This window comes from Phascolarctos cinereus, unplaced genomic scaffold (assembly GCF_003287225.1).
Source record: "Phascolarctos cinereus isolate Bilbo 61053 unplaced genomic scaffold, phaCin_HiC Scaffold_9;HRSCAF=440, whole genome shotgun sequence".
In the NCBI taxonomy this organism is placed as follows: domain Eukaryota; kingdom Metazoa; phylum Chordata; class Mammalia; order Diprotodontia; family Phascolarctidae; genus Phascolarctos; species Phascolarctos cinereus.
Window position 1 is genome coordinate 11145003 of NW_027556402.1, and position 144179 is coordinate 11289181.

General features: G+C 39.6%; 1 protein-coding gene across 1 annotated transcript; it reads right to left on the minus strand.

Moving 5' to 3' along the window:
* Positions 1-23639: 23639 nt before the first annotated feature.
* ANKRD50 (ankyrin repeat domain 50) lies at positions 23640-86758 on the minus strand. Its single transcript, XM_021008303.2, has 4 exons — positions 85144-86758; positions 55838-56064; positions 35170-38720; positions 23640-26865 (listed from the first exon to the last, which is right to left on the minus strand). Exons 1-3 carry the CDS (start codon positions 85650-85652, stop codon positions 35173-35175), a joined length of 4284 nt encoding a protein of 1427 aa, XP_020863962.1. The 5' UTR covers positions 85653-86758; the 3' UTR covers positions 23640-26865; positions 35170-35172.
* Between the last annotated feature and the right edge of the window lie 57421 nt (positions 86759-144179).

Here is a 144179-nt window from a genome sequence, read left to right on the forward strand (position 1 = left end):
CCTAATAAGCAGAGCTGTACAGACTAGAACACACTCCCTCGGGCTTTCCTCTCACTTGCAGTCTTTGAGCGCTAGGCCGCATGAGCATTCGTTGGGCCGCTCCTGGTGGAAGGCATTCTCCTTCAAGAGCAGTGACCTGGGCGGCTTCTGATCCTGTGGCTGTGAGTAATCTGGGTAGCGCTGCCATTTTTACAGCAGCACTATCACCTAGCTATGGACATCTAGTGAGTCACCAACGACTTCCGTCTTCTTTTATTGCCACAAAAATCTATTTTAGTTGCTCATTAATTCCACCATGGCCTTATCTCTAATCCTTCAAAAGATCCAAGATTCTGTTGCTGTGAATGACCCTGCAGTTGGATCTTGCAGCCATGACATTCATTCCTCAGCAGAGAGAAGTGGATGAGTTTCTCAGAGTTGCTCACCTGATGTCTGGTGGTGAGTTTCCCTGCTTTTAACTAAGCTGGTCCTTGGATAACTGAGAGATAGTCTGTCAGTGGGCCTATACTTGACATTTTTCATCCCAGAAGTAGCTGCCAATCCTAGTCCCAGTGAAGGCCACATACAGTGTGCTTCATGGGAGGCTTCATGGGATAGGAGAGACCACTAGAATTGGAGTCATAGGACCTTGGTTCAAGTCATCTGATTTCTTTGGCCTCAGTTCCTCACATGTAGAAGGAGAAGATCAGAGTAAACAGTCTCTAAGGTCCCTTCTCAAGTCATGATCCTATGATCTATAGAAAATACTATACATGTAGAAGTTTAATATGGCTTTATACCAAGTTTTTCATGAAATCTCTATCATATATGAGAATGTAACAAGTAATACTTTTTAGTTGTTTAGCTTTCTCTGTGGACTTTAGAAAATGACAAATGAAGAGCATGGCACTACAAGGTGGGGAAAATAAACAGGCAGGATGGTGGCAGAGGCGATGGACCAATGGCCTCGGCATCAGTGAGAACCAAGTTCAAATCCTGTGACAGTCACTTACCAGCTATGCTACCCTGGACAAGTCTTGTAACTTCACTTAGCCTTAATTTCTTTACTCATAACATAAGCATAATACTGCCTAAGTAACCAATGTTTCCGCACGTGGATGGTGTACTCCCACAGAGGTCAGAAGAAGTGATACAAGGACACTCTCAAGTTCTCCCTGAAGAACTTTGAAATAGATTGTGAGACATGGGAGACCCTGGCACAGAAGCACTCAGCACGGCATACCACATCAAAGAAGGCACTGTGCTCTATGAGCAAAGCTGAATTGCAGTAGCTCAAAAGGAACATGAGATGTGCGAGTTTAGAGACATCTCTACTCCAAAAGTTCACCTGGACTATTTGTGCCTGACCTGTGGCAGAGCCTTCTGAGCTTCTGCGTGCGCATTTAGAGCTCGTCTGGTCAGCCACGATCAGACACTCTGTACCTTGACCCCGATATTTTGGTCCTTTTCAAACACAAATGACAACAAGCAGCCTCACAAGGTTGTCCTGAGGGTCAAATGAGATAATATATGTAAAGTGCTTGGCAAACCTTAAAGTGTTATAAAGATGCTAGCTATTAGGATCACTATCATTATCACTGTCATCATTGTTAGTTTCAATGCTTTAGGAATCCATGGTTTTCCCAATGCGTGCACTCAACACACGGGATGTAATCAGGGGTGCACTGGAGCTAGCCCCTGACAGCTTTTGAGAACAGATTGTTAAATTTTCAGTGGGAACATACACACCTCAGAAACCAGCAAATACCATACATCAGGGCTTGATTTACTGTTTTGCTGATTGTCTAGACTTAAGAAAGTGACAGCAAAAATGTTAACAATGCATAATAAATTTAAGCATCCCAAGGTTACATTTTTTCCAAGGGAGTTGGTTGCTAAATGTTTACCAGCAGACCCATGGGTATAACCTCTGAAGGACTCAAATAGTCTCTGAGAATTGTTGTGGCCTAAATATTCGTCAGCCCTCCTTTGGCCAGCCTGGTGGTGAGCCTCTCTCTTCACTGAGTTTAGCCGGTCATTGGATAACAGATATAAAGTCCATGAACCCATCCTAAACCTTTGCCATCAGAGATTGCCCTCCACTGACACAGCCTTTGAGAACCAAACGCTACTTCCATCTTGTAATAAGCCACTCGAGGAGGACTCTGGTGGGATGCTGTCTCCACTCGAGTGCCCGCCCTCAGCAGCTCACACTTGGATATCTGGAGTTGCTGGGGAGAGTGGGAGAGGAGGTTGCCTGCCTCAAGCTTCTCCCCACTTCAATCCATTTTCTGTTCAGCCACTAAAATGATTTTCCTAAAACGAAGGTTTGATCTTGTCACCCTCCTACCTTCAGTGGCTCCTTATCACCTCCAGGAGCAAATACAAAAATCTCTCTCCGGCATTCAAAGCCCTTCCTAACCCAGCCCCCTCTACCTTTCCCATCTGCTTGCACCTTACTCCCTGATACATACTCTTTGATTCAGTGACGCTGGCCTCTGGGATGTTCCCTGACAAGACCCACCATCTCCCAGCTCCAGGCCTGCAATGTTCTCCCTCCTACATTCTGACTACTGATGTCCCTGGCTTCCTTTCAGTCTCACCTAAAATCCTTCTTCCTACAGAGAAGCCTTCCCCAACCCCTCTTAATTCCAAGTGCCTTCCCTCTGTTAATTATTCCCTATTTATCCTGTAGATAGCTTGCTCTGTATATTATATATATATATGTGTTTGCATGTTGTCCCTCCCCCATTAGATTGTAAGATCCTTGGGACAGGACTGTCTTTTGCCTCTTTTTGCATCCCCAGAGCTTAATACAATGCCTGGGACATAGTAGGCACTTCATAAATGTTTACTGAATTGAGTCTATAATAATTAAATATTATTATGTCAATTATATGCTCAAAAACTCAAATGGATTTCGGATCTCATCAATTTGGTTATTTCCTCCGACAAGCAGATCACAACCCTTCTCTGTGTTCTGCTCCTGGGTTTCTTTTGTCTTCCATGATCTTTTCTCCTGCCACAAATTCCCCACAGGTTGCCCAGCCAGTATGCTGGAGAATACCAATGGAACACTGGCTGTCCTCCTGTTCTTCACTCTTGACCATCTTCTCTTCTCATCATAGGTTTCCCTGATGACATCCTTTTAGTCCTGCACTTTCTCACAGTTCCTCATTGGTTATATGTTGCTGTCTATTCACACCTGCCAGAGGCTTCTCCATTACTTCTGTATGATGCTCATTTTTGACTCTTCAAAGGAAGTGGCATGCCAGGCCTCACTGTCAGCCACACTAATAGAGTGTTGGCATAAAAGGGTGGACCTCTGGGACAGCTAGGTGGCCCAGTGGATAGAACACTGGCCCTGGAGTCAGGGGGACCTAAATTCAAATCCAGTCTCAGACAAGAAATTTAACACTTACTAGCTGTGTGACCCAGGGCAAGTCACTTAACCCCGACTGCCTTGCAAAAAAAAAAAAAAGGCTGGACCTCTGTTTCCAGGAGAAGCTTGGGCCCATTAAAGGAACTTTGCTATGTCCTGAAGCAATCCAAAACCAAACTAAGATGACCCCAAATTTAATAGGCAGTTAGGGAGATCCCTAACTTCTCATCCTTTTCCTCTACCTTACACTCTACCCCTGTTATTCCCTAGATGGTTGCCACTTTGAGAAGTCCTAATCCCAGATCTTCTTCCAGTGTATCTCCTGGAATCCAGGTATCAGTTAGTATATGTTCACTCCTAAATTTTAGAACATCTACATTCTTCGAGCTTCATAATTAATAGCATAATTCTAAAGTGTTTTGTAAATCATCAAAAATTCAGGTTTAGCATTGTAAATATTTACAAAGACAGCTGGATGGCATCAAGAGTACTGGACTTGGAGTAAGGAAGACCTGCATTCTGATCTCATCTCAGACACTCAGGTCACTGTGTGCCCCTTGGGTAAATCACTTAAATTCTCTCTGCCTCGGTTTCCTCACTTGTAAAATGGAGAATACAGCTTCTACCTCCCAGGGTTGTTCTGAGGATCAAACGATACTATAGGCCAAGTGTTTTGCAAATCATAAAGAGCTATATAAATGCTAGCTATCATTATATTCTTGTGTATTCCAATTCTTTGAAAAAATAGTTATCTATGCATAGCCTAATTAACATTTATTAATATTCATAAGTCATGAGTTTGTCAGGTGTTGCCTCCTCACACATAGCTTGCAATCTGTCTAAGGCTCAGTAGATGGTCTTTCATGAGTTGTGATGGCCAAAAATAATCCCATCACCCAACAGTCTTTCCGAATGTAGCACCTTAGCACTGCCCTTGATTAGCTCTCAGCGTTAAAAGCTCATGATGACTTTACAATTTCCTATTCTGCTGTTGTTTATCCTTCATTCTTGAAAAGGACCAATGCCATTACACAAGTGATGTCTTGACTTCCGTGTGAAGTCAGAGCCACACAAAGCCACAAGCCTCACTCTCCTCCAGAGTCACAATGGCATGGCCCAGTATGCAGTGGATGACCGTGGCCTTTCTAAATTTAGGTCTTTCCCAGGTCTCAGTTTGTCTGAGGCAACACCCATTTATAGCTTGGACTAGAGTCCAGCCTCATTGGTAATTGGTCTCTGGCCCTGACACAATTTGGAATGGAGGATTAGCACAGCGACTCTGCCCACGTGCCTATTGGACTGCTGTCCAAGGTGAGATAATACCCGGTGGGTGGGGGAGGGTGCTGAATGTTCAAAGTTTTATATGGCTTCTAGTACCATGAGTCAGCAAAAGTCAGTAGTACTGAAGCAATCAACTTTTAGCACTACCAAGTAACTCAATCCTAAGTAAAAAGGAGTGCATTCTAGTCATAGACAAGCATTATAGAATTCTCCGAGAGGGTAGGGTCTCAAATGGGAGTGTGTGCTTTAGAGACATGTTAAAAGCAGGCCAGGACATAACACACATCATCTGCCTTGAGGTGGGGGTGGGAAGGGAAGGAGGTCTTATCTGGATCCAATATTGCAAAAGAAAGAAGTCATTCCAGGGACTGAGGGGCAAACAGTCTTTAGTGGCTAAATGATAAATCAGGAGGAAAAAAAAAGCCATTCTATAGGCCACAAAGACCTTCGATGATCAAGTCCTCTGGATTGCTACAAACTGAAAACAAAATAGCTTAAAATCATTTAGATATTTGTAATGCATGAAATACCTTTCCAATGTGGAGTTAATTATAGTTTTTGGTTTTTGTCTCTCTTTCCATTTGCTCCGCCTACCCACCCCCTATCCTGTTTCTCCCCCGGCTTCCAAATCATTAATGGCATTCTTCACACATCCAGGACCATAAAACTGCATTTGCTTTCTCTTTAAAGCCATCTCTGTCTTTATAACCAACATGACTTCCAACAGACATTAAAGGTTTAAACTTGGATACAAAATGAGTAGATGCATTGTTCTGGTTTCTGTTAAGCTCTGTAATCACGGGGGAGAAATTCTGCCAAGATGAGGATAAGTAGCTCTGAGAGAAGAGAGAGCAAGAAAAAGACAGAGACAGAGACAGAGAGAGACAGAGACAGAGAGACAGAGAGAGAAGAGAGACAGAGAGAGACAGAGAAAGAGAGAGAGAGAGAAAGAGAGAGACAAAGAGAGAGAAGCAGAGACTGGCACCATGCTAAAGACAGTATAGACTTCTTGCTAAAAATCTGTCTGCCTGACAGGCAAGGAAGCATGGAAATGGCTTACCCAAAATGAGCCTTAAAAGCCTACAGAAGAGAATGAAATAACCAAAACTGCTGTTGTTGACTTGGCAACTGTACAGCGACAACCTATTTCATGTCCCATGTTGGAACAAAGCACATACTGATTATAGAGGGGTAGTACTCTATTTCTAGGATTTCCCAAATCTGGACCAATGTTCTGATTCCTTTTTAGAGAGAAGATTGAGCTCTTCAAAGTGCCCTGGATCTATTTGGTAAATAAAACCCCTTTATATGGTTTATTTTGGGTTTTTTTGTCTCATAAAATTAGGACCAATATTCATATTTCTTTATATTGGAGATGTGGATTTTATATTGAACACATGCATTTTGGGGAATTATTGGCCATCTGTCTTTATGAGCATCTGTGCACACGTACTCAATTTTCTGACTCCATCTAGAGGGGAGATTCTTAATCTTTTGTGTGTCCTGGACCTCTCTGGCAGTCTATGAAGTCTATGGACCCCTTCTCAGAATCACATTTTTAAATATATAAAATAAAGTGTTTATATTTATGAAAGAAGTCAACTGTATTGAAATACAGTGATCAAAATGTTTTTAAAAAAACAAGTTCATAGACCTCAGGTTAAGAACTACTAATCTTGAAGTATTAATTTCCACAAAGTCCTGCTCTGATGTTTCATTGTGTCATGGAGGTAACTCTGGGCTATGTCATTGGAACCCAGTCTTTGGGAGGTTATACCATCCCAGGAAGGCTTCTGTCCAATCCTGGCTACAGATGAATCTGTTTTTCCAAGGACCAGCCTAGAGAAGCATGGAGAGACTCATTACCAGCCTTGTCACTTGATGATGATTTCTTCGGCCATGGCAACTCACAAAATAAAGAAAAAAGGCAAAAGCCCAGCAATGCTATGGGGCTCACTCCTTCTTCTATAGTACTAGTAGCACAATTATGGGGGAGAAGGGGTAATGGGTGCTAAGAATCCCATAGTTTTTAGACTATCAATTTCATTTTTCTCTTGGCACTCTAAATGTGAGATCCTTGTCTGCTGATCGGTGAGTAGACATAGTACTGGAGGAAATAACTTTTATCAATCTTGACATTCTTGCCATAAATGGAAACAGAAGAAAGAACAAAGCTGAAATATAATGAAAGGATGTCTCAGCTTCTCCTTGGATAGGAAATAAAGAAATTGCATGAGTTGCTTTTATTATATACCCAAAGGCAGCAAGACACATCATTTCATGAGAAGTTTGGTGATCTCATGTTGCACTGCTCATGATAATTATTTGCCAAAAAAAAAATTATGAAAATAATTGCAAATCATGAACCAGGACCTGCTGCAGAGGATGAAGATGTGGAGAAATTATACCAAAAAAATGATAAAATTCTCCAGATTAAATCAACACATACTAATGAGAAAGATAGTGAGAAATTATGAGCCCTGTCACCTCAAAAAACAGAGAGAGAGAGGAATGGAGGATTAGACTATTTTAAAGAAAGCCTTGAGAGAGAACCAAATAAGTAAGCAAATTCACCCTGAGGGCATGCAAGGATGAAATGAAAATAAAACAAAGGCCAATAAGCAGAAGAGAGAAGAAGACGTACAAAAATTTTAACAGCCAACTTTTTTTTTCTTCACCAAGGACAGTGGAACCACTCCACTTGGATCCTGACATTGCTAGAGGAGATAGGACTAGCATTACAGAGAATAAAAATTAGACAAGTAACTGGATTAGACCACATGTGTGTAGAGATTTGTGAAGGAGGCAATTATGAGAGCAATGAGGAATCAATTCCCAGGGTATCTGAAGGAAGGAAAGAGAGCAAAATTTCAGAGTGTATTAATGCTCACAAAGCCAATTAAGATAACATCAATTACTAAACCATATGCCTACTTTCCCATCAATATAAAATTTGATAAGAATCATCTACACATACATCAAAGGTATTTATTTGTAGGGAATAGGCATGCAGTCACAAGCAATATTCTACCACAAACCATATCTTTAACAACCCACAGTTGGCTGAAATATGTAAAGAATACAAGATCCCATTATGTCATTGATTAAAACACACACACACACACACACACACACACACACACACACACACAAATTTGATCCTGTAGAGCAAAATGGTACCTTACAGGCTCTTTTCCAATATGGTATCTCCTCTCCACATGTCAATATTATTCAAGTTTCCTTGAAAGACATAACAGAGATAAATAACATTGTCCAATGACATTCTGGCAAATATCAGGCAAGATAAAACAACAACATGGGGAAATGTACTTGCCAAAGGTATTGCCGCTGTCATGGAAGAAATCCAACCAGAATCCAAGTTATTCCAGGTGAATGGTGAGATCCTCCTTCTTGTAGATGATATTATGCAGATGGCATCAAGGCCTGTAACACTGCAGAGCCTTTGAAGGGGATCTGTAACCGCTCAACAGAATTTGGCCTGACCATCCACACAGGAAAAAGAAGGGGGTAAATAATATCAGTTGACTAGATGTCATCATGACATCCATTTAGATGTACAAACTATAGAGTGTACATGTAATATGTATGGGTATGTATATACATACTTATATGTATATACATACTTATATGTATATATATATGTGTGTATGGTATATACACACACACACACATATATATAGCATACACACACACACACACACACACACACACACACACACACACACACACACACACACACATATATATGTATATCATACATGAACTCTCTCATATGGGGAAGTTAGTACAAATGGAGAAGCTGGGCCCAGAATTTAACAGAAGGAAAGCAGGATGAATGGCTTTCAGAAACTTAAAAACTCCTTAGACATCTTCCATAAACAAAGCTCTATTTCTTAAATATCAATATTCTACTGCTTTATTACCTGGCTGTGAGTCTTGGAAAACTACAGCCTCTAAAGAATTTAAAAGGAGTTCCATGTAGAAGACAATCAACAGGTATGTCTCAGATGAAAGTTGGCTGTAGCATGTAACAAATGCCTGGCACACAGCAAGCACTTAATAAATGCTTGTTGACTGGACTTCCTTGGTGATGAGGAATTCTGAGGACATAACAAAGTAAAGGATGCGATCCAACAACAGTATAATTGAAAAAAGAATATGAACTGGTTGTGTGGCCAGAGTGAGGTGCACAGGCTGGGCACTCTACTGATATGCTCTTCTTTTTGAATTGATACAAAGCATTTCTCTAAAACCATAAGCAAGCATTATCTGGTATCCTCTTGATGACAGGAGAAAGTACTGTTGGCTGGGGCCCCTGGGGCCCATTATGGGGAAACACGGACTGAGGGGTGTGGATGAATTGCATAACCTGTGCCATTGCAGGGAACACCAGCTGATAAAACTGCGGATCCATTTGGTTATGGACAGGTCGGGGTGAAACCAGATCGAAATGTTCACGATCATTTCTACCCAGAGACGTAGACAAGAGGGAGACAAACGAGCATGAAGAGACAGTTAGAGTCTGATGGAGATATAGGTATAGATAACATAGACAGATACAAATCAATGGATATAGAACAATGATTGGTTTATAGAAAATGATAAATTACCCACAGACATAGAGAGATGATAGCGACACATGAGAGAAACATAGAGACAGACTAATAGAAATAGATGATGGAGTTACAGACTGATGGATGGATGGATGGATGGAGAGAAAGAGAGAGATGAAGAAGGAAGGAAAGGATGAAGATAAGGAAATAAGCCTTTGTTAAGCACCTACTATGTGCTAAGTGCTTTAGATTGACCAAGGTAAGCACTAGGGGTATAGATACAAGTAAACAAGGCAACACATAAAGAGGAGCCGGAAAGGGGTAGGGGAAGGGTATGGCATGGCATGGAGCTGGTAGGAAATGAGGTGTTGACCTGGTTCTGGGCAAGATAAGACGAAAGCTCCATGATCAGAGATGTGAAACCTGGGGACGGAATCCATATTGGAAGGGAGGAGGAGGGGTCCAGGCAGAATGGTGAGGAGATGGCAGCAAAGGGACAGTAAAGGCACATCTAGAGGCTAGCAAACTACATGTCAAGGCGTCCCTTTCGGATGAGAATTTCCAGTGTAATCAACTGTGGTAATATGAATCTGAATCTCCAAGTGCTTTCCAGGCATGACATATATTTATGTCCCAATGGAACTCTGAGTACCTATCCAGACAACATTTTATTAAAGGGCAAGCTTCACATAGATCTTTTTGCTTCGCCAGGTTTGTTACCTAAGTGGCCCAGGGGATTGAGTTCTGGGCTTGGAGTCAGGAAGCCCAGTTCAAATCAAATCTCAGATATTTCCTACCTGCATGACACTGGGCAGGTCATTTCAACTCTGTTTGCCTCAGTTTCTTCAACTGTAAAAATAAGATCATAATAGTATCTACTTTGGGGGTTGTTTTGAGGATCAAATGAGGAAAATATTTTGAAGGTGCTGGCCTGGCACATAGTAGGCACTTCATAAATGCTCATGTCTTTCCTTGTTTCCTTCCTTCTTTGTTGACGTAAATATTCCTCTCATCAGCACATATCTCACGGCACCAAGGAATGCGATGAAGCCTGCTCGGACCAGTTCTCAAGAAGCGATTACTAAGTTTTCAAATACCCCGTGACTCTCCATTTCGCCATCAGAAATAGCCCTGTAGTAGTATCATCCCCACCTGCCCCTTCATTCAAGTCTAGTCATTCCCAGGAGAGTCCATTGTATGATTGAGAAACGCCCTCAACATGATAGATTAGGGAAAATCCACAATTCCTCAAGCAGGCATCCAGACGTACCCAGATTCTAGGACTGCATATACAACTATCAGAGACTAGGGCAATAAGATAACAGTAAAAAATAACAAACAGGCAGGCATATAAACAGCAAGAAGCCGAGGGGAGCAAGCACCTGGTCATAGGGACAGACCAGAATGGAAAGAACCGAGGGAACGAAGCTGAATGGGGAAGTGAACCCATAGAAGGCACCAGTATTCAAGTCTTCAAACACCAAGTCAATTCCTCTGCCAGCCTTAAGCTTCTTATACATTACTCATTGGAGAGAAGAATTATCCCGAGGATTTGATTTTCCTAATGTCTGTAGGTGGAAGCAGAGAAATTAGTGTACCAGGCTAGAATGTAGAAAAGTTGGAGCAGATTCTGACAAATACCCTCTAATTGGCTACCATTCATCAGGAAATATCCATATAGAGCAGGCCAGAGACACTGAAGGTATTCCTGCTCATTGCACAGTTATCCCTTCAGCATCATGGGGGTTACAGTGTGGCACCTCAGTGATCTGGAAAATCCCATGTCAAATTTTTTTGAGCCTCCCTTTGTACCAGGAAAGTCTGAATTTTTCCTTTTTCTTTTATAGGGTGTTTACAGTACCTTACTGTAAAATTTTCGTTAAGTATTTGGTCATAGGCTCCATGTCATCTGCTAGGTTTCATGGCTTCTGCAAAACTACCCCAAAATTTCTATTTATTTATTTTCTTATGTTGACCTGCAATATATCAAAACTGCAAAACCACAGTGGGGAAAGTTGTGCTGTGCATAACTGTAGTGCGTAATTTTTTTCCCAAACTCACCTCTCTTTAGCTCCCAAAGCCCAGTTGATTTGCATTCTCACCAGGATGATTTCACATTCAGAGTGCATATCGCAGTTTATAAATGTCATAAATTATCTAGGGCACCATTTTACAGATGAGGAAACTGAGGTGCACAAAGGTCAAATGTCTTGCCCTGTTAATTAGGATTGTCATGAATTGGGACATGGATCAGGACTCCCTGACAACATATCTATGACACAGGGTAGTTTAGTCCTGGATCTGTGGGATCTTATGGTTCAAAGACTAGGATAGGATTCATGGTCATGGACACAATTCCTTCTACTTGTGTAGAGGGCTTATTTCCTTTGGAAAAATAGAGAATATGTCTGCTTTTTCCTACCACCAACAGCATGGTATCCTTCTTAAAGAAGTGAGCCTGTAGTGAACTGCTGATTTTAACATTTCAAAACAATGAGGCTAGATTCTCAATTCTAATAACTATGGGAACTGAGTAGAATTATGAAGTGTGCTTTTTTTTCATCATTCAATTTCACAGACGAAAAATCAAAGGGCAGTAGTGACTACATGCTAATTTTGAATGAAAACTGCCCAAGAAGTCCAAAGCCAAGGCTAGAATAGTCATGAATAGAAGAATGTTGACCTTGTTCCCAGTCTCTGTAGAGCTGTTTCATCACCATTTCAAATCAAATCTGAACTCATCTTCATCTTTAAAATCTCCTCACATTTAGCTGCCTAAACACTGAAGGAGGCATTACCATTGCCCCAAGCACAGAAACTTGGAATTGTTTCTGATTACTCATTCTTCCCTCCCCACAGCTCCTCCCCTGCCCTCCCCCCTTCTCCACCCCATCCCTAGCATCTAAAAGATCTTTCTGTAATTTAATCGAGAATCCAGACCTAAGCAACTACTATAACCTCTCAGATGCCCCCGTCACACTTCTTTAAATCTATTACTGGCTATTTTTTTTAACTCCTCCTCTGACCAGCCCTATGTAAGACTGTCTGGTTCACTCCCTGAAATATTCACACACCATGCTGTATAGTATGATTTAAAAAGAAAAAAAAAAGCACCGGATCTGAAGTTAGGACAGGCTCCCATACTGGCCCTGATCTATAACAGCTTTGTGATCTTCAAATCACTTATCAATTTCTATGTTTATGAAATCAGCTGATGTGACTGCCCTCCTCACCTCACAGAGTTGGTGGAAAAACACTTGTGAATCTTAATGTGCTACAGAAAATCAGGCTATTGTTGTTATCATATACCTTTGGATTCTGCTGTTATTTTGATCACTGGCTGATCTTGACCCTTTTTCCTCAGGCTATTCTCCAGGCCTAGAATTATTTTCTTTGATAGGTCAATAGAATAAATTCTTTTTGTTTCTGAAGACTAAAGTTGGAACTGATTCTCAAGACTTTTTGCCTACCTTGGGACCAGAGTATCCCTTACAAATCCATCCCATTGAGGGTGTCTTTAATAGAAATGGCCTCTACTCCAAGTCTTTAAATTGTTCAACGTGATGCAGAAACAGAAAGGCTTGCATTACATTCACTTTTTCTATTGTGGAAAATCCAAGACAAGAACTAAAAGTGTCAGTAGTGCTGAGGGTGACAATCTCCATTTCAGCTAGCCACACAGGTGCTAATGGCAATCAGATTCACAAAAATGTACTTGACAAATGCATTTACTGTGCAGGATCAGTGTCCAAACTGACAGACCTAACAATCTCCAGAATGGTGCCAACCTTCTTGCTATTGCAATTATGTAAAGAAAACACATCAACTTTATGACCCCCAGACGTATATTCCACTGAGGCTATCGGCCTCCAGAACTTGGCAGTTAGCTCAGGTTTTCTAGTTTTACATTGGTGCTGTGTCAATAGGAATAGAAGCTTACTATATTCAGAAGTCAGCAAATTGGCTTCATTTCTATGTTCTGCCATTTGAATATATTCACTTACTGGCAAAACAGCACCCAACTCCTTAAGAAAACGTGGGTGTTAAATGAGGAAGTTCACATGGATGCATGCTAAAGGTCTGGGTGCACTTCAATGAAAGAAACTCTTGACATAGGAGTCATTTTTTTTTTCAATGCATATGCTATTGGTAGCAATTGGATTTCTTCCAACTGGTGAAAAGGAGTTAAACCATTGCCAAATTCCCACTGATATCTATTCTCAGGCCTAATAGCTGTTAAGTTCTGTATCAACTTATTTAGTCAAGCAGCATTAATTTTAAAATTCTGCCACGTAATATCAGTTTATGTTAATTATAAAATCAACCTTAAATATTTTATATACATATGATAAATATGTTCATTATACATTTATAATATTCTTACTATACTATATTGCATTATATTATCATATTTATATTATGTATGAATATGTTAAATATGTATATTATATATGTAACTGTGTGTATATATGTATACATATGCATATATATCACACTAAGAGATAGCATGGTACAGTAGAAAAGACACTGGATTTGGAGACAGAAGGCTTTGTATCAAACCCCAATCCTGTCACTTTCCAAATGACAAGGTGAAGGGCTGGCATTAGCACACGGAACCAAACCTATCTGGACCTCAGTTTCCTCATCTGTAAAGTGAGGGGGATGAAATTTAAAAGTGTTAGTAATCAAATTAAAAACAGTTTTGTGCTATCATTTTACACCTACTAGATTGGCTAAAATGATTGAAGGGGGAAGTCAAAAACGTTGGAGGGGAGGTAGAAAAATTGGAACGCTGATTCAGTGAAATTGTGAAGTGATCCACCCACTTTGGAGAACCATCTGGAACTATGCCCAAAGAGTTATTAAACTACCAATACCCTTTAGGGAAAAAGGAAAAGAACTTAAATCTCTACTAAGAGAAATGAAGGGGGCAGCTAGGTGGCACAGTGGATAGAGCATATGGGCCCTGGAGTTAGGAGGACGTGAGTTCAAATATGGCCTCAGCCACTTGACACTTAACTAGCTATGTGTGACCCTCGGCAAGTTACTTAACCTCATTTACTAACCAAAAAGCAAGAGAGAGAGAGAGAGAGAGAGAGAGAGAGAGAGAGAGAGAGAGAGAGAGAGAGAGAGAGAGAGAGAGAGAGAGAAAGAGAGAAATGGAAACAACTGTGAGGCTTACTTCACTTTGCACCTGGAAAATTAAGAAAGATGATGACAAAACATGAGAATTGTCAGTGTTGAGGGGTTGTTGAAGCAGAGGTACACTAATGCACTATGGTGGAGCTGTAAAATGACTTTTTTCTGGAAAGAAATTTGGAATTGTGAGGAGAAAAAAGTGACTAAAATGTCTATAACAGGCTGCCTCCTCCTCACTCCCTGTCCTCCTATCCCTGCCCTGCCTCTAACATAGGAGGTCAATGAAAAGAAAGAAAGAAAGAAAGAAAGAAAGAAAGAAAGAAAGAAAGAAAGAAAGAAAGAAAGAAAGAAAGAAAGAAAGAAAGAAAGAAAGAAAGAAAGAAAGAAAGAAAGAAAGAAAGAAAGAAAGAAAGAAAGAAGAAAGAAAGAAAGAAAGAAAAGTACCATTTACTCCAAAATATTTTGGTGGTACTTTAAGAGTAGCTAAATAAGCTATGAGAATATTACTATTTTGTAAGAAACAACGAATATGACAAATTCAGAGAAATATGGAGAGATACAGTATATGAAGTGATATGAAAAAGAACCAGGAAAACAATATACACAATGAATATAAGCACAAAAATGGAAAGAACAACAAAGCAATCAAAACTGTATTCTGGTAAATTAAAATGACCAAGCTAGGTCTCAAAAAAATGTTTTTAAAATATATTTTATTTTATTTATTTTGTTAAATATTTCTCAATTACATGCAAAATTTAAAAACATCAATCTTTTTAAAATTTTGAGTTACTAATTCAGTCCTTTCCTCCCACCCCTCCCCACACAGAAAAGGCAAGCAATGTATAGATTATACATGTGAGTCACACAAAACATATGTCCATATTGCAAAAGAAAACATGCAAAAGAAGAAAAACATATTTTTTCTACACTGAGAGTTAATCATTTTTCTCTCCCTAGAAGTGAACAGCATTTTTGATCATGGGTCCTTTAGAATTGTCTTGGATTATTAGCATGATCACAGTAGTAAAGTTTTTTACAGTTGATCATCCTTACATTATTATCCTAACATTACTGCCGTCCCTTTTCTCCTAGTTCTGCTCACTTTGCATCAGTTCATATAAGTCTTTCCAGGTTTTTCTGAAACCATCCTGCTCATTATTTCTTAAAGCACAATTGTATTCCATAACAATCATGTACCACAACTTGTTCAAACATTCTTGTTGATGGGCATCCTCTCAATTTCCAATTCTTTGCCACCCCCCCCCAAAAAAAAGCTACTATAAGTATTTTTGTACAAATAAGTCCTTTTTCCTTTTATTTGATCTCTTTGGAACACAGACCTAGTAGTTGTATTGTTGGGTCAATGGGTAGGCACAGTTTTATAGCCCTTTGACATAGTTTCAAATTGTACTCCAGAAACTTTGACCAGTTCACAACTCCACCAACATTCATTAGTGTCCCAATTTTAACACATTCCATCCAACATTTGTCATTTTCCTTTTCTGTCATGTTAGCCAATCTGATAGGTGTGAAGTTATATCTCAAAGTTATTTTACTTTGTTTTCCTTTAATCAATAGTGATTTAAACATTTTTTTTCCATGTGACTATAGATAGCTTTGATTTCTTCTTCTGAAAACTCTCTGTTCATATCCTTTGACCATTTATCAACTGGGGAATGGCTCATATTCTTATAAATTTGACTCAGTTCCCTATTTATTTAAGAAATGAAACCCTTATCAGAAAAACTTGCTGTAAATTTGCTGCCTCAGTTTCATCTTCCTTCTAATGTTAGCTGCATTAATTTGTGCAAACCCTTTTTAATTTCATGTAATCAGTTAACCATTTTACTTGCTGTGATCCTCTCTGTTTCATTTAGTCATAAACCCTTTTTCCCACATCCATATATCTGACAAGTACATTTTCCTATATTCCTTTAATTGACTTAAGAAATCATCCTGTGTGTCTAATTCACTTATCCATTTTGACCTCATCTTGCTATACCTTGTTATGTTGCTCTATGTCTCATTTCTTCTGAAATGCTTTCCACTTTTCCCAGAAGCTGTTGTCAAATGTTGAGTTCTTAGCTCCAAAGTTTGATCTTTGGGTTTATCAAACACTGGGTTACTATGATCATTTACTATTGTGTATTGTGTATTCAATCTATTCCACTGCTCCACCACTCAATTTCTTAGCCAGTAACAGATTGTTTTCAGTTTTGTAATCTAGTTTGAAATCTATTACTGCTACGCTCTCTTCCTTCACAGATTTTTTTTTTCACCGATTCCCTTAATATTCTTGACCTTTTGTTCTTCCAGATGAATTTTGTTATTTTTTTTCTAGTTCTAGAAAATAATCCTTTGGTGATTTGATTGGTATTGTACAGAATAAGTAAATTAATTTAGACAAAATTGTTGTTTTTATTATATTTGCCTCAGTTTCCTCATCTGTAAAATGAGCTGGAGAAGGAAATGGCAAACCACTCCAGGGTCTTACCAAGAAAACCTCAAATGGGATCAGAGAAATGGAATTTTTCTTTCTATATTTTCCTGCTGGATCTTGTTCAAAGTATATAAAAATGTGGGTTAGTTATTATTTCTAATAAAATATTAAATAATAATGGTGATAATAAATATCTGTGCTTCACCCCTGATCTTTTTAGGAAGGCTTCAAGTTTATCCCAGTTACAAATGCTTGCTTTTGGTTTTAAATATATACTACTTATCATTTTAAGAAAGGCTCCATTGATTCCTATGTTTTCAAATGTTTTTAATAGAAATGGATGTTGCATATTGTCAAAAGCATTTTCTGTATCTGATATAACCATATGATTTCTGTTGTTTTTTGTTACTGATATGGTCAATGATGTTGACAGTTTTCCTAATATTGAATCAGCCCTGCATTCCTGGTATAATTCCCATTTTGTCAAAGTATATGATCTTTGTGATATATTGCTGTAATTTCCTTACCAGTATTTTATTTAAATTTTTTGCTGTGATATTAAAGAAATTAGCATATAATTTTCTTTGTCTATTTGTGCTGTCCTGGGCTTAAGTATCAAAATGATATTTATATCATAAAAGGAATTTGGTTGGACTCCTTTATGAATTTTTTCAAATAGTTATATAATGTTGAGATTAATTGTTCCTTAAACATTTGGTAGAATTATCTTGTAAATCCATCTGGTCCTCAGGATTGTTTCTTAGGGAGCTCATTTATGGCTTCTTCAATTTCTTTTAATAAGAAAGGGTTATTTAAGTATTCTATTTCATCTTCTGTTAATCTGAGCAGTTTCTATTTTTGTAAATATTCACCCATTTCATTTAAATTGTCAGTTTTGCTGGTATATAATTGGGCAAAAGAACTCCTAATAATTGTTTTAATTTCATCTTCATTGGTGGTGCATTCAACTTTCTTTTTTTTTTTTTTTTGATCCTGGCAATTTAGCTTTTGTTTTTCTAAAATTAATCAATGGTTGATCTATTTTATTGGTTTTTCCATAAAACAAATGCCTGCTGTTCTTTATTAGCTGTACTTTTTGTTTTGTTTAGCTTTACTTTCAATTTTAGTAATCTCTCTTTTGATGTTCAGGATTTCTGTTTTGGTCTTTAATTGGGGATTTTTAATTTGGTCACTTTTCTAGTTTTTTAAAGTTCCATACCCAGTTCATTGATTTGTTGTTTCTTTCTTTTATTGATGTATGCATTTAGAGATATAAATTTTCCCCTAAGTATTGCTTTGGTTGCATCCTATGTATTTTGGTGTTTTGTCTGACTGTTGTCCTTCTCTTTAATAAAAGTATTCATTGTTTCTATTTCTTCTTTGAGTCACTCATTCTTTAGGTATATTTGGTTTCCAATAAATAGTAAGTCTATTCTCCACTGCCATTTATTAAATGCAATTTTATTGCATTATGGTCTGGAAAAGGTACATTTAACATTTCTGCTTTTCTACATTTGGTTTTTATGCCCTGATACATGGTCAATTTTTGTGAAGGTGCCATGTACAGCTGAGAAAAAGGTATATTCTATTCCTACTCAATTTTCTCTAGAGTTCTATCACATTTAACATTTCTAAGATTCTATTCATTTCCTTAACTTCCTTTTCTTTAGTTAGATTTATCTAGCCCTGAGAGGGAAAAGTTGAGATCCCTCACTAGTAGGGTTTTACTTTCCTCCTGTAATTAACTTTTCCTTTAAGAATTTGGGTGCTATGCCATTTGGTGCATAAATGTTTAGTATTCATATTACTTCATTGCTATGGTTCGTTTTAGCAAGATATAATTTCCCTGCTTCTCCCTTTTAATTAGGTCTATTTTTATTTTTGCTTTGTCTCAGATGATTACTACCCTTTCCTTTTTTACTTCAGCTGAAGCATAATAGATTCTGTTCCAGACCCTTATTTTAACTCTGTGTGTCTGTTATAAGTATGCTTCTTAATAACAACATATTGTTGGATTGTTTTCTAATCCATTCTATTGACGTCCATTTTATGGGTGAGTTTATGCCATTCACATTCATAGTTGTCATTACTAATTACATTTTCCGCCATTCTATTTTCTTCTGTTTATCCTTTTCTCTCTCTTTTCCTACTGTGCCTACTTTAAAGTCTGTTTTGCTTCCGATCACTGCCTTCTGCTCTCTTCCCCTATTTCCCTATGGGGTAAGACAGATATCTATAACCAACAGAGTGTGTGGGTATATTTATCCTCCTTTGTGGACCAATTTAGATGTTAGGTTCAAGCACTGCCTGTCTGCTCCCACCATTTTCTCCTCCCCTGTAAAGCTCTTCTTCCTTGTATGCCTTCTTTTACATGAAACTATTTTCTTCCTCTCCCTTCCCCCTTTTCCCAAGGCATCCTTCTTTCTCACCTATCCATATTTTTTCATATCATCCTAACATAACTGACTCATCTCACACCCTCTATGTAGAATTCTTTTAATAGCCCTAATGATGGCAAAGTTCTAAGAAGAAATACATATACATTCCCCTACAGAAAATACATTATATATATAGAAATACATTCAAAATATAGAAATACATTCCCCTATAGAAAGCTAAACAGGTGAACCTTATTGACTCCCTTATGATTTCTCTTTCTTTTTTTTTTTTTTATGCTTCTCTTCAGTCTTGTATTTGAAAGTTATATTTTCTATTTAGCTCTGATCTTCTCATCAGGAATACTTGAAAGTCCTCTATTTCATTACATATCCATTTTTTTCCCCTTGAAGAATTATACTCGGTTTTGCTGGGTAGTTCATTTTTGGTTGTAATCCCACCTCTTTTGCCATCTGGATCATCATATTCCAAGCCCTCTGTTCCTTGTAACATGGCAAAATCTTGTGTGACGTTGACTGTGGCTCCACGGTATATGAATAGTTTCTTTCTGGCTGCTTGGAGTATTTTCTCTTTGACTTAGGAACTCTGGAATTTGGCTATAAAATGCCTGGGAGCTTTCATTTTGGGATCTCCTTCAGGTGGTGATCAGTGGATTCTTTCAATTTCCATCTTAGACCCTTTACATCTAAGATATCAGGGTGGTTTTCCTTTATAATTTCTTTTTTTTGTTTGTTTTTGTTTTAATATGAATTTATTTACTTTTAGTTTTCAATATTCACTTCCACAAGTTTTTGAGTTCCAAATTTCTCACCCCTCCCCCCACCCCAAGATGGCATGCATTCTGAATACCCCTTCCCCTGGTCTGCCTTCTCTTCTATCTCTCCCCCCTCCCTTCTCTTATCCCCTTCCCCTTCTATTTTCCTGTAGATCAGGATAGACTTCTGTACCCCATTTCCTGTATTTCTTATTTCCCAGTTGCATGTGAAAACATTTTTTTTTAAAAACATGTGTTTTCAAAACTTTGACTTCCAAATTTTCTCCCTTCCTCCCTCCCCACCCACCCTCCTTGAAAAGGCAAGCAACTCAATGTAGGTTGTACATGTGCAGTTTTGCAAAACACTTCCTTAGTAGACATATAGTGAAAAACTAACTCTATTTCCCTTAATCCTATCCTGCCCTCCCATTTATTCTATTCTTTCTTTTGACCCTGTCCCTCCTCAGAAGTATTTGCTTCTGATTACCCTCTTTCCCAATCTGCCCTCCTCTCTATCACCCCCCTGCTCTCTTGTCCCCTTCTCCCCCTATACCCAATTGAATGTGTATGTTATTCTCTCCTTAAGCCAAATCCTATGAGAATAAGATTCCCTCATTCCCTCTCACCTTCCCCTGTTTCGCCTCCACTGTGAGACTTTTCTTTTGTTTTTTTTTTTGTGAGATAATTTACCCCATCCTACCTCTCCCTTTCTTCTCCAAGTATCATCCTCTCTCATCCCTTAATTTTATTCTCCAGATATGACCCCTTAATCTTCAACTCACCCTGTGCCCTCTATCTATCTATATATACATACATACAATTTTTTTCCTTCAACTACCCTAATACTGACAAAGGTCTCATGAGTTACAAATATCATCTTTCTATGCAGGAATGTAAACAGTTCAATCTTCATAAGTCTCTTATGATTTCTCTTTCCTGTTTACCTCTTCATGTTCCACTGGAGTCCTGTATTTGAAAGTCAGATTTTCTGTTTAGCTCTGGTCTTTTCATCAAGAATGCTTGAAAGTCCTCTATTTCACTGAATGACCATTTTTTCCCCTGAAGGATTATACTCAGTTTTACTGGGTAGGTGATTCTTGGTTGCAATCCTATCTCCTTTGCCCTCCAGAATATTATATTCCACGCCCTGCGGTCCTTTCTGACCAATCCTCCAGGTTGTCTTGGACTAGAAATTTGCCTCACTCTGTATTTTTGTGGGTTCTGCTGCTTCAGAATTTGTTTAGAGCCATTTTTTATGAGTATTTGGAGGGGTTTGGGGGAGAGCTCAAGCAAGTCACTGCTTTCACTCTGCCATCTTGGCTCCGCCCCCCTATAATTTCTTAAAATATGGTGTATAAATTCTCCTGTTGATCACTGCTTTCTGGCAGTTCAATAAATCTTAAATTATCTCTCATCTTTTTTCCAGATCAGTTCTCTGATGAGATACTTAATATATATTTTTTTTATTATTTTGGCTTTTGTTTTGTGATGTCTCGTAGAATCATTAGCTTCCAGATGTCCAATTCTAATTTTTAAGGTATTGTTTTCTTCAGTGCACTTTGATACCTCCTTTACCATTTGGCCATTTCACCTTTTTAAGGACCTATTTTCATCAATGAAGTTTTGTACCTTTTTTTCCATTTTCCCCCATTTTTTAAGGTGTTTTCTTCAGGGTTTTTTTTTCTCTGTGTGTGTGTGTGCCTCTTTCACAAACTGTTGTCTTTTCATAATTGTATTCCTTCACTAGTACTCTTAATACTTACCTAATTTTTCCTCTACCACTAATTTTGAATGTGATTTTTTTTTTATCTCTTCCAGGAATTTTTGTTGGATTTGTGTTCTATTCACATTTCTTTTTCCTTTAAGGCATTGCTTCTGACTGTTTTGACTTTGCTATCTTCTTCTGAGTTTGTTTCTTAATCTTCCCTATTGCCATAGTAATTTTTTTAATGGCCAGGTTCTTTTTTGTTTGTTTGTTTGCTCATTTTTCCACCCTAATTCTTGACTTTGAACTTTGTTAATGTTGGACTCTGTTCTTGGCATGGGAAGGGAAGGGGCAGACTCAGGCTTTTTTTGCACTACTGTTTTCAAAGCCAGTCCTGGGAGTTTAAAAGCTTTCATTGCTCCCAAGGTGGTGTGAACTACAGAGAGGTATATATTGCTCCCCATCCCTGTTCTGATCCTTACTTAGGAAGGGCCCCTTATTCCTTGAGACTGCAAGTGATACTGCTCTTCAAAGCTCTTGCTACCTTGAGACTGGAAGTGATATTGGTGCTCAGAGTCCCTGATCCCCTGTTACCCAAAGTTACGCTGTTCCTCAGGGGCCCCTGCTCCTTGAACTTTGAGCTGTGACCCACAAGTGGGTATAGGCAATGGAGCTGCCAAAGTGTCCAGTCCCATGCTCTGTCTTAGCACAGGGGTCCCCTTGGAATCTCTTTCTGACCAGTTGCTAAGTCCCTTTACTAGCCCTGGCTTGAGAGCTCCCCAAACTGCTTCTGTTTCTGTTACTTCCACTTTGTCCCACTTCTGGTGTTTCATCCACATGGGCTCAAGGCCAGTTGTCACCGCACATATCACAGATCTCTCTTTCCAAACCTCCTAAAAGTTTTCTTGGCTGGAAGAACGTCTCACCGTGTCCTTTTTGTTGGCTCTGTCACTCCAGAATTTCATTTGAGCCACTGTTTTAAAGTTGTCTGAAAGGGAATGTTGGGAGCTCAGTTCAGTGCTTCCTCTGCTCTGCCATCTTGGTTCCCTACCCTCCTCAAAAAAGAAATTATCAAAAGGGAATTCCCCTACATTTTTTGAAAAGGTAGTTGACTACTACAGGTATTGAATGCTGCATATTTCAGCCTTTTTTGATGTATTGATTAATTTTGCTAAACTTTTAAAAATTCTTTTTTTTTAATAAGAGATGTTCTTCTAGGAGGAAGAAGGGCATACATTTGAAAATGCAGGTGATGTAAAAATTAAATATACCAATAAAATTGAAAATTAAAATGAATAGTTTGAACTATATGATCTATAAAATCCATTCTAGTTCTAATGTTACAGGTCTTATGAGGCCATGGGTCTTTAGGAAGATGAAATTTAAAAAAATATGGAGCAATTTCTTAGCAATTTACATTGAGAAAATCCATAATTATAAAACTCAAAGGAAACACTTTACTAGCCTCATACTGCAGAGTGACTTTTTAAAAATACAGTTATCTATTAGTTGATGTGTTATAAGGAGGCAAGGGGGAGGGAGTAAAAAACATGATAAAAAGGGTTTAACAATTATTCAATGAGGAAAAAAAAAGCAACACTAGGCAGAAGAGAAATTATCATGGCTTGGCAGCAATCATACAAATCTTGGATTTAAAGTGACCATACCTTTTTGTCCATCAGAAGACCACATATACTTTACTTGAATTACGTGGATCCCTACAATTGTGAAATAGTGATATAGATGAACAGATAAAGCCTAGAATGAATAGAGCTCTTTAAGAAATTATTAGAAAGGCAGGAATCCTGCTTCAATTGTCTTTTTCAATAGCTATTTCTCTGTCTCTATTTTCCCATCAGTAAAATGTTTCAAAAATCAGAATTATTTTGGAATTTAAAATGCAAAATAATTTAAGCATACGTTGCAGAGAACCTCATACTTTATTCTTAAGTTGGCCTAAAAAGTGAAATGAAAACAATAAGATGTTCACTGCAAAGCAAATATATTTATTATGTACTTTCATATACATAAGGATTTTGCTTAATATAATACAAGGAATAAAATAAAAATTTTACAATGTGAAATTCAATGTACATTATAGGCTATTTACAACCCAAAGCCAGGGATAAAAGAAATTAAAAACAATAGTTTGCAAACTGAATTCGCTGAAAAGTGTGAGTGGAGGACCTTAAACATAAACAAACAACATTTGCATAGCAGAAACAATAATGAGAAAGTAATAGCTTGATCTTTTGGGTTAACAATAATACTTTCCGGAAGAACTTGGAAGAGAAAAGACTAGAGGCATTATTACTGTCCTTTGCTACTATTTTTGTTTTGATATGTTTTCCTCCAAAACCTTTCTCCGTGTGCATACAGATGTTAAATGTTTTCAATAGAGCCCTTTACAGCTTCCCCCATTATCACCTTTTAAGGAGAATGGAATGATATACAAACAAGTGGGATGACAGAGAAGCAACTACAGAGATAAGGCTTGAAATATTCAAATTTCAACAACATCAGAAAACCCTGGAACAATTATTTTAGTTTGTTTTGTAAGGTGGAATAGAGGCCCCAGTGGCCATGCCATTCAGTCACACAAATATACACGCAAAGCAGGAAATCTTCTGATACCCTTAACAGAGCAGTTCATGTCTTACTGCAAAAAGAGAATTTACACAAAACATCTGTAGGAAAACTTACTTTAGAAAATCATACCTTTCAACAGGTTTTTTTGGGTTGTTTTTAGGTTACTGACTTTATGAAGTTCCTACCAAGTTTCAAGTGTAAATAGTATGGGTATGAAAACATTCAACTCTGAAAAACAAGCCTTCGTGAAATTAATCATATTCTTTGCCCTTTGGCCACAAGGTGCATTTTTTGTAACAAATACAATAAAATTAAATAAATAGAATCCAAACAACTCAAGGTTAATAGAAAACTGGCAGCTTTTAGGGTTCTCTTTCTAAAGAAAAATACACCTAATAAGCAGTGCTCCACCTTCTAAAACATTATAAATGTACTAAGCTTGAGGAGTGAGTCAAGTCTGTGCTAATACTAGTATGTGTTCATATTTACTTAAGGAACCATTAACACTCTTAAGGCTATTTTGCAAGAGTTTTGTTTATTTTATAAATGTCCCATAGGGACAAGAAATTCAGTACTTGAAACATTCACATTAGAGTTATCAATACTGCCATGTCACCTTAACAAATTTTAAAACTTATCTTGCATTTCTGATTTTTAAAGATTTATAACTGATGTCATAAGTTAAACAAAATGAGCTGCACTGATTTAAAAATGAATTTTAAAATAAGATTCAAATGGAAATAGTAACCAATTAAACCCTTCCATGGTCTTGAATATTCAACATGTCACATGTCACATGTCCATGTATGAAGATGACCCTGCTGATCTCTGGTGACAGATTTGTGCTAGCTCATCCATACTCTTGCCTGTCCGTTCAGTGGCCAAGAAACAGTGCACATCTTGACAAATGGAAAGCCAAAGGTTGAAACCTGTGGTCACAAAAGCGTTTCTTTGTGCAAGGCTAACTAGCCCATACCAGGATCTAAGTCACGCACCTGGCTTTAACCACGACAGTGTTCTAACTAGTTAAGCTAAACGTCACCAAGAAAAATATACATACACGCATCAGTTAGCTCGATTGGTTTAAGGTACTGATACTCAATAAGTCAACGTTATAGGTTTTAAATTCACAAGGCCCGATTACCTTTCTTTTATTTCGTAATCATACAGTGATCTTGGCAGCTGTCTCAGCAATGGATAGAGAAATGGGAAGAGTTTATGGAAATGTATCATCACTACTAGCCAAAGAACTGACACACAGCCCTGATGCTGGTCAGTCTGCAATATTCTCCACGAAGGATGGCATACGTGACATTCATCTCAACAAGGCCTAGTAAAGGGAGCCTGGAATTGGAGTCAGGAATATCTAGCTTCTAATTCTGCCTCAGACACCTAACTAACAGCGTGACCTACAGCAAGTCACTTAACCTCTGTGGGCCCCCGGTTCCTCCTCTGGAGATGACAGATTGAACTTAATGAACTGTAAGGTTGCTTCCCCTCTAATTCTATGATACTATGATTTCAAAAATACTCACTCAACCATTTAAAAGTCAATACAAAAAAAAATGTTTTTATGAAGCTATTTGGTTGTATGCTGAATTATAGGATAGAAACAGCTGAGATGCATGACTTCAGAATAAAATTGTGGAGAAATATTATTTAATTTGGAAAGAATAAATAAGATAGTGGTCAATGAACTGTCTGTTTGAGCAAGAAGTGTCGTTTCCATTTTCTAGATAGACGCCTTTCGCATTACATACAGACACCTGAAGCATGGATGTGGCCCTGAGAATTTTCGTGCCTTAAGAAGAATGGTATACATCATTGGGAGTGGAATGACCAGAGGAAGACTAAAGGGCGGCCTAATGAATGAAGTAGCACCCTCATCTGCTTGCTTTTTTGTTTTCTGATGCCCTTAAACATAGATGAGAGGAACTATCAGGGCAAATTCATACTTAATTATTTAAAACAGTTCCTTTGATTGCTTAAGAATAATTAAATAACTCCTTATCAATGATTTTTTTTCTTTTTTCCTTTTTCTTTACCTACCCTGTGGCATTGAAGTGTAATCTTGCTTTTATCCAACGAGCATTAAAGTACAGAGAACATGAGGTGGCTTATCAAATAATGAAAAATTTGCTTTTCTTGAAAAAAAAAGTTAATGACACAAGAAATAAACCACACACTACAACAATGCAAATGTTATTTGATCTGTTTGTCTAGTTTCTTTTGCCACAAAAAGGAAAATAAATACAAGGAACACTTGACTGTGGCACATGCACATATGTCAAATCTTCTTGAACTATTAACTCAAAATTGCTTACTCAAATTTTTTTTTAGCTTGTGTCAGGGAAATGCAGTCAATATGTATCTGCATTTAAGAAAAAAAGTGCTTATTCTGTGTAGTGAATACAAAGTACACAAAATAAAATTCTGAAGCACAGAGGATTACACTGAGAAGGCAGCCTTAAAATGTAGGCACGTTACAGTAATGAAGGTAACTGTACTGCAGAGATCACAGTCTTCATTTCTCCTGCCGTTCAACAGGCATTATATGCGTTTGTCCCAGGCAGCCGATGAACCATGCTAGTGACAAATGTCTCTGTTTCACAGAAATGGGAACTAGTGCAAACATTAAAAAAAAAAGTACAGATAATTAATTTTGGTATTTAAAAAAGTACATTAATATTTTAATATCACACAAGCATAATATTTGTTATTATCACGAAAGCAAAAACAGGGCTAGACAGGCATCATTGTTGAATTGGCTCCATATTAGCCCACTGACCTTTAGCAGAAACTTACATTAGGTACTCAGCTCAGTCCACAAATGTTCTGCATCTGGAAACACTGACTGCATTTGCAAAGGATTATCTGAATAGTGGTAAGAATTTATCACTGAATTTCAGCTCTGTTAAAAGCCTTGTTATAAACATTCCTTAACACTTCACCAAAGTATGAGAGAGGCCTATCTAATGCTGGAAGTCGTGAACACCCAGTCATAACAACCTTCCACTAACTCCACTAGGCAGCCCAAATTCCAATGACAGTATGAGAGGGCTTCAGCATTACAGACTGAGTAAAAGCAAGATGCAATCAGAAAGAGAAAAAAGTATAAATGTGATGGGAATAAAATATTCTTTGTAAAAGTAAATTTTTAAAGAACTATATACTAGACTCTTAATACGTGGAACGCTTGTTCTTAATGCAAACCTATGTTACAAAATCTTGCCCTCCTCCCATTACAATTAGTAAATATTCATGTGGGAGGAAAAAAAGGTTTTTATTTGGCATACTAGCTGACTTTAACCATATTTTTTTAATACACCTGAATTTCTCCCCTTTGCCAATCTATATTATCTTCCTATGCCCTCAGCCATTACATATTTTGCTCCTCTGGCTGAGCATTAGTTTTTCCTTCTACTCATAGAAATTTTTAATGGCATTTAATTTTGTCATCTTTAAGAGAAACTAGATAGCGGGAAACTAAAGACAATTTCCTTCCTAAGTTTTTTTTTTATGTTCTCTCTTTCCCTTTCTTTCTTCTCTTCCCTTGATGCTCACAGATATCCAACAAAGAAAGCTTATGCATTTTTTAATACATGGCTTGTTTTCCTACTATGAATAGAATTGTAGACCCTTTTTTTTTAATCCGTAAGAGGGTTAGATTACATGATCTCTAGAATTCCTTCCAGTTCTAATATGCCATATATCCTAAAACTATAAATTGTAGGAATAAAATTCAATTGAAGGAATACCTATGAAGTATTAACTTCATAATAGGCTTGGTCTCTCTGAAGAACATGCTTGTTTTCTGGTGAATTTCAATTTAATTCAACAAACATTTCTCAGACGACGGAGGCCTGCCTGGCACTATGTTAAGCACTGGGGATCTATAAGGCCCAAAGCAAACAGTCTATGCCTTCAAGTAATTTACGTTCTACTGCTGGGGAGGGAATGGTAGAAGGGAGACCCGGTGGTCTCTTCCTCTGAGAACCTCCATTTCAAGGAGGAGCCAGGGCCCCGTCTCAGCTCTACTCACTCTTCCACCAAGAGAACCAAACAAAGTTTGACCTTCAGATCTAACTCTTATTTGCCATTTAGTCTTACACAAGTCACTGAAAAACTCTCTGTATCTCAGTTTCCTCAACTCAATGGAGGGAATCCAGGAATGTGGCTGCTGCAAAAGTCCAAGAGAGATGTGACGAGAGGCTGAAATAAGATGGCTGTAACGTGAAAGGAGGAAATGGAAAGATGTGAGAAATGTTGTAGTGATAGAGCTGATAGTGTTTAGTAATATGCTGGATATGGGGGGTGGAGGAGGGTAAGCAGAAGAATTGAGGATGACTTTTATGCTGCAAACCTGGATGACTGAAAAACGGTGATGTCCTAGACAGAAACTGGGTGATCTAGGGGCAAAGATAATGAGTTCTGTCCTGGACATGTTGAATTAGAGATTCCTATTAGATATCTATGTGTAGATCTCCAACAGGCAGCTGGAGATAAGGGGGCCAGAGATCTGAAGTAAGGGATGGATGTGGTCTGGGACTCAGCTGCAGAGAAACAACAGTTGAGCACACAGGAGTTACTGAGGTCAAAAGAGAAAGCTCAATGAGAAACAGAGGCCCAGGACAGAGCACTGTGGTGCACCGGCACATGGGAGGTGGAATACAGAAAATCATTCTGCAAAGAAGACGCTTTCACTAGCTTTTCTTTCATGAAATATGTTGTAAAATGATCCTTCAACAATTTCAAGGAGGCAAAATCACCAACATTATCACCAATTCCACCAAAAATTCAGAACAAATTGCCAGGAGAACCCAGAAGATGCTTTAGCCAGTAAACAATTGATTTACTTGCCAAATAAATAGCAATGGCAGCCAAAGGCAACACCATACCGAATAGAAGCAAAGTGGTAAAACATCATGGAGGACAGTGGAAGACTGTGAGTTCTATTATCTCATAAGATTGCAAGAAAAGTAATGGAAGCCAAAAAAACAGAACTAGCATAAAAAAGGCTTGCCAGGAGACTCAACTAAGTTACATCATCCTAAGGGCATTCAAATCCAGAACTGGAGGAGGCCAACCAAGAGAGAGAAAATGAAATGGCTGTGTTCTCTAACAATCTCCTTTCATCATCAATGACAGTAAACCTTCACATTTGGATCTTGATACTCTAAGATCTCAATGTACCTCTCATAGGACCGTAGGAATGTCAGAGGCTAACCTGCTCACTATATAACTGAGAAAACTTGGGCTCAGGGAACTCAAGTGACTTGTCAAGGTCATACAGGTAGTACCAAACTATTTGCTGTCCTACTAAGGAAAATGAAATAGCATTTAGAAGGGGAAATGGCTAGACCAGAATGAACACCCACGGGGGAGGAAAGAATAACAAAAGGACAACCCCACAATTAACGATTATTTAGTAAATACTTGCTCTGTGCCAGATACTGTGCTAGACCCTAGGGGCACAAAGAATGAAACCATCCTTACTATATTCTAAAAGGGGAATAATATTTGTTTACAATAAGTGAATCTGTAAGTATACATAGATATAAAAAGATCAATACAAATAAATACAAACCGATGAAATACAAGGCCGTTTGAAAGGTAGGGCACTAGCAGTTACAGGCACCAGGAAAAGCTCCACATACAAGGCAGTACTTGAGCTGCATTGTCTTTTAGGCAGAAGGGAGAAAAGAACACATTCCAGGCACAGGGGAGGGCCAGTACAGAGGCAGGAAGATGAGACACGGAGTGTACTCTGAAAAACAGAAAAGGCCAACTCTCTGGGCTTCTTACAGAGTATGGGCCAGGTGGTAAAGGGCTACAAAAGCTCAACAGAAGAGTTTTTAGTTGATCCCAGAAGCAATAGGGAAGAAGTGATCAACCGGGTAGGGAAGCAACATGGTCAAACTTGAACTTAACGAAAATCACTATGGTAAAGTGTGGAAAGTGGACTGGAGGCAGAGAGACCAATCAGGAGGCCGTGGCAATAATCTAGAGGAGAAGTGATGACCATCCGAATGAATGTAGCAGCTGTGTAAGCAGAGAAGAGGGGGTGGATGCGAAACCTATTGTAGAGATAGAGATGTTACGATTTGGCAGCTGACGGGAGTCAAGACTAATGCCAATGTTACAATTCTGGAAGAATGGCAGTGCCTTGAGCAGAAACGGGGAAGTCTGGTAGAGAAAGAGTTTAGAGTTAGATATGCTGAGTGTACTGGATCTCTGAGACATCCAGTTTGAAATGTCCAATAGGCAACTGGTGACGTGACAATGAAGCTTGGGGGAGACACGGGGGCTCAATTCACAGATCTCGGAAAAAACTGCACAGCACTGACACTAAACCCATGGAAGCTGATGGGGTCAATAAGAAAGAAAGAAGGTCCAGGACAGAGCCCTGTGGTACATGGACACAGAGCAGGTAGATCACAGAAGAGGAGCCTGCAAAGGAGCCTGACAGGGAGGGTTCAGAGAGGTGGAAGAACCACGAGACAGCAATATCATGAAAACCTATAGAGAAGAGTGTATCCAGGAGGCAAAGGAAGTCAACTGTGTCAAATACTGGCAAGAGGGTCAAGGTTTAAGAAAAAAAATCAGAATGGGGAAAGTGTCACAAATGATATTAATACCCTCAAAAAGCATTCAAGAGAACACGAATAACAACTAACCCATCTAGCTATACACACATCGAGGTTATCCTGTATAAACACATGGCTTTTACAATCCACGTTGATACATAGCAAGCGCTTAATGAATTGCTGTTGTCAAGTCCTGGCCGACTCTCGGTGACTCCATTTGGGCTTTTCTTGGCAGAGATCCTACCGTGGGTCGCCACATCCTTCTCCACCTCATTTTTTACAGATGAGGAAACTGAGGCAAGCATGGTGAAGTGTCTTGCTCACGGTCACACAGCTATTAAGTGTCTGAGGCCAGATTTGAAATTGGGAAGATGAGTCTTCCTGACTCTAGGCCCAGAACTTTATCCACTCTCATTAAAAGCCACGGAGAACAAAAGAGCCTTAAAAGTTCTCCAAAAAAGAGATATTTTCTTAACCATACATGAGAATACACAGGATTCTTTGACAAATTAAGCCACAGAGAAAATTGTTCAAATGCCCTCTGGTTTTTCACCTTAAGTGAGGCAAAAAACCAGGGAGATTTATTTTGTCAAAATTTTGCCACTGACAAGGAGGATGTCTTACGTAAGGGGGAAAAAAAAAGCAATTATCTCTTAGGCAGGACACTGAGAAAAAAGATTCCTTTTAGATGGTGAGGTCCTCCAGATGCTCTTATTCTTACATTCATTTGTTCATTCATTTGAAAAACCTTTAGTAAGCACCTATGTGCCAGGCACTGTGCTAAGTAGGGAGATACAAAAAGAGGCAAAATATAGTCCCTTCCCTCAAAGAATTCACAATCTAATGGGAGAGAACACGCAACAACTATATGTGAAGCAAGCTATATACAGGATAAATAGGAAATAAAAGAGGGAAAGTACTGGACTTAAGGAGAGCTGGGAAAGGCTTCCTCTAGAAGGCAGGATTTTAGTTGGGACTTAAAGGAAGACAGGGAGGTCAGTAGTTAAAGAGTAGAGAAGGAAGAGCACTTCAGGGATGGGAAACAGCCAGAGAGCCAGTGAAAATCACCAAAGCTGAGAGATGAAGTATTCAGTTCACAGAAGAGCCAGATAAGAAGATTTCATTAAGCCTCAAAACATTACAGAGCCTTCATAATAAATACCATGATTCAGAAGGAATGGGCTAAATGATCTAGACAGGAAACACTACCTAGATGAAAAGTATATATTGTCCACAGAGTGGTAGGCTTGTATGTCTACTGTACATACATCTGGGACAGGAACTGCAGATGGACAATGATGCCCAGGAATGCATAGGTGGAAGAAAATGAATAATACTGATTCAGTGCTTCTAATGATCCAAAACTATACTGCAACATATACAGACACAGACACATATTTTTAACATATTCTCCAAGTAATGCTAGCTAGCTATTAATGACATAGTTACAACTGTCTCCAACGAATCACTGTTGTACCTGACCTAAAGAACAATGGAAAGATACATGGTGAGCACATGTAGACTGCAATATATTTTAAACAAAGACTCATATGCTATAAAGCAGTACCAGAAATACAATGAAGCAAATGTATGGCAAGAAAAGGAAGTAGCCTCGTCATGAAGTGAGAGACTAAGGAATAAAAGATGAACGGTCTAACTGCTGCAGTAGCATTTATTTCATCAAACAAAACTAGACAAAGTCCTCCAGTAAGCTGGGTAGGTCCTCTACGGGGAATCCACAGAAGAACATGGAGAAGAATCACACAGCTGAGAAGGCATCCCTAGGGATGATCAGATCTAGTTATGTGGTGACCTGCCTAGGTCACACTATTAGTAAACGTCTGAGGCAGTATTTGAACCCTGGTCTTCCAGACTCCAAGTTCAACACTCTATCCACTATACCATACTGCCTTCTAACATCTCTTGAATAAATTTTCTTCTTTCTATTCCCGATGCTTTCACCATAGTACAAGGACTTGGACATTACCAACTCCCTGCAACAGTCTAAGTGGCTTGTTTCTGGTTTCTTTCCTATCCAATTCACCCTTCAGTTGTTGCAGTGGTCTTCCATATGTACAGATCTGATCACGTCCACTCTCTACACAACATTCTTCTGACTATTCCTTCCTGCCAACCACCTATCACCTTACCCTGGAATTCAAGGTCCTGGTGCCTCCTAACCTTTCCAGCCTTACAGTACATATGACTTAGCATCTCTTATCTATCTCCTGCTTCCCCACTTCTGTGCTTTCATGGAAATCACCTTTTGTCTACATATATTATATATTTATGTATGTGTCATAACCTAGCACACCAAAATGAAAATAAATATGAATATGCCATTTTTATTTAATCTTTGGACTCACATGCTAGGAAAAATACATTAGGAAAATGTCTTTGTTCATCCAAGATGTAGGAGATAAAGTGGTACCCTAATTATATCACAGTGATACTGAATGTTTCTTTGCACTGTGGTTAAGGCATATTTACTTTCACAGGATCAGATTTGGAGATCAAGGAAGACATCAGAAACCATTGTCAAAGCCTCTAATTTTATAAATGGTGAAACAGATACCAAGAGACGAAGGGAATTGTCCAAGCAGTGAATCCAGAAGACCTCGGACTCAAACATGGGTGTGTGAATTCTAGATCCAATGCTTTTTCTATGATTCTATTTGGCCTCTACAAGATTAAAGATGATTCTTTCAAGATACCATTAACACCCTTTATTTTCAGGAGATGGAAAAAATTAAAAACATGAGGAAAAAAAAAAACCTTTGCAATTAATGTTTATGTATAAAAAAAACCCAGTACCTCAGAAACTAGAACAAATACTCTGGGCTCTGAAAAATTCTACTTTTTCACGTTAATAATTATAGCTCTACAAAGCTACACCAAAGATATGTAGATGAATCAAGCCTTAACAATAAAATTAATTTTCACTAATATAAAACAGCAATTAGGTTAGAAAACTGGCTTTAAAATATTTTATGTTAATGTATTTCATAAAGATGCTTGCATTTAAGACTCCCTAGAATATTCTTTTAAGAATACTGTCATATAAATTATTTTACTTCTTAAGTTCTTTATTTTTCATAAGCTGCCAAAAAGCCTGCTAAGATTGGAGAATTATATTGAATCTAAAAAGCCAAAGCATTTTTCTTTGAAATGTAAGGTTTCCTTAAAGTACTGTTGTACATAAGGCAACTAATAAATTGTTTAGACAATACACACTATCTTAACATACAGTTTTTTAATGCCTTACTGGAATATGTTATCTTTTTTAAAAAATGAAATGTTTATCATATATATATATATATATATATATATATATATATATATATATATATATATATATATATATATATATATATATATATATATATATATATATATGTATATAAACATTTCCTTGAGGAATTTGATAAATACGCACCTCTACAATGACAGAGTAAAGCAATGAAAACTGTCATAGTATTTTTGTAGACATCTTATACTCCTTTCATTAAGGCAGGCTTAAAGATCTTTGTGACTCAGTAGATGGATTTCATTTGTCACTTTGGCCAAAAAATTTATGACCCTACAACTGCCATGCTGATGAGCCCTTCTGAACTTAGCTTAGCTGGTCCTCTGGACAACAGATACAGTTCAGCACCAGGCCTGTATTCAAAAATTTTCTAGCTTTGTATAATTTTCCTGAGTTTATGCTAATGTTTGGTGCAACCTATGAGAATCCAGAGTCACCTCTATGTCATAATGAGGCACCATGGTAGGACTTCACTAGTAGATGTATTACTTATATTCAAAACTGAAGCTAACAGAACAGAGACTTATTATGATTAAATAGTATTAAAAAAAAAAGATTTAAAAGTCTCTAGGCAAATCACTTAACTTCTCAATACTCCAAGAACGTCCCAAAGACTCCATAAGATGAAGAACAGATTTGGATTGATGTGCCTTGGGTAGATGGACTATCTCACTGGGCACTTCCTATGCTGATAAAACCATAGATTCAAATCCACAGAGCCTTCCCAAATGCTTAGGCTTATAATATCTGAATACGCAGTAATGAATGCATCTGAAAGCCAAAGCATATGTTTCTTCAGTCTTTAAAGATAACTTTAGCTGTTTCACAGCCTACTTGTAGATGACCTCATTAAGCCAACTTATTCTAAGAACTATTTAACTATATGTTACAACTCGAACTAAAAATGTCAAAGTACAAACCCTGTTATGATACATTAGCTATCCTCTCAGCATCAACATCAGAACATGTCCCAGTGAATGTTTTCAAAGACCTTTTTCATTTAGAACCACATCGGCATTGATGAAAATTTACCTTTTACAAGGGCGTTTCCTTTTTGTAGTTGAAACTTGGATCAGAACCATCAATGTGAAGCTTCAGGGCTTGTTTAAGGCTTAACTCTGTCTCTGCAGAAGGATAGCCTTCTAGAACTTCCTGATGCCCTCTGTCCTGCACTGTTCGTGGGACTGAAACCCTGCCAAGGAAAACCTGATTGCTTTGTAGATGGTAATTTGGATTTGTCATTATTCCATTCCTCTTCTTCTGTTCGCCACTCTGCTGATGAATTAGGAACTGCTGCTGAGATCGCCCAACTTCTTGCTGAGCTGGGGGAACCATAATTTTACACTGTGATTCTGTTGGCATCTGCTTACGTGGGGTACTAGTCCCAGATTTGGCAACAGGTACCCTTTTATCAAACTGAGTCATTTCATATTCTAAAACTTTTGGCTGCGAAGAATTGCTAGGTTTAGGCTTTCTCCCAGCAGAACTAGATTTGCTAGAATTTTCTGATTTCCCCCCCTTATTTGCTTTAGTTGATTTCAAACTGGGCTTTACTTGGCTCCACTCAAACTCACTACTTGGTGAATTATGACTCTGGCCTAAGGATTGTGTTGTAGAAGATGGGGAAACAATTGACTGTCTACTTCGGCTTCGTGGCAATGAATGCTGCTGTATCTGCTCCGTAAAAGACATACTGTGGAAGCTATCAATGGGGACTGTCTGAGCAGTTGCTGTAGAGGAAGTAGTTCTTAAAGAAGAATTTTTGGAACTTTTAAGGGAATTATTTGAGAGTGATGATTTCTGGCGATCAACTGTGGAATCTGGAGATTCTGAAGGAGAGCTGAAAGCATGAGCTGGCCCATTAGATAAGCTACGCAAAGTAGGCTGCATATCTCCTCCACCGGTACTCCCAGAACTATTTGATTTTATTGTTAAAGACTGCATTTTTGAGGATACTGACTGCAGGGGCTTTTGCTCCATTGTGTGAACAGGAGACGGTGAGCAACCATTTAGACTAGATGCACCGTATTTTTCTAATAATTTAATTATCTGAGAATGTCCATTTTTGGCGGCAACCCGCATAGCAGTACGTCCAAACTGATCTGCATGGTTTGGGTCAGCACCATGTTCCAGTAATATCTGCACAGCATCAATGTGTCCTTCTTGAGCAGCAATGCAGAGAGCAGTGGCACCTTGGTTACATGTGTGGTCAACTACAGCCCCGTGTTCAATCAAAACCTGAACCACCTTGACATGGCCCTGCCAGGCCGCAGACTGCAAAGCAGAACGCTTTTCATTGTCTGCAGCATTAATATCGGCATGGTATGTCATCAGAAGCTGCACCATTTCCAAATGGCCCTGCCAGCAGGAAACATGGAGTGCTGTCCTCCCTTCTGCATCGCTTGCTTCCACATTTGCACCATTTTCTAAAAAGTACTCAGCCATCGCAAGCTGGTTTTCCAGAGCCAAGATGTAAAGTGTGGGTCGGCCATCGGCGTCTTTGTAGTCAACATCAGCTCCGTGGCTGAAAAGCAGTTCAACAATGTCCCTGTGACCTTCTAAAGCAGCGACCCGCAAGGAATTCCTTCCATCATATCCTCTTTGATCAACGTTCGATTTATTTTCCAGTAATATCTGTACGCAATCATAATGGCCCTCTTGGGAAGCTAAAATGAAAGGTATACGGCCATCGTTATCTATTTCATTTGTTCTGGCTCCTTGCTCAATAAGCGCTTCACATATTAGCCTGTGGCCTTCAAAAGCGGCCATGTGCAATGGTGTCCACCCTGCGTCGTCTCGGTGATTTTCATCTAACCCTCTGTCCAGCAGAGTTCGTACCACCTCAACGTTTCCTTGTGCTGAAGCTATGCTGAGAACTGTCCTGCCTTCACTATCGATGCTGTCAATAGCAGCACCCCAGAATAGAAGTGTGTTTACTACTGAAGCATGACCCATAGAAGCTGCTGCTAAAAGGGGTGTTCGACCATTGTGATCTGTATGGTCCACATCTGCTCCCCCTTCTAGAAGCAAGTCAACAACATCTACGTGTCCTTCATAGGCAGCTACCAACAAGGGAGTCATGCCGTCTTTATCACAGTGATCCACTTCGGCACCTCGATCAATTAAAAGACTAACTACTGACGCATGCCCTTTACTGGCAGGAACACAAAGTGCAGCCACAGACAGGGCGGTCCTCCCATCCACATCCTCATGATTCCCTTCTGCCCCATGGTCCAGCAAGTGCTCCACGATCTCTCTGTGCCCCATGTAAGCCGCAGCTATCAAAGCTGTTCTGCCTTCATTATCGGCTTTGTTAACTTCGGCACCATGCTGAAGCAAGTTCAGCACGATATCTTCATGGCCGCCCCAGGCCGCCGCTCTCAAGGCTGTTCGACTATCAGCGTCGGCACAATCAACTTTGACTCCAGCATAAAGAAGAGCAGAAACGACCTCAGTGTGACCTCCCCAAGCAGCGGATCGTAATGCTGTCCAGCCATCGTGGTCATTGTGATTGATGTTAGCTCCGCAGCCAATCAAACAGTTAACCACCTTGGTATGTCCTTGTCGAGCAGCTAGAGTCAGTGCCGTCTGTCCGTGAGCATCTTCAATCTCCAAATCCGCTCCCCTGGAAATGAGTAAGTTAACGACATCGAGATTGCCACTATATGCAGCATTAGCCAACAAAGTTCTCCCATTTGAATCGCACTGGTTTACAGAAGCCCCGTTATCTAACAAGGTTCGAATAGAATCTTCCCTTTCCAAGGCTTGCCGGACGATACAAGACGTGCGATCATCTTCACTGTGGACGTGGGCACCCGCTTTAACCAACAGCTGCAGAACTTCCTGCTCTTTGGGGATTAAAGTAGACAAAGAATCTCTGACAGGTGTGCCATTCCATATCATCCAGAGAGCTAGTTCACAAGTCTCTAACTGCAAGTTTGAATTAATCAAGTGTAATGCAAATTCTTGAGCTTCTAAAGGAGTTAAATCTTTTGCTTGACAGGTATAACTCATTGCCAGCATTCTGTGTCCCTCTGCTGCATTACATAAATATTTCTGTGTACAATGTTTGACATCCAGTAGCCACTCTGCAAAACTATAATGAAACAATATTTTAGTGTTCCCTAGTCCATCAACAAGAAGTTTGGAGAGTACGTCTAGTTTGCGTTGGAAGTCTTCTACGGTCAGTGACATATTTTTGGTCCATACTGCATGATACAATTCTGTTATGGTTAGTGGTCGACATGCTGCAAGAATTACATTCAGAATAGGCTGAACTTTTGCAAACTGTTTCCTCACAAAAAGTCTTTGACAGAGCCAGAGGTACAGCCCATTGAGGGTTCCGGGGATATCACGGATTTCTCTTAACATAATAAAATTTTCTACAACTCCATCTAGAACTCGTTCTAGATAAAGAAAACACCCGCTGCTTTTGATGTGAAGCTGATTCAACATTTCTGCAGTTTCCTTTGTGAGGTGCTGTCTCAAGGCTTCTTCTTGATCTAGACGATGGAGAATGTACTGTTGGACATCCTTGACAATGTAAGCCTTCCGAAGATCATCAAGACTTATTTTTCGAAAGCCTAGAAAAAAGAGAGAGAGACATGTCAAAGAGTACTTTCTCAAGCCTAAAAAAACATCACGTTATCAGAGAAGCATTGGTAAAAAGATATAAATCCTATACAAAAGCAAACTAACTACTTTAATGAAGAACAAGTTAGAAAGTTCTCAACTTTACTGAAGACAAAAGCTGAAAATGAAGAGTATCAATGTATTCTTATAAATATGGAAACTGGTCCTACAGTTACTTGCTTTTAGTGAGTAATTACCGATTCCAGTTGAAATATTTTCATTTATTTTACAACATATTATCTAAGCAACTCTGTCTTACCAGTATGGAATAGGCTCCTGATCTTGGCACAGTATCTATTCTCTGTATTAAATAGTATACAAAATGAGAGGCACACATCAGAATTAAAACAGGCAATAATATATGGATTGTCAGGAACACATTTTTAAAAAAGTAGTCTAAACTTTCTCAACTTCTAAGTTTTTGGGTGAAATTCTGGAGAAGCCAATAGAAACTTCATCTCCACACACCATGAATTTCTATGCTAATAAATTATATTATGTTTTTAGGGTCAATTTTGGATATTCAGTAATTCAAAAATATTTCTAAGATTTCTCATCCACCCAGTGCATCAATTTTAATTGCCTTTAAGTTAACCACATTTAATTGGACAATCAAATCAAAATCCCTGACTTTCAAGAGAGCAAAATTAACCACGTATGATCTAACTTACTCTAATTACATTAACATAATTTCCATATTTATTACTAAATCTAAACTGATAGAATATGCCCACTAATGAAAGCACAGCTCCATGAGAATTCTAAAATAAGTATATCTTATTAAATTATGAATCAACAAACTTAAAATACATCATTTCCAATTCCTCTTTTTCTAAACAGTTTACAAAAAAAGACAATATTTTTTCCCCGTACGGTCAAAACAATGGTAAATAATAGGCATGGCTTAATAAAACTATCAGATGATATGTGCTATAAAGAAAAAAATCTGGCCCTCTATGCTTAAAATCAGTAATGTTTTCCAGTATTCACTGTATAAAAGTGTTTTCATATTGTTATAAACCAATTTTTCTTTTTAAGATTTGTCATGTTTTATTTTTAGACCACAGTCAATTCCCCCTTAACTACTGCCCAATAAGACTTCCTTATGACAAAGAAATTTCAGTAAAAAATACTTAAGCAAAAATCCAAAAATATTTAATCAAAACCCAATATATCACAATACACACAGTCTCCCACTTCTCAACTGAGAGGAAGGAGGTATGTCTATTTCATCATCAATTCAGTAGGAGTAAGAATGGTAATTAGAATTAATCACCATTTAACTTCCTTGTAGTGTCCTTTTCCTTCACAACATTATAGTCATTATGTATATGATTCTCCTGGTTCTTCTTCTTTCATTCTTGTGTATCTGTCCGCACAAGTCTTCCCTTATTTCTCTGAATTAGTTTCTTAAAGCATAATAATAGTATTTTCCTCCATCCATATATCACAATTTGTATAGCTATTCCCCAACTTTGTTTCAAGTTTACAATTATCCTCAGCTAATTTTGCATGACTTCACATGAATAATTGATATCACATTGCTTGATTTCTCAATGGGTAGAGGAGGGGTGGGTGGGGAGATGAGAGAGAGAGAAAAGAAATTTAGAATTCAAATTTTTTTTAAAAAAATGAATGTTAAAGATAAACAGCTAAATAATTAAACAAATAAATAAAATGTTTACAGTTATAACAAAGTGCTATTAAAAATGTTTCGATACAGACTGGACCCTAAACGCAGTCTGGCCACTGCTCCTTCAGGGGCTACAGCCACAGCTACTGAAGATCCAGAAAAGAAAGTTCTTAGCACCGAAGTCCCAGGCCCTGTCAAATGGTACAACATCAGAAAGTGCCAGGATTTCAGTAGTGGAGACGACATGAAAGAAAAAGGCTTTTTACCAGCTGCTTTGCTACAGCAGCACCTTAAGTACCAGAAGACCTTTCTATCTAACTTGCCACAGAGACCTACAGGTGGTGTCTCTGTCAGCAGAAAGTCAGTCAATAAACATCTGTTAAGAGCCACCTGTGTGCCAGGCACCATGCTAAGTGCTGGAGGACAGAACAAAAGGTAAAAGATGGTCCTTACTACTGATCTCACAATCTAATGGGGGAGATAGGAAGCAGACAACTGTGTACAAACACTTATACACCAGATAAACTGCTCTACTCAACAGAGACGAGGCCCTGGAATGGAAGCTCCTCGTTAGAAGGGCTTCAAGGTGTGCGCTCTCTCTCTGTTTAAGCCAGCTCTTGGTCCCCAAAATTAGCTTTGCGTACGCTAATCTGAATCAAGAATTCACCCACAGTAATTGGCACAAAATAAAACACTTAATAAATGCATCATTCATTAATTCACCTCAATAAGCTAACAGAACTATTAGAGTAATAGAATTATCTCACCATCTATGGTGCCTTTAAGCTGTATTATTGTCAGGGTTAACTGTACATACAACTCTATTTTTTTCCTTCTCTGAAATTGTGGTTAAAACACTTACTCCTTTGGAATCACCTGACAGGAATTGTTACGGCTCCTCATTCATCTGATATGTTATTACTGTTATTACTGTCAGGTTTGTTCTCTCTGTTTAAGTCAGCCCTGGGTCCCCAAAATTAGCTTTGCAGATGCTAATCTGAATTCAGCATTCACTCACAGCATCATTCCCCACCTCCACTCCTACTTCTAGTCTCATCACCACTTACTAGAGCTTGAATCAGATGCTCCTTCTCCTCTTCTTGTTTTTTGATGCCTGGATGAGAATATAATACAGCATCTTCCATGCCACCAAATCCCCTCTACCCTCCAAGTCCTTTTCATTCCATCACCTCTAATGAAATAATATACTTCAACTCCCTTCTTACTTCTTTCTCTTCCTACTAATTTCTGCAATTTCATCACTGTTCTTGGGACTATTCACTTGTTTTTTCCCCTTTATTCCTTCTACGCTGCTCATGTGAAATAAGGCTTTCTGGGGATGGGGGGGAGGGAAAAGCTCAATTCAGTTCTCTTCTGTCTCATTATTAGCACAATCAGAAATGACAACCATTTCTCCCTTTCTTATCATTTTCTCAATGGTTTTTATTTGATAAGCATCATTCTCTCAAATCATATTCATAAAGGACTCAGTGGGTATACTGATAGACAGTGTCATTCAGAATTATTAAGGCCCTGATTTCATTCCAGGCCCCTACATTCACTGTTTATCTAACCTAGGAACAATATAAGTTAACTCTGGACTTAGAACTCATTAACCACCCCGGACGCTGGCTGCCCCCTGGGATGGGATAGAGGTTTCCTAAGATACCTACCTAAGCGAAACCTTGGTAGCCTCACCAATTAAGCCTCTATTTAGCATTAAGTGCCAGGTTCTGGAGATAAAAAGGGAAAAAATATGGAACAGTCTTTGCCTTCTGGAGGTTTATATTCTATTGGGAAATATACTGCACACGGTCAACACAAATATGACATGACTCAGGGCACTCCAAGGTGGACTAGGCTCCAGGGAAGGGGGGGGGTGTCACCTTTCCTTGGCTTGTTCCTATCTGGAGATACTCTAGGAATATGTAATACGCTTACGATAGAGGCTGTGTTTATACCAAATATGGGTAGTGGAGGCTCCTACAGAAAAGTACTAAATGCAAAGGATTCACAGCAACCAATAAACAGAAATTATAAAACATACACAAATGGACTAACAGTCCTCTACTTATAACAGCCCTGGAAAAAGGGACTTGGAGACCATCAGACAAACCTTTTGAAATTCCTATGAGCTCCTCTTTTTGAGAGGCTCACTCTAACACTAGTAACATCCACTCTGAAGTTTGCCTCCCCGCCAAACCCCACAAAGTCAGCATATTTTGGGGATTGCTGGACAAGCTACGTCCTCTTTCCTATCAGATCTATACTGTTCAAGTAACTAAAGGCTTTGTTCTCCAGGTAGGATGAAATGAAGTAACTGTATGTGGTCTATCCCCTTCTTTCTCCATGGAGGTTGGCTGATTAGGAAAGCCTTTTCTCTCTCCATAAGTTTGAATCCCCAATGGCTCCATCTTGGGAAATCGTGAGATGGGTTGTTCCCCATAAGGAGATGATGCTCAGGAAATCTCCATTCTCTGATTAGAAGGCTAGATTCCAGGCTGACACTGCATAAGGAACTCAAAATTCAAAGTCCCCCGTCTCCCTCCTCTCCACAGCAGGTTAAGGGTTTGGAATGACTCTCTCAGGCTACATGTAAGCACATGTCTATCACTACCATGTGTTTCTGCCACAAGCTGACATTCCTGGGGTAGGAGGGGGATGGAGGAGATGCCCTTCTAGGATTCCCTTACTGAATTCCAGAAGACGGTATACAGGGACATGAAAAGTGTTGAGAGCTTGTTTTTCTAGATCACTAAGCAGGGCAGCTTGAAGCCAATTTACCCGAGTTCAAATCTGTCTTTTTTAGAAGCATCTCCGATCAAAAAAAAATCTGTGTTCTCTAAGGTGGAGGGGGCTTCCAAATGGAGGTGCTGCTCAGATGTTTCCAAAGGTCCTAAACTCATTAGGATGACTGGGGAGCTCATGAAATTGATCAGTTAAATATTAGCAATTATTCATTAGGCACAGTTTTTAAGACACTCCAAATTACTAGTTTTTCATAAGAGCACAAACATTCCATAGCAGGTGGGCCTGAAGATTACATTCACCTCCAAACACATAATTAAACAAATTCGACAAGTAAAGTTTTACCAAGTTCCTATGGCTCACATCTGCTCTGGTACTTGTAAGGGCCTGCCCCAACACAAAATAGTTATGAAAGTACTTTCATGTCCTATCCCCACACCCCCAACCTAAGATGAGACATTCTTCCAACTACTTTATGCCGTATACCTTCTCTCCAATCTTTCTACACCATTCCATATTCCCCCACAGATGAAAGATCACTTCTCCCTCTCCTCTCAAAGTCAGGCTGAGTAGAACTGGATCTATGACTTCTTCCTATCAGCTGTTTTTTCTTCTTCTCACCCAATCCTTTACTAAACACACACACACACACACACACACACACACACACACACACACACACACAGGTCAAATTTTTATCCAGAAAATATTAATTCAGTTTTTTTAAATTTTTTTCCTTCTTCTGACTCTTTTCCACCACTCATCTTTAGTTCCTTATTATCACACTCTCCCCCACCCCCTCCCCAGATATCTGTTTGCTATTAACCAATGTAAGAATTTTTTTTTTCTCTTTAAGGAATAAAAGTCTTGCCCTTTCCCAGATGACTGAAGGAAGCAAGTCCTTCGTTCAGTTTTTTGGGTTTTTTAACTGTACTTACATGGAACTTTCTTGTATTTCTCCCATGTGAAATATTTGCATATTTGTTACAAGGGTTTTATTTTTGTACTTTAATGGGAAGGGAGGGGAGGTATAGGGATAAAGTAAGGAAGGAAGGAGGAAAGAAAGGAAGGAAGGAAAGAAGGTTTATTACAGCATTAAAAACAAATACATAAAATACACTGAAAAGAAACCTAGAAACAATCGCAAACAGGTCAGATTTGAAAGTAACATACTGAATGTTTGAAATTTAAAAGAAAAGCAACTTTACACAATAGGGATTTGCAGGTTCACAAATAAATCTTTGTCTATTCTACTATGTACCTGGAAATGTTCATTTTATTTGGTATTTGCTAAATTTGGAATTTTTTTAAAAATTAGATGTTTCCAAAAAAAAAAAAAAGAAATGCATCTCTGATAGCAGCTCACCTGTTTTTCTTTTTTTAAATATCCATATCATCAGGTACTAGAATTTTACGGGTTTCATAATTGCTGCTTCTGATCTCATGAAGACAATTCCAGGGAAACACAAGCTCTTGTAGGCAAGCTTGACCTGGTCTGAGCCCTCATGCCTGTGCTGCTCGGGCTTCTGGCCTTAAGTCCTTCCCCACTCCAGTCTGTCCTCCATTCAGTTATTAAAGGTTTCCTAAAGTTCGAGATCTGACCATGTCACCCCACCCTACTCAATAAACTCCAGTGGCTCCCTATCACTTTCAGAGTTAAAGAGAAAATCTTCCCTGTGGCATTCAAAGCCCTTTACAACCTAGCTCCCTCCTACCTTTCCAGATTTTTTTATATCTTACTCTTCCCTACATACTCTGATTCAGTGACACTGATCTCCTAATTGTTCCACAAACAAGACCCTCCGTCTTTCAGCTCAGGACATTTTCCCAGGTTGTCCCTCATGCCTGGAATGCTCTCATCTTGACCTTCTGCTTTCAGTGACTTTGCTCAATCCCAGCTAAAATCTCACCTTCTATAGAAAGCCTTTCCCAATCTCCCTTAATTCTAGTGCCTTCTTTCTGTTGATTATTTTCACTTTCACTGGCTGTACCTTCCCTAACTGCCGTTGGCTGACTAGGCAAGGGGGGGGAGTTGGAAGACTACTAGTTCTCCAGGGCTACTTCCAGAAGAGAAGGCTCAGGACAGAGACCTGAGGGATACCCGCCTTCTTCGAGAACAACCTACATAAAGATCCATCAATAACCTTATATTCTATAGGGAGAGAAAACCCGTGTAACATGCATACTATTGTGTATCTACAAAGAAATATACTGAGAGACAATTTCATGGAAGGCAGTTGAGAATGGGGGGAAGGGAGGAGGGAATCAGAAAAGGCCTCACGTAGGAGGTAATATCTGAACTGAGCTTTGAAGGAAACTTTGGATTCTAAGAGAGAAAGGTTAGAAGAGAATGCATTCCAGGCAAGAGGGACAGCTCATCAATTCTCAGATTGTGGTAATTAATGAACACTAAATAAAAGCTTAACTAAAACCAATAAAAGAAGTCAGTGACCCAAAGCATAGTATATCATCTCCAATGAATCTTACATTCTAGTGTTTTTTTTCTTTTACCTTATCATGAAATTAAACATTATTTCTATGCCTATGGTTTATTCATCTACATACTACTCCTCATCTTTTCTGAGCTCAGTTCTACACACCCCACTACCTGCCTGCTGGACAATGCCACAAAGATACTCCACAGTCATCTCAAACGTAACATCTGTCCAAATCAGAACTCATTATCACAACCTCCTCTCCCTTCCCCCATAGCCACCATTCTTCCTATCTTCCTCATTTCTGTCAGGGGTACCAGCGCCCTTCAAAACACTCACTTTTACAACGTCCAACTCAATTCTGACTCTTCATTCCCCTTCACGTCTAATTATTACCAAGTTTTATGAGCTCCACCACCACAAGTCTTGCCTGCATCTCCTCTCCGTTTATTCCACAACCATTCTTGGTCAGATTCTCATCATCTCTTGCATAGACTACTGCAACAATTCAACAAAATGGCTATGCATTTATTCTCTCTCTTCTCCATAGTTGCCAAATATTTTCCTAAAGCACATGTATGACCATGTCACTTTCCTATTCAGGCAACATCCATGACTCTCTATTGCCTCTAGGATAGAAGCACAGGATAAAATGCATGATCCTATGACATTTAAAGCCCTTAATACTCTGTCCCCAGATTGATTACTCCACATGCCTAAAACACACACACACACACACACACACACACACACACACACACACACTCTTTTAGTCCAATTGGATTACCTGCTATTTTCTATAAAGGACACTCCTTTCTCCAAATCCATGCCTGTCCAGACTGTCCCCCATGCCTGTCCAGACTGTCCCTCATGCCTGAAATGCTTTCCTTTCCTCACCTCCCCAGCTTGAAAGCTCAAGCCCACGTGCCACTTCCTCCATAAGGGCCTTTCTGGATTCCCCTAATTGTTAGTGTTCTCTGTCCTTCCCCTTTTCTTCACCCTCACTACTACTTTTTCTTTACTTAATATTTATTTTGCATTTACTTGTCTAAGTTCATTTTTATTTCTCACCCCCTGTACAACACAAACTCCTTCAGTGGAGGAACAATCTCATTTCTGTCTTTGTATTCCCAAGTGACTGGCACACATCCTGGCACATGGCAGGAACTTAATAAATCCTTATTGAAGATAAACTTCTAAAGCAAGCTGAAGTTAGTAACAACATAAACACCAATAATAAACCTTGTAATAATCTCAACTTTTCAAAATATTTTCATGCCATTTTGCCTTACTTTGTGGTAAGAGATAACTGGCACAAATATAAGTATCATTAACATATCCATCACAGATGCAGAAAAAAATGAGACAAGATAATGGGGTCACATATCCAGAACTGGGAGGGACCTTACAGCCCATCTAATCCAACCAGCCACCCTCATTGCAAAGATGAGAAAACAGAGAGAAGGGAAAAGACTTGCCCAAGGTCACTCAGTGGAAGAACTGGCAGTGGAACACTGGTCCCTTAACTTCAAATCCACTGCTCTTTCCATTGTATGACATTATTTCCCTTCCAGCTCTCAATCCATGATCTCAAGTCAACTGGATTTTCTTCAATACAAAACTAGTAGCAGGTCAGGGCCTAGAACTAAGTAACCTGACCCTCAAACCAGTATTCTGTCTATACATCATGCTGCCATGCAAATCTAGTACAGCACTAATAGTACATAGATCTCAATAGAGAGAAGAAAGATTTCAGAAACATGTAAATCAACCTTACAGGGGAGATATCTGCCTTTGTTGATTAAATTTATGGTGGGAAACCTGTTATTTATCAAAGTCCATAATATGCAATATACAGGAAAGCTAGGTTTATTACTTGCCATATAGATAAGGAGAAACCTAACCAGGGTCTCAATAGGAGGGAGCACTTAGGCAGGTGAGTTTGGGTAGAAACTCACTGGGAACAGCAGGAAGGTAAATTGCACTTCCCTCGAGTTTGATGGGAGAATGCAGATTGGTGCCACTAACACACAGGGCTTTTGCTTTCTTACTTTCATCACTAACCTAGAATCCTTTGGGTGTGTGTAAAGACCATGGATTTAGGGCTAGAAGAGACCTTAGAGGAAATATAGTCTTACTACATTTACGGTATTACTACTCCATTTTCCTTTCCTTCAAAGGCCTAACAAGGATCTCGAATCTTCCAATTTCACCCAGGCTTGAAGTGCAAGTGGGCAGAGCACCGGGTTTGGAATCAGGGAGACTACTTCCTAAATTCAAATCTGGCTTCAGACACTTACCAGCTGTGTGACCCTGGGCAAGTCACTTAACCCTGTGTGCCTCAGTTTCTTCATCTGTAAAATGAGCTGGAGAAGGAAATGGCAACAAACTACTCTAGTATCTTTGCCAAGAAAACCCCAAATTGGGGTCACGAAGAATCAGACATGACTGAACCAACCGAACAACAACAGAAGTTCCATGGCCATTCCCAGACCCAATACTATACTGATCAGCATGGAAGGTTTATGAAATCGCCCTGTTTCACTGACCAAGGCAAGTTCATCATTCCCTAGGCAGTGCAGTGGTCCTCTGCTACCACAGGCTCACCATATCTGTGCTAGACTTAGGGCAGACACCTGATAGGCTTTTAGACTTACTGCAGTTCAGAACTCCTGATCTCAAGAGACTCCTGGCTTACAAAGCCCCCTGCAGCAGGGATTCCAGGTATGAACCACCAATCCCAATCCCAGCTGCACTGTTACCATTTTCTATATTTTCTCCTGCAGTATCTCTCCTTCTCTTCTTTGTTGATACCACATAATTTTTTTTTTCTGTAATCAAGTGAAGTGACCTAATAAGGATTTCACACCGTCCAATACATTTCCAAGGTAAAGTGTGAAGATAACCATCGGTCAGGTGAGTTGCCTGAGAGACAACAGTGGAATCAGTAAGGAAAACTGATCCATTGAGTGGCGTATGGGGAGAGGGTCTAGAATATTCCCCCAAGTGGATGAGGCCAGTTTCTGCTACCTAACACTTTACTATGTCATAGCAGAAAGGAAGAAGCCAAAAGGAAAGATAGTAACAGATGAAAGATGCAAAACATCCATTACATGGATGGACACAAAGGAGCAATCAATCTCTTGAGTTCTTGAAGTGCTTTATAAACAGGATAAGCAGGGAGCTTGTAGGCAGTAGAGTTCACACTAAGAGGGCTTATCAGGAGAATCATCAGACTTTAGCCAAAGGGGTTCCATCTGCCTGGACACCCAAGGAAACCAAAGTAGAACATGATTTTCAATTAATATAAATACATGGAATGAATGACTAATTGAATGAAAAAGCACTTATTAAGCTCTTACTAGATGCCAAGCACCATATTAAACTTTTGGGAAGTAAAGTCAAAAAGCAAGACAATTCCTATTCCTAAGCAGCTCACACTCCAAAGCTTGGCGACTGACTGCACCGCTGATATTCCCACGTCAGCTCCGTGAAACAAGAGGGGCAAATAAACCACTTTTATTAATCTACCCCTCTCCTCCAGCTCTGCATTGTGCTCTTTTTATTTTTTTTTTAAATTATTTGACACAGATATTTTTCTACCCAACAGAAATTTTCTAGGAGCTCAGTAAACAAATCCATCCCAGATGCAGTTTTCTCTATCCCAAAAAATTCTGGGATCATTTGAAAAACAACTCTAGTTATCTGCCATTAACTTATACCTATACAGTGCTTTACATTTTAGAAAGCACTTTTCTTCGTCTCAAACTATCAGGTTTGTAGCATATATATTACACAATGAAACATTTAAAAGCAAACAGTTACTAACCTTAATAGGTGTTTATTTTTAAATTTACAGTAAATTTAACAAAAGTGAAAAGGAAAAAAAAGATTTGCAGGGATGAGAATGCAATCTTAAAAGTCAGAAATTACTGATTTCTTGGATTGTCTTTTTGGGAAAGGATACCATCTGGTTTTTTGTTTTTGTTTTTGTTTTTTCCCTATCATTCAGTATCTTCTCTCTCAGATATTTTGAAAAGATGAATTCTTCAATGCCTTCAAAACGGTCACTTCTCTCATGAAGTTTTCCTGTATTTGTTTGGCCTTGCTGTTTCTCCCATGCTCATATTCTTCAGTGCCACAGCCACCTCCAGAATCTGATGGACTAAATCCTTTGCCATTCTCTTCTCACTAGATTTTCATATGCTGCTTCTCCTCCTCCCATCAGTCTACTGCTCAGTCTCCTTTGATGTATCTTCCTCCAAAGCCTTGCCTACTAAAAGTGGGTGTTCTTCTCTCCTCTTCTCCCTCTGTGTTATTTCACTTGAGGAGCTGACCAGGTTTCATGAACTCGATCATCGTCTCTGGGCTGATGATTCTCAATTCTACATAAGCAGCACTAACCTCTCTGCTGGCCTCCAGTCTTGCATCTCCAACTGCTTATCAGACACTTTAAACCCAACATGTCCAAAACAGAAATCATTATCTTTTCCCCAAAACCTTCCCGTCTTCCTAACTTCCCTACTATTGTTGAGAATTCCACCATTCTCCCAGCCCCACAGCCTCACAGGGCAGGTGTCAACCTCAAATCTCACTCTCCCAGTCCACATATCCAAACATCAGAGAAGTCCTGCAGGTTTGACTTTCATCAGATCTCTCACATATTCCCCCTTCTCTCCTCTGGACACTGCCAACACCCTAGTCCAGACCCTCAACACCCTCAAGAGCTTACACGTTGGTCTTTCTAGCTCAAGTTTCTTCCTACTTGAGTCCAATCTGTCTGCCCACTTCTTTTCAAGTCTCTTTTGCTGCACTACCACCACCATCAGCATTGATGCTGTCATCACCCTCCACAGCCCATACTCTAATTGTGGCTGCAACCTAAGGCTCTCCCCTGAGCCTTTTCTCCACTCTCTTTACAGCCTCTTTCAGGGAACTCATCAGTTCCCATGGATTCAATTATCTCCAGGAGATGCCTCTTAGCCCTGTGTATCCAGCTGATCTTTACTGACTTCCAATCCCTATCATCAACTGCCTGTTGGACATTTAAAAATGGAGATCCTATAGGTAGAGATTTGCAAGCTCAGAGTCACAGCCAAGTCCTTGACTTCCCTCATCATGTTTACTATCAGTCATCAAGTCTTGTTTGACCCACAACATCTCTAATATTTTCTCCCTTTGCACAACTGGGCCCATGTTCCTGAAATACAGATATGACTATGTCACTTCCTCCCTGCTCAATAAATTCCAGTGGCCTCCTACTTGTTACCTCTAGGGTCAAATACAATTGTCTCCATTTGGCATTCAAAGACCTTCAAAATCTGGCTCCACCTTACCTTTCTGGCTTGTTATAAACTATTCCCCTTCACATGGTCAACACCTCAGCCAAACTTGTCTTCTCGCTGTTTGTTCTTCACACACAACATTCCATCTCATTTCTATTCCTCTGCAGACTGCACCAAAGCCAAAATGCACCTCCTACTCATCTCCCACCCCAACGAACTCCTAGTTCTCTTTAAAGCTCACCTAAAACACCATCCCAGACATGAAGCCTTTCCTGACTCCCTGCAGCTAGCTGCTAGTGCCTCTCCCCCCAATTATCCTGTATTCATAACTTATATGTGTATATGCTGTTTCCCTTGAGGACAAGGATGACTTTATTTTGTTCTTGGCACACTCACAAGGCTTGCACTGTGCCTGGTATACAGAAAGCAGGCACTTAAAGATCCTTGTTGATTGATCAAAGACCTAATTCCTTCCTTTAACGATGAGTAAAACCAAGTCCAGAGAGGTTAAATGTCTTGTCTAAATTCATATAAACAGTGAGTAACATAAGTGGGATTTGAATTCAGGCTTTTGGTTCGGATTATAAAATAGGACTTTTTCCACTACACCAATTACAAGGCAAAGTCCCAGGAAAAGAGAGGAGAGGAGAGGAGAGGAGAGGACAGACACAGACAGAGACAGGGACAGAGGGACAGAGACAATGACATAGTTCTGGAAAGGTATAACAAATTATTCTCCATATCTAATCAGAGAATAGCTGGGCCAGAGAACACTACTATTCATTTTGTTATCCAGTTATAAATTGTATGATGATCATACTGTGGTTTCAGTGATTAAGAGAAGAATACAAAGTCTATTCAAGCCTCACTCTTGGCAAGATAAATAAAAGCACATACTAATGGTAAGAATGACTAAAGCTTGTAAGAAGCAAATGGATACAGGATAATAAGCCATTACTTTCTGTTTACTATATTGCTCCAAACATCTCTGTACATACAGTACCACTCAACTTGAACAGGTAAAATGTACATGAAGAGGGAACGATCACTGGCACCAGACTCCAGCACCAGGAATCCTTGGTTTAGAGTAAATTTTATGCCCCATGGCATGGGAGCTCTCCTAGACAACTCTTAGTAAGTGCTTGGCCCCGGGGGAGCAAGGAGCGGGGTTTAAGTTTGGATAGGTGCCACTCATATAATGATTTTCTTTCTTTTTTTTTTCCCCCCAATTCAATTTTATTTTCAGTTTCAAATTCCTTCCCATCTCCATCAACAAGAAAGAAAGAAATAAAACCGTCTGCAAATGTAAAAAATGCCACTTTGGCCATGCCAAAAAACAGACAAAACAAACAACGTTCAAACTGCACTCCTGAGTCTACTAGCTCTCTAGCTGGAGGTAGACAGCACGTTTCATCATAAGGCCTCTGGAACCGCGGCTGGTCATTATGTTGATCAGAGTTCCGAAGTCTTTCAAAGTTGTCTTTACAATATTGTTGTCATTGGATAAATTACTCTCCTGATTCTGTCCATTTCACTTTGAATTAAAGTTCATTTCACTCTGTTCATACAAGTCTTGTCAGGCTTTTGTGAATCCTCCCTTTCATCACTTCTTACCTCCTAACAGTATTCTACCACATTTATAAACCATAACTTGTTCAGCCATTCCTCAACTGATGGGCACGCCTTCAGTTTCCAATTCTTTGCCACCACAGAGATCTTTTTCCTCTTCCTCTGAACTCTTTGTGGTACACAACCAGTAGCAGTAACGCGGGGTCTAAGAACATGCACAGTTTAATTAGTTTAGGGGCATAATTACAAACTCCTTTCCAGAACGGCTGGGCCAGTCCACAGTGCCACCAGCAATGCATCCATGCACCCACAGTAACCCGGAGCTAGCTGATGGCACCTGCTCCCCCTCAACCTCCTTGTGGGAGCATAGCCCCACCAGCATTTGTCATTTTCCCTGTTATCATCCCTGACAACCTGAGGAGAGTGAGGTGCAACCTCAGAGTTGTCTTAACTTGCATTTCATTAATTATTAGCGATCTGAAGCATTTTTTCATATGGCTGTTGATAGTTTAAATTTTTTTTTAAACTGCTATTCATATCCCTTGACCATTTATTAATTGTGGAATACCTCTTATTCTTATAAATTTGAGTCAATTCCAAGTAAAATCTTAGAAATGACACATTTATTAGAGAAACTTGGTGCAAAGAATCCCTAAATTTCCTGCTTCTAATTTTAACTAAAATGGTGTTGTTTGTCCACATAATTTTATGTGATCAAAAATATTCACTTTACTTCCTCTGAACCTTTCCATCTTGTTTGGGCACAAACACTTCCCCTATCCATAGACCTGAAAAGGTAATTTTGTCTGTTTTATGATGCCACCCTTTACATCTAATTAACGTACACATTTGGAATATCTTGGTACATGATGTGAGATGTTGGTTTATACTTTGTTTCTTCCAGATTGCTTTTCAGTTTTCCCAATATTTTTTGGTGAAAAAAGTGTCTAACTCCAAAAGGTGAGATATTACACAAAGCTATAATGCTCATTTGCATCTGTATGTTGTGTAACTAATCTGATCAACTTCTCTATTTCCTATCCAGTACCAAATTATTTTGATGATTATAGCTCTGCACTATAGTTTGAGATCTGGTATTGTGAGACCCTCTTCTATTCCACTTTTTTTCCCCATTAAATCTCTTGACATTCTTAACCTTTTGTTCCTCCAGGTGAATTCTCTTATTATTTTTTCTAGCTTTACAAAATAATCCTTTAGTAGTCTGAGTGGCAAAATATATTATTGTTATTATATTGGTTTGGCCTGGCCAAAAGCAATTAGTATTTCTCCAATTATTTACATGCTATTAATGTAGAGTGTTTTGTAATTGTCTTCATACAATTCCTGGGTGAGTCTTGGCAGGAGGTCTCCCATTATATGATCTGCTGTTATTTTAAGTGGAATTTTTCTTTCTATCTCTTCCCCCTGGATTCAGTTGTTAATATATGGAAATGCTTATGATGTGTGGACTTATTTTACTGTCTGCAACTTTGCTCAAGATGTTAATTATTTCAATTAGTTTTTTTAGTTTACCTTCTAGGATTCTCTAAGTAAACTTTCATATCATTTGCACAGAGTTGATCAATTTATTTCCTCTTTTTCTATCCTTATTCTCTAAATTTCCTTCTCTTCTATTTTGGTATAATTAGAATTCCTAGCACTATACGGAACAATAATAATGAAAATGAACATCCTTGATTTTATTCCTGACCTATTCAGTAAGGCCTCACATTTATCCCCATTGCAGATAATGATGGCATTTGTTTTTAAACAACTTTTCATAACAATGAAAGCTCCATTTATTCCTATGCTTTCCAGTGCTGTTTTTGTTTTGTTTTGTTTTTTTAAACAGGAACGAGTGCTGTAGAAAGATGGTGATTTTATCAAAGAGCCTTTCTTAGATGAAAACATCACTGAACTTGGGATCAGAAGACCTGTGTTAAAATATAGATTCCTCATGCTAATATGACGTTGGCCAGGTCATTCCCACTTCAAAGACCAAGATTCATTTCCAAATGAGGAGGTTGCGCTAGATGATTTCTAAGGTCCCATTCAACTTACATGATCTCACAAGTCAAAGCACAGTTAGCGCTTTCCCTGGGAACAGCAGCCAATGAACATTATTAAATTTGCTTCGTACAGCACTTAGCACAGTGCCTGCTACACAGAAGGCACTTCATAAATGTTTACTGACTGACTGATTGACTGACTACTTTGGAAAATATTATAAACCAATTAAACAACACGATTTGCTGCCCTCATCAGCCAGTCAGCAAGCACTTACTAAAAGTCTACTAGACGCCAGGTGCTATAACTACGTGTTGCAGACACCAAAAAAGAGGCAGAAAGAAAAACAAAACCAAACAAAAACTAGCCCCTGATCTCAGGGGGCTCCCAGTCCGATGACCAGCCTAACTACTCAAGGCCCACACTAACTACTCAAGGAATGCACAACGAATCTCTAAGATTTTCCTGAAATCTTCAGCTGTTAGATTCTTCAGAGTCTACCCCTTCCAGACCCAACCAGACTGAGGGACTTTTGCCTTAGATTCTGCATCCCTGACAGCACAGTAAGTGCCCTGTACATAGCAGCCAGCCAACAAACACCTGCCGACTTCTTCTTGTTTCTCTGCTACAGCTAAAAGCTGTACAAGACAGAAATGATGGCTCATTGTGGCTTGCACAGCAGACCATTTCTGAACACAGACTTGCTTCTATGAAAGAGGCATTCACCACGGGTTATCATCAACACTCATTGATACGTAGCAGTAAGTACACAGATGCTCATTTCATATAGAAATTGTTATTACTTTTAAGGGACTACAACTTTGTAAGTTTATAATCTCTCAATCAATGCAAAGGACAAACTCCTCTATCATCATCTTCAAAAGCTGAGGACAAACATTCATCCTTCATTACTTGAGAATATATATTTATCGTTGAAAAGGACCTGACAGACAACCTTGTCCAACCTCCTCATGTGACAAATGAGGAGAGAGAGGCCCCGAATGGGGCCGTGACTTGCTGAAGGTCACAGGGCTGGTGAAATTCAGCTAGAGGATTAAACCCGGTCTCGCCTTCAGTCCCAGTGCTCTATTCCCGACAATACACTGTCCTGTGGCCGGAATTTAGTCAGGTTAGCACTTGGTCAAAAGACACCCAGTATGTCCTGAGATGGGCACCTGAAACTCCTCCACCCTGGCAAGATCTAGCAAAGCTTCTGCTCTCCTCATAGTCCTCAGGAGTCCAAGGTCACTTTTACATGCCAGGAGAGGCACCAGAGGATAATTTTGGTATCAATAAAATATATAATAAATCAGCGTTAATACTCTGAATTCCAATTGTTAAGAAGTTACATAACACATATGACAACTATACATCAAAATATATTGACTCACCTGTAAACATTTTGGTAACAGCCTTGCTCTGTTTGCGAGCAGAGCAGAGAAGCAGCAGCCAAGGCGGAAAGAATTCATGGTGCCCAGCTAACAGCTCCGCCACAGTCCCAGATAAGCCCGAAGTCTGTTCACCTTCAGCAATATTACAACCTTCATCCACAGAATCAACAAGCAGATACAGACTCTGTTGGGGTGGCTTCATTCCCAAAAGAGGAAGGAGAACACACCTATAAAAGACATGACATATGCCTATCAGCTTTTTTTAATATTTATCATTCAATTAATGCAAAGTTAATACTATAATTATTAGCACAAAATAAATCATAAAATGAAGAAAATAAAAGTTTTAAGAATGAACGCTTTATACAAAGATTCATTTTCTAACTAAAATAAATACTTCATATTTCCAGAAACAACCATTTCAACAACAAAATTCAACTAATTCAACATAATACCGAGGACAGTCAGTGTAGAACCAGATGTAAGAACAGAGAAAATGACCACTAGAACCCCTTCCAATACCAAGGCAATATTCTAGGATGTACCACATCAATATATCCCTACCCAATCCAATATTCTAAGATCCTGTATTTGAAGCTTGACTTTAGAAAATAATTTTCAAAAGAAATGCAGTTTTAATACTTTTACATACATATTGCAATTTACACTAAGTTCAAGAAATGGCAAGTACAGAACTAACTGAACTAGAATATTCTGCCTTACACACTTGTCAGCTGCTATCGTTCTTGGAAAATTCACCTCATCTGCCAGAGCCTCATTTTCTCCATCTGTAAAATGGGGACAATGGCACTTGCAATTTGGGAAACTTTAAAGTGCTATTACAAATGTGAATTGTTATTACTAAAAGTAGTGCTTAGCAGAGACTCTTTGAGGACCTGCTTCATGAAATGGTATGTTATTTCATAATTATATCAATTACATATGCATAATATACATACACACATACACATTCCACAAAAAAAAAAAGCAAAACCAGAGCTAAATGATAAATAAGGCAGCTGTTAAAATCAAGGTGTTCTATGACAGGGTTGACTCAAACCAGTCTGGCGGCACGAGCTCAGACTCAGAAACCATAAAATCTTTGATGTAAAAAAGTTTGTTCAAGAATGGCGCAGAAAAGACGCTCAGTAAAGAGACAGCACTGGTTCAGTTGGGCACAGCGCCCCACCACACACCACAGCGGCGCACCTGCTCAGAAGGGCGCGCTGAATTCTACAGCCTGTGAGGCGGCGTAAGGCCCCGGAGCCCTGGCTGCTCAAGCGCTTGGCTTTTATGACTTAGGAAGTTACTTCAACAGCTAGAGTCTGAGTTCCTTGGACCACTTACGTCCTTTTTAAAAAATCTATTTCTATTTTGTTAAATATCTCCCAATTACATGTAAAGAATTAACATTAATTTTTTGAATTTTTGAGTTTCAAATTATGTCCCTCCTTCCTGCCTCATTCCTTCCTTGAAAAGGCAAGCAATTTGATATTAATTATACACGTGAAGTCATGCAAAGTCTATTTCCATATTGGCTGTGTTGTAAAAGAAAACACAGATAAAAAAAAACTAAAAAAAAAAAAAGTTAAAAACATGTGCTTCAATCTGCACTGAGAGTCCATCACTACTCTGTGAGTGTATAGCATTTCTCATCCTGGGTCCTTTGAAACTGTCTTGGGTCACTGTCTTGATCAAAGTAGCTAAGTCTTTCACAGCTGATCATCCTGACAATATTTCTTTTACTGTACACAATGTGCTCCTGGTTCTGCTCACTTCACTCAGCATTAGTTCATAGATGTCTTTCCAGGCTTTTCTGAAGTCTCCCTGCTTATCATTTCTTATAGCACAATAGTACTCCATCACAATCATCACAACTTGTTCAGCCACATTCTCTAATTAATGATCATTCCTTCAATTTCCAATTATTTACTACCATAAAAAGAGCTGCTACAAATAGTTCTATACAAATAGGTCCTTTTGTTGACGTGATGGGGGAGGACCGTGGCTAAAGCCTAATGATACAAGGTGAGGTTTCCACCCAGAGGGCTAGTCATAGGGTATGGCTATTCCATTTAGGGTCGGAGAGAGGAGAATGCAGTATAGAGCCAACCCACCAGACCTATCTCTTCAGCCAATTTTGCTGGAATTTCACCCTGGTCAAGTACACTAACTGTGGGTATCTGGCTCAAGGCTCCATCCCAGGCTCTCTTTTCTTCTTTCTCTATACAAGCTCTCTTGGTGATTTCATCAGCTCCTATGGGTTTAATTATGTATACGATTCATAAGTCTGACCTCTCTCCTGAACTACAGTCTCCTATCACCAAATTACCTTTTGCACATCTCAAATTAGCTGACTCATAGTCATGTCTAAAGCAGAACTCATTATTCTACAGCCCAAACCTCCCCTTCTTCCAAATTTCCCTACTACTGTCGAGAGCACCACCAGCCTCCCAGTAATGCAGGCTCCTGACTTCAGTGTCCTGCTTGATTCCTCTCACTCTCCCATACATACAACTTCTTGTCACCTCTTGCTTCTACACTCACAGTGTCTCTCCTCTACGTCCCCTCACACAGCCACCACACTGGTACAGGCTCTCTCATCTCATACTTGGACTATTACAACAGCTTCTTAATTGGCCTCCCAGTCTCAAGTTTCTCCCTGCTCCAATGCATCCACTGTATCACCTGCCTCCTCATTAACTCCAGCTGCTCCTTGTTACCTCTGGATTCAAATATACGATGTTGTCAGGTCTGGAAAGGCATGGTTCCCTTCACAGCCTAGAACCTTCCTACCTATCCAGTCTTCTTACACCCCACTCCTCTCCACATACTACATGATCCAGTGACCCTGGCTTTTTTCCTGTTCCTCACACACAAGAAGACATCTCATCTTCCCCATTGTTCCTTTTTAGTAGCTGATTTCTAAGCCCAGAACTCTTCCTCCTCACTTTTTGCCTTCTGGCTCCTTTCAAATTAAGCTCAAACAAAGCCAACATTCTTCAGGAAGCCACCACAAGTAAAAAAGTAAGCCCAAAGCCTTCTTACTACCCAGATGAATTCGAAGTTTTCACCCTCACACTTGCTTGTATTCTCTTCCCTAATAGTGCTAATATCAACAGATTTCACCCCCCTTTCCAGTGAGACTTCTAGGCTGAAGGTTATAACACACCCCAAGGGCTGATCATGCCCCCTTTTACTTTGTAATTATTAAATTCATAAACTGTTCCAGTGCCTCCTCAACCTCCTTAACCACCTAGAAAGCTAATCCCACAGATCTGTGGAAGGGCCCTCCCAGTCCCAGTGACAGGGTACATTCCGTACTGCCAGAAGCTCCAGTGGCCAAAGGGCTCCAGGTTCTCATTACCAAGTTACCGAATCCGTAGTAGCTCCCCTCCCCCAGTACTGACTTTTCCCATTTCAACTCGGTCAGGCATGAGATTATTCCAAACTAATCTTGCTGTCAAGGCCAAATGTCCTGGGCCAGACCCCAGGGCAATCTAGTAGTTAAGGCTCAAGATTAGAACAGGAGACCATATAATCTTTAACAAATGAAAGCTTCTTCAATCAAGGTACAACTGAGAATAAGCTGGGCACAGCAGCACTGGAAGCATGGGCCTTCACATTTACCATGATGGCACACCTGGTCAAGAAAGATGGGGTGATTTCTACAACAAGGAATTCTATCAAACCTAAGGAACCCAGACTGCTCACATACTTAGCTTTTATACAATTTGGTCAACTAGGAAATTACATTAGCAGTTGAGGGTGGCTTCATTGCTTTGGAGAAAGAAGTTAGCCTATGTGGGGAAGACCCTTTCAGTCTTCTTAGGTCATACCAGCTGAAATTCCAGCTGCCAACAGAGTCTACTGCAATGGGTTCTAACCCAATTAGTATTAGATGCTTCACATCTGTGTGAATTAGAGGTTTCATGTCTCTGTGGACTCGTTTAACTCCTCTCCATTACCAAATTCACCTTAGTACTTTCCTCCTGTTTTTGGAGAAGGATGTCACTCTCCTAGCCAAGGTTAATCCTTTCATCTGTGTGTGACTCTCCGGCCTTTCTATTTATATCCCCCTCTTGCTAACACCGTTGTAGGCACTTAGCTTAATGTATGCTTCTTCATTCATTCATTCCATTACCAGCTTCCTCTTCTGAGATCTGTCCTCATCAACCCTTCTTTGTAGCACCTTCCATCTTTACCTCTTCACTGGCTCCTTCTCTAGATCTAATTTAAGAAAAAAAAAAAGTCTTCTCCTAATCCGGAGGAGCCACTTCTCACTTTCCTTCCCTATCCAGCCTTGAAAGGGAGGTTTATACTTGGAATTCCAATCACTCAGCTTTCCAGCCCCCAGGAAGCTGGCTTTTGTAACACGAGTATAGCTCACCCTTTGTATTATTTAAAGATGATCATAAAGTTGCCCTTCAGCATCCTCTCCCTTGTGATGATCAAGCTGGTTTTTTTTGAAGTTTATCTTAAATACTTTCCAGCCCATCAATCACATAAATAGCTCTTCTCTGAAGCTTATCCAGATTTTCTTCTCTCTCATTTTAATTGTGGCTTCAGGATTTTATATCAGCACTCAATTGAAACAGGAAAATTGGCAATGTATATTTTTCTACCTAGCTAATCATTCTCTATTTTGTATTTCTGTAATTCTTTACTTTCTAAATAAAATTTACCACTCTGTCTTCATTGAGTCTGATTCCATTTGTTTGGGGTCTTTTTCAATTAACAATTTGATTTTAATAATATATCCAAGGGGCAGCTAGGTGGTGTAGTGGATAGAGCACCAGCCCTGAAGTCAGGAGGACCTGAGTTCAAATCCAGCCTCAGACCAAATACTTGACACTTACTAGCTGTGTGACCGTGGGCAAGTCACTTAACCCCAGTTGCCTAAAAACAAACAAATAATATATCCAACATGTTCTGGCATCTATTGAAGCTTAATGTTGTCTCCAAACTTTGTTATCATTTTGGTTGGAGGGAGCGGTCTCGGAAGTCTAACACGTTTGAGTAAAGGCTCTCCCTAACGTTAAGTGCAGAAAACCCAAGAGGTGTCAAACCCTTTCTAAAAAGAACCCTCAGATCATAAAACACCAGGCACAGATGAAGGCAAAGGAAGAGGCATGAGAAAGAGGGAACTTAGCTTTCAGGTGATGGGGACAATCAGCATGGATAGCTGGGGGCAGGGAGGAGAGGTTAAAGGCCAAAGGCTTCCAGTGGGATATGCCTGAGGCAATTCAGAAATGGCAGAAATTTTCCGGAAAAGACAGCAACGGGGAGATAATCTGTCAGGAGCCTAAGGCAAAAGACCCAAAATGCCAATTCCAGAGAGGAGATGCAGTGGAAAGAGCTCACACAGTGCCGGAGACTCCCCCTAAAGCTGGTAAACTTTATGTATGGGGTTTTAAACTGAACCATTGTGGAGAAAAAGAAGGTAGGCAAACAATTCTCACCAGAGAACGGACATTAAGACCTGGGCACAAATGGACAGCCAGAACGCCAAGCTCAGGGAACTGAAAGCCAATTTAGATGGCACTTAGTAGAGTGTGTGAAGGGGAAGAATGTGAGATAAGCCTGAAGCTGAACTGCAAAGAGCTTTAAAGGCCAAGCTGAGGCCATCGGGAGCGTCTGGTGATTCCGAGCCAGGGCCGGCCACACTTGTGCAAGCTGAAGGAAGACTGCTTTGGCAGCGTGAAGGCCCGACTGGAATGGAGAGGTCAATCAGGAAGCTAGTGACTTTCAGAGCCCGCTCCTTTTCGACTAAAAGGAAAACAAGGTTTGGAGACAACATTAAGCTTCGATAGATGCCAGAACACGTTGGATGTAATATTAAAATCCAAATGTGAATTGAAAAAGACCTCAAACAAATGGAATCAAACTCAATGGATGCAGAGTAATGAATTTTAGAAAGCAGAGACTTGAACAAATACAAGACAGAGAACGACTGGATGGACAGAAATATATACGTTGCTACTTTTCCTGTTTCCATTGAGTACTTTCTTCTCCCCTCCTCCTCTCTTCCATATCCTTACCAATATCCCCTTTCCCTCTTGCCCCTGCTGCCTGGACACAGATACTTCCCTTCTCCCAATCCCTAGCCCTGCTTGGGAAAGGGAAGGATCTTCATTCCACTCAGACCCTCTGGCCCCTCTTCCCAGGGGTGGCAGACCGGAAGCCTGCAGAGCGAATAGAGATTCTCACACTAATCACCCAATACAATCCTTCCAGTGAAGTAAATGGAGGATCCCATGGCAGCTAGGTGGCACAACGGAGAGGTCAGGCTTGAGGTCCAGAAAACTTCAATTCCTGCCTCAGATCTTTAAATGTCTCTGTGACTCTGGGAAAGTCACTGAACTTCATTTTCCTCACCTGTAAAAACAATAGCACCTACCTCACAGAGCTGTGAGAACCAAATGAAACAACAACCTTAAAGCGCTATATGGACGCTGGCTGGCCGTCATGGCCATCATGGCCATCATCACCATCACTACCAGACCGTACTGTCTGCACCAAATTCTCCTCCTCCCCAGGGAACTGCCATACGAACTGCCAAAGCACTCCGAGGATCCTTGGGCCCTGTCTTATTCTCTGACCTCTAAGTCCTTCCATCCTTTCTAAAGCTGAACCTTCCTATACATGCTCTCTCTGCCATTAGAGTGTTCTCTCCTTGAGAGCAGAGGCTGATTTTTTAATTTGTACCTTTAGTTCTTAGCACAGAACTTGTCATATGATAAAGTAGATATAAATGACTTTTCCTTCATTCAAATACCTTTAGAACATCTCCATCAATCTGGAAACTTCAATTTCCAAAATCAAGTTTATTTTTTTTCTCCAGAATCTGCTCTACCTTTTGTCCTCATATTTTCAGTCTATGCTATACCAATCAATAATCACTCCGATTGGAAACTCCAGTTTTGTCATTTTCTTCTTTTACTAACCTTATCTTTCCTACCAGGCCAGCATTTGACTTCTCCATTCCATCCCATCCCCACCCTGCAGAAATTCTGTCCAGCTCACATTCCACCCAATGTCTCCTTGAAGCCCTCCTTGATCTCACTATTCACTAATGGTCGGAACTCTTCAGAAGTCATGCTTATAACTTTGTTTTGTACTTCATTGGCTCCATGGTCTGACTGATGCAGGTATTCCTTCCTTCCAATGGTGTAAATCACAACACAACCACCCATTCTCATGCAGTGTAACTGCTGTTTAATATCGTCCTTGAGACTCCCCAAAGGTGATCGACTTAAAACACCAGAGGCTTTCCTTGGTTTCCTTTAACATTTTATAGGTACTAGCACAACCTGGATACAATGATAAAATAATTAGGCTATCAACTCTCTCCTTGACTTCGTCTGTGCTTTCGATCATACAAAGAATTAGAAAGAAAGGAGATCTGGAGGTCACTGAGGCCAACACTCTCATTTTACAGATAAGCAAGCTGAGGCTAGGGGAAGATAAGTGACTTGCCCAAGGCCACATAACTAGGAAATGTCAGAGACAAGATCTGAACTCAGTTCTTTTCGACTAGAAGTCGAAGTGTACTTTTAACAGTATACCACAGTGTCTACCAATGCGGCAGAGTAAAAAGATATGCACAATTTCCTTCCCATCATAGCATGATACAACTGACAACTGGTACTAAAAGCCCCAATTCTGTGCTTAGAACATCAAGGCATTATTTTTAGCAATTTCAATAACTAATTTCTCATTGCCTGTATTCTACATTCCTCTGCCTCCCATTCAAAGTTTTCTATAGTCTGATAAGTTCATTTATACAACTTAACCTATTCTACCTTCCTACATAGACCAGTCTAGGTACTGTCCTGAACATTCCCTCTAACAATGCCCTCCTACTTTGAGAATCAAAGTGGTAGTGATAAGGGTCTGGTATGGTGCCAACAAGAACAGAACAGAAAGCTACCAGAAAGGAAGAATCTTTGTAATTTGGTGCATGGATATAAAATGTGGGGAAGAAAAGAAGAATGAATTTAACGGGCTATAAATAAGGTAATTTCCAAGTATTTTATGTTAAGGTACTAAATATGTGAATCACATATAATAGTTAAAGGCAGAATAAAATTGTAAATTAGAAAGTAAAAGCCTACACCAGAGAATACTCATGATAAAGATGACAGGTTTTTGTTGATTTCCCTACAAATTAGCAGCACTCTCCAAACAAAGACAACCGAGGGCAATAAATAAATCCCTAAATTCATAAATTACCTTTACAGAGTGTAATATAATTCTTCAAACTAAACACCCACCAGTCAGGAGACATTGGACAACTCTGGGTTTCCTCTACGCTTCTAAATTCCTCCAAAGGGATTTTGTTCCCGAACGTAGGATTGTACTCAAGACTTTATTAATCAACAAGCATTTTTTATAATATGTCAAGCACTGCACATCCCCACGGAGTGTACAAAGACAAAAATGAAACAATTCAATGCATTTACAAAAGTAGGCACAAAATATATATAAAATAATTACAAGGTAACTGGAAAGGGGACACTCCCACTAACAGATGGGGAAACTGAAATTCATCCTGTAGAAGGTGGGCTGCTCAAGCTGCCTTAAAGAAACAAAGGATTCTACAGGATGGAAGTGAGGAGTAAGTGCGGGGAACAATCTCTGCAAAGACAAAGAGATGAGAGTGGAATGTTGTGTGGGAGGAGCAATAGGAAGGCCAGTTTGAATAAGGTGCAGTGTGTAAAGGGGGACGATCTAGATTAAGCCTGGAAATGGAGGCTGAGGCTAGGTTGTAAAGGTCCTTAAAAGTCAAGGAGATGTTTATATTTATGCCAATAGCACCAGGAAGCCAGTGGAATTTATTGAGCTGGAGGGAGACATAGTTGGCAACTGTGTGGAAAATGGATTGGGAGTGGGAAGAGACTTGAGGCAGGGAGACCAAACAGGAGGCTATGGCGAGAGTCAGAGAGGTGATGAGGCCCAGAACTGGGGTGGCTCTGTGAGAGGTGAGAGATCTGAGAGAGGCTGGGGAGATAACAGTGCTAAGATGTGCAATTAATTACATATGTGGAGTAAGGGAAAAAAAGGAGCAGAAAATATGTACGATGAGATACACATAGAGAGAGGTATTTTACATACATAAAAGTATTACTCTATTGACATCTAATATGGATGAGATATAAGTACTGCCACACACACACACACACACACACACACTCACTCACTGCAAATGCCTACTGTTTAATAATCCCGTATTAAATGCTTGTTGACTAGCTGATTGATGTTATCAGGGTCAGAGAAGCACACCACTTGCTATAATTGGGAAAATACTGTCTAGTTCTCAAAATCCTAACTTTCATCAGCACTTCTAGGTTTGAAACTCCTGTCCTCAAATAATCGGATACATTCTCTTTTTTGTACTTCAAGAATCACTTGTAAAAATAAAAGAATGAAATATCATAAAAGGTGATATTTGAGAACTTTGATATGCTTAGTATATACACATCCTAAAATATTTAGTTTCTAGATATACTTATGCAAGTGTTAAAAATATATCACTAGTAAAGATTAGACAAAAGTTATCACCATGAACAAAATCAGAATAGCACGCAGCAGTATCTTATTTCATAAGTCTGTATGCAAAAAAGATCTTACTTTCATTTTCTCTGTCAATTTCTTTTTTTAAAGCAACTGGATATTTCATCCTAATGTTTCTTATTATATTCGTTAAAAGCATGAGCCTGAATCCCATAGAAATACACCTCCCTCTTTCCCCTTTGTTCAAAATCCTCTTAAATATAAGCATACTGACAATATTCTTCCAGTGCAGCTGGCCCTTTAGTTAGCAGGCAGAAAGGCAGCTGCAAAAGCCTATTAGAGTAATTTTAAAATGAAAGCCATTCAGTTGTTTTTTTTTTTTAACATAATAAGTTTACTTAATACCTCTTGCTTAGGAAGTGAATTTTCCTTTTAAAGTGCCATAAAACTTACAATAGTATGCAAATTTTTGTTCTGTTAGAAACTATTAAGATGGCTCTGAAAATCTCCCCAGATTAACTTGTTAGTCAAAAATTCCCCACCCTCTAGTAATTTTAGACAGTAGCTGCCAAACTCTATTCCACTTTTCAATCTAAATCATGGCATGTTACTCATACAATAAAAGCAACTCAACATCAGTAATCATAATTTTGCATTTTAATTTCATGTTTTAACTTCTCATAGTATTTTCATATATTTTAGCTTCACATTTAATTTATATATCTACATATTTAAAGAGATTAATAAAATTGAATTAAAGGTTCATGTATCAAGAATCAGAAGGAATAATTTTAAATTCTAATTCACAAAAAAATGAGTTTCTTGCAAACGAGTGTAATTACAAACTAACTAAAGTAAGCTTGTTCAGGTTAGTTGTCAGCATGTACTGCTGGCTTGGCTAACAAAAAACCCTTTCATTCAGAATTTTAACCATGAACCAGACACTGAACATATCCCTGGGGTTACCTAGTTTGCCACTTTTCCCACACAATACAGAAACTGAAGCAGCATGCAGAGGTTGCCAGGTGTGGTCCCCGAAGCACTGTACTGTTTATTAACTGAATGCCAAATCACTTAACCTCAGGCTCCTCATTTGGAAAATGAGAAGGCTGCACTAGGTGATCCCTGAAGTCACTTTTAGCTCTAAATTTACGATCTTACAAACTTTTGAAAATCTAATTAGACAGTGTTCAAAGCCAGTTGTGACAGTTCACAACTCTTTTAAACTGCTCTAATCTTTCATCCTTCCCAGTCTCTATTCAGAATGAGCTAGCCACAGCACTTCACCACACAGCAACTGTGATCAAAGCAATCCTGCTCAAACCATTGGCTCTTAAGTCAAAGACTGACTACACGAATTCTAAATAATGCAATTAGAAATAGGCAGCCATGCTCTTCACACATTCTTTCCCCACCAAAGGAAACATTTGGGAGGGCGACTGGGGCAGGAAATTGGGTCATTAAAAAAAGAAAGCAGAAAAAATGAAACAAGTCAAAATTATAGATGCCCATATATTTGAAACCAGATCTGACAAATTCTCCACCTTCCAAAGCTGTCAAATTAATATTTTCAACTCCTCCTAACTCAAAATCATGCTTAAAATTTCTCTGTACTCATCTAAGACAAAACCTACACTGATAGTGAAATATGCCTGGAAAATGTTATTAACAGGTGGATCACGACACACTGAAATAGTTTGTTTTTTCAAAGTAAGTTTCCTTAAGGGCAGCTTGGGAGCACAACTAACTTTTGTTTTTGAAAGTCAACGTGTATTTCAAACGTGCTATTCAGCTCTGTCTAAGGATTATAGATTCAGAGGGGTAAAGAATCTTAAAATGATTCTGATCGTACTCCTTCATTTTGCAAATGAAACTTGGAAAGTGAAATAACTTGTCCAGGGATGAGCAAAGACAAACTGGAAGCCAAGGCCGCTATCTCCAAATCCAGTGGTCCTTCCAGTGCAAAAGGTCAGGAGGCAAGTCTATCCTTTTTAACACACTTAATGTGTTAATATTAAAATGAAAAAAAAAATGCACAGAAGACTTGGTGTTCATTTTTAAACAATGTTATTAGATCAATTTGATTAAATTAGATGAGTGAAGAGCAAAAATAAATGGCAAGACTAGTTAGAATAATTCTTCATACAAGTGGCAAAATTTGACAAAATTTTTATTGTTTTTCTAAACACAAATAACTGAAACTTTTATTTGCTAGGACTACTAGAAAAGCAAATTGTTTTCAGATCTGCCTCAGTCCAGGATTTGGAAAATCAGCCACCTGTATTTTCTGAAACTTTACCATATAGCTATTTTGGCCACTTTAAAGAGTTTGTCATTTTAGCGCCTGGGTCCAGTTCACTAATAATCACCAAGGTGGGCCACAAGGGATCTGCTGATGATTTTCTAAGACATGGTAGTTACACTCTACTGGATAGGTGAAGACTGCTCCCATGTGTTTCACTACAGCATTTTGGTTAACCATTGCTCCTTTGAGCCATCAGGAGCTCACAAGTCTTGTTGGCAAGAACTATCTGTTCACTCAACAGTGTTTAATTAAGTTCTGTGTTTTGATATTTGGGCAACTGATTTATTTATATTCTATTTTACACTGCAATTTTCCAAGTCTAGATGATTTAGCTTGGCTTTAGGAACCTACATTTTCTCCAGTATCTGTCAATTTTAATAACAAAATTAATGATTTTTTAAACTTTGTTAAAAAGTTAATTCTAAAGAGTTGGCACTTTCCAATATCAAGTTGGACTTGATATTGAAGAATTGATAACTGAATGAATTTTACCTGTCAATCTTTTAATCATAACTAAAATGGCCAAACAAGCACGACTTAAGAAAAATAAAAAGGTAGTTCATATTTTTTAATTTGTTAAGGGTTTTGAGGTGTGAAAAGTAGAGAAGCAAAGAGTACACAAAAACTTCTGAAGAGAAATGACCTCTTCACTAAAAATATAAAATACAGGAAATAGCCAGAAATGTCAGTCTTCAACCAAATACATAACCTACTTAACCCAACTGGGAAAAATTCAATGATTCTAACTGGCCTTGACAGGAGTGGCAGTATGTGCCATGGGAAGTACTGGATTTGGAGTTAGAATTCTGGGTTCAAATCCTGGCTACTTCTTACTGATGACTTTGGGCATTATATTTAACCACAGTGGGTCTCTAAATGAGGGAGCTATACCAGATGATCCCTTCCAGCTCCAGATCTAGAATTCATGTCCTCCATTTCAGGGAGCCCTAGTTCTTCTTCTTCACCCTATTCCCACATCTACTACCCTGTAAAAAAAGCACTATTATTAGGTAATCAAACTTCAGTGTAAATGAGTTGTAAATATTGATCCTTCCAGGACCCCAGAGAAAGAAGCAAGCTGAATCTAAAGGTATCACTCCATATATACAGAATTTCAAGGTTCAGTGGGAAAAGGGGATTAATGGAAGAGAAGGGCCTTCCTCTGTCCCTCCTCTAATTCTCAAATAACACTGCCCCAGTGACTGTCTAAGGCTGACCTGTTAAAAAGTGGTCCCTCCAGGGACTGACACTTGAAGCTCTGCTTGCCAGTTAAAGTCTAAACAAAGCTTCCTCTTAATTAGATATAAATGAGCTTAAAGATTTTTTTAAACATATAAGGGGGTTGGTCTAGATGAATTCTAAGGTCTCTCTTCTCACTGTAAATCAATGAATAATACTAATCTTCTCCAGACAAACCATTTTCAATTCCTTCCACCAACAAGGTACAATTTGGGGTCCTTATCACTATTTGGTTGCCCTCTCTGGGTACTCCTTTGTCTGAAAATTTCCTTCTTAAAATGCAGCTCTTAAAACCAAACCAAATATTCCAGATGTGGTCTGATAGGGCAGAGTCCAGGGAGCCTTGCCCTTCCCCCATTCAGTATGTACACTATGCCTCTCAATACATCCCAGGATCACATGGACTTTGAATTGAATATGGTTTACTCACACTGCACTTTGTAGTTCACTAAAATTCCCAAATTTTTTTTCAGAAAAACTGCCACCTACCCGCACCTCCCCTTCTTCTATTTGTGACCTTGATTTCTTTTGACCCAAGCATATTTACCTCTATTAAATTTCAACTTATCAGAACCAACCCATAATCCTAGCCTGACAGGATCTTTTTTGGATTAGAAGTCTGTCAACTAATTTTCAAATACTGACAAATGTATAGATCAAAAAAAAAGGTTCTGAAATGTCAAAAGCAACATCTGTCACATTACGTACATTTTAAAAAAATGCAAAATCAAAAACAAAACAAAATGAAGAATGAAGTATTAGTATTTTGCATTTAAATGGTACTGTAAGGTTGGCAAAACATATTACATATACATTATGTCATTTGGACCTCATAAAAACCTGTGGAACAGATTCTACAAATACCATTTACAAATGAGAAAATGGGGTATGAGGTGATGTGACTTGCCCATAGCCACAAAGCTGGTAATCACAGAGGGAAGGATTTGATCCCAGCCTTTCCTGACTAGTTCTGATGTTCTTTTCTCTACACCACGTCTCCATATGGCTTTCAGGTCCAGGTCCAGAAATATTTCAACATTCAACTCAATTCAACACAATTCAACAAGCACTTATTAAACACCAATTACCTGCCAGGCAATGTGCTGGAGATAGAAAGGCAACAACACTTTGCCCTCAAGGATTCTGAAATCTAGTAAGGGAAAATAACATACACACAAAGAAGCAGATTTTTCTTTTCTAAACCAGACCTGTGATTTCATCAGTGTACTCACCTCTTGGTAAGCAACTTGCTCTACTAATGCTGATGCCAATCTGTACCTTCTGCCCTTTACATATTATTAGAAAGCATTCTGGGCCCTGAGAGGTTAGTTGTCATTCCCAGGACCATACAGCCAGTTTGTGTCAGGATGGAACTTGAACCCAGGTTTTTCTGGCTCCTAAGGGCAAGCTCTTTATCCCTTCTTATCCTGGTTTTAATGATTTTGTTTGTGCAATGGCTTTGCAATTCCACATAACCAAAAGTAATCCATTCTCTTCCTTTACATATATTTACATGTGCATATGCATATGTGTGTACATGTATGTGTGTATGTACACACACACACACACACACAGAGTAATACTGAGGAAAAAGAAGAACTGCTAGGGGAATCACGGAAGTGGTCTGCATACAGACATGTGTGAATATGCGTACATATGTAAGAGATATAAAAAAACTTGCTGATTAAAGCAAATATGCAAGGTCATAATAAGCACAGCTGTTAAATATCCTACTAATAAAAAATTAATAAATAAAATTCTAAGAACTAATGGTATAAATTAAGAATTTCCACATAATAAAAGCTGACTTTTGATTTCATGAAAGTACATGAAATAGGGGAAAATTTAATCAGTTGCATTTATAGACTTAAACACACCGTTCAGTTTTAAAAAAAAGGGAAATTCATATACATAACACCTATCATCTCCAAACAATATTTAATATTAAATTTTAAAAGCATTTAAACATTCACACACACACACGTACATAGGTTAAGTATCTTCCTTGAAAGAAATGACTAATAAATTTTCCTTGTATGTAAGATGATATTCCATGAAATATATATTTAAAAGTCTGATAACTTACTTTACAAGAGACTATAGAGCAGCATTTGGTTCTCATATGGTTTTTCATAATCAACAAACAATAAGGGAAAGGAGATTTTATATTCTCTACAACTTTTAGTTAAATTACGGGATGGTAAAGATGTGATCCATTGTTAAAATACTGCTCATAAAAGCTTCCTTGGTCCCTACAAATACCTTCACTGACAACGCCCTGGACTTGTGTACAGGTAACTTTCATGATTTTGTATAGGTGGGAGAGCAGACATAGGTTGGTAGTTACTGATGTTCTTTAGGTGCCCCCACCTCCTTTCTTTTCTATTACTAGAGTCTGATTTCTTTCCCTTGTCAGTAGCCTGGTCCCTCCATGACCTCTCAACTTTATCACCTCCCACATGGTTTACTGGCAGCTGTTTCTATCTGGTTCTCCTTTGTCACATTTCTACCTTCTCTAGAAGCACCTGAGGGTTTAAGGTCCAAGGCTGACGGGTGATCCCTATCTCTGATAATGAAAAGAGTTTGCTGAAATGCTTTATATAAATCTTTTCCATTTTCTTCTGTTTGTGTTGATTCATTTCTATCTTTGAATGTTCTTGACATGACTCTGGCTCAATTTGAAGTTTTACAAAGTTTACTTTAAATTCGTTTTATCCTCCACCCCTTCTCTCTGGGTGATGTTCACAACTCTTCATCATTTTTCTTTGTAAGATTTTATGAATGAGTTTTATAAAACTATTTTAATTGGACACCATATCATTTCCCCTCTCTAAAAACAAAGTACTGTCTCCTATCCACACATCAAGATAACTTCTGGATTCTTTGAAAAATGTAATAACAGAACTAACCTGGCAAATGAGTCTCTGCTAATAAACATCAGAGGAGGTGTAAAACCAGGAACTATACACTCTTCTCCAGGGGTATTTGCCACTGTGATGACAGAGGAGAGCCAGTTCAGTCTGAGTTAAGGAGGAATCACCTGTAGATCGTGAGGGACTCTAGATATTCCTATTTAGGGAGGATATGGTGTTCACTCAAGATGCTGTATAGCTTTCAGGAAAAGATCTATAATCAACATATAACCAAAGGAGTTTGGTCCATGAATCTGCAGAGGAAAGACCAAGATGGAGGAAGAATGCCTACTGCCCAGATTTCAATGGTAAATTTAACAGGACATTCTACACAGCCTTCCTATAGGCATGTATATTTGGGACATAGTACAGATGGACAAGCTAGACCTGCAGGTGAAAATAAGCAGGGTGGAATGGTGTGCTCTCAGGAAATTACAAAGCTCTACTACTGACCCCAAGCTTCCCCTGAAAGCAGAGACCCAACTTTCCAATAATAACATTTTACGGTTATCATTATCTAGCTAGGTGACCCTGAGCAGGTCACAAATCTCTATCTGCTTCAGTTTCCTCAACTGCAAAATGGAGAGAATAATAACAGCTATCTCCCAGGGTTGTTGTGTGGATCAAGTGAAATCAAATAAGAAAATATTTGTGAAGTGCCTAGAACAGTCCCTGGCACATTGTAAGGGCCTAATAAACGACGGTTTCTTTCTCTCCTTATTGGTGTTGCTCTATTGCAACAAAACGTGGAACAGAATTGCCTTTTAAGAGCTAAAGATGAGCATCACATCAAGTGCTATGAAGAGGCGTTTGACGGGTATGATCTGGCTGCAATACATGACCACACAAGGAAGACTCAAGGACAGGAGTAAAGATGCTATTAAGGAATTTTGTAACAGGAAAAGAAAATGGCCTGGTCACAAGGTAAGAGGGAAAGATGACAGATGGACAGCTAGAGTGACCTGGTACCCTTAAGATGTCAAGAGAAAGCGAGGAATGCTTCTAACATATTGGGTAGACCCCCTGTGTCATATTTTTTGGGAGAATATGACAAGAGTCCCAAAAGATAGGTAGTGATTTGCACTACGGAAGGAAATTCCCAAGCCAATAAGATCACATTCACTGGAGTACTTACTTAGTACTTACCACTATATTACTGCCCTGGGAATCTCAGAGCAATGGCAAAACATACTACTTCATTTATTGTACTATCACAGGAAGCATTATTAAATACTTTAAAAACACAGGAAACATTACGAAAATATTTTTAAAAGAGCAATGGGACACAACCACAAAAACCAAATTATTTATTTCAAAATAAGCTCAAGTTTGTTTGGATAAACTTCAGATCCTAATAGAGCTGAATGGTCTCATAAATAGAACGTGGAATCAGAACTGATAACCATGTAGTTATTCATGCAAGTTAAGCCCTATCAAACAACTAACAAGGACTGAGAGTCAATCAGTCCAGAGGTATTTATTAAGTGCTTACCATACACCCTAACTATGCTACATGATAAAGATATAAAGAAAAAGACAAAAGTCCCTGCTTTCAAAGAGTTTATAATAACAACAGTATCATTTCTTCTGGAAAAGGTGCATCAAATTATTTTGCTATTGACTCATTTGCTATCCTTATGACTCCCTACAAGAAAACTCCCTGTCCTGGCCACAATACAGTACAATAATGGGTGTTGTGTTCCCTCACTAAAATGCAATCTCTATAAGGGCAGTGGCTGTCTCAGTTTTCATTTTTATATTCCCAGTGCTTAGAGTACAATGTCTGGAACATAGGATGTGCTTCATGTTTTTTTTTTTAATCTATCCATCCATCCATCCCCATATCCATTCATTCATTCATTCAAGAACCAAGTTGACCTAGACTATGCTACCACCTCTAGGCATTCAGCAACTTCTCTGCTTCCTCAAAATTCTACAGCGATTTAAAAAAATATTACCTATATGCCACTTACTTTTACACTGTCTTGTATTAGAGTTAATTATTAAGTACTATATGTCCAGTCTTTCTCACTAAAACATATGTTCCTTGAGGGCTAGCATGGTAGGACAGTTCTCCGTAGTCTTAACAGAGCCAATTTCCTGACAAGCACTAGATGAAACTGAACTAGCAATCACAGCATGTTCAGAGAAGTAAAGAAAAAAAGACTTTAGCAGAAATAATCTCTCCCTCGCCCAGCACTCACAGTACTCTTACATTCTCCTTTGTGTTGCTCAGCTATGTCTCACTTTCCTACAAAAGGCAGCACAAGGGTAAACGTATTACATCATAGGTGGTGCCACAATGCAGAGTGCTGGGTCCAGAGTTAACTTGGGCAAATCACTTAACCTCTGTTTGTTTCAGTTCCCTCAACTGTAAAATGGGGATAATAATAGTACCTACCTCCCAGGGTGATTGTGAGGATCGAATGAGATATTTATAATGTGCTTGGCACACAGCAGGTGCTATGTAAATGCTAGTTACCATTAGTGTTACTATTAGTTATTACTGAATTTCCCATGGTGCATAAAGTTGGAGGTAGGAAGAGTAGCTAGCAAAGTAAAGAGAAGAACATATCAAAAAACTGTAAAACAAGGAGCTGGCCTACATAATTTGTAAAGTCCTTACAACTCTAAGACTTTATAACTATGAGAAAAACTAAATTAGTTCAAGGTCAGGAGCATAATGGACTCCAGGGTCCTGACTGGAGCAGCAATGGAGATAACCATGAGACATAGTAGGGTGGAAAGGAAATCTTTTGTAGCCAGAAATAAGCTAACTGGCTTTAAAAGAAGTGGGAACAGTTAAGTGACTGAAGATTCTAATCAGCAGCAACAAAAAGTAATTCTGATTATAAAAATTTTCAAGTAAAAGACAATTGTAGAAAGAAATCATAAGTATAGTCTGTGTGTAATATAGCTAATGCAAGGAGGAAAGTTGCCCTTAAATGAAATCACAAGTAAGGGCAAGATAGTAGTACATTTTCCAGATTCATTCTGTTTTTAGCTTCTGTGATGTTTTGTTTGTTTTGGCGGGGAAGGAAAGTTCCAGAGGATACAGATCTATGGCACTACAAATGATCTGGATTAAACCATATTCATTCATGCTTAAAAAGTTAATAAGAAGGCTAACAAATTAATAACTATCACCATATTAAGTCTGGTCTGAATGTAAAAGTGGGACTTACTGGCCTAATGTCTCCCTTCTTAAACATTAAGATCAAGACATTCTCCCATTATTACGTAAAATTACTTTAAGTAGGTGTTAAGATCTATATTTAAATCTGTTCCTTTCCAAAGAAACAGTGAATAGTGAAACCTTGTCTCCGTCTATGTCCAAACAGCCACACTACAAGAATCAATATTAGAGAATAAAGTAGAAAATAGATTCCTTAACACTTGGATATTCCCCAGTAATCCTTCTCTAAACAGGGCTCCTTTCACCATTAATATCAGGTCACTTCATTGAAACTGTTCTCTCTAAAATGATCAATTATCTTAATTGACAGACCTCATAGCCTTTTCTCACTCCTGATCTGTTGTGATCTCTCAAAAGCATATTTCACTGTTGACTCCTCTACTCTGGGTTTTTTTGATACTGAGAATCTTGGCAGTTCCCGTCTGACCACTCCTCAGGCTCCTTTCTGAACTATTGGGACCCTTGTCCCAAATCCTAACCGTGGGTGTGTGTGTACGTCAAAGCTCTGTGCTGGACCCCCTTTTTTCTTCTCTCTACACTGCCTCACTCAGAGACTTATAAGCTCTCATGATTTCAAGTCATCTACACAGATGACTCATATACACATAATGCCTTGTCTCTCTCCAAAGCTCTCATCCCACATCACCAATGTTGATTAGACATTTCAAACCAGATTCCCGGGAGGCATCTCAAGTGCAAGACAGCCAACACAAATACTCATTCCCCTCAATACACCCACCTAAAAAATCCATCCCGACCTGCGCCATATTTCCAGTCTTATTAAATGCTATTCTTCTTCATGATCTAGTCACACTGACAGAAGACGAAAGGAAGATGGAATATTAAATGTGAAGAAAGGATCAGGAGTAAAAATAAAATCCAGGCACTGGGTCACCTTAAAAAAAAGATTTAAGTTATGAAAGGAACATAATACTGTGTTTACAGAAGGAAAAGGATATTGAAACTGAAAAGTTCTGCATAGACAACATTAATACATCTAGGATAAGAAGATAAATGGTCGAATGTGAAAAAAGCTTTATATCAAATTTCTCTGATAAGAGTTTGCATCCAAGATATAAAAACTATATATGTATATATGTATGTATATGTATATATACATATATATGTATATATATATGCACACACATATATCTATACTACATATATATCTACATATACATACATACATATATACACACACATATAAAAGACTACTAGCAATTCATGGTCAAAGGCTATGAACAAATAGTTCTCAAAAGAACTTCAAAGTATTCACAACCACATTAAAAAAAAAGTTCTTCAAATCACTAATAAGAAGAAAAATGCAAATCAAAAGAACCCAGAGATTTCACCTCACTCTCTGCAAATTGGTGAAAATGACAAACAAGGGAAAGAGTCAATGGAATAATGATTAGAGGATGAACAGTGAAAAGACAGGCGCATTAATACACTGTCAGTGAAGCGGCAAAATGGTACAACTATTTTGGAAGGCAATTTGGAATTATGCAAATAAAGTGACTAAAATGTCCATACCCTTTGAACTTGAGACTCCATTCATTACTGAGCTTATACCCCAAGGAAGCCATTGATATGAAAAATGTCCCCAAATAAACCAAAATATTTACAGAAGTACTTTTTGTGAAATCTAAAAATTGGAAACAAAGTAGATACTCATCAATTGGGAAATGGCTAAACAAACTGTGGTACATGAATGTAATGGACTATTCTACACTGTAAAAAATTATGTGTGCAATGAATACATAGAAACCTGGAAAGATCTATATGAACTGAGGCAGACTGAATTCTGCAGAGACAAGAAAACAATATGCACAGTGACTACAACCATGTAAATGGAAAGAATGACATCTAAAAAAAAATCAAAGGTAAACGTAACAAAATTACAAAGGTCAAATGGGATTCAAATAAAGAGATATAAGAAGACACCCCCAACCTACCCCTTCATGGAGATAAATGGTCCACAAGGATTATATACTACATATTACACATCAGACTTTCTCAATAAACTGACAGGTGTGCTTTTTTTTTCTTCTTTTTTCCTCTCCAAAATACACATGTCATATGAGATGGTTCTCTAGGAGGGGGAATGGGAATGAGTGTGATACATAGGATACTGTGGAGATGTAAGAAACAAATATCAGTAAAAAAAATTATCTTAAAATAACACCCTCCCCCCCAAAAAAAAAGAATTAGAAAGGAAACTGACAGCTTGTCACAAAAGGTGCAAAACCTTGCCCAAGCAACAAATTCCCTGATAATCAGAATGAACCAAATGGAAGCCAATGATTCTCTAAGAACAGGAAATATGAAAATAAAGTCAAAAGGCTGGAAAAAATGAAGACCATGTAAAATATCTCATAGCAATAAATAAATGAATGAATAAATGAATGAATAAACTGACCTGGAAAGCTGATCAAGGAGAAAAAAAGTGTAAGAATCACTGGACTATTTGGACTATAACCAAAAAAAAAAAAAGACACCATATTTCAAGACATCTTAAAGCAAATGCCCAGATCTCTTAGAACCAAGATCAATGTGGAAAAAGAAAGAATCTACCAATCACCTCCTGAAACAAACCCAAAATGAAAATGCCAAAGAACATCACAGCCAAAACTCCAGGGCTTTCAGGTAAAAGAAAAAATACTGCAAATAGACAGAAAGAAAGACTTCCAAGCAGTTAGGAGCTACAGTCATGATCAAAAACATGATTTAGCAGCCACCACCATATAGGAGCAAAGAACTTGGAATATGATATTTCAGAAGGCAAAGGACATATTCTTTGCCTACAGCCAAGAATACCTAAGCCAGCAAAACTGAGGATAACCCTGCAAGGGAAAAAAAATGAACCTTTAATGACACAGATGACCTTCAAACATTCTGATAAAAAGACCAGAGCCACAGAGAAACATTGAGGTTCAAACACAAGAGTAAAGGGAAACATAAAAAGATAAACGATAATAAAAGATCAAACGAGGATAAACTGCTTGTGTACAAATACGATACCTGTGTCCCCCCGAACCCTATCATATCAGGGTTCACAGACAGCATCCAATTAGACGAGGCCTGGGAGTGTTTCTGTTATGTCTTGATCTTAAAAACAGAAAGGGGGGGGGGAAGAGACCAGAAATACACTGAGCAGGGGAAGAAGAAGGTTAAGGGGAAATGCTCTCAAAATCAGGGTGCACAAATTGATATCTATACAATCAAAGAGGAAGGGGTTGGGGAAGAGGCTGACTTTTGAACCTCCCTCTCATCTAAACTGTTCAAAAGAAAGAACATACATACACATGCATACACATACACAGCTGGGGACAGACATACACTTCACTCAACAGGGAAAAAGAAAGGTGTGTATCAGGAGGGCAGATTAAGGTAAGGGTTAGTCCTAAGAAAAATAAACTTTAAGGATGTAGATCTTCCTGAGATGGCAAAGATTGGGAATCTGAGAGAGTGCCCCAAATTAAGGACTAGATGAACAAGTTGTGGTATATAAACATGATGGAATACTATCATTATCATCATTAAGACCAACCAGTATTCCAGAGGACTAATGATGACACACGCTTCCCACTTCTTGATAGAGGTAAAAAGCTGAAAATAAAAAGTTATACCACAAAACAAACTTTTTCCTGCAATCCCCTCCACCATGACCACCAAAAAAAGTTAACCTGATAATCAGGTGTCTTTTTATCTTGCTGATAACACTTTAAAAGTATATGCTTAATAGCGGAATTCCTAGGGGCTGCTAGGTGGCATAGTGGATAGAGCACTGGCCCTGGATTCAGGAGGACCTGAGTTCAAATTCAGCCTCAGACACATAACACTCACTAGCTGTGTGACCCTGGGCAAGTCACTTAACCCAATTGCCTAGCCAAACAAAAAAACAAAACAGTGGAATTACTGGGCCAAAGACTATGATTACTTTGCATCTTGTGTGAGAAAGAGTAAAGAGGTATAGCTGGACTATAGAGTGTGAAAAAGGGTGTAATGTACAATAAGGCTGAGAAGGTAGACAGGTGTGTAAAAAGCTTTGAACGGCAAAGAGAAAAGTTTCTATTTGATCCTGGATGCAACAGGGAGACAAAGGCTGGATGCACAGATCGGAGTTTCAATGTCACTTTTAATTTGCATTGTTAGGCTGCTTTCAGGAGTGGTACAGTGGAAAGATCACTGGATCTGGCATCTGCAGCAGCAGGATCGGATGCTAGCTGTGACACTTCGATCTGTGTGACCTTGAGTAAGTCTTGCCACTTCTGGGGTCCTTAGTTTCCTCATATATACAATCTTGGGGTCTGGACTGGATGATCTTCAAGGTCCCACACACTTCTAGCTCTACAATCTGAACATAGTTTATATACTTGGAGGAGAGAAAACTATTAACATTTTGCAAGAAAAATGGTAGAAGGAATACCAACACAGATGAAACCACAAACCAAAGCCTAAAACGGGAAAACAGATGCAAGGTGACATCAAATTATATACACATAACCAGTTACACTCTTTGTAGCACACACTTAAGAGGAAATAGAATCCATTTAACTCATGTCCTATTTTAATTTCCATTTGCTCAAATGCGAAACAAAAGTAGGGTTTTGGGCTGATCCTGTGATTTCATTAATAGTAGGGTACTAGTCAGGTAGAATACCAAAGTTGTCTTCTCAGACTGGAAAAGTGAAGAGACTATGAAGTGATTAGCTTCCTCTGTCAACCAGGAAGCAGAAATGATAGTTTCACACCCAATAAATAAGGCTCACCTTATCTTCTGAGAATGGCTAACAACTACAAATCATATGTGGAAAAAAAACACAAAAATAGAACCTCTGAATGACAGCATCAAAAAATTATTTTTGAAGACATAATGAACCATCATTAATGATCAAAATATCCGTACAATGATGTTACAGATGCTTTAAAACCTAAGAAACCAACACTAGGAAAACAATAAGCCAAAGGAACTGAATATTGGTATAATTACTGTAAGTTCCCTATATTTTTCCAGATTGTCTATAGATTCAATCAGTCAGTAACATTTAAGTGCTTACTATATGCCAGGCCAGACTCCAATTTAGTTACTTCAACAGACTAGTAGCTTCGGAGAAAGTTCAAAGACAAAGGAAAAGCCAAAATTAGTTCACAAAAAATAAGTCACTTGAAAAATTAAACTTTAATTTTAGAGAATACTGAACAGGGAACAGTTGGCCATGTCAATATCTTATTCAAACTGCATTTTTAAAATCAAAATTGAACTTTTAATTTCTGGCTTAATCTTTACAGATTTTCTTCACTACTTTTAGAACCAGATTACAACTTTAACCCCAAGTGTGGCTCTCAGCCAAGTAACACCAGCAATTCGGCCCTGATTTTTATTGTACTGTACTACTTTACAGATGAAAAGCCTAAAACTAACAGGTTTTAAATCTTGCAAATTTAGGTCCATAGTACCATATTAAATTGATTTGTATAATAGCTCATATTTATAAAGTTGTCTTAAGGTTTGCGGAGTACTTTACATTTGTTATCTAATGTGAACTTCATAACAGCCCCGTGAGATAAGTTTTACCAATGACTGGGAGGTTAAAGGACTCACAGCTAGGATATGTCTAAGATCAGCAGATCTTCCTGACTCCAATCCCAGCCCAGCACTCTATCCACTACACTACCAGCAGGCTGCCTCTATGATGTACGGACATATACTTGGACTTAGAGAGGCTGCTGGAAGTGTCTGTCTTTCTCTCCTCTTCCTCTGTGTCCCTCAGTGTCTCTCTCTGTGTCACACACACACACACACACACACACACACACACACACACACACACACCTTTATCCTATACCAATGAATGATCCACAACACAACTTCAGCTAAACCCTAGTAAACTCTAGTCATCTCAGGATACCATCCTCTAAACTCTTCATTCCAGAACACTAGTTCTCTACCACTTCCAAGACAACTCCATCATAAACTGGCCTAGCCCCTTCTCCAAACCCCTCCAAGAATGCCTGTCCCATTCCTTTCTTATCCAGGAGTACTTCTGACCCATGAGCTATCAGAACACTGCTCCCTATACTTTTCCTATTATATGTTCTTCTCTCTTATAATATGTATAACATAGCTTCAAAGTTTACACACACACACACACACACACATATGCATATGCATATATATGTAGTTATTTCCTCCTATGGCCTATGTACTTTTTTTTTCTTTTGGCTAGGCAATGGGGTTAAGTGACTTGCCCAGGGTCACACAGCTAATAAGTGTAATGTGTCTGAGGCTGCATTTGAACTCAGGTACTGAATCCAGGGTCGGTACTCTATCCACTGTGCCACCTAGCTGCCCCTATGGCCTATGTACTTGTGACAAAAATGCAGAGCAATAATAAGAAAAAGTTCACGCAGGCTTTTTCAAAACCTTAATCATCTTGGTGTAGTAGGAAGAATGCTGGATTTGGAGTACAGAGAGCTGGCTTTGAAATCCTGCAGCCTATGTTTATAATTGTGTGTTCATAAGCCTGGTTTCTTAATCTAAATAAAAATTAAGGTGTGGAATAAAACAGAACTCGCCCCACAGGACGTCTGTCAGGATCAAGTGCAGTACTTGTAAAGCACTCTGCAGACCTCAGAACATCATCGTTACAAATTCCTGTTGTTGTTTTCATTACCATTACTACTACTCTTAGACAAAGACTTCTAGGACAACACAGGAGGAACCCTTGAGAACCACTCTGCCCAGCAGCACATGTCACCAAAGAGCCGACAGTTTATTTACAACCGTCCCTTGGCTCTCTAATTTTCCATCTTAGCTCACCTATGGCTCTTCTCCCTACCAGTGACAAATACGTGCAGACAGGCCCTTATCCTTAAAAAACCTTCACTTGATTCTATCATCCCTTCAAGATATCATCCTATAGGGCTCTCCCCTCTCTTCAGCTAAATTAGAAAAAATTGGCTCCACTCCCTGCCGCTTCTTCCCTCATTCGCTTGTGATATGGCTTCTGACCTCGCTGCTCTCCAAAATGACCAATGAGCTTAGTTGCCAAATCAAAGGGCCTTTTCCTCCTGCTGCCTGACCCTTCTTCAGCACCTCACACTGCTGAGCTCCCACCAGGCGCACATTCTTCCCTCCCTTGGAGGACTTTTCCTCCTCCTGCCTTGTTGGGCCTTTTGCTGAATCATTGTTCACCACCAGCCTGTGGGGGCAGATACACTCAGGATTGTCCTAGGGCCTTTTCTCTGCTCTCTCTACACACTCCCTTGGGAGCTGACAGCTTTCGTGGTTTCAACTTCTGTCAGCTCCCAGATCTCCACATCCCAGCCTCTCTTCTGAACTCCAGTATCCCATAGCCAACCATCCTTTGGCTTCTGCCACTGGATGTCCTGGAGGCAATCCAAATGCAACAAATGTACAAAGAGATCTCAACTCTGACCCCAAACCTCATATTCTTCTGATCTCTTTCTGCCGAAGGTGCCACCTTCTTTCCAGACAGCCAGACTCCCAAAGCTCAGCCACATTCAGTATTCAAGTCGTATCAATTCTAGTTAACAAGCAAGTACATATGTACTATATACATTAAACATGCCCAGTACATCTTGCTCTATCACCTTTTCTCCATTCACAAGACAAGACACCTAGCTCAGAGCCTCATCAGCTCCCCTGGCCTACTGCCCTCAAGTCCCTTCTCTCTTTAATCCATTCGCCACACAGCTGCCAAACTATATTCCTAAAGGTCACTCTCCTGCTCAAGAAGCTCCAGTGGCTACCAACTGTCCAGGTGCTTCCTACAGATAAAATATAAAATCGCATTCGACATTTAAAGTCTTTTACGATCCAGCCTAAGCCAATCTTTCTAAGCTCCTTATTACCTAAGCTTCTTCCTGATCCCCTATCTTCTGCTGCCTGTGCACTGTATTCAGAGTCTCATTATCACAACTTTGCAAAGGCAACCCCCCACCCTCCACGCCTGAAATGTTTCTCCCCTTTCGCACCACCACCAAGGCTGCCATCAACTCTGATGGAGGCAGCCCCAGGCCCTGAACACGAAAGCCCTGAATAAACAGCTATGCCTCCCCACACCAGGAGTCCTGCTGCCAGCCCAGCCATTGAGGGCAGAAATGGCTCACCTGCTTCACCACCACCAGCAATGACTGCTGAACAACTTCTACCAATAAGAGCCTTGGGAGGGGCAGAACCCAGGTCCCCAGTCCTGCTTCCAGGCTAGCTTTCATAGCCATCTGAGTAAATAACTCCCGTGAAGAATGGGTCGGGCCATCTTCACCAACTGCCACACACAGGGCAAGGCCAGCTGAGCTGAAGCAGCACAGCCCCCAGGGGAGACAGGAGGCAGCATGTGCCAGGCGAGTCAGACCCTCACCACCACCATGAGTCCTCAGACCCTGATGGGGACAAGCAGTGATTCCAGCCCAGAGCCCTCAGCCATCCTCCTGGGTAGCAGCCCCTGAGAGGCTGCAGCCACAGCTACCGGAGATCCAGAAAAAAAAAGATCTGGCCACCAAAGTCCCTGACCATCAAATGGCTCAACATCAGAAACTGACAGGATTTTATCAGTGGAAATGATGTCAGAGAAGCACTTCAAAATGCTATTCATTCATTCATTCACTCCTACCTCATGGAATCCTTGTCTTTCTTCAAGAAAAGGAAGACTTCACAAAATCAAGCGCCAGCTCTTTTACAGGAAGGTTATGTTGGCACCATGCTGCCACCCTGCCACTCCACTCATCTATTCTGCTTACAATTTGTATTGAGGTTTCTGTAAGGCAGTGTGGTATAGTGGACAGAGAGCTCGGGCCTCTGGGCAGGTCAACCTGGTGACCTGTGTGATCCTGGACAAACTGCCTAACTGCTCAGTCCTCCAAGTCAAAGGCGTCAAACTCGCCCCCCTCAAGACTCCCCAGTGTGATCCCAACCAGATTAATATGTTCTTGAGAAATGTTTAACAAAATAAATAAAAATACAGTCAAGCAGAAATAAAAGTACATTTTTAAATTAAGTCACCAGGCGCACTGTAAGAATCCTTACGTACAGTTTGGTGCACTTCCAGTGTCTGCCACCACTGCTCTAAGCAACTCCAAGACTCTAAGTTGGAGAGAAGACGCCGACATAGATTAGGAGCAGGACTTTCCTTTGTCAACGAAAACTCAGTTCCTGTCCTAACTACGTACATGCATAGAAAGTAAGCTCCTTGAAGGCAAAGACTGGGTTTGGGATGTTTTCTCTTTGTATCTCCAGTACTTATCAAAGTGGCTACCACATAATAGGTGGGTACGTAATAGATGCTTGCTGAATTACTTAACAATGGATGCCAATAAAACCAGTCTTGAGTCAAACCAACCACAAGAGGAACTCTCTACTCTTAGTTAAGTAAAAAGGGGCAGAGAAGACTTTTACAGAACTTTAAGGTGGTTTTTTTTCTTTTGCTGTAAATATTCAATATCTGAAGTTGCTTTCAAACACCTGAAAGGAAACGTACTTGTTTGACCAACTTGACTTGGCAAAGTACGATTTAAACTTTCATTATTTGGGGCCAAACCACAAAAATTACCTTGGCGGACTATAAGGCCATCTCAAGTTCTTCTTCACTTAGACCAACTTGACGATGAAGTAAAATAAGCAAACACTGAAAATATCTTACTTTACCATTTAGGCAATGAGAAAGAACCCCAAACACACAGATACCATATAACCTTCTTGAGATTCTCAGGAGTCAACATTCTCATTAAAGAGAAATCAATTCCTTAAAAGGATAACAGTTGAAACAAACAATAAATGCACTCTCCCAGAAAAATCCGTTTCGGTCCAGCTACTTTCTTCTCCATGGCAGAACACTCCCCTTTCTAACCAAAGGTTCTCATGAAAAATTATAAATTCACACAATCTTCTTCCAAGCTAAGACTAACACGTAACCCAACATGTGCACTTTGTTATCAACATATTGTTTTGGCAAATCAAGCTGAATGGTTCAGTTTCATTCATTATTTTGATTACTTTTCAAAATAACAGGTTATCAACTAAAACATAGCTAATAATCATAGTACCTTCGTTTATTATCTAAGGCACATTTGTGTTTTCTGAGTGAAAACCCGAAAACACGTCCAACATCATTACCTCTTAAAGGCTTCGGCGGGGTTCCTCTCACATTCCCCAGGCTGTAAGAGGTTTTGCACAGCTGGGTCCCTTAGCTTGTCCTCATATCCCTGGATCAGTCCACTGTGGCAGATCTGGGCAACCAGACCTCGAACAAATCCTCCAACGCACAGTGTGTCCGAGTCTTGGGCTTTGCAAAAATGAAAGGCCAGGGCTTGTCGATGTAAACCCCTCTGCAAACTCGAAGGTGAACTTGGCCACAACAGCTCGGTACAGAGAGCTGTCTTCCCACTGCCCGGCCCTCCTACCAACAACACACCCCAGGCTGCTCCTTTCCCAGAGACAACACTAGCATTATTCCCCGGATTCACAAGGGATGGGTTGTTGACAGCACTGTTACAACAGTTAGTCTTCTCCTGGAGGCAATGCTGGAGCTTGTGGAAAACCCACTCCCTACAGTAAAACTGCTTGCCCTGCAGCAGGCTGGTCTGAGCCATTTTGCAGGCTCTCTCTTCCCAAGGACTGGTCATAGCGGACTGGCCTCGTTCACATTTGCTTAAACTGGAGGGTGCAGACAGACAGACCTTTAGCCCCTCTAGGTTACACGCCCTGCAAAGGAAGCTCAAAGCCGAGTCCCTGCTCCACGGGTCTCACAGAGCTAATGAGCCAGAGAGCTCCTCCGGCAGAGGTTTCATTTTATTTCCGTCCTTTGTCTTGCCCAGCAGATAACAGGGTAGTTTAACTGTTGATCTGATGAAAAGCTGTCTGGTCCCAGCACTCCATAAGACTTTTCATATGGCTCAGTAGGTCACAGAGCTGCATGGCTACATCTGGAATTTATAGACATGGTGGATGGTTCAAGTGTAGAGATGAGACAGACAATGCATCCGGAGCCGCTCGCGCGGACGGACGCCCGGTCTTCGGGCGCACCCCAAGTGCCTTCCGGACCGCGGGGAGGGGGGCGGCGGGCGCTAGCGGAGCACGCAGGGAGCCGGGGCCGAGCGCTTCGGGGGGACACTAATGACAATCTCACGGGGCGGCTCGGGGCGTCCCCAGGGCCCGCCGCGGGAGCCCCATGGCAGCCGAGATGTCGGGCAGGGGCGCAGCGGACGCACGGTGGGGGGTGTCGGGCCGGGTCTGGAGGCTCACATGCTCCGGCCCAGGCTGGAACACAACAAAGACCCAGGCGGGGGGCTCGGGAGCGCTCGGGGCTCCCCCGCGGAGTCGGGACGGCCCCCGGCGCGGGCGCCACAAAGAGCCGGCCCCGGGGGGGGGCCTTGCCTGGCTCCTGCCCCGCCGCCGCCTCGGGCTTTGTGCAGCCGGCAGGCTCCGGCCGAGGGCGGCGGACTACGGGGCCCCGGCCCGGCTCCGGCCGGAGAGTAGGGGGAGGCGCGGGCCCGCGGGGGGAGCGGGAGGGAGGCCTCCTCCGCCCCGGTTACCTCGGCCGCCGCCGCCGCGCCGCCGCCTCAGTCGGCGCACGCCCCGACACCGCGGCCTCCTCGCCGCCGACCCTCTTCCGAGCTCCTGGCCGCCGCTAAAGCAACCATGCCTCTGCCCGCGTCCCCGACCCGGCCCGGCCCCCGAGCGCACAGCGCGCCCGACCCGACCCGGCTCGGCTCGGCTCGGCTCACCGTAGTCCCGCCGACGCCGCCCGGCCTCCGACTGCCAGCCTCCGGCCACCCCGGAGCGCGAGCCCGGCCCGGCCCCCGCGCGCGCCGCCGCGCCGGGCCCGGCCCCCCAGTGCCTCTCCTCGGCACGGCCCGGCCCCCAAGCGCCTTTCCTCAGCCGGGCCCCGCCCCCCGGAGGTTCTCCTGAACCGGGCCCCCACTCCCTGCTTTTCTTCTCAGCTGGGCCCGCCCCCGGCGCCTCTGCTCGGCCTGCCCGCCCCGTGTCTCTCCTCGGCCAGGCCCGCCCCCCGGCGCCTCTCCTCAACCGGGCCCCAGCCCCTGGCGTTTCTCCTCAGCTGGGCCCCGCCCCTCCGAGGGAGGCGAGCCCTGCCCACCCAGTCTCCTCACCTCCCCTCGCGCCCCTCCCCTTCCCTCTTCTCCATCGAAGTGGAGTCCTTCTCCTCTTTCTTCTACCCCCCCTCACCTCTCCGGAACCACACCCTCCCGGTCCGCAGCCTGGCCCCGCCTCTTCTACCCTCTCCGCGACCCCTGCCCTATCCCACGTTGTCGTCACCGCCTCCTTCTTCTGGGCTCCTCCCGTGCCCGCGAGCCACGCCCCACACGCCCACCCTCGCCTTCCTTCCCCTCCAGCTCCAAAACCCCGCCCCTCCCTCACGTTCCTGGGCCACGCCCCCATCCAGCCCTTCCCGCTCCGAGAATCCTTTCTTCCAGCCAGACCCTTCTCCAGCCCCTCCCCTTCTGGGCTCTCTGGGCTTTCCACCTTCCCAAATCTAATCCCCCTCGCCCAGTTGGGGCTGCCCCCCCAACCTCTCTGCTAAAGCCGGGGGATTCTCACCCGGCCGTGGCCCGAAGGCCCCTCTTTGTTCCTTTGGTCCAGGCAGGGAAGGGGAAGGGAGAGCCCTGCCTAACGCCTCCCAGCCCCTCCAGACCCTTCCCACGTGACTCCCCTCTGCGCTCCTCCAGACCCCCCAACCGTGCCCCCCTAGTGTTCCTCCAGAGCCCCCCCCCGCCGTGGCTCCCCTGTAGTGCTTCTCCAGGCCCCCCAACCTCCCCCAATCTTCCCTCCAGCCCCTCTCAGGACTTTCCCAGTGCCTCTCCAGACATGCCTCCCCCTGACTCCCCAAAATGTTCTAAAGACTGGAGTCAGAGAACTTGGGTCAGAATCCCTTCTCTCCTCACCTTTTGTGACCTTAGGTAAGTCTTTCAAGCTCCTGAGCCTTTTAGCACGATGTGACAAGATGTATGTGTAATATTGTAATACGTAATATTATAACATATGTCATGTTATGATATATAACATTCATATATTCCAATATACACATATATGCACCTATATTCTTCTACAGATACGTAAGCTAACATTCTAGTGAGGAAATGTATATATATACACACATATACATTCATGATATATGTACATATAGGATAGAAACCCAAAAATACAAGAATCCATGTAGTTTGTGAGGAAGCTCACCAGCCTCTGTGGGGAGAGGGGGCAGGGGCAGGAAAAGTCTCCAGTAGAAGGTGGGGATGGAGTTGGGTTTTGAAGTAAATCAGAGATTCCAAGAAGCCTCAGTGAGAAGGAAATGCATTCCAAAATGGAAGACGGGAAAAGAATTTGAACATCCTATGTCTAGAATAAGAGGGCCACTAAGGCTGGACTTCAGAGTAATAGGAAGGGAAAACTGTACGAGAAGAATGGAAAGCTGGGAAGAGCCCAGGTTGTGAAGGGCTTTAAAAATCGGTTCTGTTTAATCCTAAAGGTCAGGAGACAGACACTGAGGTTTATAGAATGAGGAAAGGGAGATTAGCCCACTTTGGCAAAAGCACTTTGCTGGCAGCATGAAGGATGAATTGGCGAGAGAGAGACAAGGTAAAGAATAAAATGAAGGTGTCAGATAAGCTGGCCTCTGATGTCTATTCCAAATCTAAGTCTTTTTCATTTTCTTTTTAATGTTTATATCCTACAGTGCCTGGCACAATAGTAAATGAGCCCTCAATAAAAGTTTGCTGCTGGATTAACTCATTGAATTTGGAGGGGCATAAGTCTGTTGTGGAAGGTGTGGATAAGAAGTTAGGGAACCTGGGTAGAAAGGTAGCAGTATAAAATAAAGAAATCTAGAAGAGGGGGAGTGGTAGTTAGGAGGGGTCAAGGGATGGAAATAATGAGCCTGTTTTGGACATGTACTCAAAATGTTCATGGGATATCCAGTTGAATAACTTTGAAAGGTAGTTGTTGATGTGAACTTGAACTCATCTGAGATGAGGACTAGATAGATGGATTCTAGGCCAAACTCATAAGAGCCAAAGAGGTAACTGAAGAAAGTGTAAAGAGAGGGAAAAAGAGAGGGGGCCTGGGGGTAGCTCCAGGACACAGTCATCCATTTATGAAGGACGGAACAGGAATGATCAACCAGCCAAGGAATCTGAAAAGGAGCAATGCAGATATACAGAAGGAGAACCGGGAAAGGATAAGATTAGGAAAACCCTGGGAGGAGAAAGTACCTAGTAGAACACAGTGGTAAACCTTGTCAAAGCTGCCCGTCATCTTGACTTTTGTCCTGCCACTGGACTTTGATGACTCTGGAAGAGAGAGTGAGGCTGACCACTTTGCGCAACTCTGCCTCGCTTAAATCCAGTTCTCAAACAAGTCAAGACATCACCCATGATGTCATCAGACCTCTCAGAGAAGGAAGGACAAACAAGAATTCAAGGTTGAGAAGTGAGACAAGGCCATCAGATTTAGTGGTGGCATCAGTCAGTAGCCAGCTTGCAAAGGGGTTGAGAAGAGAGAGGATAAACGAGGGGAGGCAGCAGGAGCAGATGACTTCAGACATACAATTGATACAGACCCGCGGTGGTGATAAGATGATAAACTCAAGTGAAATAGGTACTCAACTGAATGTCTGTGATGCAGAATCTCAGATCCCACTTGTCAAGGACCTGACTGACCCGGGATTACCTAGGCTGATTCATAGGGGTGAGAACTGGAAGGAAACTTAGATAAAGTCTAACCTCATTTTACAAAGGACGAAGCTGAAGCTTGAGAGGACTGGCAGGTGTCAGGGCCACAACTTGAACCCAGCTCCTCTGATGCTGAATTTAGAGCTCTTTCCATTAAGCCACAGCAACGTGAAACAGTATTGGTGACTGAAGGGCTTGGACTCTGAGAAAAGAAGCAGTTTTCTCCTCTGTAAATTGAGGAAATTAAACTAGATACCTCAGCAAGGTCCCTCCAGATTTAAAACTTATTATACTCAGGGGCGGCTAGGTGGCACAGTGCATATAGCACTGGCCTTGTAGTTAGGGGGACCTGAATTCAAATCCAGCCTCAGACACTTACTAGCTGTGTGACTCTGGGCAAGTCACTTAACCCCAATTGCAGAAAGAAAACAAACAAACAGAAACAACTTCTATTCAGAATCACAAAATATCAAACTGGAAGGAACCTTATAGGTAATTGAATTCAGTCTCTTTGGGGTATGAGACAATAGTCCCAGAAATGGGAAGTGAATTGCCCAAGGTCATACAGCCCAAAAATCAAAGCTGAAAGGGGTTTCCAGAAGGCCATCTAGCCCAAGCCCCTCATTTTATAGCTGAAGAAGAGACTTAGGGAGTTGCCCAAGGTCTCCCATACCTGAGACACTACCCAAGACCCTTCATGTAGTAGGAATAGTGGGAATTGTCCTGGAATGCAGAGCTTATGAAAGCAAATGCAGTAAGCCCACCTTTAAGGGCTTTGAATATATTATCCTAGGGGCAAGAGGGTGATTTCTAGCAGTCATGCCTTTTACTGTTGGCCCAGATCTCGTTAGCTTTCTTGACTTCAGCTAATTCATACTGAACTTCTAACAGTCCGCTGAAATCACATGGTCATTTTAAAACAAGTTTTTCCAGCTTATCTTTGTGGAACACATGTTTACTTTTTCAAATCCTCACTGCTCAGAAAGCAGTTGAGAGGAATTAGAAACAAAAAAAGTGTTGTCACCTATAAGAGATCTCTTAATTATTCAAAAACAAAATATGATATTCTGTGGAGTCTACAAGAAAAACCTAATTCTGTGTGTTACCCCTTTCTCACCTCAGAGAGATGAAAGGGCAGGCAAGCCCTCTTCCCTGGGTCCTAATCACTGAAAGGTACAAAGATCACAGCGTCTGGAAGGATCAATAATCCCAGAGATTGCAGCTATTCTTCCATATTGTTTAGCACTGACCTGTCAATAGCGTTTGATGTTGTTGACTTTAAAATAAAAAGTGTTGCAATGAAGAACTTTCCCCAGAAAGCTCTGAGCCCTTAGGTCATCGCTAGGTGATAAGAATAAAAAAGTAATGTTAAACCCAGTTTAGATCCTTCAGTTTTCAAATGGTATCTGGGACTTAAAGGGAAAGGGGGAAGAGAGGCATAAAGCCAAGGGGGGGAAAAACCATATCTGATTGTGATTCCTATGATTTAGAGATTTGGGGCAATTGAGATCATCTAATCCAACCCTTTCATCTTACGAATAAGGAAACCAAGATACATAAAAGTTAGGTGACTCATTCAAGATTGTACAGGTAGCAAGTAGCAGAGCCAGAAAGTGACACAGTATCCTCTGACTTCAGATTCAACAGTGCCACTATATCATGCTGCCACCAATTAAAAAAAATATTTGTTTTCATCTTGCGTCTTTACAGTCATAACCTTAAAGTGCCACATAAATGTTAGTTTATTGTTTTTACTGGGTGATTTCAATCTCATTCCACTCTTCACAAACCCATTTGGGGTTTTCTTGATAAAGATGCTGGAGTGGTTTGCCATTTCCTTCTCCAGCTCATTTGACACATGAGGAAACTGAGGCAAAAAGGGTGAAGTGACTTGCCCAGGAGGTAGGATTTGAACTCAGGAAGATGAGTCTTCCTGACTCCAGGCCAGCATTCTTCCACTATGCCATATAGCCACCTGCTTTATTGTTATTACTTCTATTGTTCATATTCCATTAAAATGATATAACAGATTCCTTACTAATTTAACATTTTTAATTTTATTTTACTATTTGCCATGAAGTCTCCTCCCTGGGCCTATCCCCTCTCACTCTTCTGGGGGTCAGCTACCTCCAGGACTTATAATTCTCTACTCTTCTGAGATGGGATGAATGGTATCTCTAAGTGCAAATCCCTGCATTTTACATCCGTCATAAAGTCCTCATCTCCCAATATAAAAGACCTCCGCCCCACCTCCCCCGCACACGGGGAGCATTCTTTAATAGGATCCCCCTCCTGCTAGTGAAACAAGATTTCCCCTTTTCTTTCCCGTTTCAATCCGTCCCTTTGCCTCCACACATATTTCTCTTGTTGGCCTTCTTCCTGAGAGACTACAGGAGTTATTTCCCCCTCATTGTTAACCTTCAACTTGATGGACCCTCAGTGAAAGAGAGGCATTGAGAAATTCCTGGAAAAAAATGAGGTAAGCAGAATATTCAATTTGAAAATATCCTCCTAGATATAGAAATGGCTGGGGGGAATTGCACATTAGATCAGCTCCTCTAAGAAAGAGTTATCCCTTCCAGAAGAAAAGAAATATGTCACCAAGGGGAGCCAATGCCCAAAGTAGTAGGGGGAAAATGGAAATAGAAGTAGGTTATCTGGCCCTCGAATCCTGAGGAGTAGAGAGTGATTATTATAAAAGCCAGAAGTAGGGACTCACCTTGTGACTCAGGATGTCATTCTAAGTGAGAAGAAAGCAGTTGTGGGGATAAGCAGGCATGAATTGTTTGTAATATGAATCAATGGGGGGAACTTTTAAGTAAAGAAAAACTCAAATCCATTTCAGCATTTGAAAATTCACTTTTCTTGGTCCAACATTCTCAAACTTAGCAAGAACCCCAAATTAATGAAGCAAGGCACAGGAATAATAAGATATGTGTTTGAAAAAAATATATGAGAAGAGATATGTAATACACTGAAAAATATTTATAGAGCTTCAGGCTCAAGTACTGGAAAAATACAAATATTTCACTGGGAAGTGTCTATGTGCCAACGCTTTCTCATAAGCAACACTATAATCCCATAATAAATACATCAAACACCCCAAGAAAATAACATGCATGTAATTAGAGATGTGTATTGCCAGCCTCCACATACCATCCAGGTTTCCTGCCAAGATAACAATGGCAAAGTCTAGACACATTCCTTTGAACTCCTACAATTCAGAATAAAATGGAAAAGGACATTTTCAAAATGTGTCAAAGTAGCTATTACATATCTTTTAGCAATACTTAAAATTGATGTTATATTTATAACTATTCTAGCACGTGCTCTGTACTTTTAAAGGTATCATGTAGTGCTAAGAAATATGTGTGTTCTTTAATATAAATTCATTGAGTAAAGGTTAGCTGAATTGGAACAAAATGTATAGCAACACAAAAATTGTAGGAGACCCTAATGTTCTTCTCTCACTGTTAGATAAGTATAACAGAAAATTAAAAGGAAAATATAGAGCTAAACAAAATGTTAAAGTTGAACAAACTATGATATCATCTGAATGGGAACATTAAAGTATGTTTCTTGGTATCATAAAGTACTTTTACAAAAAAAGACCATGCTTAAAAAATTATAAAATAAAAAGACCCACTAGACATTCTTTTCAGATAACATAATGAAAATTGTCAAGAATATGGGGTATACAAGCAAAACAGACCTAAATGAAGATAATTAATCATGATATCCTGAATAATAAGGTAAAAGAACAAATTATAGAAAAAAGTAATAATTATGTTAAGATAATAATAATGATGAGACAGTATTTCCAAATTTCTGAGAAGCAGATAAAATAGTCCTCAAAGGTGGGGGGAGGGGAGGCATATCACTGCATACATTAACAAAATAGAAAATGAGAGAATTGTAATACTAAGTATTCAATGAACAAAATTAGATAATTAGCAAATCAACCAAAATAAATATAAGAGAAATATTTCATATTAGAAGAGAAATAGATTTTAAAAATTTAAAAGACGGTAGTATTTAAAAAAAGACTTAAAAGCTAGTTCTCTGAAAGTACTAACAAAATTTATGAACCTTTAACTAAAATGATCAAAAAGGAGAGAGAGATAAAATTACCAAAATAAAAAAAGATGGGTGAAAGAATAAGAAAATAAAAAGAATGGCCAAAACCTGACAGCAACAATTATATACTTATATGATGAATTTTTAAATTAAGTATTAGCTATGAAATATAAAATACTCAAATTAATAGAAATTGAAATAGAGATCTTTGACAACTCTGTTTCAGAAACCGAAATTGAACAGGCCATAAAGGAATTGCCATTGGGAAGTAAAGAGGCTATGAAACAGACAGATTTGCAGGTGAATTCTAACAGGCATTTAGAAGATAATTAATACATGTCATACACAAATTATTCTGAAATATTGAGAATGACAATACTTTACCAATGTTCTTTTATGAAACTGTTATGGTCCTAAACAAGGGAGGTAAAGCAAAGAAAGAGAAATATAGGTCAATATCACTAATGAATATAAATCTAAAAATTTGAAATGGAAAATATAGCAGAAACCCAACAGTTATAAGTCTCCAAAATTGTTGACTCTGACCATGTTGGATTTATCCTGGAGATACAGCAGCACTCTTCAGATATACCTAAATCTCATCTTCAGCAACATGTGGAATTCCGATCCTAACCCTGACTGATCTTTGTCAAGGAAGGCCATATGGTGCAGTGGAGTAAATGTTGGATTAGAAGCCAGATCTTGATGTTAACTTTGCTCCTTGTGTGACCTTAGGCAAGCCACTTCAGCTCTATGGATCTCAGTTCACTTCTCTGTAAAATGAAGGGATTGTGCTAGGACACCTTTAATCTTGGGAAACTTTAAGACCTTCTTGCTTTTAAGAGTATTTCCAGACTTAAGACTAAAAATATTTAGACTCCTGCTGACTTCTGTGCATTCTTCAGAGGAGGGATGTGCTTGAAGGAACCAGCCATCACTAGTCATTTCCCCAACCTTGCTCCTCACCCTGGCATTCGACCCCTCCTCATGATAAATCAGTTCCTTGAAACTGAGTCTGAAATATCTGAAGAAAGTTCAGACTGCCATGAAGATATGGCAGCTCTGTCTCTAGCCCCGGACAGTCATGGGTGATAATAGCAATAATTATATGTAATTATAGTAAATGTGATAATAATTTGCAACTAATGTTAAATGTCATCTGTCAGGGTGAACATCCCTAACTAAATTCTGCCTACATTGCATTCTTTGTGTAAACCTCATAGTCAGTAAAACAACAAAGAAATTAAGCCTCTGATTCAATGTATAGAAATCATTAAATTGATTATGTCCCAAGAATGAGAGAAAGGTGTTTTCAGTTAGTTGTCTTTGGGCTCTGGGCTCCTACTGGAACCACACCTTCTTTTGTTCACTTGTAATTTTTCCATTACTTGCCAGGCAAGCCTGCCTTTGCAAAGACAGCCCCAAGAAGGCAGATGGATTACTCTGTAAGATCAATATGACACATGGGAAGGCCTAAGGAAAAAAACCAAAACCAAATATTTCTATTCTGTTCTGTTTCATTTACTTCAATTCAACAGATATTTATTAGCCATCTACTGTCTGCCAGGTGTTATATTAGGCACTGGGATACAAAGACAGAAACACTCTGGACAATTAAGAGAGACAACTCATCTCAAAAGAGCAAGTAATGAGTGAAAAGGTGACTTGGTATGTAAAGAAATACTCCAAGTTGTGGTGTAGGAAACAAGGAAGAAACAAGATGTACAAGAAGAAAATCTGTGCTGAGGACAAGAAAATGTATCCCCTGGTACGTACAAAGTGAGGGGAAGTGAGGAAAGCAGAATGATACCCGCAAGCATCTCACCACAAGTGCATGTGTATATACATGCGTGTATGTATATGTGTGTACGTAACAGACTCATTCCATGGAACATGCGTTGTGGCTACCGCAGCTGGAGCACACGTGAGGCCTGTGTGAGCCTGCGACTGAACCTCCGAGTCCTGGCTACCTCCTCTTTCTTTGCTTACCTCAGTCCAGACAGGGACCGACCAGAGTGAAAGATGGATTCTAGCTCTGGTGGGGAACTCATGGGTTCAAGAGGTCAGGAGTTTCTGAGTCCCGGTGCTTGTGGCTTTTTAGGAAGTGATTTCTGCAATAGCTTCTCTAAGAAGACCACCAGCACCAGGAAAATTGTACAATAAAAGCCCAAATCTTGACAACTCTGAAGGAGAAACCAAATGTAATCTTTAAAAACCTAGATATGTACCTAGAAATTTGGCACACTTATTAAGTAGAACGTATGGTCACCTAGTTCACTATGATTTGGTTTGAAGGTGTCCAATCACTAGGATAGCTGCATTTCAACAAACTAAGACAACAATATCATTCTATGAGGAATAATTTAAATCCAATACAGTCATAGAAAGACATTGATCTCATATCCGGTGGAGAATTCCAGTCCATGTTAGATTGGTACAAAAAGCTGGAATTCTGAAAAACGTTTAATAAAATTGTGTGAGGACATAGGTCCTCTACCCAGTGGAATGCTCCAATTCATGTAAGATTGCTATCGATGCCTGGAATCTTGAGAACCATGACTGCAGTATCCAAGAGGGGCCCCCAGTTCATGTTCTATTGATATCCATAGAAGCCATCTTTAAAAATTTTCATCTGTCAAGACCTGACTTTACTTATGAAGGAGAGGGACAGAACCTCAGATACAGAAGCCTGGCTTATTCTGGACAAGGGGATGTTTAGACTCTGGGCATCTCACCCAGGTCATTTTCTTCTTTCCCATGAGGAAGTAGGAATAGATAACCTTGGATATTTTTCACAACCCTATATTTGAGAACATTTAACTGTGTGGCCTTGGACAAGCCACTTAGACCTTAATTTCCTCTTTTGTCTAGTGAAGGATGAGAAAAGTATACAAGATAACCTTAAAATTCCCTGGAAGCTCCAAATGCGTGATCCTTCAAGCTGAGAACTTTCTCTTTGACTATAGTAGTGAAACACTTTCTCTCAGGGATACTGTTCATGTGAGGGAGAAGGAAGGGGAGAGTCAGCTCAGTGACAACAGCAGCAGCACCAGGGGCACTAGTATGCATAATGATGGGCATCTTAGTCTAGTTTACTTGAATTTTTTAGACTGGATATATCTTGTGTCCCTTTCATCTATTCTTTATTGGAGAGTTTTAGATTGATACTTGTCTTAATAATCTTTGAAAATCTTAAAGCATTATATTATCGTGATCTATTATTATTATTATTATTATTAATCTACCAATAGATCGATCATCTTTTTAGTTATAATTCATTTTTTTCACTCAATGTTGATTTAGCTCCTTCCATGGGATCCTTAGGGATACCAAGTGTAATATTACTGATAGTTTTGAAGCCATGGAAAAGACTGTTTTTCCCCCCTCTGGAGATAAGAAGGGAGAAATTTGAAATCTTAGGAAAATTTAAATGTATACAGTATGTTAAAAAAAAGAAAAATTATGCTAAATATGTAATTGCTATGCATACAAGGATTTTGTGTCTTTGGAAGTTGAATGAAAAATGAAAATCACTTAGTAAGATGGATTATTTTCAACTTCTATTTTGCCTACAAATCTATGAGATCAGCAACTATGTTTTCTCCATATTTTGTACATGTAGTATGAAAAGGGAAAAGGTCATTCCCAAGGAGTACCACTGCTACACAGGTTTCAATGGATAACAGCATAGGTATGCAGCCTAAATCTATCTGATTCACAGTCCCCCTGCTCCTTGTGAAATGAAGGTATTCTCTAAGTTGCCTAGTAAGAAATGAGAGATGAGGGTCAGGGAGCTAGGAAAATTAACTCTAACTGTGCCAGAGTATAAAAGCACCTTGAAACATTGGGGAGACACCCAATGTCTGGGTTGGTTAAGCCTTAGAATATGTGAAACCTAGGGGCTGGGACTGAACTAGTTAAGTCAGGTTTTACCAACTCATAACCTACCCTCAAGAATGATGAATGTGGTGTCATGAGCAAGTATGTGAATAAACAAATGTTTGTTGTTAGGGAAAAAAAACAATCCCTGGTCATTTGGCTGCAACGTTGAATGCTTTGTCATAGCTTTATAGGTTCCACCTATTGAATACAACATCCAGGAAAAATGTTTTCTTCCAAAAAAATACGTCAAGAAAAAAGAGCAAAATTAAGCAGACCAGTTTTTATGACCTTCTGCTTAGTGATAATTTGAGCTCAGATCTGATTTTCTGTATGTAGGGAACTCCTAGTGAGGAAACCCTTCTACTAAAACTCTTCTGCCAACTAATATCTTAGGGCAAGGTAGGGAACCTCCAGCCTCCAGGCCACGGTCTTCAAGTGTGGTCCTTTGACTGAATCCCAACTTCACAGAACAAATCCCCTTGGCTCTGAGGCCACAGGTTCTCCACCCCTGTCTAGGGACTTGACTGACTCTCCCATAGTCAATGGGTGTCAGAGACAAAAGTCAAACCCCTCTTTTCCTGACTCAAAGGCCAACCCTTTATCCACTGCCTGCCATTTACCCAATGAAAATGCCTGAAGTAAATTAGAGATCTGGCAGTGTTCTGGGAATGATAAGGCCAAATTTATTGGCCCCTATCTTCTAAGTCAGTAGAAACACCTTGTAGGAAAGCATAATGAAATTTTATAATTTTCTCATGTCTCACATTCCCTCCCCCATCAGATAAAAAAAAATTGGTGAGATGAGATAAAGGTTAAGTATTAAAGGTTAAATGTAAGCTCCTTGGAGGCTGGCCTTGTTTTTGCTTCATCTTTGTATCTCCAATGTTGAGCATAATTCCTTGCCCATAGTGGGCAGGACAAATGGTTGTTGGATTGTTTTAATTTCAATTAAATGGACTGTATTAAACAAAATAAATTGGCGATCAAGACTGGCCAAATGTTTAAACCTTTATCCATACTCCAAATAGATACAATACTACATGAGCCTTTAGCTAAAAAGAGTTTCCAGACTTGGATTTACCATACATCTGTATGATATTTCATCTGTATGAGTTTACTATACATCTGTATGATGTTTCCAATTGTTATGGAAACATCTGGTTGAAGCATTTTGCCTCCTAATAAATGAGAATCCAAACTTAACTCATGGTAGAGGGAAGGAGAAGTCTGTAAATTAGAAGCATATTATCTCAGTAGTATGGGCTTTGAATTATTGATAGCTTCTGTTTGTAACCATTTGATAGCTACAGAACATTTCTTTGTTCCACATTTAATCTTAAAAACAAATGATTGTGTTTAATTTGTTTCTCTTCACCTGGGAAATCCTATAATGGCCCATGTTGTCAAGTAAATGAAAATACTAACAAGATTTAAATTTAGAAACCTTAGGAGGTGAATCAACTTAATTTCTTCATTCAAAGTACGTTCTCAAAAGTAGAACATTAATAAATTTCCATGGAAGTGTAGCCATGTTTGGTAGCCAAGGTTGACAGGAAGCATAATATTATTTTTAGTTTTGCTTGTCCATAATTGAAAGGAGAGACTGAAGAATTGTGAGAGGAAAGATTCATGCATGCACCAGTCTTTCAGACTTTTCTTACAGTTTCTGGAGGGAAAAATGAAACAAAACGAAACAAAAACAACTATACTTCTCTTCAGCCCCTGATACCAATAAGGGCTACAAAAATAAAATGGTTCCCTACAGCACCAAGATTTTGTCCTATGTAATGAATGTAATAATTCCAGTCAAATATCAAGTTTATGAAAAAGAATAATAAAAGTTATGACATCTAAAACTATGAGTTTGGCAGGTTTATTTTAAATTTGGAAACAATTGGACTACATTTTTCCATAAAATAGAAATATTGGGCAGGAAAAAAATCATATGAATGATTAAGGTCCTAGGCACTTGATTGACTCTCCCATGGTCATATAGTCAGTAGGTGTTAGAGGTAAACGTTGGACCCCTCTTTTCCTGACCCCAAGGCCAACCCTTTATCCACTACACCAGGCTGCCATTTAACTGATGAATATGCCTAAAGTAAATTTGAAATTTTGAAATTTGAATTAAATTTAATTTAAATTAGAAAAGTACTTCAAGCTCTGTATATGAGTTAAAAAAAATACATCTCTACCCTTTCTAAATCAGTAGAATATGAACTCCTTGAGGACAGGGATTTTGGACAAATGCCCATAGTCTACAGAGATTGAGATCGGAAAATATATTGGATAATCAAGTTAAAAGGCAGTTTAGAAAATCTTCTTCTAAGAGAAAATTGGTGTGGCATACCTGTGCTTCACAAGGTTCCCCTTAACCCTCATGATGACTTTGGATCCTACCTCCCACCCCCCAGAACTCTAGCAATCCATTCACTCTCTGAAGTCTCCCCTAGGGTTACTTATCCCAAATACTAATTGGGGGCAGAATGGCTCAGTTTTATAGTGTACCAATGTCCATTTGGAAATAAGTCTCCAGTGGAGTACCCAGGAATCTGTTATTGGTTTGGTCTGGTTAGCGTTTTTATAAGTTGTGTAAAAAGATAGATGGCATGATTATCAAGTAGATAATGTGTATGAAAGATTTTGCATGACAGAAGAGGCAACGATAACATTTTCTCAGGTGCTAAAATGCTTTATAGTTGTCACTCAATAAGCATTTATTAAGTGCCTACTATGTGTCAGGTACTGTTAAGCTCTCAGAATATATAATGTGGCTGTCCCTATGTGGCTCCGAGGGAGGCAAGAATAGAATTATTTAGCACGTCCTCCCCTCATTCTTCTCCAAAGGAGACTTTGATTTCTGCAAGAAAGGGAAGCAGGAGGTGGGAGCCAGAGCCTGACTCCTTAGTTCTCCTTACAGAGAGGGGGTATTAGACTAGAATTATAGCTATTATCCCTTAAATACTCTTGGTGTAGGGGTAAGGTTCAGGTCAAGCCTTTTGATCTTGATTCATTCATGGGGAAAGTAGGGCCGCAAGTTTAAATCCAAGGCTTGACCTCCTTCCCACCAAACGTTCCATAATGAACACACACAATAAATAACAAAGAAAGCAACTTATCCAAGTCAATAACAAAACAGAAGTTGGAGCAAGTATACATATGAGAATATATACTGGAAGGTATAGATTGAAGGAGTTCTCCCACTGAGAGCTAGGTAACTCAACTCAACCAAAGGAGGAAGTCCAAGATCTCACCCAAAGGGAAATTTTCCATTAAGTCTCTGGTTGTAGCAAGTTGTAGATAGGGACATGGTGGAGACTGCTAGCTCCTCTCATGTCAGCTTCTTCCTGGAGTCTTTCTCTCACTTCAGCAACCTAAGGAAAGGATGGAATAGCCCACTTTCTCTCTCAAAGCTGGAAGCAAGAAGAGCCCAAAGAGAATGAATAGAATCGATCTCTTTTCTATCCCCTCTCTCACCAACTCTGACCCACCCTTCACATAAGCCTAAGATGTCTGACTTCCACCAATGAGGAGAGAGCCCATACCAATGGCTTTCAGGCTTGGGTTACAGATGAAAAGCAAAAGGCAATCCATGCTCTCTGAGAGCTCACCATCTAATGGGAGAGACAACATGAAAACAACTCTAAGCAAAGACAGTATGTGAAAGATAAATTGGAGATACCAGCAGAAGGAAGAGACTAGAATTAAAGGGAATCAGGAAAGGCTTCCTGTAGAAGATTGGATTTTAGCTGGGATGGGAAGGAAGCCAGGGAAGCCAAGAGAAGAGGAGGGAGAGAATTCCAAGCATGGAGGATCATTTGTGAAAATGTCTGGAGTCTGGAGATGAAGTGTTTTATCCAAGGAACATCAAGGAGGCCAGAGAATCTCATTCATTCTTAAACCCTTTCTATCAAGGAAAGAGGGCAGAATGACATATACCTCCTTCTCTTCCTACATGATTTAATTTTATTCTATGTAGCTTGTGGTTTATGACTATTTGGTACATAAACATGTATTAAAAAACCTCAATTTTTTATGAATCAATGTTTTGTCTGAGTGATCATATGTAACAATTCTGTTGGTAATTATGGTTTGCTCTATGTTACAACTGATATGTTGAATTTTTAACACTATGTTAATGATTATATTTGTCTCATAGAGACTTGTCATCTGTTCGTGTATGAGACAAAAAGCTTCTGATGTTTAATTCCAACTACCAAGTCATATCTTGCTAAGTATTTGATAGGTTCTAGATTTCTTCCAACCTTCAGTGATACGTTGTGTAGTTCCTACTGTTTCCTTTCATAATTTGCATTGATCAGTAAATCCCAGCTCCTTAAGGATAATTTTTCTGTAATTTTCCACTGAATTTGCCAGATTCTGAATCGCCATCATCAACTCCTTTCTTTCCACAAAGAAATCTTTATCATTTGGTCATTTGATACTTCTTTGTCAATGACTTGTTGGCTAAGATTATGTGGATGTTGCCCATGGAAGGCCTTTTGATTCTGCTTTGGGATCTTCGTCATCTTATAGGCTCCATCCAGAAACAAAGCATTTTCTGTTCAATGCAGCTAAGCTAAAGACAGATTGTGTGTTGTCAGCCTTGATCATTGCTTGATGAAGTAGCTAGAATCTTTCAAAGGTATTTGTCAAAGTTTTTAAGGTATTTGACATTTGCTTTGAGAACATGTATCCATTTTCTTCCTTCTTTTGGAGATGGAAGTACTAATCTTCTTTTGCTACCTTATGGAAATGGACTCTGTGTTTCATTAATACTTCTGGGTTTTTGTTAGTCTTCTTCCCAAATTCATTAAGACCAATTTTATAGTTCCAGAAGTACATGTTGATTCTGGTATTGGTTCTTTAAACATTGGGTTTTGATTTCAGTTTGCAAATGCATGTCAACATGTAAAGCCACAAATTTCTCCTTGTAGCTATATGCTCCATTAGTCTGTTAGGAAGAGACCAAGATATTTATTTGTAGGTATTATCCCTGATCCAGTAGTTTGGTTTGATTTTCAATTTCAAACTTGGAGCCTCAATCTATTTCTTTCCTTGGTATATATTAAGAAATTTAAAGTTATTGTATCCAAAATATATTTTGATATCAATGGAAAAATATCTCCCAAATGGAGAAGCTAATTAATGTACTTTTTGGTGGAGCCAGATAAATTGAAGTCTTCCATTCACATCCAGTGATTAATTAGATGTTTTGGTAGGGCTCGCTCATTAACTTGGAAGTCATACTCTCTTCTGTTTAGGAGAGGTAGTACTAGGTTTAAAATTAAGCAGAACCATGGGAACTTTAATGTCTTCTTGAAAGATGCCACTTCTTATTTTAATTATTTTTGATATTATTATCTAGGTGACACGATTTGTATAATGAAGAATTATATGTATATGGGTGTCTAATGTGGACACAAAACATTCATGTTCTCATGATACTTGGATCTATTTTATGTTTTTTTCAGTCTGTGAATAACCCATGAATGAAAAACTGATTCAAAGCCTTGGAATAGCCAGTAAAGGCAATACAAATGTTACAACGTTTTCGTTTAGCAAATGGATTGTAAGTTTCTTTTTACAATGAGATTGCTGGGAATAGTTGAGACTCTTTGCTTTCCCTTTTGTGTTTAAAGGGAATTTAGCCCAAAGTTGTCAGAAAACACTTTTTGGTTCTCTTCTGTTCAATGGGAGAGTGGGTAAAGGAAAGACAAGCCAATTATTGGCCATTCTCTGCTTCTGGTCAAAAGTTAACACCATCTAAACTTTTGTTTTCCTGCTAACCTTTCAATGTCTCTGTTTTGATTGTTGGATAAACCTGGTGGCCATCAACACAATCGATGTGGTTGTTTTCCCTATGCTGTCAGCCTGGGGGAGGGAAGCTTTTTTTCCTCAGAGACAAAAAATCTTTCCTCTGTTAGTGAAAGCTAGGGAAGAAATGAGAGGTGTTGGGGGCAGGGGAGGGGAGAGAGAGAGAGAGAGAGAGAGAGAGAGAGAGAGAGAGAGAGAGAGAGAGAGAGAGAGAGAGAGAGAGAGAGAGAGAGAGAGAGAGAGCGCCATAAGGAAAAGCGAACTGAGGAAAAGCACATTCATGGTGAGGACTAGAACATTGGTGTCACAGCTACTGAGGGCCCCAAAGTTGCTGGGCTTTCTTATTGCTGCACTCAGCCAATTAGTTTGAAGCTGCTGCTAGCCTTACCTGATGTCAGAATTCATCTAGCATCAAATACAGATGCCACCCTCCCCATACAACTGAGGATGTGTTACACTAGACCCATCATATACAGTAGTTCATCCTCTGAATTTCTTTGTAAAGGTCATTTTCTGCCTCCCATGGAGATTTTTTTATTCTACTGAAACATTTCAACAACTCCCCCCTCCTTGTTTGAAATATTAATCTATTTTCTCTATTTTGAACAGAATATTAAACTAGCTTGCTTACTATTGCTTTCTTTTTAAATATTTTTTTCATTAAAAAAACCTATTTATCCACAGAATTTTTAGCCCAATCTGAGGAAAATTCTGCCTTTTAAATTTATTTGGTCTTGTTATGTTTTTTTCTGCCAGTGACAAGCCTTTCTTCTATAATCAATCTGTTGCAGTCATGGAGCAATTGTGAATGCAGAATGCTTTTTTTGTTGATGCTACTAACACATTATGCATCTTTGGATGAGATTATGTGCATGTGCAATTGATTTTGATTTATTGTATGCTGTTGCCTAGATATACACCAATTGTTAGTATATGAATGCAGTGATTTTTAACTGTTGCATTGCTGCTACTTAACATATCTGCTTTATTGTTTGTTTTACCAGAATTCATGGTATGTAACATTGCTTAGCTGTGTTATTTTTGCATAATATTGTTGAGTGTTTCTGCTAACAATACTGGTTTTCATGGAGTAATCTGAAAAATGGGAGCAGACTTGATTGCAACATGTTGTTTTATGTGTGTGGAGACCCAGAAAGGCCTCTTGGTATTAGAAGACATGAAGTCTAAGACCAAGAATAGTATATATGTGTGTGTGTGTGTGTGTGTGTGTGTGTGTGTGTGTGTGTGTGTGTGTATAGTTTATGTATATGCTATACTTAGCATATATAAAGGGTGTCCCAAAAGTTAATACTCTCTCTTTCTCTCCCTCTCCCTCCCTCCCTTCCTCTCTCTCTGTCTGTCTGTCTGTCTGTCTGTCTCTCTCCCTCTCTCCATACACATACATCCTATATTAGATTTGTATACATGTGTATATGTATACACACATATAATATACACTATATATGTGAATATATATCATACATTATATGTGTATGTACATTCATCCATCCATATAACAGCTAGCTGGTGCAATGGATAAGAACACTGGACCTGGAGTCAGGAAGAATTGAGGTCAAATGTGCCCTCCAATACTTCCTAACTGTGTGACCCTAGTCAAGTCACTTAAGCTCTATTTGTCTCAGTTTCCTCATCTGTAAAATGGGGATAATAATACCCCTTACTTTCTAGGGTTGTTGTGAGGCTCAAATGAGATAATTATAAAGTTCTTAGCGTAGTACTTGGCACATAGTAAATGCTATATAAATGTTGTTTATTATCATCATCCTCATCATCAACATATATATATATGTATATATATATGTATGTATATATATATATACATATATATGTATATATGCATATATATGTATATATGTATGTATGTGTATGTATATATATATGTATCACGGCTAGGATGTATAAACACATATGATGTGTATATGTGATATATATATATATATATATATATATATATACTTTTATATATATATATATATATATATGTTTATATCACCCTAACTGACCTATATGAATATGCATGTATATGTATCTATACAGAGCATACATAAATACACACACACACTTACACATATAAATACATATACATGCATGTATATTCTGTCCTTAGGATTCTGTGTGTGCATGTGTGTGTGTGTATACACACACACACACACACACACACACACACACGTTAGTATATACATCCTCTCCTTGGTATGTATATCTATAGGCATACATATGTGTATATGAACATTGAAAAAAGGTGTAAAATTCTGGAGGATTGCAAAGTAATTGCTTGCAAGGTCAAGCAAGGGGAAACCACTCAGGAAAGAGATCCATGAATTACCAGTTCCATTTGATCATTCAAAAAATTCCTGAAAGACTGGTAGTAGAATATAGTACCTGGAAATTAAATCTGTAGGCCACTGTCTGAGGAGGAGGAACAGCTTGAAACAGTTGAAATCTAATAATCAATCAAGGCTTGCCAAATGAGAAAATAAAGTCAGATTTATGTCAAGAAAAGACATTTTCCCTGAGCATGAGGCAAAGGCTCACTCTCCTATGTCAGAAGACTAGAGACTCAAGGACATGTTCAGGCAGAAGTTCCTGGCTGGTTTCTTGCTCATTGTGGTAGGGGCAGGTGTAGAGGTAATAGAGAATTGTACCAAAGAGGATTGATGATGATGATGATGATTGGTGATTAGAGATGACATTTATACACCATTTGCTGTGTACCAGTCACTATGCTAAGAACTTTATAATTATTATCTGATTTGATCCTCATAACAACCCTAAGAGATAAGGTATTATTATCACCATTTTACAGATGGGGAAAGTGGGGCAAATAGAGGTTAAGTGACTTGACCAGGTTTACACAGCTAGTAAGTGTCTAAGGCCAGATTTGAACTCATGAAGTTAGGTCCTTCTGATTCCAGATGCATTGTTCCACCTACCTGTCCCCAAAGCTTTATGATAATCAATTTAACATAGAAGATAAGCACAAAAAGGAATGACACATTGAAATAAATCAGAAATGCCAATACCCCACCTGCTGAAAATGCTTCAGTGAAAATGGTGTGGACTTTTCCCAAAGTCACACACATCCTTTTCCAGCTCTAAACACATTATCCCATGTGTCTGGTCAAACATATGACCCTTTATTCCAATTCATCCTACATGCATCAATTCAGAGAGTGCATAAACTGTGTGATAAGAAGAAATGTCTAAATCAACATCCCTGTGTAAATGCCTGGCCCCAGCTGGAGCTGAGTAGCTTAAAATCTGATCTGATTTAAATTCAGTGAGATTTAAATCAATGTATCATCAGAGGATCCCATGGGACAGTCTTATCCCATAATAGTCTGAGACATTCCAATGCCCCCAAAACAAATACATATATACAGTGTATGCCACTTGATAGACTAAATGAGAAAGTCAGTGGCAGTATTTGGAGTAGGCCATGACCAAATGTCAAATCGTCTTTATTTGCTTTTGGCTTTCCATAGAAAATAGTATTTGGGTATTTTTTGGTTTTTTGTTGTTGTTTTTAAAGTATGTGTTTTATATCTGACTGTAAATGAGCTGCTTTATTCTAAGATCTCTTCATCTATTCTTTCCCATTCCCAGTATTCAATATATGCCTCCAAACAACAAGAGTTTCTTTCTTTCTCCTAGAATAGTCATTCTTTCTGCAAGATGATGCAGAGTAATTCTACCTGAAGGAAACTTTAGAAGAGGCTACACTGTATATTCTACAGAGTTAAAGAAAGGAAGTCCTCAATTCTTGTATACAATGTTGCCTGAATGTGTAAAATAGATAAAATATACTCAAATAAATTTCCTGGTGCGGTAAGGAAAAAAACTGAGCCGCTGAAGTTCAGTAGTTATTGGCCAGCTTGCTGATTATGGACGTCCGGATGCCTCCGGGAGCTTTCTTGCTTTTGTGCTTTGGACACACAATCCACCAAGTTTTTTTCTGTGCCTGGCATTGATATTTCTGAAATGTGATGACTTGACTCCAAGCCTTTTCGGTGAGGAAAAATTGGAGTTGCATTGTGTCCCTAGAGCAGGTGTTCCTCAACGAACAGCAGAAAGAATCTCACCCCCTGCCCAAGACACTGAATTTAAAGTCAGAGTTCTAGTTAAAGGTTCCAGGTGGGCTTCACCAACCTGACCTACCTGCTGTTTTCCATACCTGATATTCTATGTCCTTCCCTCTTGCATCCCATGCCTAGAAGGCTCTCCTTCCTCATCCATGCTTTTCAGGTTCTTCAAGTGGGCAGCTCGGGGGCTGAGTGGATAGAGTGCTGGGCTTGAAATCAAGAAGACCAGAATTCATTCCAGTCTCAGAAACTTCCTAACTGTGTGACCTCGGGCAAGTCACTTAACCTCTGTTTGCCTCAGTTCTTTATTTGTAAAATGAGCTGGAGAAGGAAATGGGGAACTACTCAGTATCTTTGCCAAGAAAGCCCCATGGACAGTTGTCCATGGGATCACAGAAGTCAGACAGAACTGAAACAACTGGACAACAAGCAAGGTCTTTCAAGGTTCAGCTCCAGAGCTATCTCCTACATGAAGCCTTTGCTGCCCACCACTTCCCAATGACTTTAGTTTGTATATATTTTATGGGCTTCGTGGTATAATAGATGGAGAACTGGCTTTGCAGCCAGGAAGACCCTGGCTCCAAATCTTGCACTTCTTTTTGCAGAGTAGAATCATAGGGTCTTATTAGAGGCCTCATGGAGTGGAAAAAAATTGTTCTTGATGACAAGACTAGTTGGATCCATGTTCTGGGCCTGTTATATACTGGCTGTGTGAACAAATCACTTAAACTCTCAGAGCTCTAGGAAGTATCGTGAGGTATAGAGAAGATGCCCAGCTGCATTCTCTTCCCATGAAATTCTAATCTTATCACTATATTTTGTATTAATTTGTATGTCTACATAGAACTCTCCCCACCCTCACCCCCTCTGCCCCCAGAATTGTCTTTATCTTTATACACCAGCGCAGTACCTGGTACTGAATAGGGGGTTAATAAATGGTTGTTCAATTGAATTTGAGAAAGAGGAAGCAAAGAAAGAATAAAGGAAGGATACTTACTATATGAATAGGGAAGAAAGGGAGAGGGAGAGAGGGGGAGACAGAGAGAGAGAGAGAGAGAGAGAGAGAGAGAGAGAGAGAGAGAGAGAGAGCGAGAGAGAGAGAGCAGGAGGCAAAAAGGAGGGAAGAAGGAAGAGAGAGAGGAAAAGAGGAAAGAAAGGAGACCAAGGGAGGGGTAGAATATATAGAGGAAGGGAGGGAGGGAGAAGGAAAAGAGAAAGGAAAAGAAGTAGAAAGGAGGAGAGAGGGAAGGGAAGGGAAGGGAAAGGAAAGGAAGGGAAGGGGAGGAGAGGAGAAGGGGGAGGGGAGGGGAGGAGAAGGGGGAGGGGAGGGGAGGGAAGGAAGAAGACATGTCTGTAAATAACTTTAGACTTCAGGTCATAATCATAATTATTTTTCTAAAATGGAACTCCCCCCTATTTTATGTTCTGAGAGCAATATCTCAACAAGTGTGGCACTGTCCATAGAGAGCTGGCTGTGGTGTCAGGAAGGGTTCTGTAAAAATCCTCCTCTATACCACACTGCCTGTGTAACCTCAGTGAAACCAATTATTCACATCTCTATGGCCTCACACAGCCCTCTTGGATGATAAGCAGGAAAGGTGCTGCTCCACACTGGAAGGAGAAGGTCCTCATTAGGAGCTTCCTATCCTCAAAAAATCACATATCCTGTTACAAAAACGAAAACAAAAGTACTGAAAGCACATACATCAAAATAGGCTTTAGTGATGGGGACTGGGGATAGTTTGAAATCTGAAAGTGGACTTCCTTCCTTTAAGCAGTTTTCATTTTTCAGTCAAATAAATTCCTCTTATTTGTGTGGTAGGAGAAATTTCTCATGAGGCCCTACCTACACTTAGGCTGTGTTAGTTCCCCCCACCCCCAAAGAGCAGGAAACTGTCCATCAGACTTGATTGGTTTAAGGGCTAAGGCTGGAGCAGTTGCCACGGTGTCCTAATAGAACGCCACCAGTCCAAGAGAAGCCAACATCCTTTGGATTTGACAAATGCATTGCCTTGTGAGTAAAGAACACACCCACTGACTGTCCAGGTGGAGAGAAAGGGAACCATGTTTACCTGAACCAGCCCTGTGTCCTTGCTAAATGTCCTTTCCATGCTGCAGCCAAGTAAAGCCCCTTTCATTAACAATCAGTTGGTGCACATGTGAGTGTCTCATTTTGTTTCAATCCTGGACCAGCCTGACTCTGGCCTGGCTCAGAACAATTAAGAACACAGTTTCCATGGCAACTTCTGTTTACAAGAAGAGCACGATCAACTTGACGCTGAAGAATAGACATGTGACACAGGATTAAATTGTCAAAAATTCATCTCAGTGACAGGTTACTGTCACTCTTTTTTCCTTATGTTCTGCCTCATCTTTATAAAATATTTAAGCCATCTGTCAATATAATTGTATAGACACTTAAACTCAGGGCAGAGAGAATTAGAAAGATCACAGTTACCTGATGAAAAGCTGTCAATCAGCATAATAATAACTGACATTTCCCTAACACTTTACATACATTATCTCATGCAATCCTTACCACAACCCTGGGAACTAAATATTGTGGGAATCATTCTATCTACACTGGTTCAATGTTTATGCATGTCTCTAGGTAGCAAGGATCATGGCATTTTAGTTTTTAATTTTCTAGGAGAGTACTGATCTTCATCAAGCTGCCACCAGCATCTTGGAGGCTAAGCCCTTTTGTGTTAAGACTTCATAAAAACACTGCTATTCATACTTATCTTGAATGAGATTCTCACCCCCATTCTCTCCCCTCCCTCCATTCCCCATGATTGGGAACTTAAGATAATCAGGTTTGTTCATTCAGAAGAACAAGAGAATGATAATTGGAAAAGCATGGCGAAGCGGATGGAGGACCTTAGAGAGGGAGGCGTGGGGTGGGGGTAGATTGGGGGAGGGAAAGAGAAACTTTTATTAAGTACTTATTAGGGCCAAGTGCTGTACTAAGAACTTTACAGATATTATTTTATTGGATCTTCTCAACAACCCTTGGTGGTAGGCGGTATTATGGTCCTCATTTTACAGGTGAGGAAACTGAGGCAGACAGAGTGATTTGCACAGGGTTATATAGCTAGCAGATAGCTAGGGTCAGATTTGAACTCAGCTGCTCATGACTCCAGTCCCAGTGCTGTATCCACTGGGTCAAATCCTGCTTCAAAAACCAATTCTGAACCTTGGTTTCCCTATCTGGAAAAAAAGAATGATGATAGCACAGGCTTATCGTGAGGGTCATATGAAATAATATGTCTAAGCCCCTGGTGAACCTTAACATACTTTATCAGTGTTTGATACTATTATGCCTAACATACATCATGTAAACCACCTTGGCCATAGATGAGAACATTATCATAGTCAATGCATTTTCTTTTTCCTCTTTTTTAAATGTTTTATTGTTTTCTTTCTTTTCTTTTCATATCACTGTTATTTCTCAGTGATTCCTCTCTACCTTCTTACCTTATGTGCACAGCCCAGACCCTCACAAGTCAAATATATTAGCTGTGTCTAGAAAGAAATAACACATTTTGCACCCATTATACATTCCTTCTCTAGCAAGAAGTAAGTGGCGTGCTTCATTGGCAGTCCACGGGTTCCTTGTTGGCCAAGGAGGTCCCTTTCAATTTTTGAATCCTGTGCATTTGTGATTTTTGTTGTTGTTGGGGACTGCTAGGAGGCACAATAGATAAGAGTTTCAGCCCTCAAGTCAGGAAGACCTGAGTTCAAATCTGTCCTCAGATATTTGCTAGCTGTGTGTCTCTGGGCAAGTCACTTAATCCTGTTTGTCTGCTTCCTCATCTGTCAAATGAGCTGGAGAAGGAAATGGCGAAACACTCCAGTATCTTTGCCAAGAAAATCCCAGAGGGGTCGTGAAGATTCCTCTATTTCTGTGATTCCTGTTGTTCAGTCACATCTTCATGATCCCACTGGGGCCACTTCTGTGATATGCTAACACAAAGATATTTTGCAAGGGTGCTTTCCAGGGGTGTGCTGATAAATGCTTTACAACTGGCTCTCTTGGGGGAAAAAATGTTCACAGCATACTTTTGAGTTTAAACTATATTATTAATACTTTTCCCATCACTTTCTTCTGTCTAGACAATCAATAAAACAGCAAGTCAAGCCCTGATTCATAGTGTTTGCAGACTAAAACTTCAAAAATCAGCTCTTGCCAGCCAGTTTGAGCTTACTCTAACACCTCCAAATAACTGATGTCTAGACTATCTTGTCAAAGTTTTTTCTTTTCTCTCCCTTTTTGTTTTGCATTTAGGATCATATTGATTAAGTGAATAAATATTGGAATAAATATTGGGAGTATGATATGACCAAATCCCAAAACAAATGAGACAAGATGTTTATTATTTCAATGCTAATGTCTCCTTTTATGCACTGGTAGGAAAAAAAGAAATGAGCAGTAGATATTAATTTTTTTAGTGAATAAATTACAGCATATAATATGCCAAATTACATCATTGAAAGATAAGTATGATATGTGTTTTAAAAGTCTAATTTGAAGAAATACTTTTGGAAATGTAATCATCTTTTATGTGGAGTCCAGGAAGTAGAATACTAGATAAAATATATGTAAGACTTTGTTCAAATTTACTTTTCATTAATGAGTACACTTCCCCATTGCTTGAAATTGGATTTCACAGAATTATTTTAAAGCGTTTATCAATGTCCGTAATTCTCATATTCAGCAACAACGTTGATCAAAGCTACAACCCATGAGTCGTTCAATAAGAGAGACAGCTTGACGCATTGGGAAAAACCCCTCAGGACTAGGTGTCAAGAGATCTAGGCTCTAATACTTGCTCTGTTACTAAGCCCTGGGCATAGGGCGTATTACTTAGACTTTCTGGGTCTGTTTACTGGTATGTAAAATGAGACATTTAGATTTGTGGTCTCAAAGATCCTTTCTAGCTTTAAAAATTGCTGGGATATTAATTGTAACATTTACTATGTGCAGACTCCCTCACCAATGGCCTTCTCTGATGCTTCAGCCAATCAAAAAAATGGACATGTATTTATTAAGTGCCTGGTACCAGGTACTGTAAATATCACTAAATAGAAAAATAAAGCAAAACAAACAAACAAACAAACAAAAACAGAAAAGATAGTGTCTACCCTCAATTGCAGTCTACTGAAGAAAACAGCTGAGTAAATTCAAATGAGAAATAGAGTTGATAGAGTAAGAATTTAGATGGAGGTTAGAGAATTTGCTGTAGATCTCTTCCAGGTTTTTGACCTCTGGTTTATATCTGTCTGGCACATCTAAGAAGATTATGGAATCTTAGAGATGGAATAGAGGCTCAGAGGACATCTGTTGTTGTTCAGCCTTCATTTTCAAAGGGGACTAATGACATCATGGGGTAATGCCTTGACTTCCACATGCATTGGATTTAAGTGAGGCAGAGTTGCACAAAGTCCTCAGCCACACTCTCTCTTGCAGAATCATCGAAGTCCAGTGGCAAGACAGAAGTCGGAATGAGTGGTGATGGCCCGGGATGCAGTGGATGACTTTAGCATCTTCAGTGTCTGACTAAGCTCTAAGTACTCCGTAGCACCTGCTTCAGCTGCCTTCATGGCTATAGGAACAAATTGTTCTCATCCATTCAGGGAGAGTGTTCACATGCTTGAGGTAGACACTCTGATAACTCACCAAAGGGTTGGAGGACTGTCACTTACCCTCAGCTTGGTTTAGCCCATCTGGCCAGATGGTTTTACTGGGATGTGGTCACTGTGCACACTCGTCTGTGCTTCCAGAGAACATCTAGTCCAATCTTAAACCTAGTTCTGGAAACTGTTGTATAGCTTCTCTTAGAAGGAGTTATCCAGTCCCTGCTTGAATGTACCCAATGTTAGGGTACTCACTACCTCTCAAGGAAGCCCATTCTATCATCAGACCAACTTGTCAGGAAATCCTTCCCTAAGCTAAGTAGAAATCTAACATCTAGTCATTGACTCTCTTTCTGCTTCTTGGGACTACACAGTATAAATCTAACCCTTCTTTCACATTGTAGCTCTATAGGTGGTTGAAAACATCCATGTATTAGATTTTAAGTTCCTTGAGGGCAGAGACTTTTTGCCTCTTTTTGCATTCCCAGCACTTAGCACCAGTGCTTAGAATATAGCAGGTGCTTAATAGATGTTTATTAATAGACTGATTGACTGTAAGCTCTATGAAGGCAGGGACTATGTCATTTAACTCCTATGTCCATGACCAATACAGTACTCTGCACACAGCAAGCCCTTAATAATTTTTTTAAAAGTAGGTTTTTAAATGACCTGCTTTCAGTCCAACTGTTCACAGCCATAACTAAGGGGAGAAATCATTGTAAAGAAGGGACTTACTTTCCTCCTCACTACCAGCAACAACTGCTCACCAACTACTACAGGCAGATAGGTACAGGAGCTCTAGAAATGGCAGCACCTTCCCAGACCACAAGTCCTTGCCTCCAGCCCAGCCCTCACAGCTATCACCAGGAGAAGCATCTCCTGTAGACAAGGGGCCAGCTATTCCTACCAATCACTGCACACAGAGCAGACAAGTCACCTAACTGAGGCACCAAGGTATCCTGAGGGAGAAAAGAGAGGCATGATATGCCAGGTGCTATGGTGACAGCTGCTAAAGACCCAGAAAAGAAAATTCTTGTCCCCAAAGTCCTGGGCACTGTCAAATGATTCAGCATCAGAATCTGATATGGTTTTTACTCAATGGGAATGCAATTAAGGAAGGGGCATGACCATCTGCTTTGCTGCTGCAAAAAAAGATCTTTGCAAAGATCAAGAGCCCTTTCCATCTGACTTGCAGCTGGAACCTTCCCTATGTGTGTCTCCCCCAGTAGAATTTGGATTCCTTAAGAGCAGGGCCATTCTTACCTTTCTATTTGTAGAATAGTGCTTTACACACAGTAAGCCCTTAATAAATTCATTCATTCATAGGTGAAAGGGAGGACATGTACAGAGAGAAGGAAATACAAATTATAATAAAAGTAAATGTAACTTATTTTATGTATTTATGTTAACATATTACCGGTGATTTCTGGGTGAGAAGAGGTGGAGTATGTGGAAACTAAGAGGGGATCAGAAAAGTGAATAGAAGCTGGAAAAGAGCTAGTGATTCCAAGAGGCAGAGATGAGGAGGGGGCACATCTGGTATTCCAGGCATGGGGAACAGGTTAGAGACTACGTTAAGTGAAGCCTGTCTTTCAAGGATTTAAAGGTGATGGTCCTCCTGTACTCTCCCGTGGTTGGACAGTACTTGGAATATTAGGTCAGGTCTGGACACCAGGGATTAAGAAGGCTGTTGATAAGTGGAAGACTTTCCAAAGGAGGGCAAAGAGGCTGGTGAAGGACCTCAATTCCGTGTCTAGGAACTGGATGCGTTTAGCTTGGAGAAGAGGAGACTGGGTAAGGGAGGGGCACATAGGAGCATCTTCATGTGGTTACCCGCAGGTGGTTCTTCCTCTTTGTCCCTGGAGGACAGCTTCAAGTGGCAAGAACAGCCAGCAGAAGTTGCAGAGAGAACAATTCAGGATGGATGTCCAGAAAGTCATTCCTGCTCATTGTTGTGTCACTTCGGTTGTATTCGACTGCCTGTGGCCTTATTCGGGGTTTTCTTGGCAAAGATTCTGGAGCGGTTTGCCATTTTCTTCTCTAGCCCATTTGACAAATGAGGAAACTGAGACAGGCAGGGTTAAATGACTTACCCAGGGTCACACAGCTAGGAAGTGTCTGAGGCCAGATTTGAATTCAGGAAGAGGAGTCTTTCTGGTTTCTAAGGCCAGTGCTCTATCCTTTGCACCAACAATGGCCTGCTTTGGAAGGGGATGAGTTCCCTTCATTGAAACTCTTTGCGTGGTGGCTAGATGACCCTTTTTCTCATGTGTTATTGTGGACATTTCTTTTGGATCTGGGTTGGACTAAGGGGCTGTTGAATTCCCTCCAACTCTAAAATTCTGAAATTCTGTGGAGTATTGTTGTTTGTAAGAGTGAGTAAGGGGAGATAGGACCACAAACTAACTCCTAGGGCCAAACTGTGGAGGATGTTAAGTGTCAGGCTAAAGTGATTAGCCTTTGGTCAGTTGGCTGTCAGACCCATGGGAGGCCTACGTGAACGAATTCTTGCAGTGGTAGGTTAGTTCTTAGTTCTTTCATGGGCAGGTTGTGCATTTCACTGGAGCTTTTCCATTCAGAAAATATAAGTTAAGGGCCTTTTTTGCCACTAAAAATCCCATTTTTCATTTCTTAAATGAATATAAACTTCTTCTGGTATCATTAGCAAAAGATTTGGGTATGTAGATACTGAAGAGACCACTTTAACTGGGGATAATTAACATTTTGCTCACTCTTTAAAACTTAATTGTATTAATTTTATTTAAAATTCTGACTTTAGTTTCTAAAGTAGATGATAGGATGAACATAAATTTCATTATAGTAGAAAACTAAAGCCTATAACTTGAGAAAAGATTGATGGGAGTTATTAATTCCCTGAAAAATGCATGAGAGATTTTTTTTTTTTACTTCTAAGAACATGGAGTTCTATACAGAGAACATTGCAATGAAATTTACCTTTTTTTTTCCCCTCCCAAGATAATGTATTTCTATTATGGTGATTTATTTTTTTTTCCCAAAGGATATCAGCTCAGAAAGAGACACAATGGAACTGATTCCTCTGTATATTCATACATTTTTAAGGGTATTGGTAGTAGCTAGGTGGCATAGTGGAGAGACTGCAGATCTTGGAGTCAGAAAGACCTGCCCCGCTTACTCCCTAGCTGCATGACCTTGGGTAAGCCACATAATCTCTACTGGCCTCAGTTTCTTCATCATTAAAATTCGGATAATAATAGTACCATTTCACAAGGTTATTATGAAAAGCAAATGAGATAACAGTTAAATCTCAAAGAGATGATATCTATTATTTTAGGTTTAGTTTAATATTTAATATTAATATTTAGCTATCTAAATAACTAACAAAATACCTAGCAAACCTTACAATATGTAATTAGATAATAAAATGTTAGATTGTATTATTATGTCAAAATTTGTACACAGCTTCCCTTTCTATGAACAAAGATCCACTTGACATATCCCTTCCTTCTTTTCCAAAGGCCACACCTTTATATTTTCATAGAATACTCAGGAAATTCTTATATTCCAGTTCTTTGTTGAAAGGAAGGACACTGCAATTCATTTGGCCTCATGTTGCTAAAAGAAGAAAAACAAAAACGTACCTGTGTTCATTATCTTGGGGTCACATATTACATGCATTAGATCTCCCCTCTATAATTCATGGTCCATACAGCTATCAAATTAACATTCCTCGAGCGTAAGTTTAACCATGTTACACATGCACACACACACATACACCCTTCCCAGGAAACTTCAGTGACTCATTATTGCCTCTAGGATAAAGGCCAGACTCCTCTGGTAATTGAATCTCTTTACCATCTGGCTCCATCTATTTTTCCAAATTTTATTTCATATTGCTTCTGCCAATATTCAAAAAGTATTTTCAATCCAAAGAATTTATCCTTTTTTACTTTCACCATATTAGATTGAGCCCAGTGTTGTAGCTTGTCAAGGGATCTGACTTTGTCATTCAGGATACTGGTCATACTATCTACATCTGTAAGCGTGAATTAATCTACCTGTTTCTAATCAACATATCATATATGTGAGTATGTATATATGAATATGTATATAAGTCTATTTATACCTAGATATACATGCATATATACATACATACATATATATGTATATTTATACATATAGTACATAAAGGTCCTGCTTCTTTCTGATATCTCTTTGGGATACAGAACTAGTAGTTGGTATTACTGGGTCAAACTGTTTTATAACCTGTTAGTCATAGTTCCAAATTATTCTCCAGAATGGTTGGACTAGTTCACTACTCCACCAGCAGTTCATTAGTGTACCCATTTTCCCCTCATGCCCTCCAGCACTTGTCATTTTGATAAGTGTGAGATGCTATCTCAGAGTTGTTTTAATTTGTGTTTTTAATCAATAGTGATTTAGAACACTTTTTTTAATCTGACTATAGGTAGCTTTGACTTCTTCCTCTGAAAACTGCCTGTTTACATCCTTTGACCATTTATCAATTGGGGAATAGCTCTTATTTTTATAAATTTGACTCAGTATGTGTTTGAGAAATGACGCTTTTATCAGAAAAACCTGCTGTAATATTTTTATATTAATTCATAGTCTATAGTACCTTTTGGTATAATGTAGTTTCGCCAGGTGGCACAGTGGCTAGAGCATTGGGCTTGGAGTCAAGAAGACCTGAATTCAAATCTGTCCTCAGATACTTTCTGGCTATGTGACCCTGGGCAAGTCACTTCACCCTGTTTTCCTCAGTTTCCTTATCTGCAAAATGAACTGGAGAAGGAAAATGCAAACCTCTCCAGTATCTTTGCCAAGAAGGCCCCATGGACAACTTCAACAAGCTGTGGTCCACCAGGTGATGACACGTTGGACAGGACTGAATAGCTGAACAACAACAAATGTGTCAGGCACTGTGCTAAGCAGTGGGGATTCAAAAAGAGGCAAAAGACAGCCCCTGCTCTCAAGGAGTTCATAATCTAATGGGGGTGGGATGGGATAACATGCAGATAAGTATATGCAGAGTAAGCTATATGCAGGACAAATTCGAAATAATTAAGAGAGGGAAGGCACAGGAATTAAGAGGGGTTAGGAAAAACTTCCTGTAGAAGGTAGCATTTTAGTTAGGACTTAAAGGAAGCCAGGGAGGTCAGGAGTCTGAGGGAAGGAGGGAGAGCATTCCAGGATGCAGGACAGCCAGAGAAAGTGCCCAGAGCCAAGAGATGGTGGAGCATCCAGGAGGCCAGTGTTGCCGGATGGAAGCGTATATGTCTGGAGTGAGATGTGAGAAGACTGAAAGGCAGGAGGGAGCTAGTTTATGAAGAGCTTTGAATGCCAAACGGAGCACTTTGGATGTGGTCTTGGAGGCAATAGGGAACCATTGCGGTTTATTGAGTAGAGGATGCTGACATGATCAGACTTACACTTTAGGAAAATCACTTTAGAGGCTGAGTGGAGGATGGATTAGAGTGGAGAGAGACGTGAGGTAGGGTATTGTAATAATCCAGGCATGAAGTAATGAGGGCCTATACCAGGGTTGGGGAAGTGTCAGAGGAGAGAAGGGAGTGGGTTTGAGAGATGTGCAAAGGTGAACTCAATAGGCTGTGGCCACAGATTGGATATGGAGGAGTGAGAGATAGTGAAGAACACAGGACAGCCCACAGGTTGTGAGCCCGAGGGACTGAGAGCATGGTGTTGCCCTCTAAAGTCATAGGGAAGGTAGAAAGTGGAGAAGGTTTAGGGGAAAAGAGAATGAGTACTGTCTTGGACAGTGTGAGTTTAAGATGTCTACTGGACATCCAGGTTCCTATGTCTGAAGGGAATTTGGAGACAGATGATTAGTGGTCAACAGAGAGATTAGAGCAGGATAGATAGGAAGTGACATTGATTCAGCAGGGTCATAATTCTCCTGTAAATCTTTCTCATATCTTGGGAGAGCATTAGCAATCATACAGTTGAGCAATCTCCTAAGCCACCCTTTCTCTTCTACTTTTAGGTGACAGGAAATTAAATGAGTCAGGAGAGAACCCGGGGAAGTAAAACCAATGGCTTGGGTAAAAATCATCTCTAAGTCTTCCATTCGTTGTGTACAGTTTTCAACTTATCCCGAGAATTCCACACCGCCGAGTTGGAAATATAATTAAAAATATTTTCACCTTTTTAAGGATTTTACTGGAAATTACGAATGTCAGTCTTTAGTCTTAGAGTCATGGGATTTCAAGCTAGAAGAGGTCTTATTCAAGCACCTTGTTTTATGGATGAGAAAGCTGAGGCCCAGGGAAGTTATACATGATGGTCCAAATTCCCTTCGATTCACAAACCTCAGAAAGGGAGACCTGAGAACACCCTGCAAATTCATCTCTAGAGATCCATAGGCATGCCCTGTAACCAGGCATAAACAAATGTTTCCATGTGTATCACAAAGAAAATAATTGCTTCCAACCTCTTTTTATCAATTTCTCCTTTTATTTCCTCTAGGCTTGAACACTACAGATCTGAGTGAGCACACTTCTCCGCTTTCATCTGGTTTCAGATGCAATTAAAATGGCATTAAAAAACCTTCACCTTGCATTAAATTATTCCCAATGAGCCTTAACTGAAAACAATACAATTGTTACCAAATTAAATCTTGAACCTGCCTGACTTCTGTTAAATTAGATTTCACAGTGTGAATCTTGGCTGAATTCCTATCTGGCTACAAAGGATCCCAGATCTGGAGCTAGCAACGGTTTTCAGAGGCTGTCTAATCTAATTCCTTTATTTTGTAGACCAGGAGGTAAGACCCAGAGAGATTAAGTTACTTTCTCAAAATCACACAGGGTAGTGTCAGAGGTGTGATTTTCACCCAGGTCTTGTGACTGGAGCTAGTGCCTTGTCTTCTTCCATGTTTTCCATAATTTCATTGGTATGGGCACTCCATCCACCAGTGCAGATTGTAGCCCATCCTCACCTTCTTTTATTTGGACCCACATTCAATTTGTGTGTGCTACACATTTTATCCATTCGATTTCCATATGCTTCCTAACAGGAAGTTAAAAAGAGCATGAATTATACCAAGGTGAAATTGTCATAAAAGTATAAAGGAAGACAGCATACTACATTATGCTCTGTATTTGTAGGCAAACATTTATTTATCCTCAGAATTGGGCAGTTTAAAGAGGGAGCAAAGCTTTATTAAAGCCACTTAATCTTTTATGTACTTTTAAGGAAATGTTCCTAGTAACACTCAAGATAGAACATGTCTAATGGCATAGATAGTGCTGATTGGGCAGGTCATGAGAACCATGCTAAAAGAAAGATAATTTAAAGATTAGAGCGATGTAGGATATTTACATTTAAGAGGAAAAGTTTGACTCAATTCTATAAACTGCTGTCTTGGCAAGTGCAGTTGGAAATAATTCTTGGCAAGTTGAGGTATGTCCAAGGCTAAGATCTGCTCAAAATGGGTAAGACTGGATGAAACAAGTCCTGTGCATCACCACCACCAGTGGCTTGTGTCAGGGAAACTTAATATACTTACCTAGATTTAGCTAGAAAAAAAGGGGGAAAAAAAGATTAGAATTCCATCAGATTTTTAGTTAAAAAATTAGGATCCCACCAAAAATTACATTTTTTTCTAAAAAAAAATACACATATATGTATGTATGTGTGTGTGTGTGTGTGTGTATGTATATATATATATACACACACATATATATGTATGTGTATAGATAGAGAAGAGAGTGAGAGAGATGTTTAATAATTGATTAAATGATGCCCTACTTATTCTAAAAGCCAGCTAGGTGGTATAGTGGGTAAAGAACTGGGCCTAGAGTCAGGAAGGCTCATCTTCATGAGTTCAAATCCAGCCTTAGGCATTCACTAGCTCTATGACTCTGAACAAGTCACTTAACCCTGTTTGTCTCTCTTTCCTCATCTATAAAATGTGTTAGAGAAGGAAATGGCAAAATATCCCAATATCTTTTCCAAGAAAACCCCAAATGGGGTCACAAAGAGTCAGACACAGCTGAACAACTGTTCTAAACCACTGATTGGCACTCTGGGAGATCTAAAGATGAATATTGCTTTTAATTTTGCTCTGCATGTACTGAATAAATTCATTGTGTTCTTTAATGTTTATTTTTAGCTTTCACCCCCTGCTATAGTTGTGGTTTTAGGGCCACAGAATAATTTATCTGCTTTATGATCTAAGAATTCGGTCCAGCTTTGTGAACCATTTGCTATGTAACCCACAAAGGGGTGGCTCATAGCCCAAGTCTATCCAATTCAATTAATATGTGGCTCTATTTTACCAACCAATATAAACATCATAGACTGCTAGGCACTTCTCAGAAACATCTGTAGTTTCCCTGCTCCCATCCCTTTTGCCCTTTTGAAGTTAAATAGACTCTTCTTTCCTGAACATACATAATTAGCAATGAACACATAAACCCCATCTTTGGGTATGGAAATTGCCTATATGGCAAGGTCCTACATATGTTTTCCATCTTTCCTATACTGGTTCAATTATAGACAATCATAGATTTTAGAGTTGGAAGCCATCTTGTCTAATCCATAACTGAAAGGAATATTTGTTGTAATAAATCTGAAAATCAATCTCCTATGATGACCTTTAGTGAAGAAGAAACAGTAATGTTCTGCTAAGTGTTTTCCCCCATCCAACTCTCTGGGGGGAGAAAAGAAAGTGTATGGACACACTTTTAAGTTTAATATGCATTACTAACATTTTTCTACTACTTTAAGTCTAGACAATCAATAAGCAATAAATCAAGTCCAGATTTCCCAATTTTCTAAGTGTAAATGCTCACCCGGAAAATGAAAAATAAGTTAGGTAATGATGCTGACCCAGCACACCCCTGTGAGGAACCCACCACTGCTCTGTGCAGCCCATTCCACTTTGGGGCAGTTCTGATGGTTAGAAAGTTTTCCTTGACTTGGATTTTAAATTTCCACTCATTGCTCCTGATTCTGCCCTCCAGAGATGAAACAGACCAAATCTCTTCCCTTATGGCTAGTCTTTCAAAAAAAATACTTGAAGACAACTATCAGGTCCTCCTGAGCCCTCTCTTCTCCAGAATAAATTCCTTCAGTCGTCATCATTTGACCAACTGTCACCATCCCTCCTCTAAATACTCATCAGCCTTTTAGTGATCTTCATAAACTATAGAGCCTCGGGTTGAACACAGTGCTCTTGATATGGTATGACTATGGCAGAGAAAAACAAGGAAACTATCATCTCTTTTTTTCTGAAAACTATGTCTTCCTTAATGTAGCCCCAGATCTCATTAGCTTTTGGGGCTGTCACATCACACAGCTGGTTCATATTGAGTTTGTGGTCTACTAAACCCCTCAGATCTTTTTCAGGCAAACTGCAATTTAACCATGCTTCCTCTGTCCTATTTTTGAAAAGCTGATATTTTTGAACCTAATTGCAAGACTATGATTATCAATGTCTACTGAATTTCTCCATATTAGATGCAGCCCAATGCTGTGGTCCATTGAAATCCTCTGGGATCCTGACTCTGGCATTCAGTGTGTTAGCTCTTCTCTCAGTTTTGGGTCATTTCCACATTTGATGAGCGTACTATCAATATCTTTATCCGATTCATTGATAAAAATGTTAAAAACCACAGAGCCAAGCACGTGTCCCTGGAACATTCCTCTTGCCAAGTTGACAATGAATCATTAATGACTCCTCTTCAAGTCCAGCCATTTTATCGGTTCCTAATCCACCTAATTGTATTATCATTTAGTCCACTTGTCATCTTAGCCATTATCAAATGTTGTATTCTATCTCCAGCACTTCCCTGAATTACCAGTGTAATAACACTGTCAGAAAAAGAAATAAGGTTAATCTGGCATGAAGTTGTCTTGATGAGACTATGCTGTCTTTTGATAATCATCACTTCCCTTCCTAAATGTTTACTAGCCATTTTTCCAGGAGTCAAAGTGAAGTTCCCTGGCCTAAAGTTTGCAAACTCAGTTATCTTCCTTTTCTGAAAGTCAGTATATAATTTTCCCTTTTCCAATCTTGTGGTACTTCTTTAATGTTCCACAAACTTTCAGACATCACTAATAATTTCTTGGCAATTATGACTGCCAGCTCTTTTATAGTACCCTAAGATGTACTTCATTTAGACCAAAAGACTTGAATTCGTCAAAGGAAGCTAGGTTCTCTTAGTTATCTTCTTACTTCTCTTGGGCATCAACTCTCTGTTTGCCACTTTTGTTCTTTCATATCCAATGCTTTGGTGGAAAAGAGAAGGAAAATAGTAATTAAAGAACTTTGGATTCTTTTTTACTATTGAAATGGGGAAACTGTGAATGTGCCCAGTTAATTGGCTCATTCAGCTGATCCAACTTCGCCATGCAGTGGAGCTAGGTGTCTGCTCCAAGAGAGTACACTAGGGAGAGATGGTGAATTCCGCACACGGACACATTCTGTCACTGGTTCTGCTCTCCTAACCAGATGATTAGAAGGAACTGTTTTTCATTGTCTGTGAACTGGAGGTGTCTTCAAAAAGGCTGATTCTCTTTCAGCCTAGTCTCTATACCTCATTCTCTTGAGATGTGCTCTTGAGTGATCTTAGACTACTTCCCTGAGTCTGGTGAGAGACAGTGATGCAGGGGAGAAGCCATGGGGCCTTCTCTTTTTCAGGCCTTGGGGCCCTGTCAAAGAACCTTGGTCTTTGGACTCAGCATTCATCATTTTTGTTTAGGTGAGAGGCCTTGGGACCTGCTCACCTCTCACTTCCTGTGGCCTTGTCAAAAGGCCTTGGTCTTTGACCTCTGCATTTGTTACTTTCCATTTGAGGAGAAAGGATTGGAGTCCTCTGATCTAATGAGATTTGAAAGGTCAGATGGGGCTCTATTGTCCCTGGTTTGCAGCTGGTGAGGCATGAGCGCCCCAGAAGCAGAGTGACTTTGGGGACTTAGTTCCATGGCAGCTGAGACAAGGCCTCAGCTGGGATTCTTGTCTAAGCTGGACGTGAATTCAGTGAGACCGGTGTTATGTTGGAAGTTAGCTAAAACCATGTCCCCGCAGTATTAGAAGACAAACGTTTGTTCTGTCATTTCTGTGTCTTCAAAGTAAATACTCCCTTCTTAAAAGTTAGTGTACATTAGGCGGCTAAATGGAATTAGGGCAAGCCACTAGCTTTAACTGTGAAGGAAACACATCTGATCAATGCTTGGAGCAATGGAGACATCCCAACTCTTGGGCTCCCCCAGCCTCCTGAGGGGGAGATGTAGCCAGCGTTCCTCCGGAGAAGTGAGCCAGAGCACCATTATCATCATCTCAATCACTCTATTATCTTTTCTTTGATCCCTTTTTTCTCTCCCAATAGAGACAATGAAACAAAATAAAGCAGAACAAATTTCTGTCCATTGTCTTTCACTTTCCTCTTTAGCCTTAGCTCATTCTGAACTTTAGTACTATAGACTCTGTTTATATATATATATATATATATATATATGTATCTGCAGGCAGCTAGGTGGCACAGTGGATAGGGGCTAGAGTCAGGAAGACCTGAGTTCAAATCCAACCTCAGACACTTACCAGTTGTGTGGCCCTGGGCAAGTCCTTTAACCCTGGTTCTTTAGTTTCCTTGTCTATAAAAATGAGCTAGAGAAGGAAATGCCAAACCATTCCAGGATCTTTGTCAAAAAAAAAAAACAAATGTGGTCATGACTGAAATGACTAAACAATATGTAGGTCTGTGCCTTGCTATGTGTTATTTGTTCTTTCATGTTCTGAGAATATCTTTATTTTTATTAAAAAAAAATTTATAGTTGTAGTCATATAACTCCTGTGTGTATCTTGATAGTTGTACTACCAGAAAGTATATCCATTCTATGACTTTTGTGAATGGAATTTCATTCCTCTCTCTTCCTGGTGGGATTTCTTAGTAATATATATAGAAAGACTGATGCTTTTTGTGTTTTTATTTTATATCCTATTTTGTTCAAGCTATTACTTGTTTCATACTGAGGTCCTCAACTATTATAGTTTTATTATTTCTCCCTGCAATTAGATTAACTTTTTCCTTTTTGTACTTAGATGTGATGCCATTAAGTGATTGTGTAGTATTGATATAATTTCATGATCATTGCTGCCTTTTAGCATAATGTAGTCTTTTGCTTTATCAACTTTTAATTATGTCTATTTTAATTGTTATCTTGTCTGAGATCATGGTTGCTGCTCCTGATTTTTTTAACTTGCTTGAAGTATAATAAATTCTGCTTCAGCTCCTCATTTTAATTCTGTTCAAATCTTTCTGTTTCAAGTGGATTTCTTTTGAACAACTTATTATTATTGTTGAGTTCTGTTTTTAATCCATTCTGTTTCCTTCTTCTGTTTTATGGGTGAGTACATTTCATTCACAATCACTTTTATGATTGTATGTTTCCCCCCACAATAACTTCTTATTCTTTTTTTTTCTTCTTTCCTCTTGACTTCCTCCCTCTTTGCAAATGGGTCAAGAAAGAGATGGAAGCCACTGTTAATCTGTAATGTGTTCTGTTCTTGGAGATTTCTGGTTTTTATACCTTCTTTTATCTTGTTTGTCCTTGTTCTGTTGTTTCTGTTGTGTCTGACTCTCCTTGAGCCTATTTGGAATTTTCTTGGCAAAGATACTGCAGTGGTTTGCCATTTCCTTCTCAAGACCTTCTCTCTTGTCAGCCTCCTAAAAAACGCTTTGTTTTGCTTATGAATATTTCCTCCCCAACTCTGCTTTGCCTCTTATACAAACCTCTCCTCTTTGCCTAAAATCCTGTTTAGTTTAATGCATTTCTACACCAAAAACTTTATGCATGTGTGTGTTTGAATTTTATTCTGTTAATATAAGTGAAGTCATTAAATGCTTTCTAAATTCCTTCCTCCTTGTTTGAATACTTTTTCAGTGAATTCCTTTCATGTGAATTAGTAAGTACCTTTTCCTCTTCCCATTCCTGCCTTCCTGTGATTTTTCCCCCCTGCCATCTTTTCTTTATTCTCTTAGAACTAACTTTTTCAGTGAATTCCTTTCATGTGAATTAGTAAGTACCTTTTCCTCTTCCCATTCCTGCCTTCCTGTGATTTTTTCCCCCCTGCCATCTTTTCTTTATTCTCTTAGAACTAATAGAACATAGGGCCCTATGTTTATCATATTGAACTCCCTCTCTGACTCTTGGGGACATCAGGATTCTGAAGGGAGATGTGTCTCTTCTCCTGGTTTGAGAATGTAAGCAGTTCATCATTTAACCCTTCCAGCTCCTCAAACATACTGATATTTCTAGATTTTTCTTGACTCCTCCATTTACATTTCAAAATTTCTACTCAGGATTTGTCTTTTCATTAGAAAACTTTAAAATCCTGTTTTATTAAAGATCCATCTATTCCCTTTAAGCAGTACACTCAATTTTATTGGGTAAGATGTTTTTGGTTGACCGTCTCCATCTTCTGGCTTTTAGAATGCTCTCTCTCAAGACTTTCTATCCATTGTTGTTCAGTTCTTTCAGTCATGTCCTTCTTTTTGTGACCCCATTGGGAGTTTCTTGGCAAAGATAGTAGAGTGTTTTGCCATTTTCTTCTTCTAGCTCATTTTACAGATGAGCAAATAGGGTTAAGTGACTTGCCCAAGGTCACATATCTAGTCAGTGTCTGAGGCCATATTTGAACTCAGATCTTCCTGACCTCAGGCCCAGTGCTCTATCTACTGTACCACCTAGCTGGCCCTTTCTTTCCATTGCAGTGGCTAAGTCTTGTCTAATATTTATTGTGTTTCCTTGGTACTTCAGACAGTACTTTTTTTGGCTGCTTGCAATATTTTATTCATTGATTGTAAAACTCAGGATTTGGGCTCTTATATCTGTTTTCAGTTTGAGTTTTCTTTCAGGAGATAACCAATGTAATCGATCTCTCAAGTTCTAAGAGGTCTGGGCAGTTTCATTTTTTGCTTCTTACGATATGGTATCCAGGTTTTTTTCTTAGTCATGGTGTTCAGGGGTTCTGTAGATTCTTAAATTATGTCTTCTTAAACTTTTTCTTTTTCTTTTCATTTTTTCTTTTTCTCCTTTTTTTTTATAATTTAACATTAATTTAAAAAGAGTTTTAGTTCCAAAGTCTTTCTCCTTCCAGTCCTTTCCCCCTCATTGAGAAAGCAAGTAATATAACATCCATTATACATACGAAGTCCTGTAAACTATTTTATTAGCCATATTGACCAAAAAAAAAGGAAGGATAAAAAAGAAAATGAAAAGAAATATATGTTTCAATCTGTATTTAGAGTTCATCAATTCTCTCTCTGGAAGTAGATAGCATTTTCCATTATGAATACTTTGGAATTGGAATTTGGATCATTGTATTGGTTAGAATAGCTAAGTCCTTCACAGCTGACTATCATTTGAATATTGTTACTGTGTACAATGTTCTCCTGGTTCTGCTCACTGTACTTTGTGTCAATTTATGTCTTCCCTGGTTTTTCTGAAATCATCCCCTTCATCATTTCTTACAGTACAAGCATGTTCCGTTACAATCATACACCACAGCTTATCCAGCTATCCTCAATACTCAATACAATGCTTTGAGGTCATTTGTAGAAAGATGCCTCACGTTGTCTTCTATTTTAAAGAAATCTCTTGATTTTGCTGTAATATTTCTTGCTGTCTCATGGTATCATTTAACTGTCTTTGTTTCTGTTTTACAGAACGTTTGCTACTTGAGTCACATTTTCCACTTTCTGTTCTAAGCTATTTATCTTACTTTCCATTTTCCCTCCCGGCCTATAATTTTCTCTCTCATTTCACTTTTCTCTCTCTCATTATTTCTTCCAGCAGTTCTTCTGGTACATGTGGTCCACTTTTTTTTCTTTAATCATATTCTGTTCTTTCGGGTTTACCTCTTTTAGCCCATGTTATTTCTTCACTCTGTTCAAAGTGCTCTTCTATTTACTTATCTTTTCAGCCTGAGCTCTGGCTTTGGGAATTCTGTTTTGTTTGTTTGTTCAGTCCCCTCCAGAAAGCTTGGCAGGATCACATAGCCCTTGGTTGGGTTACCCTCTCTGGAGTTTGGGTGCCACTGCTCCTGATCTGGACAGGATGACTGGTAGTCAACCCGATGCCCGTCTCAATAAAGGGCACTTACTCAGTCTACTAGTAGTACCCTGTGAGTTCAGGCCTTCTCCTTACATGATCCCCACTGGGGAGGTGGTTCCACACCTTGCTTTGGTCTTGATCGTTTCTAGTAGAGTACTGAAGATCATGGTGGTCTCAGGCCTTCTATAAATATCCTTGGCATTGGTGCCCAGGTATTAAGTTGGCTCTGTTTCCTATTGTGGCTCCCAGTCCTCCCAGGTGTGAACAGCTGGGCCCTGCCTATCTTCACATTGAACTTTGGGGGCTGATTCTGACCCCCTGCTTTTGTTCTGGTGGTGTGAATTTGGCTTCTGACTTCAGGGCTTGTATTTTGGAGTTCACTCTCAATTGTGACTCCCTTATTCATAACTTTAAGTGGCTTTAGTTATCCCATGGGAGCTAGTGCTGCTTTCCCTGTTGCCATTCCTCTTCCCACTTCCCCAGGCTTCTAGCATTCTCGTGAACTCATGCTGACATGACTCATCTTCTTAGCTTTACTAGACTCTGGACCGTTAGCTGGAAACTGAGTTGGCTTCCATGGTGCAACTCTGATCTGCCTCCCCCAGCTTTTGTATGTCATTTTGCATAGTTCTGGATTGGATGGAGGAGAATTTCTTTTTAGTTTTCTTTATCATTTCTTTTTCTGGGGTCCTTTTTGGTTTATGTGCAAGAACTGGGCTTCTCTATTTCCCTTCACGTCGCCTTCTTAATCAGAGATCTTTTTGCGTCTTCAAAATTTCATTCTTGAAGGTTCCCCATTCTTTTTGGGTTAACTTCCCTCATAAAATTTTATTCTGGGATTATACTTATTTTTCCTCTGAACCCTTTGAAACTTATTTTCATAAAACCTGGAGTGCATGTCAGACCATTCCCAACATTCCTTTAGAAGTGAGTGGTTATTTCCTCCCAAGATCTCCATCTTTTCTACAAAACAATTCTTTTAATGAGATTCAGATCCAGCATAGAATTTCCCCTTGTTGATTTCTCCATATTTTGAAAGATGAGATTATCATTAAGACAAATCAAGAAGTTATAAATTGCTCTACTTTTGGCAAAGAAAGAGCCCCAGCAGACATATGGAAAATTGAAGTCACTCATCATTGTGATATTATGTTTCTGTGCCTGGCTTGTAATCTGTTTCCAAAACTCCTAATCTCTTCTTTTTCTGTTCAGGTAATGAGTAGTATATTCCCATGACATTACTTATGTTTTGATAGTTGACTAGATGCTCCATTGATTCCCATTGATCTTTATTCAAATGCTCTCCGACATGCATCCACTTTCTGGTTCTTGGATCTCCCCACATGTTTTAATATACAATACTACCCCATCCTCTTTTTCCCTCATCATCCTTTTTTTTTTTTTTTAAATAAAGTAGTTTGAGCTATATTACTGTCGTGACTTCTTCCCACCAAGCCTCAGTGATCCTTAGTGCATATTAGCATTGAAGCTTCTAGTTCCTCTTACTTGGTAATCTAAACACTGTTTGAGGTAATATATAAACTTTTGAGGCCATGGGTATAAAATCTATGTAAAATAAAACCTAAGTAAAATAAATAATTTCTTCTTTCTTGGATAGTTTTCTGCTATGAGTTTCTGGAATCTCAACTGCTATTCTTTTTTCGTTGTAGCTACTTTCTATGGTTTCTAGCAGGCTTTCCCCCCTCCCTTACCCTTTTTTTAAATTTTAAAAGCCCCTTTGATCAGATTTATAAGACACTCAGTACATATATTCTCACTAACTTTTGTCAAGTGTACCATATTCTAGGCCAGGAATCTGTTATTCCAATATTTTAATCCATTGTCCAAGATTACAGGTCCATTTCAGATACCACTTTCTTAGCCAACTGTTAACTTTCAAAAGCAGTTTTTCTTTTTATTTTATGTCCCTTGTCTTTGATGGATAACATCGAGGAAAATGTCACTGGTTCCTTGATAGACTTCATTTTCTTGCCCAGGTCTTTATAATCTCTGAAAATGCTCTTGAGGTTCCTTCTGACAGTTTCATTGGGTCCACTTCAATCAATCAAAATGGAAAGCACTTAAAAGATGCTATTGTTGCATTCACATCTGTCATGAAAACCTTTGAATTCATTAGGGATGAGTTCACTCTTGAAAGAGGGGAATCTAGGTGGCACAGTGAGTAACAGCTCTAACCTTGGAGTCAAGAAGAGCTGAGTTCAAATTTGGTCTCAGATATTTAGTAGCCATATGACCCTGGACAAGTCATTGTTTAACCTCTTTCTACCTTAGTTTCCTCATCTGTAAAATGAGCAGGCATCAGCCACTTCCCAGGATTGTTGAGAAAATCAAATGAGATAATATTTGTAAAGCACTGGCACATGGCAGATGCTTAATCAATGCATGTTCTTCCTCTCCCCTCTTAAAATAATAATTAAAAAAGAGTATACATTTCAAAGGTTGATAGATTAATGTTACAATCCTGATTTTTCTTTCTTGACTGAAGCTGTGGATTATGGCATTAAAAAAAATTATGAGTCAGAGGAACTGAGTTCAAATCCCCAGGATTGTTATGTGTTAGCTATGTGACCTTGGGTAAGTGACTTACTTTCTCTGGGTCTCTGAGTGCTTATTTTTAAAACAATGGCATGTAGAAGATGATTTCAAAAACCTTCTCCATTTCTAAGTGTCTAAATTTTCCTATTTTATTTATTTTTATTAAAAATTAAAAACAATTTTAAATGGAATTTAATGATTTTAATAGAAAATCTAAATATAATTTGACATTTCATATCTCTTGGTTTTCTCTTCTAGAAAATGAGGGGATTGGATTAAAGAGTCTTTGAGTCCCTTCTAACTCTCAGTCTGTCTAATTATCTGTTCAACTGTTGACATTTCTCCAATGGCCATTTGTAATTTTGATTTAATGAGTTGTCCTAACCCAAGATTTAAATCTTCCTGCCAAAAATTTCTGAGGTTCTTTTGGTATCTTTCTCCACATAGTAGTTGTGTTAAATACAGTTTTCTCTGAGTCAGTTGAATGCATCTGTAAAAGGGTTGGTCTGGCAGAGTCAAAAAAGTCTCTAATAGTTACAGAGCCTAGCTTCTGGTCTCTCCGTGATTACACAACTAAGCAGTCAGGTGATCTTAACAAAGTGTATTGACTGCTGCTGTGTGTTTCGGTTTCCTCACCAGTAAAATGGAGCTGATGACCTATCTCCCATTTATTTGCTAGATTCCATGAGGGAATCCACAGCACAGTGTGGTAAGGTATATAGAGCTATAGACTTAGGGTCAAGAAGACCTGATTTTGGGTCATACCTCAGATACTCACTAGCTGTATCCTTCTGGGCAAGTCACTGTTCCTGCCTTAGCTTCCTTCTCTATAAAATGGCATCTACTGCATATGGCTGTTGTGAGAGTCAAATGAGATTTTACACACACACACACACACACACACACACACACACACACACACACACACACACACATGCAGTACTTTGCCTACATTAAAGCACTTTATGGATGTTAGGTATTATTATTATTGCTATTGCTATCATCTCCAAGGAGACAATATCTGTGGAATTATTCTGTAAACTGAGAAGTGTTACACAAACAATGCAAGATGCTATTAAAGTAGCCTAGATTCTCTTCATGTTAGTACTTATCAGAACATCCAGGTAATATTTTAGAATAGAATATGGGCCATTGTGGAAGAGCCGAATTGGCCTCTTTGTGAACCACAGGAAGACCTGAACCCCTCCATCCAGAGCCTGTGGCTGAGGCTTCTTAGGTGATAAGCATGGCTGTAAAGATGGAAGAAACTACAGTTTGCCATCTAACCCAACCCCCTCCATTTACCAATGAGAAAATGAAGGGAATTTGTCTAAGGTCACACAGGGACTAAGTGATTAGGATACACACCCAGTTCCTTTCATTCCAAAATCCAGTGTTCTTTCTGCTACAATAAGGCTTTTTGCTGTTTGGGTTAAACTGCTTGATATAATCAGAGGAATTATTTTTATCTGTTTGATTGATTTACTGATTTAATTACTGTGTTTTATTTTCCATGTTTCTAAAAATATACACAAACCTTTCTGTGTTTATTTATTTTTTGTTGGCTATAGGAGAACACTTGTCCTTATTTGACTAAGGAAAAATTCTCCTCCAAGGATGCTATGTTATCATTTCCTTGACTGGACTTCCTCCTATCAGCAAGAGTACCACATGGGAAGATTTAAAACAGGAATGAGGAAGCATTGTCTATTGTAAGTACCCCAATCCAGAAGTCCTTCCAAGTTAATGGAATTACTCTTTCCTGTAACTGAACTCAAGAAGTGAGCCGTGGGACAGAAGACTAGCCTTGGTCTCAGAAAGAACTGGGTTTGAATCCTGCCTCTGACAAATATAGGTTTTTGTTTTTTGTTTTTGTTTGTTTGTTTTTTTATAGACAAGTTACTTGGTATCCCCCAGGTAACTCATTAAGACCACAAGTTGCAGATGAACTACATCAATGAATATCATATTCCTGACCTTTTTCCAAAATGAATGATCCTATGAGTTTTAAAAATATTTGAAGACAGGATGGGAATTCTTTTTCTGTTGGTTTTCTAGTTACTCTAAAGCAAAGCCAGTGATGCTCAGAGCTATGTTGGCGTTTGGGCAGGGAGTATGATATAGCCTTACTGCTGGAACCTAAGTCCACTGAGACAGAACTCAGGAATTTCTGGGTGTGTGAACCTTGGCTTCATCAGTTAGGGTTCTTCTTCTATGGGGTTTGGATGCTATGGTTATAAGCAACCCAGTAGCATGTAGATGTGCGTAAAACAGCGATGTCCTCATCTGTAGTAGCTCTTTCCATGACATCATAAATTATCCCTCTTTTGAGAGCCATTGTTCCCTTTGGAAATGATGGGTCAAATTGGGTCAACTTAGTTCAACAATGACAATAAGAAAGAAAATACACAGTCCATGAAAAATATCTGAAAAATGTATTTTTTCTGCATGTTTTTCCTAGTTGAAGATTGGATGATCTCCAGTGGAATTTTGATTTGTTTCAAATATTGGCAACTGGCTAACCTTGGTCAGTGGAGCTGTTTTCCATAAAACCTTTAGCCTGCCCTTGGAAAGTGGTCTAAATCTAATGAGGTCTTTTATTTTCATGTGCAAGAGAAATACATGAAGTCTTTATGTGTACTGATTCTTTTCCATTTAAAAATATCTTTTATCTTCTGGTGTTTTAAAAATTTAAAGAAAAAAATACCAAAATAAAACTATTTCAGATGTTTTCAAGATAAAATTAGTTTCGGTCAATAATAATTTAATTTTGTTTTATTTTGATCGCCAACTGATATCTTGACATGGCTGATTATCTCATTGCTGACTTACAAAGACAAGCAGATAATTTTTGCTTCTAGGACAGATGTCCAAATGAACAGCTTATGGATCCTAAAACAATATCCCTGGTAGGTTTCTGGACCCAGAACCTTTAAAAATAGCTGGAGTGCAAGCAACCATTTGTACATGTACGGTGTCTCCTCTGGGCTCATTCTTCCAGCCCCCACTTACACTGCCTAATTGTGTCTCAGAGGCTAGGGTAACCCTGCTGGAGGGGTTCTAGAGTTAACTCTGGTTACCATTTATGACTCCTCCTGATGCCATCCAGTGTGCTTTGACCTAACGATCTTGATTCACTGGTTGATATAATTTACCTTGCACACAGGGATTTTTACTGAGAAGGTATAGCGAAGGGGGAAGTTACAAAAAGCATCCCCCAAACCAGGAAGGGCTTTGTCCTCTAACATATACACAAAGTCCCTTAAGATAGTGGGATCAGTCTTAAAGAAGCTGATTACCTTCAACTTGTACTCTACCCTCTCCACACACACACACACACACACACACACACACACACACACACACACACAGTCTGGGATGGGGGGTGATGAGGAAGAATGGCTACAAGGTTAAATTAAATAGTAATAAGGCCCACGCAGAGTTAACTCACTGGGCTGGAAAGTATTTGGTGACACTGATGCTTGTTTGTTTTGTTTCCCCTCCCTTCAAGGCATCCCCATCAGCTCCCTTCAGGGCATGGTGTGGTAAAAGGCAGACTGCTCAGTTAGACCTGCTCTTTTCAGGATGTAGCATTTTGGCTGACAGGCAAATCCACTGCTGGGCTGGTCGATAAGGTTTAATAACAACAACAACAACAACAACAACAATGATAATAATAGCTAGTATTTATATAGCATTTTAAGGTTTATAAAGCTCTTTACAAATATTATCTCATTTAACCCTCACAACTCCAGAAGATAGGTACCATTACTATCCTCATTTTGTAGATGAGGCAGTTCAGTCACTTTTCATTTGTGTCCATGAGCCTATTTGGGGTTTTCTTGGTAAAGATACTGGGGTGGTTTGCTATTTCCTTCTTCATATCATTTTGCAAAAGAGGAAACTAAGGCAATAAGGGTCAAGTGACTTATCCAGGGTCACACAGCTAGTAAGTCTCTGAGTCCAGATTTGAGCTTAGGATAATGACTCCAGGTCTGGTGCTCTATTTACTGCACCATCTCAGGGCAGACAGAAGGTAATGACTTGCTAGTAAGCATCCGAAGATTCATTTAAACTCAGGTCTTCCTGATTCTAGGTCTAGTGCATTATCCACAGTACCACCAAGCTGCCACACGTTTGCTGCCGTGGTTCCAGTAGTCTCTAATACTGATGGCAATTGCCGAAGGGACCCCGGATGGTCCTTCAAAACTTTGGGAGCTCAGAGGCAGGTAACCTGGTCAGTTCCATCTCCAGATACTCATTAGTGAAAAAATTGGAATGAATCAGCACCAAAGACATGATAGATATCATTTATATAGTGCTTAATATATACCAGGAGCCATGCTAAGCAGCTTACAAATTTATCTCATTTAATCCTCACAACTCTAGGAAATAGGTGCTATTATTATCCTAATTTTCCAGATGAGGAAATTGAGACAAACAGAGGTTAAGTGATTTGCCCAGGGTCGCACAACTAGTAAGTGACTGAGGATAAATTTGAACTCGTATCTTCCTGACTCTAGACCCAGTGCTCTAACCACTGACTTACTTATCTCCCCTGTCAGTGCCACTTATCTGGAGGCTCATGGCAGTTCTTCCTCACATAAAAGATGCCATGGAAGAGACAGCAATAAATTACTGATCATTGCTTTAAGAAAACAAAATGAAACAACTTCACATTTAATAGCATATTTAGGTTAGCAAGTCCTTTTATGGGTGGGGTGGGAACCTTTTGAATGTACTGTCAGTTCTGGCTCCTTTGCCAATTTAGAGACTATAGCATTACCATTCCTGTCTTTCATTCATTCATGGCTAGTAGGCCCAGAAAACCTCCAAGGATTACATTGAAACTGGGCATGATATATTTTATTTGTTCTTTATAACCTGCCAGAAAGAGTGAATCAACCCATTCCATGCTCTAAAGGCTGGGCTTTCACTGGCCAGTCTCCTCATTGTACAGGATTGTTAAGATTCTGCTAGCCTTTCTATGAACTAGCCTTAGCCTGGAGACCGGAGGTGAAGGGTGCTTTTAATTTATTAGGTTGGGCTTTCCTTTCTTTGATGTATAGCAGTCCTTGGGGCTGGTAGGGAGAGGGAGGAAAAGGCAAAGAGGAAGCAGAAGGCAATGGGAAAGAAACAAAGGTGACTGCCCAACATGAGCTTGCCTTCAATCTCTGAATGGTCTGCTTCACTTTTCTGTTTTCAAAGACCATAGTTCCTGTTGCTCTGTTCCAAGCAGCCCCCATGGAAATGTGGGCTCTTGTTCTGGGGTCAGTGTGTTTCTTAAAGAACCACCAGCTGATCATTGCTTTAAAAACAAATGAAAAAACCGCAGAACATTTAATAGTATTTTTATGTTAGCAAGCCCTTTCATGGGTGGGGTGGAAACCAGTATAATATAATAGAATGAGTCATAGATACCTGGGTTCAAGACCTGGCTTTGCTAGCCTGGGACCTTGGGCAAAGCACTTGACCTGCCTAAGGTTCTTTTGCCTCATCTGCCTGATGAGCATAATAAAAATGGTACTATCTTACTTAAAGGGTTTTATAGGCCGGTCATCAAGGGCTTACTGTGGCTAGGCACTGTGCTAAGTACTGGTGTTACAAATAAAGGCAAAAATCGGTCCCTGACCTCAAAGAACTCCCATTAGGGTGGATGATACAACATGTAAGTAAATAGGTTCATAGAAGATATATTCATGGCAGATGGATGGTAGAAGGGAAGACTCAAACGTCTGAGGGAGCTAGGAAAGGCTCCCAGCAGAAGTGGCATTGGAGCCAAGCCTGGGAGGAAGTCAGGGATTCCACGAGGCAGAGGAGAGGAGGGAAAGTATTCCAGGAGTGGAGGCCAGCCGGTGCAGGGGCCCAGACGTGGGAGGTGGGGCAGGCAAGGATGGAAGGAGCTAGCCTAGGGAAAGCCTGAGAAGCTTTGTAGATGTAAGCTAAGCTTTGACTTCATGGCCTCAAGAACACGAGGATGTGAATACCAGTGTAACGTATGCTCATTTCTGTAAAACAACAGTCATCTGCAAAGGTCTGAAGAGTGACCACATGAAAGAAAGATGCCTTTCATTCTGTCTGGCCCCGAGTGGTGGGATTTAGAGTAATGGGTGCAAGTTGCTGGGAGAAAGATTTAGGCTTGATATGAAAACAAAACAACAAAACATGCTTCCTAACAATCAGAGCTGCCCTAGAACGCCAGGGGTGGCCTCGGGAGCTGGTTGGACCTCCTCAAGTGAGGAGCCAACATCCTCAAGGCCACGTGGGGCCCTCCTGGTCCTCAGGGAAGGCCCTTGGACTGAATGCAAACCTCACAGAACAAATAAAACTGAGACAAACAGAGGTTAAGTGACTTGCCCAGGGTCTCACAGCTATTAAGTGTATGGGTCTGAATTTAAACTCAGGTCTTTCTGACTCCAGGCCCAGGTTTCTATCTGCTTTACCACCTCTCTGCCTCAAGTGGGTATATATATATATGTGTGTGTGTGTGTGTGTGTGTGTGTGTGTGTGTGTGTGTATGTGTATTCATCTCTATATAATTTATTAATGAGAAATGCTAATGAGCTGAAGTAAAAGACTATTCACATGCCCAATAGTGGTGGAAGCTACAGAGAACATAGAAACAGGGTCATGAAGACTGACTAGTATATCCTGCAAAGCTTCTGGGTATGCATCATGGGAGGAGCAGGGCAGGAAGAATCATGACATGATAGCAAAACAAAACTTGTATTGAATGGTTTAAGCTCAGGTTTCCAAGAATGGGCAGAAAATTGTGAAACAGTAGCCCATGAGGAAATCTTCTGGATTCCTGGCATCATCTGGTGAGAGGTTTTGAAGAGATTAATTAGGGTGAGCTTTTTTGAAGGCTAGAGAGTCACAGAGGCCTTGTGGTATTTACAGATAGAGGAGTTCACCCGGACAGATTCATGCCATGCTATAGCAGAGTAGGCACAGCATTTAATGCCACTGCCCAGGGTCAGATGGGCATCACTACTGGAAACAGAAACGGAAAAAGAGCTTTTCATTGATCTTGTCTTTTGACACCGTCTTGCCCCAGATACCTGTCTCTTGCTGCAGGACAGCCTATTAGAGTTATGGGGATGAGAGCGAAGAAGATAGAAGGAATTCATCAGAAGATAGAAATAAGCTAAGGACTGAAAGCGGTAGGGACAAGGTCCCAAGGCTCAGAATCTTGAGTTTTGATTAGAGAGACATCACAAAAGTAGGAAAGCAGTGACAACAACTCTTGGGGAAGATGAATCCTGCTCCTGTGTACTATTACCTAGGAAGAGATACTCTGTTAGCCTTGGAATCAGCGGCCAGTTGCTGAAGTCCCAGCTTTGTCCATAACTACGTGTGAGACTTTGGTAAGCCATTTAATCTCTTTGGATTTCTGTTCCCTCATCTGTAACATGAAGATATCATAACTCTTACTATCCCAGTTATCTAAAGCAATATCAACATTCTGGATCATTCACTTGTAACAATTGGCTCAACCTGGCATCTGGAATTATTGCAAGTCAATTCCAAGGTGACATCTAGCACTTGGTAAAGTAATGTTCAGTGATAAGGGGTGCATGTGTAATTGTGCCTCTAATCTGAGGATTCTTGAAATGGAGAAACAGTGTTGCATAATGGATAAATAATTGAATTTGAAGCTTGAAGACTTGAGTTCAGTTCTGACCTCTGACATACGCTGGTTGTACAAGGCCCTTAGTCTAGGCAACCAAGACTGTAAATTGCAAAGAAGGTGTAGACCTGCCTTGTAGGGGTGGTTTCCACATTTAAGAATTCCCTGTACCAATGAAATCACAAGTGCAGTCCCTATTCCTTAGAATCTAATAATAATGTTTCTGGAATATACCAATGGGATGAAAATAAGAAAAGGAAATGTCACACATTAGAATACCTATTAAGAAAACTCTGGACTGGTAATTTTAAGGCCACATCTTTAGTAATGATTTCTTATTTTTACCAAATCTATAATCTCACTGATGTCGTGACTTATTCCAGCAAGGTAGAACAAATCTTTATTTTATTTGGGAATTTTGGAAACATATTAGTATAGATTGTTCTGATCATGAAGATCCACACTAATGAATTTTCAAATTTTCAAGTAAAATAAATATGAAGCAAACAAATGTCTTAATTAATACAATTCCTAATGGTTCAACCATATGATTTAGAAATGAACATTTGTTTCATTGGAAATCTTTTCTAATAGGATTTGTTAGCCTGTAGGGATGCCCAAATATTTTGGCAGCTGGTCTATGAAAATGTTTCCAAGTCATCCCCATATCCCAGTACTCCTACCACTCCTTCTTATCCCACCCCTTTCTGCTGTGAGTTAGTCAGTAAATATATATTAAGTGCCTACTAGGTGTCATACACTGTGCTAAGTGCTGAGGATACAGAGGATGGCAAAAGACAGTCTCTTCTCTCAAGGAATTTACAGTCTACTGGGGAAGACAACCTGCAGATAAATATGTGCAAACATGATGTATACAGGACCAATAGAAAATTATTAGCAGAAGGCACTAGGCTTGGGAGGAATTGGAAAAGGCTTCCTGTAGAAAGCTGAGATTTTAGCTGGAACTATGAGCCTCATGATAAGAGGGAGATGGTCTTCTTGTGGGTTTTGGTGGCTTTTGGCTAGACCTATTTATGTAGCTGCAAAGACGTGAACATTTTCAGAAATTTCTAATAGGCAACATTTAGATTTTGCCATTCAAGTCTATTTTAGAGGTAGCATAGAAGAGATCTGAGTCTCTCCGGTATACTTGACTTGACTAGAACAAATGCAGCTTTGCCAGGCTTGCTCTGTCCAAGCTAAAGAGAGGGCTGCCCAGTTATTGGGTCAATGGAGAATACATATCATCACAGTCCATATGGAGACCCTCCCATCCTCTCTGATTTGAATGAATATTTAGTGGCCCAAATTCACTGACCAAAGGCATGGTTCTCCATTTTCTGTGGAAGTATCAACCTAGTCATGTTTCCCAAAGGGAATATTGAAAACAACATTGTTAATGACTGTTCAGGCAAGATTAGAGAAAACATTTGAAGTTGAACGAACATAAGAAATCCTGTTCTTGTAGAAGAGTGGCCCACAACGCTCTCATTTCTTCCTCAGTTCATCTTTATCTTGGAAATACAGTGCTCCTTTGAATCTGTTCTTAGACTGTGCAATTCTGTACCGTTCCTGAAGCTGGGGCTGATAAGGTTCTGATGAACTCTGTTCCATTATCTCAAGTAGGATATACAAAATGAACCATGTGGGCAACCATGACATAGAAGCTTCAGTCCCTAAAAACTCAGATGATCTCCTTTGTAAAAAGGGACAGTTTCCTCAGATCTGCAGCTGTATTTAGGTTTAGACAGTCAGTGTTTAGTGGTGTGCTGTGAACATTTATTATCTTGCTACGAACGCCTACAAATTTTAGTTAGTATCCTTGGTTAGTTCATAGGTTAGACAAGTTCTTGACATTATATGGCAGCTGGAATTATCAAGCTGAATAACTTTAAGAACTGAGTTGCAGACTAAAGAGGAAAATTCTGCTCTCAGGATTCCAGAGCTGCATCTTAGTCCTAGGTGCTTAATGATAACCTTTTAAAATAGCAGTAAATATATCAACATGCATACCTCAAGAAGGTGGAAGCTATGCTGCTTACATGACACCCTGCACTGGTGCTTCAGGGCCCTTTCTGTCTTTAGCAGGTTCTTTGCTTCCCAAGTCCTGCTTTCACACAGCCTATTGTCACCAACCCCTTCTCCCACCCCCCATCAGAGCACTCCCCTAGCTTCTCTTCCCCTTCCAACTTCCAGCTTACTTCATGGCTTAGCTCTGGCTCTTCCTCCTTTCCTGAGATCCTAGCTGTTAACTTTCTCTTTCTCCTCAAATAATCATAAACACACATCTCGTTACATGCTGTGTTATTGTTGTTTAATCATTTTCTGTCATGTCTGACTCTTCATGACCCCATTTGAGGTTTTCTTGGCAAAGACACTGGAGTGATTCGCCATTTCCTTCTCCAGCTCATTTTACAGATGAGGAAACTGAGGAGAACAGAGTGAAGTGACTTGCCCAGGGTCACACAGCTAGGAAGTGTCTGAGGCCAGATTTGAACTCAAGAAGATGAGTCTTCTTGACTTCAGCTCTTTCATTCTATCCATTTCACTGCCTAGCTATATCTTTCACCAACACCTCTGCCCCCCCCATTAGTGTGTAAACTCTTGAGGTCAGAGATTACTTTTAATTTGAATTTGTGTCGCCCTAATCTTCCACATAGCAGGGATTGAAACTGGACCTGTGACTTCATTGCTATAGGGAACTCATGTGAGGAAATGCCATCTGCCAATGGAGGCCAGCACAGTCCTTGCCACTTAGAGTCATAGAGATTTGCATAGAGCTTGGAGATCTTAAATGACTTGCCTAGGGTTAGGTAGCCAGGATGTATCAAAAGTGGAACTTGAACCCAGATCCTCCATCTGCTGCTGTGATAGCCCTTTCTAGTACATAATAACGACTTAATAAATGTTAATTGTATTGCATGGTATTGTCCATAGCTTAGCACAGTGCGGGCACGTAATACGTGCTCAATAAATATTAGTTTACTGCATTGTGTCATATTAGACTATGTTGCCAAGCTTGGCCAAGTAAGCAAGTTATCATTTTGCCTATGACTCAGTAAAAGTGAAATTCTGCTACAGATATATTACCTCTAGAATGCAGCCCTTCCTAGGAGCTAATGATTAGGACCATGAGAATACTTATGAAGCTCATAAAGACTTCTGTCAGAATGAAGGAAAAAATCATTAACCATTTTATAGTTTCTCTTTTTTTTTTTTTCCTTTTAATTTGCTATTTAAATAGGCTGAAACCCTAAATGATTTTGGCACCAGATCTTACAACTGACTAAGTCGGCCCTCAAGGTACCCAAGCCCTGGCTTCCTTAGTTTTCTTTGGATCACTTTTCCAAGGGTAATCCTTTGGCACTCTTTGGAGTGACAATTTGTAGGTGCCAACTCATCGCTGCTTGCCTTTACTTCTCCAAATAAGAGAAGCAGCCCAATTCTCTGGGACATTGCCTTAGATCTGCAACTCTGCTACTACATTTAGAAGTCATTTCTTCAACCAAAAAAAAAAAAAGAAGAAGAAAAGAATAGAGATATCAAAGAGCAAATACAGGGCACACAAGAAGACAGGCTTCAGATTCCAGGGTACCAGTTTTTTTTTTTATGAGCTAATGAAATTTGAGAATAGAAATATGAAAGTTGGTCATTAGAGAAGAATCATTGTGTGCCAGGTAACTAATAAGAGCTGATATTTATAGAGCATTTTAACGTTTGCAAAGCACTTTACATACATTATCTCATAAGATCTTAACAACAGCCCTGGGAGGGAGGTGCTATTATTAACCCCATTTTGTAGATGAGAAAATTGAGACTTAGCAAGGTTGTCTTCTTCATGGCCACACAGGGAGTAATTGTCCATGGCATGATTTGACCCTGGGTCTTTATGATTCAAAGGCTAGCTTTCTACTATAATTTGTCCCTCTCTCTGCCTATCTCTGTCTCTCTGTATGTGTATATACACATATTTATACATATATACACACATATATGTACAGTACATGTATATGTGTACAGTCAGTCCTCAATAATTATGCATTTGGCTTTCTCATCTTCAAGCATTCAAGTGATTTTATTAGTAACCTCATTTTGATTTTCGTATTAGCCACTGAGCACGTTCTCACCTATGCATAGTAGAGACAATAATGAGAAGAGCTATGCATACAAGTTTGTGGAGCAGCTGGTATCCTACTAGGGTAGCTTGGCATATTGGACCAGCTGACAAGAGACAACAAGGCTGCCATCCCCATCATCAATGGCAGACTCAAAGTTAAAACTCAACTGACCTCTGCTGTGTTCACATACTCTGAGATCTTTAAGGATCTCAAACAGCCCATGCAGCAGATGTTGGTGACGGATTATTTCAAGCTGGTGTGCCCTTCACGATATCCAATGCCATCCACCAGCCATGGAGGACAGAGTGTCAGAGGTGACGCTGGGACCTCACCAGTCTCTATGTCTTCTGACAGCAATGACCAAAGTCTCAGCTACCTGTCCTTTGGTTTTTGGCCACTGTAGAGAGGTTTATTGTATATAGTACAATATCCTCACATAGCCATCTGACCCAGTGGAAGGTAAGATTCAGGTTAAAAAATGTTTTAGTTTTAAAAATTTTATTTGCTATATAGTACTTGTGGTACTGTAGATTTCATGTGCTACAAAAAGTAAATGTTGTCTGAAAGCAATTTTTCTTAAAAATTGAGATATTAGACAAAAGGTCACAGAATTCCAGAGAATTACTAAGCAAGCAAAAATGTTTTATGTGTAACCAATTTTATTTTGTGTGCTGCATTTCATGAGTATTTCATGGCTATTGTGTTAGGAAAAATGCATATTATCAGAATTAATGTTTTGTTATAAAGAATTATATGCAGAAAAGTGTATTTTCAGTAATCTCTAGCGAAAGATGATAGTTTTGGATGGTCATGGGAACCTAACCCCCTGTTTCCCATAGGTTCAGTGTATCAAAATTTGTATTTTTAACTTTTGAGCTGTTTTCTGAGAATGTTACCCCCATGAAGGTGGAGTTTGACTCTGTGTGTGTACATGTATATATATATATATATACATATACACATACATACACATATGCATATAAACATGCATGTGCACACACATGTGTGTATAGGTATGACTGTGTATAGCATTAATTTACTCAGTAAAGGTATTTATTTGATTCAGCAATTTGGCAATAATTTTTAAATACCTACTCTTTGTAAGTTGAGAAGCTTAATATAATGACTAGAGGGCCAGCCTCCAAGGAAGGAAGATCTGGGTTTAACTCCTGCCTCTGACACATCTGTGTGATTTTGGGTAAGTTACTTAACTTACCCAAGGCAATTCTCTTCAGCTATAACTTACAGATTGTTTGCTGATATTGTGGAGGGAGTTTCCATACTAGGAGTTACTGATATGGACAAAATAAGGCTACAGACCTTCCTTCCACGTAGGTGTGTATCTATCTATCAATCTGTCTGTCTGTCTATCCATACATCCATCCATCTCTATATCTCTCTATCCACACATGTATGTATATATCTGTGTATGCTTGTATATATACATATACACATTCTATATATTTATATGTACATGTACGCATATACATACACATATATACATACATACAGATACATGTACTTACAAGTATATATGACCATGCTGTCTGCTGTTTGTGACATAAAAGTA

What these genes read in the sequence shown, in the direction of transcription:
- ANKRD50 (XM_021008303.2), bottom strand. Translation starts at nt 85,652, where the DNA reads ATGACCAGTCCTTGGGAAGAGAGAGCCTGCAAAATGGCTCAGACCAGC. An exon ending in CCCGCCGAAGCCTTTAAGAG is followed by an intron (nt 56,065 to 85,143) that starts GTAATGATGTTG and finishes TGTCTTTTATAG; the next exon opens with GTGTGTTCTCCTTCCTCTTT. An exon ending in TGTTACCAAAATGTTTACAG is followed by an intron (nt 38,721 to 55,837) that starts GTGAGTCAATAT and finishes TCTTTTTTCTAG; the next exon opens with GCTTTCGAAAAATAAGTCTT.